Here is a 144179-nt window from a genome sequence, read left to right as displayed (position 1 = left end):
GGTGTCGGCCACCAGTTTACAGTCCATCTTAAATCTCCTCTTACACAAAACAAAGTCACCACACTCAAGTGCAATAATGAAGCAACACCGTAGCTCAGGGTCCATAATACTTAAACATTAAAGTGAGTGAAATGAAATGCATCCCCTGCAGCCTGAATTAACCCTCCTGCACAGCTGAGCGGTATGAATCAACTCACATGGAGCCGGATCTATAAAAACACCTGTTGGTGCCCCTACCTGGAAGAGATCCTCCTCAGCAGACCGGACGCGAGGCCTCCCTCCAGCCTGCCCGTCTAACCAGCCAGAACTCTTAAGAGGAACAATCTGCCGCTCGTTTGCCAGCTGGTTTGAAAGAGTTTGACGCGTCTGGTTGAGCATCAACGTTTCTTTGCCTTAAAAAGAAAAAAAGCGACGAGACCTCACTCACTTCCTGTGCTACTTCTCTTTCTTACTGTCTGCACTGTTGGTGCATCTCTCCACACCCAGATGTGACACACTTGTGCAATACTGTCGGTGAAATCATCAGCTAAAGGTTTCACAAGCTGCTTTTTTTTGAAGGTTTTGAGTTGAGCATATAGGCACACTGCTCTGGCGGGCCCTCGGTTCTCCTACGTAGATGAGACGAGCACCATGACCCAAATGGAGCAATGCACTGTCTGACATTGACATTCATATTTCACATCTTATGGTATATTTATGTGTTTTGCTTGATGAAAGTTAAAAACATCCCAATCGCTTAAAAAGACAACATAGAAAATGATCTTCTGCTCTTTTAAAGTGTCAGTTTGTGGTGTTCTTCTAGAGGCTGGTGGGGATCTGACCTGTAGCTGATACCATGTGCATTAGAGATTTAAAACACTGAACAAAAATAGATATTTCACCTGAATCTCCCCTGCATTAAAACTAAAAATATGTACATTCTCTTGAGAATAAAGTCGGGAAACAAAAACAAAAGACGTCTCCGTCTGTTATCGTCTTAATAATGAATCCAGAAGATCTTCATCACCTCAACAGACGTTTATTCACCCACAAACACCTTCAGCATCTCAAACTGTAGCTCATGTCGTTATTAGTTACTATAAAACCCAAAGAAGTGTGTTGGTGTCATGAGAAGTGCCTCCATGCCCTCCAATCCAAAAGCAAAATAACAAAAACGTTTTTTATTCACTTGCTAAATCTCCCGTCAGCTTTCCCGAGACGCCGTCTCACTCGTGCATGAAGCTGTTTCGCATGTTTCCTGACATGATAAAGTCATGAGTGAACAATCTATTCTTCGTCACAATGGAGTCTCTTGTTCAGAACTGCTGTTTGGTTTCTGTCCTCCTCAGTGCTGCCCTCTGCTGGTCTGTTAGAGTTTAGAGAACTGAATGAGGTTCCTGTTGATCTCCGCCACGTTCCTGCAGCCTGGACCACATCAGTACAAACACATCTGTTGTTTCAGGGGAAACAGAATACTGCTGTTTTTTTAATTTATGGCACAAATACATATGAGCACTTCTCACCTGATAAAGCCATGGACAGACGAAACTCGTCATTTAAGATTTGCAGCACTTCCCTCACTCCTTCCTCACCCTGAGAGATCACACAGGACCCACAGTTACAATAAAGGACTCAATACAACCTGGAATCACACAAACGCTCCATACAATATAATACAACATCAACGTGTTTGTTCTTTCCAACTGACAAACTCTCATTTGTCTCCGTTTACATGGACATAAATAACATGTTATGATCATATTGAGGATATTGCGTTTACCTGCTCAAACACATAAACGGGTTATTCATGTCCATGTAAACACACTCTTTTATTTACTGTGTTGTTGCCAAAGACAGATGAAGACTTTTAACTCCACATCACACACAGTAGGGCTGGTGTTACAAAATACACAGTGATTAAAATGTTGATTTTATGGTTATTTATTGAGTTTAGACTCATCAACGTATGTCTGCAAGTTACTGTCACTGACTTTTCAATGATAACATTTGAGTATGTGGAGAGGACATATGTCAAGAGAGCCAGATAGTTGTCCCGGATACTATTTAATTTAAAAGAAACAGCTTAACGTGGTTATAATCTGTCTCACAGTATCACACAGTGGTCAGTGTGTTGCTGTTTGTACCTTGTACGCGAGGCCCCACACTGCTGGACGGCCAATGAAAACACACTTGGCTCCCAAGGCCAGCGCTTTCAGCACATCACTTCCTGTTCGGATGCCTCCGTCCACGTAGATCTCGATCCTCCCCTGCACCGTGTCCACGATCTCCGTCAGGGCGTCGATCTGTTTGAAACACAGCAGGCGAAGACGTCAAAGTTTTTACTACACTTCACACTTCACGCTTTTGTTTTGAAAGAGGATTACCTCCTCACTGATGTTAACAAACAACCTGTTACCTCAAAACCAGAACATGCTCGTACTATCACATACTAGCTCTCTCACAGTTTGATATTTAGTTAGAAACCCTTATTTGCTTTTCTTGCAGAGAAGAAGATAAAAACCACTATGCTAGATATGAAGCTGGAACCAGGAGACTGTTAGGTTAGGTTAGCATAAAGACTAGAATCGGAGGGAAACAGCTAGCCTGGCTCTGTCCAAAGGTAAGAACATCTGCGTACCAGCACCTCTAATTTAAAGGTTTATATCTTGTTTGTTTCTTTACCAGGATGTTATGTGCTGCACTGTTTCACTCTGCACAGCGACTCTGTGTCAATGTGAAAACAAGAACCACAAAACCACACCACCACTGCTACTACTGCTTCTGCTGTTCACTTCTGTATTTATTACTACTTCTACTTCTTGTTCTACTACTACAACTATTACTGATCCTGTAAGTGTCATTGCCATCTGACATGGGTCTACACCTGCATCTCCTTCTATGAACATTAGAAACTAAACGATCTGTGATATAACAGGAGAAATAACTCGGTCTGTAGCTACCGAAGCCGGGCCTCCGTCCAGCTGTCTCCCCCCGTGGTTTGACACGACGATGCCCTGGATGCCGTGCTCCACGGCCAGCTCGGCGTCCTCCTTGGTCAGGATTCCCTTGATGATGATCGGCAGGCGGGTGATGGACTGCAGCCAGTACACGTCCTTCCAGCTGATGGAGGGGTCCAAGGTGTTGGCCGGGATCCCGTACTCCTCTGGGGCTGCAGTCTCCTGCTTATAGTGCACGTGGTAAACTCAACATACACTTTGTCTTGTCTCATTCATTGTTTTCCTGCCATGTCTCCACACGTATTCTTTTAAAGGTTGAATAGTTACCTGGAACACTCCATCAAAGTTCTTCACCTTGAGGTGTGGCGGCAGCTTGAACTGGTTGCGGATGTCGTTGCGGCGCTTCCCGGTGTAGGGCACGTCGACGGTGAGGACCAGGGCCTTGTAGCCCAGCCCCTCCACGCGGTGCACAATCTGCTCGGACAGCTTCCGGTCCCGGTACACGTAGAGCTGGAACCAGCGGTAACCGCTCGGTGCCGCCGCCACGATCTCCTCCACCGAGCAGGTGGAGTAAGTGCTGGTGATGTAGCAGGTGTTGAGCGCCTCTGTGGCTGTGAGGAGGTTTGAGAAGTCACTACGTTGGTTACTGAGGAAGGAATTTACATGTAGATCTGAGAGGTTCAGGGTCACGGTAATGTAGGAGACGGTCCTCACCCCGAGCTGTGGCCATCTCTCCTTCATGCCAGGCCAGGCAGTGAAAGGCCGTGGGCGCGATACCGACCGGAAAGCTGATCTCTGTCCCCTGCACCGTGGTCCGCGTGTCGCTCACCGACACGTCCCGCAGGATACGAGGCCTCAGACGGATCCTGATTGTGACGTACAGATAAACAATCAAACAATAACACTGAACCTAACGGGGATGGAGGGTTCAGGATGACTCTGAGTCAGTATGTCATTGACAGCGTGTCAACTTATCACCCAACCAAATTTAAACTTGTTGACAAAGAATTGCAAAATCTTAATATCCAGTATTTGTCAAATAAGGATTCTTAAGATGACAACATGCTGTTTTTGCTGAACCAGTAAGCTGTGAGCTTGAGATCATGTCCCCTTGGCAATGCAACTTTCAAACCAGTTCCTCATTCACTAGAACATTGCAGCATCAGTGCTGAGTCTAAATGTAAACGGTTATAATAAGGCACATTGACACAAACTGTAATGTATGAACAGAAATCAGTTACAGCAGTCTAAAGTCCACACATGTGTTGTGTCCCGTGTGCTCATATGATCTTTATAAATACAGCGTTTGGCTACAACTAGTGTATTTGTGGTGACATTGAACGTCTCACACTTGTATTCTCCCCCTCTGTACCTTTTGTAGGCCAGTAGATTGTCGTCCCTGGTGCAGCATTCGTCCGCTCCGGCTGCATAATAATCCCAGGTGGCCTTTGAGAGATGCTCCTTTGCATACTCCTCAAAGTCCGTCAGGCACACCATAGCCATCTCTGCACAGCGACCTCTCTCTCTGTGTGGGACGACAGAGATCATCCCTTTTCAATTTGACGCTGCATGCACGATAAAACATGTGCGATAAAACACTTTGTGCGTGAGACAAATGGCTGCAGGCTCCAACAGCAACAAGACTTCAAATGCTAAAGAACTATGAGCTTCATGACTTACCACAGAATAACTACTCAATCAACGGAGAACTGATGTTGCAACATCACACTGAAACTGCCCTCGTATCTGCAGATGCAGCGCAAACACGCCGTCGACAAACTCACCAGTCAAGCTTCCACACTTTGACATCTGAGTGAGTCAAAACGACGTTTTTAGTTTCCTCTTATTTGGGGTGAAACAGAGATGAATCCTTGTGTCCACGTTGTTCGTTTGTGTGTCAGTCAGAATCAAACCCTCACAGAGCCTCAGTGAAAGCCCGCCGTGTGACCCGAGGGCGACCTTTTGTTCTTATTGTGTTTCCACAAGCTGGAAATGTGCTGATGGCGACTCCAGCTATAGGAGGACAAGAGGCGTCTGACACAGTGCCCCGTGGTCCAGATACAGTCGCACACATCTACACGCTGTGTACACGGGCCTGCGTGCTAACACATGCACAGGATACTGCTGTTGTCATGCCAACAACTCTTATTTTAGCAATGCATTTGAAAATAGAATGTTTTAAATTCAATCTGAATTAAAGAATAAATAAAGAGATAGTACTTAGCATGCAGATGTGCTCACACACACAACAGCTGGAGAACATTTGGTTAGAACTCTGTACGCAGGTCATTGTGATACCACAATGTTAAAGAATACTCCATTACAAGTAAAGAATAATAGTGCAAGACATTTAATATGCAGATTCTACAAGTAAAGTAGTCACTACATCTGTCAAATAAATGGTTTGATTCAAATGTCTTCATGTGGTTTGAAGTGAAGCAGAAGAGTATAAATAAAAATACCATGAATAGTACCACAAAGCTAAAGCAAATATACTTAAATATTGAAGTTATCATCCACAACTGAAGCTTTCTTTTTTAGGAGATTTGGGGAGCTGGTAATTTAAATGAGTTTTTAATTCAAAGTTGCACAGCAGGGGACGCAGTTACTAAAACAAGTAGAACAATTAAGAATATAATTAAATTATAAATATAACAAAAACAATATCAATACAACCACCAAGTAGAGGAAACTCTGAGACATAAACCCACAACAGTTTCTAATTCATTCGAAAAAGCTGTTTGTCTTCTTATCAAAGTCCAAAATGACTTTCATTAGAGGGTAAAACTTCCATCATTAGCTGCATGCTCGTCTTCAGTAAACTGAAGAGGCACCTGAGCAGTGGCTTAGAATAGAAGTTATATTCCTACTCAACCCTAAACAACACTAACAGCTGGAGGGCTGGTGTGTGAACTACAGAGGATTTCCTGAGGAAGCACCAACGCATGAGTGACTAGAAAAACAACAAACATTGCTGCAGTTGCTTCATGACATAAGGAGACAGTAGGTTTGCTTTCTTCATTTCTGCAGTGTGTCTGCTGTGTGTCATGAATTGAAAGGAGAATAAGGCTGCAACTAACGATCATTTTCATTAACATTTAATCTGCAGATTATTTTCTAGACTAAACAATTAATCGTTTGGCCTATAAATGGTCAGAAAATATAAAAAAATGGTCCATCACCAGTGTCTCAGAGTCCAAGGTGATGTCTTTAAGTGTCTTGTTTTGTCCGTTCAAAGCAGGCGGCAACCTCTGGTCATTAAAAGTGAAGTCAAAGCTTCATGTGTTAAAGCTGCATTCTCTCTAGTGACCACCAGGGGGCGACTCCTCTGGTTGTATAGAAGTCTATGAGAAAATGACTCTACTTCTCTCTTGATTTATTACCTCAGTAAACATTGTAAACATGAGTTTATGGTCTCAATCTCTAGTTTCAAGTCTTCTTCAATACAGCATGATGTTCATTTAGTACATTATGGTCCATTTAGAGTCAAACAGACCATAAAGCAGGGGATGATTTAGGGCGGGGCTACACGGTGATTGACAGGTCTCTACCACGGCGTTGTCCAGTCTGGGAGTTGTCTGTGTTTTCGTCTTTGAACTTTAAATCTTTCACAGTGTGTTTACACCTCATGTAACTGTAACATTTGGTCACCTAAAATTGTGTTATTCAGCGTTTGGTTGTACTTAGCTCCTCCCTCTAGTGTCACTTCTGGTTCCAAAAAAACAAGATGGCGACTGACAAAAACAAAGATGGTGACGGCTAAAATTACAAACTCGAGGCTTAGAAACGGTCCTCCACAAACCATTTACTGACGTTAAGATGAATACGTTCACTTCTTATCGACGGTCAATGGTCCAAAGATATTCAGTTCAATATGATATGAAACACAATAAATCAGTCGTTCAACTAATAAATTGGTCGACTAATTGCAGCTCTAAAGGGAAATTTATTAAAACCCGAGTTCGCAATTTGTTGAACATTTAGATATCAAGTGATAATGATAAACTATTTTTTTTTTTTATATTGGTTTTTACTGATAAATAATCTATTTTTTAAATGCAAATAAAGTATAATAATTGCAAGTCTGTGTACTACTGTTGATAATGGTAACAAACAGTGTGGACACTGAGCTATAACTGACTGATTAATAATAAATTAAATGTTCAATGGAAAACAAACGACATAGTTTAATAGAATCCTTATAATTTGTACACGATATATAGAAATACAATAAAAACAATAGATCTTTCTGTGATTAATGATTGAACATTCTGTTGAATGATTTTTCTAGATGAAGAAAAGAAAAACATCTTGTTGTGTCAGTAGTTTCCAGATGTTTTCTGTGAGCAGACGAACAGTCTGATGTGTGAAGACGACGGTTTACTCACCGATTACAAACGTTCATTCTCTCTCAGCAGAAATTCTTCTCTCCCGACTGACTCATCACCTGCAACCCAAACAGAGAGCTCCATTACTGCTACTGACAACTCTGATACTACTAGTACTACTGCTAGTACTACCACAAACCTGTCACAGTTATGTCACTGCTGTAGAAAACAATCCAATAACTTGCACCATCTAACGTCTTAGTTTCTCATTTGGTTATTTTGCTGAATAAGCATTGTTGGAGGAAGCTGATATTTGTATTTATTACGACTGTTTCTGTAATTGTTGTACATTTTGATAATAAATAACTGCTGATACTACAACCTCAAATATTAATTTCCGTAAAGCGATAAACTACTGCTATTATTATGTGTACTGCAACAAGTACTACTACCACAACTACTATAAATACGACCTCCAGTTCAAAGGCCCTATTTATAAAAATCCCCAACCCTGCTAATTTCTACTACTGTTAAAGTATACATTGTACTACAGTACAGATGTAAGTGTTGGAATATATTTTCATCATGTATGTTTTTTATTTTTAGAGTTAGATTCTAAACATAATGATGAGAAGAGATCTGGCAAACATGTGCATGTGTGTGAGGTTCTGTGCGTGTATGTCCCTTTAAATGTGTGTATGTTTTGCTGTATGTGTACATTTTGTATACTTGTGTATTGTATCTTTATTATATTACTATTTGATCTAAGTCTTTCAGTTTTTATTTAATTGTCTGAAGCACTTCGTAATCGCAGATTTTGAAAAGGTAAATAAATATACTTTTTATCAGTAGTATTACAGTAAAAATAACTTCTAATACTAACAGTAATACATCATTTCTGATCCCTGTATTTAAATTCTGGGACATTTGTGTCTATTTCTTTCACATTGAACTTTTGTTAGACGTAGTACTACAGTACATACAGATACTGTCTCTAGTTATAAATACTACAGACGTAGTACTACAGTACATACAGATACTCTCTCTAGTTATAAATACTACAGACGTAGTACTACAGTACATACAGATACTCTCTCTAGTTATAAATACTACAGACGTAGTAATACAGTACATACAGATACTGTCTCTAGTTATAAATACTACAGACGTAGTACTACAGCACATACAGATACTGTCATACTGTAACACGTCTCTAGTTATAAATACTACAGTTTAAGTTTCCTACTATGAACACTTGAGGGCAGTGCAACACTGAATGACTTCTTAAAGCTCCATTCAACATGTGTAGAGCAGGTAAACAGTCAGTACTACATGCTACACGCTCAGTGTCTTTATAGAGGAACTGTAATTAACCCCTGATGTCACACCTGTTACTGTAGTAAACACAGTAGTACACTACACAGTGTACTACACTGTACTTGTACACGTAGGTTAAACTAGAATCAGAAGCCGGTTTATAGCCAAGTAGATTGTACCTACAAGGACTTTGCGTTGATGTATTGATGCGTAACATAAACACAGTTGGATAAACAGAGTTAGAGAAAATTAAATTAAAAATAAAAGTAAGTACAAACGACAATACAATTACAATAAACATATGAAAAATACCACAAAATATGTAAAATATAGGAATAAAATAAAAGCTGTATAGCAGTAAATTATGAGAACAAGAAAAAAAATAATACAACAATATGTACAATATATCTGGATTAAAATGAAAGTTGAATAGAAGACAATTACAGTTAATATATATATATATATATATATATATATATATATATATATATATATAACAAAATTATATTTTTTTGTTTTACTGTATTTTTTTTCAAGAAGTACTTTTTAAATAAGGCCCATGTGAGTCCTTGAAAAATAGTTATAATTATAATAAATTGTGTAAAATAATATTTGTACTCTCATAAATATTTAATTTTGTGATAAATCTTTCAGTTTAAATACATAAAATATACGACATGAAAAAAGGTCATAGTATATATTATGTCGAAAAAATGTCTGTGGTACTGCTATGATGAATATATCTATATCTATATATCTATATATATATAGATATATATATATCTCTGTTTGTGTGTGTGTGTGTGTGTGTGTGTGTGTGTGAGGATGAATGTGAGCCTCTGTGTGTGTCGCTCATTGAGACCCTGAATGGCTGCAGAGAGCACATTGTCCAGGTGAACTTCTAGAACACCTGGTGTGTGGCAGCGCTGCTAAACAAGGTGAAGCTTCAAGCAGCTTCTGTTACACGTCGCTGTGTTTTCAGTCGATAGTTGACCTGATGTAAACATCTGGGTGAAAGCTAAACAGCAGAATCTAACACGGTTACTGAAATGGATGAAATCGGTGTCTTACCTTCACCTGAGCTTTATTTGGCAGGTCTCTATGTGTCGGGTCCTCTCTCATTTGACAAGAGTGTCAGAGGGCAGCCCCCCCCCCCCCCCCCCCCCCCCACCCCCTCCACAGTGTGATGCTCCGCCCACAATGCAACACACCGGCCACTCGTCAGCACTCTGAGCCCAGGCCTCTCTCTCCCTCTGTCTGTCTGTCTGTCTGTCTCTGTCTGTCTCTCTCCCCGTCTCTCTCTCTACCTCTCTCTCTGTATTTCTCTCTCCCCCCGTCTCTCTCTCTCTCTCTCTTTTTTTCTCTCTCTCTGTGAGCCGGAAAAACACCAAAAGCTCGACCAGGTCAATTGTTTGTAGGAGCGACAGACACTTATCCTTCCAACCTTTTATCCTCTTTCCTTCCACCCTCCTTGCTGCATCTTTCTTTCCTTCCTTTCCTCCTTCTTTCCCATTGCTCTCTCCTTCCCTCCCTCCCTTTTTCATCTCCTTCCCTTACTGCAAACTTCTGCGGCCTTGTCCTCTCTTTGTTTTTGATGATCAGAAACGTCTTTGTGTCGAGCCCCTTTTACACATGCACACACGTGTACGCACACACACGTGTGCGTACACGTGTTGCAACAGCACGATCACTCGTTAATCCGGAACACCGGCGTCGTCTTTGGCTGCAACCTCTCAAACGTGTTGACAGCCACTAGAACAACGATTAAGCGATTAGTTGTCAACTATTTAATTAATCTGCAACCATTGACAATCGATTAATCGCAATGAAGAAAAAAGAAAAAAAGTCTAAATGATCTGTTTCTGTTCCAACTGTTTAAATGTGAATATTTCCTGGTTTCTGTACTCGTCTGTGACCGTTAACTGAATATCTTTGAGTTGTGGACAAAACAAGACATTTGAGGACACTGATTGTTAGTTTTCTCCAATTTTACGAGATTTTAAAAACCAAGAAAAACTCAATTAATTAAGAAAATAATGGTCAGATTAATCACATTTTTGTGTTTGTCTTTGAGAAATAAAAAACTTTTTTACATTAGCTAAACAAGCAAACAGCTAAATAAACCCTGTTTTGATAACTCATCTAAAGTATGAACGCCTGGCATTCATGTTTCAGTTGTGTCACTCACAGATATTAAAGACTCTGAGAGACTCGATCCACCGCTGATCAAATATGAGAAGACAAAGGCCGGAGAAAAACAAAGTCTGTGAGAGACTTTCTGTAAATGTCAGACTTGTCAAGTGGAGCGTGGACTCTGACGGGTGTTTTGAGGATCCTAACATATAAAACACAGATGTCCCAACCTTTTGATATCATGAGAGCTTGTTATGTTAGGGTCTCCGCCCGTCAGTGATGGGTCGATGGCAGGACGCGAGAAAGGAATATGAATGCCACAGTGTCTCAGGAACAAAACGCCTGGAGAAGTTGTTCAAGCATTTTAAAACAGCGGTGACGGCCAAATCAGATTCTCTCGCTCTTATTTCATTACTGCTTTTGAATTGAATTTACTCGCTGCGAATGTTGTATCTTGGGTAACAAAAGCTGGCTTCTTGAGGAGACGTTGGCTTTCCGTGTGTGTTTTTATTTTGGCTTTGTGAAGGTGGAGCTAAAGGGCTAAATCTGACACGCTGGACCTCCAGCTGGGAGGCGTGGGTGTTACCTGCACCGAGGAGGAGGAGGAGGAGGAGGTGCAAATTGTGTTAATCCGCAGCTGGCCTCGGTGCCTAACACCGCAGAGAGCTGGACGTGGCTCCGGGGGTCCGCCGCACTGGAGGTGCTGGACGTTCAGCTGAGTGGAAAACCTCTTCCACATGCTGGCGGAGGCTCTGCCCCCCCGAAGGCGTAGAAGAGAAAAGGCCCAGCATGTGTGTTGAATTGTCAAGGTGTTATCGTGCGAGGCTCTGGGCTCCTGCACCTCTTTGTCTCTCCCGGGTTTACTATCAGACTAAATACTGCAGAGTCCACATTCACACAGCGGACTCTGTGACGGCTGTCCATCATCGTGGTTTGTTAAACTTTTCACACACAGCAGAGAACGTGACATTTTTATTCACTGGACCCCACTTTGAGAAGAACTGGTCTAAGAGATGTGTTAATGATTACAGTTCTGAGTCTGAAGTAGAAAATGCAGATATAAACTTTTAAACACTTTTATTAATTAGCCTGAAGTCAGAATAAATCTCATACATTTTATGTTAAAAAGCTTTTAGAAATGTGGGAAATAAAAATGCCTCTCGTACACAGATCTGTCTTTTCACCTGAACACAAGATAAATGGATATTAGACTTTCTCTAATACGGTTTAAACTTGAATCAATTCCTCATACTGCAACATGTACAAGTATTTTATATAATATTCTTGTAATCATGAGAAAGAATTAAAAATGTCCAGTAGTTTTGGACTCTTTTAGATGAGAATTCCTGTTCAAAGTAGACTTTCAAAGCTGGAATCATAAGTTAACAGAAGCTATTTTAATAGTCTTAGCAGAGAAAACCTCTGTGTTTATATGTGAAGTAAAGCTGCAGCGTTGTTCAGGGTGCCAAAGCAAAAGGCAAAGGAGCGAACACATCAGTGGCTGTAAATGTCATGTAGCGGCAGAGTGATGGATGTCCAGAGCATTTGATGTTCTGGGAGAGATCTGAGCGTAACTCACAGTCACGCCATGTTAAGACTCTTATGATTCAATCCATGCAGCGGCGGCTGAAAGCGTTATTTGTGTGAGCGATTCATTCCTCCCCGAAGCACGGTTGAAGCCATTGTGACGACTGTGAACTCTTCCGCGAGGGCATTAAGACATTAACTTTCACTTTGGTCTCCATGCTGCACATAAACGCCATCTCCTCCTCCTCCTCCTCCTCGCTGCTCCTTTTTTTGTTGTCCATCAAAGTTCTGCTTTTTTTATGGTGAATGTCAAGAGTGTTCTCTTTATTCATGTGTCCAGAGATTATTTGGAGCCCTGTCCTGTGAAGTTATTGTAAAAGGAACCCGATGTGTTCAAATGCACAAGTCAGAATTCGAGTCAGCGTTTTTTTGCAGGAAAGTGTTAGTTGGACATGACATGAAACAGGAAGTGAAACGGCTCCTTGAAAAGTCAGTCGTTTAACGCTCACTTTTATTTCATTTTCTCTTGACAACAGCTTTTCTAAGTGTTTAACCAAACGGAAACTCAAGCCTGACTTAAAGTGACAGTGAGGAACTTTTAACTGGTCCTGAACCAGTCTCAGTGTAGTCCCGATCCTCTATATGAACCAGTCTCAGTGTAGTCCCGATCCTCTATATGAACCAGTCTCAGTGTAGTCCCGATCCTCTATATGAACCAGTCTCAGTGTAGTCCTGATCCTCTATATGAACCAGTCTCAGTGTAGTCCTGATCCTCTATCAGACCTCCATCAGTAAAGAGACCATCAGAGAGAAGATGGTCTGTTTCTATAGAGTTATTCTTAATGCTCGTCATCGGAGCCACCGGGTCGGATTCTGGTGAAACCAGATGAACTCATGCAGGTTCACCAGAAACTCCTTCAGCTCAGACTCCAGCAGAGACCGGTCCACCGTGAACAGACCCAGATCCTCCAGCAGAGACCGGTCCACCGTGGACGGACCCAGATCCTCCAGCAGAGACCGATCCACCGTGGACAGACCCAGATCCTCCAGCAGAGACCGATCCACCGTGGACAGACCCAGATCCGGCTTCACCTGCAGCCTTGGACCTGCAGTCGGAGCTCCGGAGGGAGGAGGAGAGCTCAGCTCCCGGCAGCAGCAGCGTCTCCTCCTCCTCCTCCTCCAGGAGCAGAGCTTCTCCTCTCTGGGAGTCAACACCGACACCACACTGCTGGAGACCCAGGACGTATTGCTGGACCCGCTGGAGGGAAGGGAGGCACGGGAGAACCAGGACTGAGAGGGGCAGACTGTCCCTGCTGCAGTAAAATGAGAGGTTTTCTAGAGGGACTCTGGAGCTCAGAAACACTACAGCTTTAGTCCACAGGGACCAACAGAACCAAGACTAAATAAAAGTTTCTTGTAGGAGTTTTAAATTAAATTTTTTTAAAAAGTTGACTACTGTTTGACCTGTTTGTTCACATCAAAATTGTGTGTGTGGAGTCACACTTTGTGGTACCTCACTATGGATGGCTGTTCGTAAAGGATGAGTTAGCTTTAAGGTTGTTTACCCATAAACCCATAAAGTGCACCACCAGAATTGGGGATTGAGATACTGGAGCGTCTCCCCCGTTTCCCTGCATGTCATCAGAGGCTTTAGTTTAAAGAGGAGCAGAGTTTCACAGACTCGACATCTAGTTTGTAAATCTGCGGCGACAGGCGGCGGAAAGTCAAAGACAGTTGGCGGTTCGTTGTGTTGTTACAGTTTACTGTCATCTCCTATTAACACGCAGTGATATCTAGAGTGTCATCTATTAGCTATCTGAATGCTGCATCAAAACATACAGACATGGCCTGTGGGAAAGTGAGTGTGTGATACTTCATAGACACAGCTGGTTGTCTTCCACTTCTTCACGGTCTTGTTTGAGGGAAACTTCTTCTTCTTCTTCTTCTTCTTCACCTCCTGGAAAAACATTTTCTCTGATCAAGTGTCTCCATCAGTCCTTGTTAAGTTCTTTAAAAGAAATTGCAAACTTGAGTTTAAAGGCAACAAATCCAGCAAACATATCAAAAGTTAAATGGCTTTAACGTGATTTCATATCTGGATTTTTCTCTAACAACTACAACAATTTGCAAAAGAAGAGATTTGTAATAAGAGAGTTAATGTTGTGAAGCGACTTTGTATGTACGTAAAAAATGTAACAGGAGATGTATCCTCATACAACGGTTTGAATAATATCTTACCAATTGTTTTCCAACAAAAGCCAGCAACACGTGTCAATTTCCGTTCGTTACATTCAAAATAAACTTATGTATTCACAGGAAACAAATATCGTAAAATATATAGTTAGGTTTAGAAAAAGATCGTAAAATACTTAGTTAGGTTTAGAAAAAGATCGTAAAAAACGTAGTTAGGTTAAGGAAAAGATGGTGAAATACTTAGTTAGATTTAGGAAAAGATCGTGAAATACTTAGGTTTAGAAAAAGATCGTGAAATACTAAGTTAGGTTTAGAAAAAGATTGTAAAATATATAGTTAGGCTAAGGAAAAGATGGTGAAATACTTAGTTAGGTTACAAATAGTCACGTCATTCATACGTTATTCCTGTGAGCAGGCTGGCATATCTGAGATGTATAGCATCACGTTTCCTCCCCAACAACCAAACTGTTAGTATTGCATATTTCCTTGACTGTGCAGAGCAGATTTCCTGCTGTCTTTGAGTGACGTGGTGAAAATTGCTGTGTTTGCATTGTGTGGGCACAGATGAGGAAAAGTCTCAGAGACACGCTAACATGTCTGCTGTTGTCATTTTGTCTTTCAGCAAAAACAACTGCAGAATAATCACTTATTTTTCTCCTCGAGGAAATAATGTTCCATAATAAAAATAAAAATAAACTGTTTGAAGTTTTTGGGGGGGCCAAAAGCTCGACTAGTCTCATAACTTTCTGTCCTCATGCATGAACTCTTTTACTGGGGTGAATACTTGAACTGCACTTGGGGACACAAAGACTTCACGATAATAAAAAAGACACATAAAACTCATGGTGCGCTGCTCTTCTACTTCACAAAATGTAATAAATACTCTGGAATGGTTCTTTATGATCATTGCAAGCTTTGATTTAATGCCTCCATGAAATAAGAATGGGATAACAATACTCTCCAGCTTTCTTCTCTTCTTTTCCCCCCTCGTCATCCGAAGACTTTTCATGTGTCCTCCGGGTTCATTTGGAAAGCTTCACGTCCAATCAGTTGCTGCTGAAATGCGAATCCACTGTGACATTTTTCTCTAATCAGCTCGCTCCGTTCCCTTCGTATAGATTATGCAAATCACAGCGTAATAACCCGACCTATTAGAATCAAACCAAACTCCTAACTCATTCCTGCCGCTTTCTTTCTTGTTTCGCTCTCAAGGGGAGGAAGAGGCCACTACATATATATATATATTCTTTATATATATGTACATGGTTGTTCTTCTCTACGACTGAGTGGAGTCTCTGACCTCCACATCTTCTCTTGGATGGTGTTGAATAGAGACGGGCAACCCCCAAAGCAACAAGCACACACATATTACCTGCAGACCTGCTGGATTAGTGGGTTGTTCTGGCCGAGCTGCCCGAGATTCAGCTGGTACATAAAGTCTTTTATTTATACCTTTTACCTCGGAGAACAAAGTCGTCTGGGATTTAATGGACGAAAACCTTCATTTCATTTTTATTTCCTAATCTAAAGTAAAGGTCAGGAAACTGTCAGATCTGGTCTGGTTTGTCTCAGAAGTATTGCAGCACTGGGTTTGCTTTAAATCCAAGACGGAATAATGTTGTCTCGATAAAAAAGCTGCTTTGGAAGACAAAGCACAAATGCATTTTTGCCAGCGGGACACTAAAACTCTTTGAAACACTAAAAAAAACACACAATAAACACGTTCAAATGGGCAGTCGGTGAAGAATCTCCAAACCAAAATCTAGTGCTTTTGTGCTAAAATTAGCTGAACATTTTTGACATGTTGAGTAAACCCAAGTTTGTGGTTTTAGTTGTAGATTATTTGTATTCAAATACTAATTGTCTATATTATTAGTGTTACACATTGCTTCCCAACTGCCATCACTTTGGGAGTATTAGTTCCAGCGGAATGCCATACACATCTATTAAAACATGTTGTAACTAATTATCTGTTGATGTAAAGCAAAAAACAAATAAACGCTGCAGATGTGAAACTATTTAGAATAATCCGTTAACGAAATACGCAATGCTGAGTTAATTCAGAGGAAAGAAGAAAGACGTGTCCTCTCCATCAGCAAAGTGATGGAGGAGTAACATGCCTCATTAAGGAGACTCATTCCAGGCTTTGGAGGAATGAAATATTTCAACCACAACATTATGTATTACTCTCTGCAGTGAGATCGTAATATGTACAACAAGTCAGGAAGGCAGCTGGCAGGTTGGATTGTTTGCAGTGTGTTTGTAGGTTCTTCTCCACAGTCAGTGTCTTACTACAGTAGATGGAGTAAAGTGATGTTCTGCTGTGGACGTATTTTAGACTCCAAACTATCCTTTTAAAATGAGCAATAAAGGTTAAGATTTAAAAATGAAATACTCAAGTCTGTCTCTTGAAGTAAACGGCATCCGTCTCCTCATTGGTCCATCTGCTGAGCAGCACTAATCCGTCACAGGATGGACTCCGCTGACGGGAATCAGACACCTGATGTGTGACAGCTGCACATAAAGAAAGAACGTTTCTCAGAGCCCAATCAATCCGAACACAACTGGAGAAGTATAGTTAGCTCTCAGAGCCTGAGGGGGGAATAAATATATTTTTTTACTGGATTTTTCCATTTAATGATATGCAGCAGATGTGGAACAAGATGGAGGCGAGAGGTGCGGGAATCACTTCACTGACTGACTGTGTCACTGCCAATAAGAAACCAGCGAGAGACAACAATAGCAGACCTTCAAGCTGTCATTTAAGAAGTGAAAGGTTAAATATGTATTACTGGGGCTCTTGTATGAACAAACCAAAGACCCTTCATCCCCAAATAACTGGGTTTTACAGCAAGAAGACTGCAGTTGTTTTTGTGAAATCTGGGCCTTTGATTGCAGGGTTTGGCAGAGCGGGCGAAGGATTTGTTATGCATTACAGACAATATGCTAAACTCTTGCTGCTCTGATGAAATCTGGACAAATTGTGGTCTTTTCTCAGCACCAGTTGGCTCGGGAAGGGTATGCATGTGCACGCATTTTTTTTCTTCTTCTATGTGTAAGCATGCATGCCTGTGTGTGTGTGTGTGTGTGTGTGTGTGTGTGTGAATGAATCAAAATTAGGTCCCTGAATCTCCCCACCGGCCATCACTAAAAGTTGTCAATCACCTCCCTTTCTTTAATCCCAAAAAGATGGGTGCTCACATGCTAAAGCTACGCCCACCTCGCCGAAGGCTTTGGCACTGACACCCGCTGGTCTGCCCTCCCCCCCCCCCCCCCCCCCCCCCAAAAAAAAAATGGAACCAGGGGCGCCGGGCACAGAATGCATATTAACCAAATGAACAGTGGCGCCACATCAGTTTTACATATTTTCTGTTTGATTCAACAAAGCATTTAATCCAGAAAAATAAACCATATCAGATAGCAAATGGAAAGCATGAGTGTGTGTGTGTGTGTGTGTGTGTGTGTGTGTTGGTATACCCTTGGAGGATGAAGTGAGATGTTGTGCTGTACTTTGCTCTGGGGTGTTTCATTTAAACGCTCCATTTAAAAGGTAATTTAATCCAAATACAGACAGCTGCAGTTTGACTTCATTGAAGAAAAAGTAAAATCTATTTCTGATGCAAAACATCTTTCTGCAGGTCTCATCGCATGGATGTGATCTGATGTAACAGGTGAAAATGTGCTCAAGTGAAGCAAGGTCGTCTCACCTCATCTGCATAATGGGATAAAGTAAAATGTTAAGTTTCATTAAAAGACTAAATGTCTCGTTAATGAGTCTTTTGCTTAGTGGGTAGAAACATCCAAACCAGGAACTGGACTTTGTGGGAACCAGCAGCTCCAACAGTGACAATGAGAGAATGAAGTTCTAAGTTTACTCTTTTGATCTTAATCTTTATTATCAGTCCATAAAAAGGACAAAATAGTTAGATGCATAATAGTGGGTGATGTCACATTTAGTTTAAAAGTAAAGGACAAATATCTGATAGCAAAATCTCAAAAAGAAACATTTCATTGAGGTTGTGAAATATGTTTCAGGTGCAGATAGCGAGGCGAGAACAGGATGCCGTTGACAGGTTTATATGCTCAGGACAGATGTGTTGGTAGATTCCTCTCCTTCCCTTATCCTACCTGCCACGTAGCCTTAGCTTTCCCACCTGCCCGTCTGCAGTGGGACGCCCCCACCTGGCCACCCGGCGTCCTCACTGACAAGGTGAGGACAAAGATCCTGCAGAGAGCGAGGCTTTGCACGTGGCATCGGGGGTTTAACAAGCTGTCACCAGGCTTTAGGGGATGGAGGGATGATGGAGAGCTAAAGAAATGTACTGTACACCCAAGCACATGTACACGTGTGTGTGTGTGTGTGCGGGACACTGCCGAAACGCAGGAGGCGCCTGGACCTGTTTCCAGTTAAAAGCAGAAGCCCCCACAACAAAGGCCCCGGCCGGGGGAGTCGTAACGAGTAGAATATCATTTTTCTTTTGGCCTCTGTGATCTGCCATTCTTACGTTTCACTTTCAAAGCTCGGCTCCGCTGGCAGAAGTCCTCCGCTCCGCATCTCTGATGGAAAAGAAGGAACGCTGCCCTCCGCCTCTCCTCTCCTCACCTCCCTTCCCCTCATCCCAAAAAAAATTTGATGAAAAAGAAGTAAAAAATCAAAGGCCGTACTTCTCTGTCAGCCCGGCTCTGAGGAGATCCTGCAGTAATCCTCAGACAGGCTGTTTAAGTCCTGTGGCTTCCTAAAGATCTCTTTGGGAATCCCTTTCTCCCCGCACACAATCCTCCATCCTCTGTCAGCAATTATTAGAGATGCACAGGAGCAAGGTGGATGTAGTGGAGGGGAAGACTGTCGTTGCACAATTCATAAAGTCCCACATGCTCAGCTACCTTCCAGGATTCACCTGCGCAACGCTTCCTCATGTTCATAGGATTCCATTTTTGGTACATTTTCCTAAAAAAGCAAAACGTGCAATTTCTATTTTATAGATTGTATATAAGAAGTGGACGTAGTCATTGTGACATCATTGCTTTTTGGACTGCTTCGAGTTTGGCGATTTCGCCATCGCCATCTTGGATGACAGCCGTTGTCATGTTGTTGATTTTTCCGCAACAGTGAACAGGAAGTGACCATATTCGGACTGAGGAGGAGTGACGTAGAGACCTGTCAATCACTGTGTATCCCCGCCCTAAAGCATCCCCTGCTTTATGGTCTGTTTGACTCTAAATGGACCATAATGTACTAAATGAACATCATGCTGTATTGAAGAAGACTTGAAACTAGAGATTGAGACCATAAACTCATGTTTACAATGTTTACTGAGGTAATAAATCAAGAGAGAAGTAGAGTCATTTTCTCATAGACTTCTATACAACCAGAGGAGTCGCCCCCTGCTGGACATTACAGAGAATGCAGCTTTAACACATGAAGCTTTGGTCAATTTCCTCTCATTACATGCATACAGTCTTTTCAAAATAATCTTCCGTCTTCACCGGAAACGAAAGTTACGTGACAAATAAATCAACATTGGTTTCTCAGTCCGGGCTGAAAGATGCAGTCTTTATACTTCCTCATCTCATGATTACATGAAAATAATTTGTGGAATATCTACGAATTACAACGCATTATTTTTTGTAGTTATAGCTACGAAAGCTGGAAGAGACGATCCTGACCTGCAATAGGCATTTTGATCTCAAGAGACCGTCTGTTGTGTAAGATAATAAAAAAAGACATGACAGTGAATTATTTATGTAAATCACCTCACACTTAAATATCCTCCAGTCAAAATACTCGAGACCATAATCATAGAGAAGAAAATCATCTTTCTGCCACACTACAGCATTTCATAATTCTTAGGTTTCTTTTCCCACCAAGTCAACAGTTTGCTGAAAGATTGGCCGGTTGCCTCTCTGTAACCACAAGAACTCCTTATACTGCCTTTTAAAGCAAAATTCACAACTCATCACTACTTCACCGCAGGAAAAGGTCTAATCAATGCACTTGTCAACAAGCCAATCATCCGAACTTGACCCGGTATTTTGGTTAACCCTTTTTATTTCGCCACAAACACACAAACCAAAGCAGAATGTCCTGCACCGATCTGGCTCCAATGTTCCTCTGAGCTCAGTACTGAACCGCTAACCTGCTCCAGCAGTCCTGGTGCTGAATGCACTGATAGATTTTGAGATGACTTACTACTTTGTCTGTTTGTGTCTGTAGATTTATCCAAAATTCATCAAATGTTATCATCAGATAATGCCTCATTTACATATTTAAATCGAACATTTTCAGAAAACTTGTAATACAAAGAATAATCGTCTTAATGTGAGTAATGAAGTGGTGAAGTTTCATGGTGATATCTATGAGTTCATGTGTTCACCTGTAGAGTCTCTAAATGTCTGTAATGTAACTAAACGTCTCTTTAAAGGACGTTTCCTCTCAATGAGTTTGTTCTCAGACTCTGATGATAAATCTCCACTTCAGCAGCTCTTACATTCACCAAACTTCACTCGTTCATTCCTCTCTGTGTGCTGAAGGTTCACACAGAGGGGTTAGTTCACACATCACTCATAACCTGATTTATACAATGTTTTATTACTAAAAACATTTCTTTTAATGGTTTTGGACACTAAAATATATCTAAAATTGCCTCTGTAAAAACCTTTGACTCTAATATGTCAACAAAATTAAACAAGAATTTAGAACCTGACTTTATCAAATGTTGAAATTTCTGTTCTGTAAATGTATGAATATTAGCTCATATTTAATAAGCATATTTAAACATTTTCTGAAGTCTTTTTACACAAAAATTATTTTTGTTTTAATGTAAGAAATCTACTTGGGATATCTAAAAGTAACTTTTTTTTAAAATTATTTCACCTGTCGTCTCTTCTCTTAAGGATTACAGTTAAATTATTACAGTGTTTAAGTCTGAATCATGTTTTTGTTCACATGAAACAGGTGATGATGGATTCATTCAAATATTATCACTGAAATCCTCGTGATTTATGAAGTGATCGCTTTTGAATCAGTTGCATCACAAACTCTTTGACGCCTGTAGTATTTGAGGATCAGAAAGCTTTTTTAAAGCTGCGGGAACCAATATTTTTATACTTACAGTGAATAAAATGACCGTATGATGTTGAAGGGGTCAACGTAGGGTTCTAGTATCCTTCAGCTCATGTCTTTAGTTTTACAGCCCTCAACTTTACTGTTCTGGCTCGCTCTCTTCGACCATGTCTCTTTCAGCAGGCAGCTGTTTTCAGCTGTTTTTCTGCCCAGCACTCAACATCTGACACAGTCAGCAGCTAGCTAGCAGGTGAACATAGTGGACCATTTAGATGCTAAGAGGCAGATATTTCCCTCTGGAGTTGATTGAGTTCCAAACAAAGTTAAAAGGAGAGGGAATATTTGACTTCTATTTATCAGGTGGGCAGAAACACATCTCAGAATACGTGTTAATGTTATTCTGTGTCCGCCGGATGTGTGAATTGGCAATTAATTGTTTGACATAATAACTTTATCAGGGGATCATATGTGAGTGTTGTATTTACAGTTTGTTCCACTGCCTCCACATAGTCAGAAAACCCGACCCGGTCGCCGGGAAATATGTTGCCATTATATGTTTCTGCAAACCACAAAATGCATTGGGTTTCTACATTTACGTTGTGAAACGATTGCCGAGGTTTAGGCAACAAAACTACTTGATTAGGGTTAGAAAGAAGATTACAATTTATGTCAAAATTATAACAACAAATTTATGTAACAATGTAACGTAACAATGTAACGTAACAACGTAACGTAACAAAATAACGATGTAATGTAACAATATAACGTAACAATTTAACAACGCAACGTAACAACTGTAACAACCGTAATAACGTATCGTAACAACGTATCGTAACAACGTAACGTAACAACGTAACGTAACAACGCAACGTAACAACGCAACGTAACAACGTAACGTAACAACGTAACGTAACAACTGTAACAACCGTAACAACGGCCCGTAACAACGGCACGTGACAGCTAAACATATAAACCGTAACAACATGACTACTGTGGAAAAGTAACTACCACCCTTAGAGGACTATGGACAATCGTCAAGTCAACGTTTACTTTTGGTTTCACGCGAGACACAAACGGCGGTCTTCTGGGTGCAAGTCCTGTGTTTGTTTGACCCATCCACCTCCCCTCACATCACCCTTACTGAGCATAAACATTCAACATATTCGAGGTTTACAGAAACCTACAATGCCAACAAATTTTTCTTGGCGACTGGGCTTAAAAATCTGTTTTGTGATATAGGTTTATATTAAAATTGTTGTAAACGTATTGTTGAAAGAATGTCACATCCCATTTTTAACTTTGCTCTTGCTCTTGAGTCTCATGTGTTGAGCAGATCTGTGAGTTTGACTTGATGCTCGAGTTGTGGCATGATGGATATTATTCATTGAGTTGGTATTTATGGGCGGAAGGAAAGCGGCTTTGATAGAGCGTCTCTTGAGCGTTCTCCAAGAGGAGATGTACTCATGTCCTTGACCTCTTGACTCTTCCCCTCCTCTCATCTCTATCTTTATGTCCCATCAAACAATACGGGAAATGTATGCACATATGTGTGTGTAAGAAGAGAGAGAAAGATCTAAAAAGTTTTGCTATATGTTAAGAGGCTAAAGATCTTGTAAAATATAATTGTGACAGTCTGGATTATTAGACATGCAAGAGGTCTAAAGCGGATGTTTAACCAAAAAGAAACTCTGATCAACTTAGAGTGCAGAAAGCACACAGCACCCAAACGTTGGATCTTAATTTTCTATCATATGCATGCTTCTTTTCCTGTTGTCTTCTGTTGGACAGAGTTTGGAGTTTATTCAAAGCTTTGAAAGGGATTCAACCATGGGTTGCTGTTGTTATAGTTGTAAGTGTTGAAATCCATCTCACATATGTATGCCACATAGGAGTCAGACAAAGGGCCGAACGCTGCCTGTGGGCCAGTTGTTGTCTGAGTTACGGAGCTGACTCTACGGGGTTCTTCCTCGCTGGGAGCCCGTCCAGCATTGGAGGCTTCGGGGGGGGAAGTATTGAGGCTTTCATGCTGTTTTAACTACAGATGTAGCCATCACACAAGTTCCACATTTTACTGCTCCAGCAGCATGAAGCAAGAAAACCCACGGCCATCAAACCGTGGCACTGCCCCCAAGTGGAAGTGTTTGGAAAATCTTCATTAGAAGAACTGATATGGACAACAGATGACTAATTGTGATTCACAGAGAGGCAGCCAGCATCAGAGGTCTATAGATCTGTTTTCACAGAGAAGCACAGGTGAAACAAATTTCGTTAAGGGTCACTCAGTTCCATTAAGTGAGTTTCCAGTGAGCTCTGCCAGTGAGCCAGCATGCAAAATACCCTGGAAATCACCTAAATGGAATGCACTCATTATAATTTGATCAATTACACCTGTGCTTCTCCTGCAGTGACATGCCAAAATGTCCGCTAGCAAAAAGGTCTACAGACGTGGTTTCTGTGGCTGTTTTCTGGTAACTGATCATCATAACTCGACCTGGTCTCATTCCATACTCAGGCGCCTTTGGAGACGCACCAAGCTTTCAAATATAAACCCATCTCCATCTGATTAGACAGTCAGAGCAACTGACGTAAGTGAACTTAGGGTGGAAAGGAAGGGAGGATGGATAGGTAAAACTGTATGTTTTCTTGTGAACACAGAAGTTTATTTTGAAAAGACACTGTATGTATGGAATGAACGGTAATTATACGTTCTGTTAACACGGAAATGTATTTAAAAAAGACACTATGCATGTAACGATCGGAAACAGTTCAATTCCTGTGAACACCGAACTTTATTTTAAAACACACCATTCATGTAACGGGCAGAAACTATTCATTTCATGTGAACACGGAAGTTTATTTTGAAAAGACACTATACATGTGACAGTACGTAGAGCGTCATAGTTTGAGGTGTAGGGCCACTGACCAAGCGTCGCTATTTGATGAGTTATGAGTGAGAATGTGTTGCATAACTGAAAACTGAGCATCTATTGATATGAGAGGCATTTGAACGCTTATATTATTTTATCAAACTATAATATATTTATTTGCTAGCTAGCTAATTGTGGCATTGAATTATCTTACCAGCTCAGTCATGTCTATACACATTTGTAATCCAGTTTAACAGTTTTTTTAGTTTGGGAATTTTTAAGTACAGAGATGGACTCAGGACACGATTAGCTTAGCTTAGCATAAATATTGGAAGAGGGAAAAAACAGCTACTCTGGCTTTGCCCAAAGTAAAAAAAAAAAGAAGCAAAAATAGATGAATAAATTCCTTTGTCCCCACTTTGGTGCGGCGTCTCCAGCTGTGCTGGTTGCCAGATACAGATGTTGAGCTCAGGTTTTGCTGTAATAGGCACCATTGTACCAAACTTGGCATCCTCGCTCTAACGCAGAGACTTCGAGACATTTACATTGCCGTTTGTGTACAACATGTTAATTAGTGAGCTTTAGAAGTGTTGGACGGATCACGACTAGATATTTGTCCCTGTCTCTGTCCTGTATGATAGGCTAAACACATCTTGACTCCGGATATAAACTAATATAATAATATATTGATCTCCTCGTCTCACAGTGGGGAAGACGGCCAAGATGAGTGTTTCCCAAAACCTTTAACCGCCGCCCGTGAGCTTTTGAAGAAATATCCAATTTAAAACCGTTGAACACTAAAAGAACCAGGTGCTTCAAAACAAAGCTACGTAGCTGTATATATGAATGTAATTAGTTTGTGATGATGCTGCCTTACAGGCTTATGGCTGAGTTTATGGGCCAGCCCGTCTGACGTTATCCCAGATCTTTTCTCACATCTTCCCTTTATCTGTTTTAAAAAATTTGTATCTCAGTTTGACGTTTTTATAGCGAAGCTCACAAAAGTGTCAGGAAGCTACAGCGCCGCTAAAATATCTCACATCTCTAACTTTCCTCGTACGGATGTTCTGAGAGAGTCTCTCCCCTCTCTCTGCCTCCATACATCTGTAGAGCAGGCTGAGCATCAGGCCGCTCTGCTTCACAAGTCTGCTCCACATGTGGCGTGGATGTAGCGGTTGGTGTTAATATCTGTGTTTTTGGTGCGTGTGAATCATTTTAGGTGAGTATTGAGAGAAACAGTGTGAGCATGATGATATGATGCATATTATACCTGAATACATGTATTATGCAAATGAGGCAAAAAAGTACCAGCACGTGTTTATATGTCAGTGTTTTGTTTTTTTGTCAGATACAAACAATTATTTCTAATTTAAGTATTCCTCACCACAGTACATTTATTACATTTAAATTGATATCAGTTTAAATCCATTAATAGTAAATAAATAGTATAATATATATATATAATAACATAATACAAGATAATCAGTCAAGCATATACTGTATATAATTTGTTATTTCATTTTTACAACTGTTCATAGAAATGACTAATTTCCTCTTGATTCCATAAAGATGATATGTATTTATTACTATATATGTATATATATATATATATATATATATATATATTATGTATGTATAAAAAATAACTGATAACTGTAATTTATCAGCATAACACAGTATTTTCTGAGAAGTGGTGGAAACGCTTCTCTATAAGTTCAGTGAGCCACTATCCATCAACATCGTACTGTTGGTTGTAGAATAATGTTTCTGCTGTGATGATATCACTTTTAATTTAATCATTTAATTTAATCAAACTGCTCATAGCCCACTAATCACTTTTGAGTGACGTGAAGTTCGTGAACGTGACTTTGGACAGCACAGTAAGAAAAGTGACTAACTGGGTCAAAACATAAGTGTTTGACATTTGTGGACAAGCTGTGACGTCCTGGTTATAAACGCTGTCTATGAACATCATCATCTCTCTCTCTGTCAGCACAAAGGCGTCAAATTAACAAGTCGGCGTATAATGCAGAACAGGAGGGAGGTCAATCCAACTCATTCACTCTGCTACGGAGGGATGAATCCCAGTTCAACTAATAGAAGAGGAAATAAAGCTTTGTTTATACTCCATGAACAGAGGCGGCTACACTCCATGAGGTGTTCGCTGCATTATTCTCCGAAACACCAGAACAAACAAAATGAACCGTGAAGAATAAAAAAGACAACGAGTGTAGATCTACCCATTGACTGTGAGTGTCACCTGCATAAAGCCATAAACCAGACTCCACAAAGATTATCTGTGAACTCATATCTCATTTTCATGGACTACTTTTATTGCCTTTGTACCTTTAAATAAACAAAGGTTGAATATCCTGTAAACAATTTGATTTGGCTGCTAAATATTTTTTTGCGGTCCTGCTGCCAGCCGAGGTGAGGGATTGTGGGGGAAAGGAGACATGGCAGCCGTACTTCCTCTTGGCTCCACGGTGGACGCCAACTCCTTCCACTGGTTTCCAGTACAGAAATATAATCCAGATGATTTCTTAACCACACGTCGTTGGCGAGCAGAGGGAGACAACCAGAAATCACCAGGCCTGACAATCAGTGTGTTGATTACGTTGGCTTTTAGTGGTGGATGTTCACGGAGGAGCTCTGACTCCGACGGTGCCGCTGACAACTCCAAACCTCTGCACTGACTTGTGGAGTTTTGGACGGTTTCCAGGATTTAGTTTTTTGACCTCGCTTTCTGTATTTTCGTATCTTTTCCATCAGAGGCTTCTTTTGCTCTTTTGGTATAATCACACTCTCTTGAAATTCTCCCTCCATCCCCGTCTCCTCTCTTGAACCGACCTCATGCAGTTGTTACCCGGTACAGTTTGTAACACGTCACGAAGCAAAGTGTCCTCATACAACCGTTTGTATGACATCTTAAATATAAAGTTACTCCTCATTTTTTTGCGCGTTTACCTACGAAAGTCCAGACATAATGCAAATAGTCTTTTCAAAATAAACTTCTGTCTTAACAAGAAACAACTCAGTTAGGTTTAAATAATTCCGTAGTTAAATATAGTTTCACTACGGAAAACCAGAGGAGTCGCCCCCTGATGGACATTAGAGAGAATACAGCTTTAAGACACTTAAACATTGGTCTCACTCGACAGATTCGGAAGTTGCTGTCTGCTACGAACACCGTGTGAGAACAGCCTGCACACATAAACATGAACTATATTTCCATCATTATCTGACAACATAAACAGTTTCTGTTCAGCAGTTGGTTTTAACTTATTTCAAATAAAGCAGAAGCATTATTTCTATGGTGAAAAACGTTTTCATGAAGAGGATACATGTTAAACCACAGTTGAATTGTAGAAATCATCGACGTTACTCTTTGTTTTTCTTTCTCTGTCAACAGTCAGTGTTTCCTTCCTCCTCTCAGTCTTTCATTCACGTCTACAGCAACTTAACACAGCGCTGTTTCTCTCTTATCTCGTATCTCCTGTCTTCAGCCTCTGCAGTGTGTGTGTAAGTGTGTGTGTGTGTGTGCGTGATGCTGACAGTTCGCCTCTCTCTTCTCTATTTCTTGGTGACCGGTCCTTCCTGGTGTCGACACTCACATCTGGATGACGGCTTTGAGGTCTGCAGATTTCATCAGAAATCAACACGAGCCATCAAGTTACTTTATAGTTCAGACGACCTGTTGAGATGCGGCCGGTTTTTCTAACTGATGGTGTGTTAAGCTGTTGCTGATTACAGTACGTTTTTGTTACAGCGGTGTCACGTTGATGACACACAGGAAAAGATAAAATAATGAAAACAAGCTCAACCACTAGTGTAGGAATTCTCTTTCACTCCTCCATCATTCGATTCCAGTTTACACTAAATTAAAGTGTTTTTTAAACAAAATCTAAACCGTCATCACATATTTTTTCCTTGTTTCTTTATGTCTAAGGCTTCTCAACATCAGTATTCAACAGTTGGAAAGTATTGGAGGGACATGTGTTGCATGCAAGAAGTAACCTCCTGTCCTGAAAAGTGAAGTCAAAGCTTCATGTGTCAAAGCTGCATTCTCTCTAGTGTCCACCAGGGGGCGACTCCTCTGGTTGTATAGAAGTCTATGAGAAAATGACTCTACTTCTCTCTTGATTTATTACCTCAGTAAACATTGTAAACATGAGTTTATGGTCTCAATCTCTAGTTTCAAGTCTTCTTCAATACAGCATAATGTTCATTTAGTACATTCAGAGATGGGCAGTATTTCTATTACTTGTATTTGAAATACGTATTTCAATTACTTTTGAGTATTTTGTAATTTGTATTTGATAGGGCCGATAAAAATCGAACATAATTTGTAACAAAATACATTTTGATGTATCTTTGCCCATCTCTGAGTACATTATGGTCCATTTAGAGTCAAACAGACCATAAAGCAGGGGATGCTTTAGGGCGGGGCTACACAGTGATTGACAGGTCGCTAGAAACGCCTCACCAGCAAAACCACCATTGTGTCCCTTTGGTTTTTGGCGGGCCCTCCTCCCTTGTGTTGCATTTTTCAAGCAGTTTTTAGACTGACACTTTGCCAAGGCGTTGGTATTATTTTTCTTTTTTAATTAATAACCTTTATTCATAATCCCATTGACATTTTAAATGAAATGTGGGCTTGGGCATGCATCTCTGCAAACTGTTGGGTTTGTGTAAAATTTCTGCATCGCAAACCATAAAAACTCATATTCTGAATGTGCTGTGTACATGTCCAAAGAATGCTCTTAAAACCTGAATATTATCGGCATATCACACCTGTCTTAATCGGAAAATCTCCATTCAGAGTGAGACCTAATGTAGTCGGTAATATGCAAATGGTATATGCTCTGTGTCAATTTTGGAATATTGTCATATTAGAAATAATTAGTGTGCATGTAAACTAATAGTGTAACGGACCGTGATCCGTACTGACCCCCCTCACGGTTCATCACGCATGTGAACCTCAGATTAACTTCACACTTTAACGTTAACCATCACAGTGTAAATCAAGTTTTACTGACGATGGTTCTCCTCCAATACTCAGTAGAACATGTGTTTCTAGTCTCTGATCTCTGATCATGTTTCATTGTAAACAACCAATCAGAGGAGAGCTAGTAACGTTAGCAGCACCGCTAACGGCTAACCAACAGAGGTTCACTTCAGTTACATTATGATGCCTTCAGGCTCTGCTCAGTGAACATGAGTACTGGCTGAAGGTAAATAATAACGTTATCATGATGTGTTCACATGTCATCTGTAAAATGTAGTTTTAGTGATAAACTTGAATAAATCCAGTAGTTTGAAGGAGATGTTTTCACATGAATATAAAATAGATATTAGAGATTAATTTTGACCTGTTTACACAAACTTTAACAATACATAATTAAAACTACTAATGACAAGATGTGTTTTTCAATAAAAACACAATTTTTTCTTTCCTTATCATTTAAATTGCGTGATTTTATGAAGAAAAGAAATATTTGTGCTTGAGTTCCAAAGATTGAATTCTTCAGTAGGAACCAGTGGAGCTGTGTTGGGAATTATTGAGAGACTAATGAGGGATTTGTTGACAATAAGAAAACCACAGAATAGCACTCGCTGCCACATGTATGGAGCTCTCTCTCTCCACTTCCTCCATCAGTCCATCTTAAGTGTTTTAAAGAAAACCCTGATCTGGCTTGCTCTCTCTCTCTCTCTCTCTCTCTCTCTCTCTCTCTCTCTCTCTCTCTCTGCACACACACACACACAGCAGAAGAGCTGCTCTCCTCTCTGTGGGTCTGGTTTCAATTTCTGGAAAATGAAGAGGTTGTGAGGAGGAGAGAGGGGTAAAAAACCTCCTGCCTTGTAAATCCATTATTGTTGAGAATACATCAGAAATCCAGCTTTACTTGCGCTGTTTGTGTAGGATCCACTCTCAATCTCCCCACTATGTAATCCTCTTCGCCCACCGAGACTTAGCTGCACAAATAAACGAGGTAATGGATCCCCTCACACACAGCAGAGAGAAGAGGCTAAAGACTGAGGCACCCTTTTCGGCCCAATCTTTTCCAGATGGCACCGATAGATCACGTTATTTACATCGGCTGTGTTCAGGGTTCCCAAGGCAACGCTGCTCCGTTGTACAATCGTTGGGTTCAGTGACCCGAATCTTTTTCTGTTCTTTCTTACCCGGGGCCCTTGATTAGCGCACAATCCCAAGAAGATGGATCTCCTTCGTGGAACGGAACGCTACTGATGCACAGATGTGGTGTCACTCCAACGCACCTTCTCCAGCAGATACCCCCCCCCCCCATGTGGGTTTCCTTATGATATTCAATCCCTAAACTGGGCGTGCATCGTGCACTGATCAGCGCTCGTCGTTTCCATTAGCGTAGCTCGCCCAGCCTTCGTTCACCCGTGACCTGCGGTGCGATCTTTGGGACTCATTACCCGTCTGCTCTCAGTGTGGTTACGGATAGTTAGCTCCGTTCATGACCCTTAATTGTCCCTCCTTGTCTCTTTATGCTCAAGAGACGAGCAGCCGGGTGGACGAGGACGTACATGCTGCAGAACTTCTCCGGCAGGCGGAGACCTCTACATGTTTGTGAGTTAACATCCACTGCCTGCCTTCTTTTAATCACAGTAACAAGTGTTTCAGGAGATCAGGAGGGGGCAGAATGCTGCAGGGACAGAAGAGGTCAAAGGACACGTTAGGTTTTCATAACTGGTAGCAGGGACGGGGATTCCTGTGAGGGTTTCAGCTTGCTTGTTTATCAAAAGGTTAGTCAGCTGTGGAGTCTGGATGCAACAGCATGGAGGTCGTTCAGGCCTCGTGAGGACGGCTCAAAGCTGTCGTATTTTCCCTCTTTCCATAGCTCCGTAGTAGTCGACCCCACCACGCTTGTGGAGATCTCTCTGCTTCTGCCAAATCTCGCTGTCTTCTTCCTCTGCGTCTTCCTCTTGGCCCGGGAGTCAAAGCCTTCGGCTGCTCGCCTCATGCGTCTTTCCACTTGTAGCAGCGAGGGAGACGGAGGAGGCTGGCGTCTGTTTTCTGACCTCTCAGAAAACAGAGAGGTCGGAGGATGTTTAGACCTGAGAGTAGTTGATGCCAGGTGCACTGAGTGTGTGTGTGTGTGTGTGTGCGTGTGTGAAGGACTTGACTGATACATTTCTGTAGAGGCTGACATCCTTATGGTTTTAGACTTCGACTGTGCCAATCGCAACAATATTTGTTTTTGTTGCAGTACTCAACAAATTAGATTATTACAAAAAATCTAAATCTTTTCCGATCAGAGTGTCTGTTCAATCCAGTGAATTTATCATTTACATTTCTGAATACGTTTTTGCGGTTCCTGAAGTTAGGGTTGGCAACAATGAACGACTCAAAGGCTCCATTAAGAGGACTGCTGGTTATTATAGGTATAAATAGCTCTTTCTAAGGTAACGAAAACACAAATGTTATTTTTAGGGTATTATACACTTTACAAAAAATATACTTAATCATATAAACACACTATGTCGTTTACAGCTGTGAGTGCTAACAATAGATATGTTGGTTGTTTATGTTCATGAGGATCATTTTGGGGGAGTGGCTTAGCTACTTTCATTGAGAAAGAGTTGGTAAATCCAGGCTGGGTTTTATAGTTGGATCATTTTAAAAGCTAGCGTACTCGTACTTTAAAGATCATACCGTTGCCCATCGTAATTATGCTATTTAGTTAATCTGTTTATTTGTAAGGGGATGATGCCCTTTAATCAGAAGTTGTCCTATAATGTTAATTTCCACCTGCAGCCCGTGGACAGAAGACATTTTAATAATCGACTGCACACAATATTTTTACAAAAGATACATACAACAAATCATCAACAACAAATGACATGACAGGAAGTTATCTTTCGTTGGTTCAATCTCACTTCTCTTGTTGTTTTCACTCTAAACACTCTCAGTGTTCTACCTGCTCAGCACCAAACAGCAGACGAACACAGTTAGAGACGAGCTGGTGAACATAGTGGAGCATTTAGCAGCTAAAGAGACAGATGTTTCCCTCAGGAGGTGGTGGAGACCAAACACAGAGCTAAAAGAGAGAGAATACTGGACTTACACTTGTCAAGTGGTCAGAAACATGACTCAAAATAAATTGTAATGTTTCCCCGTGTAATAAGCAACTGTTGGCTTACAAGTTCACCAAATTTATTTAAAGGGCAAGTGTTGTGATTATAGCTTGTTTTTAGTGGAGAAAACGTCAACTTTTGTGAGTTTAACAACATGAATAAAGCACAAAACTGAATTATTTGTTGGTAAAAGACCCAGAATGATGAGGCTCTTTGGATATGTTCAGGGGAGATTCAATGAGTGTAAACAACAGTCTTTAATAAGAGGCCAACAGTGGGACCAGGTTGAGATGATTATTAATCCCTGGAGAGGAAAATGAAGGACGATTTGTCTTCGTCATGCTCCTGTGGGCTCAGAAGAGTCTCTCTGTGTTGATTATTGACAGATTTACAGAAGAAAACACGTGTTGGCAGTTTATATTCAAATATACAGTCCAGAGACCAAAATGTGAATTGCTGGTGACCTTTCAGCTGACGAGATGAGCCGGCGTTGAACTCCACTCGGCCGCTCAGTCGGTCCAGAATCTGACCGCACGAGTGTTGCTCCCGCCTGGAAAAAATGTACTCAGGACTGCGTGTGTTCGATTCCTGGCTCGAACCTGCGGCGCCATAATTCTCTCACTCCACACGTTCCCGTCTTCGGGGTGATACAAAACCAATAAAACACTGCCGAGACGTGGTCGGCCCACCTTTCCCCCCCGTCCAACAAAAGTCAATTAAAACCCAAACAATGAGCCGTTGCTGCTCGTACTGCAGCTCCCCGACGGGATAAATCATCCCGGTTAGTGACAGATTGGTGGAGGGTTCAGGCAGATATATGAAGTGACAGTGAGCTGCTCTGAGCAGATGTAAGCTGAAGAAGAAGAAGAGGAGGAGGAGGAGGAAGCTGGAAATGTAATTATAATTAATGTGGGGTGGGTTCGAGGCGCCGGTGAGTTCGGACAGTGAGCAGAGGCTCGTCGGTCGGCCTCCCCGGATGGTTGCGGGTGCGAATCCCTCGTTGCTGAGGCCGGTGAAGGCAGCTGAATAAACCCAGCGGAGGAATGTAGAGGCGCGAGAATAGCAGCAGAGAAAGTCATTAGAAGAGAACGCTGTAATTCTGAGGATGTGGGATTATGTGTGACAGATATAAGGGATCGACCACCTGCTTATTATTTAAGGTGTGTTTTTAATTACATTCATAGTAACTAAAAATACCTCATAACATTATTATATATACTTACAAATATATTACATGTATGTACAATTTAACATTATTTTAAGTGTTTTAAATTAAGGGGAGACACTACAGGTGAATAGTTAAAGAAAATTACTAAAAGTTATAATCATGAATCTTCCCCAGTTCATTACTTAAATTAAAACAATTATTTTTTGTATTTCAAGTTTTCGGAAATTGTGTGTTACATACATGTTATGGAAAAAATACAAATAAGATGAAATGACTAATGTCTTAAATTAAATCACTTATTGTAATTATTAGAAGCAAATGTAATTCCTGAATTTTGAATATATCCTATTTATATATTATAGGAGGAAATGTAGAGAATCTTGCTTAAATATTCTCTGCAAATTGCAAGTTTTTGCGATCAAGAGTTGGAGAATAGACACAAATCTTTAAGTGACCGTGAATAAAAACAGGTGTTGGCTGACACCACGTTGTGAGTGCTCTAATTATGCCGCTAATTATATGCTGATGCTGGAATTTCTGTTTTTGCTCCGCCTGTCTTTCTCTGCGTGGAGGAGCTTTTAATTTGGCGGTCATGAGAACAGCTGCAGGTTTACAGTGAATGTACCTTTAGGGGTGAGGAAGAGGAGGAAGAATCAAACACTGCAGCTCAAAGTCTTCCATTTATATTTGCTCGTCATGAAAATATACTCCATGTTAAATTGTTTCAGGACACATGCATAACATTATGTTTTATGCGCCTGAAGAAGGTGATGTTGCAGCAGACGTTAGCATTACGCTAGAGGTGCTACACATGTAAACATAGTCAGACGTTTGTCATCTAATCCTTGGTGTTTGGTTACTCCCTGAAATAGCTGCAATCACTCCGGGGAAATCAAAAAGAGTGCGACAGCGACTCTGAGTTCCCGGCGTGCGAGCGATAATTTCACAGAAGATGAGCGACTCGCGACTCCTTTCGTGGCAGCGAAGCGTCGCTCAGGTCTTTTCATGTCTTTTCATGTCTTCGGGTTGTGGAACCGCAGGAAAGTGTTGGACTCAAAAATAACTTCATAATTCAACATCTTTGACAGCATGTTGGCCCTTATGATCCAGGCTACGTCCTCTCATCTCTGTGCTTCATATGATGAGTAAGAAAACTATTTCAGTGCATCAGGTTTCCAATAATCCTTTATTCCTGTTCAAACTTGTACAAACTCAACTACAGAACAATGGTTTGGCTTAAATTGACTATGAATTGAAACAAAACAAATCAAGACATGCTACGATACTACTTTCTTAGGTTTAGGTCATTTCGGTCTTAGAGGACTAAAATTGCATCAGTTGATTAGTTGTTGTTTTTTAAAATCCTTTTTTAATACTGATTTACTTTTTTACCCAGAAACGTAGAAGCACATCTCTGTAAACACAAGAACTAAAGTGATGCTTTTGCATGATTCTTTGTGCAGAAAGTCGGTTTTACGGATCTGTTGATTAAATCAACTAATCGATTAGTCGACAAACTCGATTCTCTCTAAACGTAATTCACGATGTAGTTTTGTAACGTGATATTTTGGAGGAAGGGCTGATATCAAGCCAGCTCAGAAAAAGCAAAGCAAAGTTGTACGATTGGAGTTTGAGGCTATTTTTCTTTTACTTTAAATATGCAGATTTTAACACCTTTCGCTGTCCAATGAAACAAACTCAATATGATTGAAGCCGATGCTCGTCAGCGTTACCGGCCTCCATGTTGGTTTGCAGGGTGTAAACAGCCGCCGCTCTTCCTCCGTTGGCCTGCTGAGCCTGATTGTGACTGTGGCTCTTCATGCTCCTGAGTGTGTCTGCTGCTCCGGCAGGACTCGACCCAACATCCATCTGGACCAGATCTGGACTGCAGCTGGAGCAACCACACACACACACACACACACACACACACACACACACACACACACACACACACACACACACACACACACACACACATCAAGACACAGACACAACCAGTCATATAATGTGGACACATTATATTATGCTGTTTATAGACACACACACACACACACACACTGATCTCTCAAAATCACGCTTACACACATAAATACACAACATATATACGGAGGCTCCGATCCAACACTCGTAAATAAATATCAACACTTTTTTTTATTATAAAGCGTTTCTTTTTATTAATTACAGCTTATTATGCCAAATAAATATTATATTGCTCCCGCCTATAATAATAAGTTACTAAGTCGTTTATTTGACTTTGTTTCCTGTAATCAAGACATTATTTTGACATCAGCACATTTTTTCAGCAGTTTCACTAATAATTATTATTATGTCAACATTGTAAATTTGTAAATTGTCTCTTTCTTCTCATATTTACGAGTCATATTTCGTACACATTTTTCTCATTATTCTTACATGTCAGAACATGAGCAATAAAAAAATATTTTTAAAGAAATTAATGAAATATTTTCTAAATACTTTTGTTCTTAGTGCGGAGGTGGGCTTCCATATCACACACAGATGTAAACAAATCATATTATCCCTGAGTCAATATAACGTTAAATTAAAGGAGTATATGAAAATAAAAGCATCTCAGGTTGAGGTATCTTGACTTTTAGTCCCCGGTAGTGTTTCCCAAACTGTTTTACTGGGATCCACTTTTATTTAAATGATAAACTATCGCGACCAAAATCTCAACCAACCACATCCAAAGTAGTCTGTAGTTTACAGGCTATCTCTTCTTTTCATTTGTTCTCATCAGTAATACAAACGTAATGTGCACTAGCCTTTCATGTTAGATTCAATGTTATTAGTATCAGTTACAATTATCAGAACAACACGAACATTCAGGCTCCCTCATGTGGCTCAGAGGTGAACTGCAGATATTAAATATTACATTAAAAACTACGAAAGAAATTCAATTTCAGCTGAAATGAAATTTGATTCGGCTGTTTGACTTCAGTAAAACAATCCTCCATCACAAAGGCTGAGGATCTGACGAGCAGATATTACACATCTATTACACATCTATTACACATCTATTACACATGTGAGCAGACCCATACACGTGCACTAAAACACTTACAAAGTGCTATCAGTGGGCCTGTCTCTTCCTAACATGTGCACACACACACACACACATGAGGAAATCATGTTCAGATACGGCCGAAGGTTTGGGGTTAAATGGTTTTAAATGTGTGTGCAGCTGGCTTCAATGTATCTAATTAGAAAACTTAAAACTTCCTGCACATTCTTTATTTCTTTCATTGTTTTTCAGTCCACGCCTTTCTCAGCCACTATCAATGAACTCAATTTTGTATTAATAACAGTTTACCAATTAAAATTGTAAATGAAATGGGAACTAATTTACCATTTTGTATATTTCAAAAGCTAAGAAATGAACCATCAACTTGACACATGCACCTCTACAGTCTCATTCTTTTTTTAATATGGCTTTGATATGCTCAAAATCATATAAGCCTCATCCTCTAAGTCCTGATCATACCCTTTAGTCATATTCATGTATCTGTGCAGAAGCATATGGAAGGCTGAAGCACACATGGTGCGTGGGCTGCTTGAGTGAGTACACAGCAGTAAAACGTAACGACCATAACTGTAATATAGTCATAACTGATAGCTCTGTGGTTGCTGTCCCCTCTGATATTGGGAGGTTTGGGGTTTGACTCCCATTGAAGTCACAGCAAATGAAGATGACATGAAGCCTTTATATTTTTGTCTCCACTTAAAAAGGAGAAACCCTTTCAGCTCTGTGGGGCTGTGGATGTGGGTGTCGGCCGTTGTGGTTATGAAACCAGATGAAACTCTTTTGCGATTGCTGTGGGAAAAAGAGAGCAGAACGGCCGTCTCATAACCATCACCATCCATCCATCCGTCCATCCTGTCAGGAGTGTCTGCGTCTGCCTGATACCTCCCTGCAAGCTGCTCTGGATTAAAACATCAAATGTCAAAGATATTAAAAAGTCACAACACTGAAGCCAGTTTATGGATGCAATTTTCTCAGATGTGTTGATCTGAAGCAGCTTCCTGTTTCACATCTGTATGTAGAGCAAATACCGTCGGCCTCTCCTTCACTGTTTCCTGCTTTTAAATGAGAGTAAATTAGGTGTGATAATGTTGCGGCTGTTTTTAGTGGCTGCTGAGGACACACACACACACACACACACACACACATATTTGTACACACCCGCTAATATTCGGGCAGACAGTTTATTCAGTGTTCTGACTCTTAATCAGTCATCAGGTTGAAGGGGAAGCAGGCGATATATGCAAACACACACACACACACACGCACTCAGCTAACTGGATAACAAGGTCACATTTGCAGATTTAGGATTTACTTTGGCCCGCGTTGCCGGTCTGTAACGGTTAAATCATTTATTGCTTCAGGTTCTCGTTACTCTGTGTTAGCACATATCTGAAGCTTGGCCACATGTAGTAAAGCCAGTGTATATTAGGTACATATAAACATGAACATGTTTTTTGTTTTTTAAAGCAGTTATACAGTAAATCCTGTCTCCCTCGGTTGCTGCTCTTTATGCTTGGCATGTTTTGCATTGGAGCACAGCACTTGTGGAGTTTACAGTGATAACGGAGGCAGAGTTACTCATCAAAAACAGTGTTTCTGAAACATCGGGTGTCTGATTTCAGACAGAAGCAGAACCGTGTTTTTATCAGTCAAGAACGATTTTGCTCTCTGAACTGCTGCTAGCTGTCTCTATAGAATACGAGTAGAACGGACGTTGAACTGGTTTCTGTGATCAAGTGATTTACAAAAGAAAATTGATTGTTGTTACAGTGACCACACATGTCGGTGGGGCTGTAAAGTGTTGTTGCTTCTAGCTGGGAAGAGAGTACGGCAATTTCGCTGTCGCCATCTTGGATTACTGCCGTCACCATATTGTTTTTTTTTGCAACCAATAAACAGGAAGTGACCATATCTGGACTGAAGAGGAGTGACGTAGAGACGCCGTATACGTCTCTGGTAGAGACCTGTCAATCATCGTGTAGCCCCGCCCTAAAGCATCCCCTGCTTTATGGTCTGTTTGACTCTAAATGGACCATAATGTACTAAATGAACATCATGCTGTATTGAAGTTACCAAATATGGTAACCTCTGATCATTGGTTGCAGAACAACATGGCGGTGGACGTAATTCAAGATGGCGACGGTGAATTCGCTGAACTCGAGGCTTTAAAACATCAGTCCACAAACCAACGAGTAACGTCACAATGACTACGTCCACTTCTTACATACAGTCTGTTACATTAACCAGAAACAATGTGGGTGACTTCCCTGATCTGTGTGCTGTTAGTGAGCAAGTAGAACATATTAGCAAGTGGCCCAATATTTTGTGTCCAGATACAAACATGTATTTTGCTTCATCATAATGAAAGAAGGAACATATCCAGAGAACTCTGACTTTGAAGAACGGTGCAGTCCGGAGGAATTACCCCACAGGGATAAGAAGGATAAACTGTCATCCAGATTGAGTTTGTCTGCGTGACTTCTAGTTTGTGGGCTGTTTGGGGGAGGTGGGGGGGAGTAAGAGAGAGAGGGGGTCATACCAAAAGAGACAGTCATTATTTTTCACGTCGCCGGGAATAAACGAGGGCTGTCAGGCTGACTAATGACCGGGTCTCTGCTGCGGTGGAATCAGGAGAAAGTCCGTCTACCGATGTCAGTCCTCCTCCGATGGACCCCGGCGCTGATGGATCGTAGGATCTGGCTCTGATTACACGCTGCACTGGCATCCACTCATCCCCCGATCCCTCTTGTTATTGTGGAAACGGGTAATAAACACACATGCAGCAGACATGCAGATGCACACGCTCGCTGCAGCTCTGCAGTCTTCATCAGTTTTGACACTTTTCTCGGAGCTCGGCTCTTTCCAGAAAGCTCTCTCTGACGCTTTCTTTCCTCATGCTAGATGGTTAATAAGGACTTTAAAGAACACACTAATGTCATAAAGTATGTATCCTCTACTTCCCCAAATACTCACACTGCTGCATTCAGACTGAGCGAAAAGCTTTTGTTGTGACTTTTATGTAGTGTTGCTCAGCTGTGATCGCTGCAGGAGGAGGGACATCCTCCCCATGACAGGAAGCGTCGGGCATCAGGGACATGTGGCTGTAATTATGAGAAACATTTACGACACCACTGGTGTGAGACGGAGACTCTGAGTGGACTCATTTGTTTGAGTTACACTGTAATGAACAATACAAAATACACGTTGTCTTGTGTGCAGTACTCGCAGAATATGACATATCTGACGTCAAGAGATTTTTTGGCTCCAAATGAATACCAACCCAGGCGCCAGATGTTTTTTTGAACTTATTCATATTTGCTTCAGGGCGTGAAACTGATGTGCTGCACAGAGACTTTCTACCTTTTGCTAATTTTCAGATCTTGTCCCTTGTTGGGTTTTTACATGTACAGTGTAACTAATATATACAGCTTTCTATATCATAAAACTACAATACTAATATTGAAATACACAAACAATACACAATGGTAATTTACTGTACTCTGGTTTGCTTTTAGCCAGCGCCAGCTTTTGTTGTAAATGACTTCTGGATATCTGGAATTAATTTAATTTCAGTCGGTAATGTGTTCAACAGTTGACAGACCTTCATGGAGAAAGCTTATTGTCCAAATAGATCTACAAAGTGTACGTGTCCAAAAACCATGAATATGTTGAATGTCGACGTTTCTAAGAACAAAACATAAATACGTTTCATATGAACCTCACGACATGCTTGCCGAAACGCACAATGCCACGTGGCTAACGTTGTAAATTATGTGCGTGACGACGTAGCGTGACGACGTAGCGTGACGACGTAGCGTAGCGACGTAGCGTAAAAAACGTCGTCATACAATGTTTGTCTGGTGTGCAGAAACAAACAATGTCAACATTTTTTCACGGCGACTTAGCTGATAATACAGCGGGCGTGAATAGAATTGTGTTTGTGCTGCTCCAACATTGAACATTGTCATTTAAAAACATCTGCATACTTTGGTGTGAACGGTTGTGATTTGGACTATTGTGCTCTGTAGATTATACAGATTAGCTGGAATAAGAAACTGCTGCTTTTACGGCTTTAAATACCAGAAATGTTCAACTCACTAATTTATTTTGGCTTCCTCTAACTCTGACGGTCTAGTAAACCTCAGCTGAGTGTTGTCAGAAGACGTCTATGTTAAGTTGAAGACATGAGACTCGTAAATGAACATGGTAAAGGTTAGCAGAGTCCAGGTTTCTCACATAAAACACAAGTTCAGGTTACAAACACAGGTGTAACTAATACAATCAGTAATGTCTCTGCTCCTCCGGCTCTGTCTTAAATCTTACTGGAACCTTATTTTATCACCAGTTCTTACTATGAAGAGCACATGTCTGCTGTCAAACTGTAATGTACAGAACAATTGTTCAAAACTCTATAAAATAACAGTAATAACTACACGAATGATAATATTGATGATATTCATACGGAAGCTGAGGAAGTTTCCTTTTGATTGGTTATAATTCTGTGTTTCACCCCGTCTGCCCCCCCCCCCCCGACCCCTGTCCTGTCAACACTACAACAGCCAATGAGACAAGGTGCTGACACACACAGTCTCCCTGAGGGACACACCGACACACACACACACACGGACACACACACACACACTCACACACGGACACACACACACACTCACACACGGACACACACACACACGGACACACACACACTCACGCACACACACACAGGCGAACCTGATTGACAGGACACAGAGATGTCTCCAATAAGAAGAGAAGCATCAAGGCAAATTAAATTAATAAAATAAAAATAATAAATGTATGTTGGCTATTTATGTTCATGAGTTTAGTATTTATTTAGTATTTATTGGTCTGGAAAAATTGTTCCATATTAGAATCTCGACTCTCGATTCTGAATCAATTTACATTTTCCAAGAATAGATTGTTTATTTATTTATCTTCCACTTCTTTACAAACATGAATATTTAAAATCAGACTTTCTACGTAATGTTCTATTTAATTAAAGTACACGGCATGTACAGAATGTTTACGGGAAGCAGCGTTCAAGTTTTAGTGTCAGAGATCGTTGTTTTCTGTTCTTTTATTAAATATTTATCGGATTTTCTGATTTAAATTTATTTAAAAAAACCTCCGTCTTTGACATTTTGGACTTTATATTCTAGTTTTTTTTCATCTTACTAAATTGACTTGACTGGGATTAAAAAAGTTTATCTTGTCACATTTTATCTTATTTTATTTATCACGACTGTAAATGATATTATTTATTATGTGATGATATTTAAAATCGTGTATGATGTAAAGAATAGAAGAAACAGATCTGCCGTGTTTTTATAACGTGGATCACAGCGGAGAGAAAACAGAGATGCTCTTTGTGCCGCCATGTTTGTTGACGTTCTGTCGTCGTAGCTGTCAGGTGACCTCTGACACGTCACTGACATCACATCAGCAGCTCCGACACACACGACTCACTCAGCCTGAGTCTCTGGCAGCAGCACCAATCAGATGCCTCCTGAGAAGAAAAGAGCGGGGGCCCGTTGGCTGGAAGCAGCTTTTAGAAACTGGTGGAAAGTTCAGGTTCCATGCAGAGTTCAGGCTCGACGGTGAGAAATACAAAAAACAAGAAGAAGAAGGTTTCTGGTGATCGTGTGTGAGCACAAAGTACAACGTCTCCTGCATGAGGAACCTAAAGGGAACGTCAGGGGACACCTGGTGGAAAAACTACATCTATGTTTATGAATACATAAAGAATAATTAAAGAGTTTATAATTCAACCTCTCAGATTCAGCAGCTCTGCATCACAACATGTGTTTTTATGCAGGGAGCAAAAATACAACAGCACACAGAATGAACTCACATAGTACCTAGAGATGGAGATGTACATGAATTACTAATAATAATAGTACTTTATTTATATAGCACCTTAAAATACACCGTTTAAGAAGTTCTTTGACAGACAAAGCGAAGCAAAGACAGCAATGTAACAAATAAAATATTTTTTTATAAAATAAAAAAGACAATAAAAGCATATGTATGTGTAGATATTAAATTAGGGTTGATTTGTGATTATTTTCCTTTTTTTAAATATTTTTTTATTTACCTGTTATTTTACCGGGAATATTCCCATTAAGATTGAGAATCTCTTAATTTATCATTTTGTCTGTAAAACGTCATAAAAGTAGTGCGGGCAATGTCAATAGTCCTAAAATATTACATTTTCAATAATATAACAAGAAAAGCAGCAAATTGATATTTCTAGGAGTTAGAGAATGTCTGTTATTTCTGCTTTATTAGTGACTTAAATGATTATCAAACATTGTCGAATACTTTCCTGTTAATAGATTGAACTTATTGTTTCAGTCCAACATTGAAAACATCTTCAGTTCTGGTGAACGTGATTTTAAACATCAACAGAATCTGATCAAGTGTCTAGAAAGTCAATCATGAAATCAGTTTTGTAAAAAGATATTCACACCGATGAAGGAAGCCGTCGTGCAGAATAATTTGCAGCAATAAATATCGTTATATCGTTAAAATAAAACCCTTTTTTGTACACACACACACACCAACACGCATGCACTGACATGACAAACACACACACACAAACACACACACACACACACTGCTTCTCACACGCTCGGTCACATGATGACATAATGAAATCCAGATTCTCCTCTGGGGAAGCAAACATTGCTTTACACAAAATACTTTTCTGAATGTTTATTATGCTTTGCGAGGCTTCGCTCTGAGAACAGCGGGCCGGTGAGGGAGGGACGCCGCCGGCTGTGTGCGGTCGGTTCGACAATTCAATCACTGACACGTCCTCTGACTTTATTATTTATTTTATCCCTCCGGCCAAATCCTATCCTTCCAAGTGATCGACTCCTCCGTCTCCACATCTGGTTGACTGTCCGTCCGTCCGTCCACGTGTCCGTGCCTCCGTGTATCTGATCCATCCGTCATTCGTTTGTCTGTCTTCTTCAGCCAACACATCTTCTGTTTGTCAAGGTGTCCGTCATCCTGCTGTAGCTGTCCGTACGTCCGTCCGTCCACTTGGGTGGTGGACGTCCTGTGGACTCCGAAATGCCTGCAGTGTCAGAGGGGAGACCCTGTCTTTCAGCATCAGGATCCAGAGTCCAGAGAATACACACACACACACACACACACACACACACACACACACATCTTTGGCCCCTCACTCAGCAGCTCCCCCCCTCCCCACCACCACCTTCCCATCATGCTTTGCATGGTTGTATTATGACAGGTGGAGTGTCGGTCGCCACCAGCCGGACTTTCCTACCAGCATCTCTCCTAAACTCTGCTGCAGAGAGTCAGCATGTGTGTGTACATATACGCATACTGTAGCAATATAAACTGTGTATATTCAAGTGTCTGTACATGTGAACACTTACATGTATTAGATGTGTTAATAACAATAAACTGTATTAGTACCTTTCAATACGCAGAAACAAAGTGCTTTACGATAAAACACAAAGAGAATGAAATAAACCAAAAGTTAAAACCTGAACACACGGAGAGTAAAACAAGCTAAAATGTCATAAAACAAATACAATCACAGAAGAGAAATTCTAAAACAGTTTGTTTTTAAAAGTGATTTTAAAGACAAGTCAGAGTTTGCAACTCAAGTCTACGAGCACTGACTGCTAAGTTTATATCTCCTTTATTTAGGAATCTAGACCTCGGGACATTAAGGAACGACGCTGATAAATAACTCGGGGCGAGGCCTCCAGGCTTCGTAAGTAATATCTTAAAATCAATTCTAAAAACTACAGGTTGCCAGTGTAAGAAAGCCAGGCTGGTCTGATTGGAGGAGAAGAAAGAGGAGAAGGAGATGAAGAGACTGAGGGAAGGACGAGCAGGAGGAGGAACATATGGAGAGTAAGCAGAAGTACTCAGATCTTGAAGGTTACTACGAGGAACCTTCCCTTGGTGTTGATTCTGGTGGTCCCTGTGGACTAAAGCTGTAGTGTCTCTGAGCACCAGACTCCCTTTAGAAACCTCTCATTGTACTGCAGCAGGGTCTGTCTGCTCCTCTCAGTCCTGGTTCTGGTTCTCCCGTGCCTCCCTTCCCTCCAGCAGGTCCGATGACGAGCATTAAGAATAACTCTATAGAAATAGACCATCTTCTCTCTGATGAGACTGGTTCAGGACCAGTTAAAGGTTCCTCAAGGTAACTTTAAAGGACATTAGCAATACCACCATGTAGAAATACTCTGTTACAAGAAAAGGTCCTGCATTAAAGTGTGTTAGATAGGATGAAGAGGAGGAGCAGTAGCAGGAGGGGAGAAGAGGATTTAGGATGAAGAGGAGGAGCAGTAGCAGGAGGGGAGAAGAGGATTTAGGATGAAGAGGAGGAGCAGTAGAAGGAGGTGAGAGAGCCTGATGAGGAAGAAAAATGAATCACCCTGATGGTGAAAGGAGAGCAGGTTTGTGATGAAAGCACAAAGTCTTCACTCGTCACCTGACGGCCTCTCGCTCCTCTGGAGATCACACTGCTGAGTTCACTGTTTCTTCTTCTGCTGCTTCAAACTGAGTGACGGACAGGTTTTTTCTTTTTAACACTTTAAGTCCCAGCGAGACAAAGACTGGAAATAATCTCATAACCACATTTCACTTCCTGAGAAAAAAGCATGTAAGCCAATCAGTGTGCAAAGTTACAACATGCTGCAGAAGTTTAATTAATACAAATAAAATGAGCCGCATTTCTGCACGGCTGATGTGAAACATATATATAAAACATGCGTTTGGTTCAGACGCAGAAACGTTGACATTCAGCGTATCCCGGGGTTGTGCAAACATCTTTTTCTGGCGACTGGGTCGGCTGACCTCACTCAGCTGCTCCACATATTACTCACATATTTGTACCATGATATTCACACGCACACAATATATAAATGAATCACACTGAAGAAAGGAGGAAGCAGGAGAGAAAAGAAGAGCAGGAGGACCAACGTCTTCTGGGTGGCCAAGAAACAGGAGCTGAGGACACACACACACACACACACACACACACACACACACACACACACACTCACACTCACACCAGCATGCATACGAACCCATCTCCCAGCAGTCGGTCTCTGCTCCTCCGACCAGATCTCCCATCACCCAGGCGTGAGAGAACGTCCCGGCTCAGGTCTCTCCCATGTGAAACACCAAAGAGCTCGGCCTCAGCGCCTCGGGAAATAATAATGAATATGGAATGATAGTCTGTATTTTGTGCTGCAAATGCAACCAGATGCAAAAGGTGGAAAAGGAAGAAAAAAAAATCAGGAGCAGATGTCTGAGAAACAAGAGGAGCGGCCAGCGTGCCCTGCAAACATATTGTAACTCTACCCAGCGTGTAGCATAATCACTTATACTTATAGTATGTATATCGCCGCTGTAATGAGGTCTGGTATGGAATGGTTCTGCAGCTGCACGCCTCCCTGGGAAAGTTCAGTTGGCCTAGACACAACACCACCCGATTAACATAGAGACCTCAGACGACGAGGAAACCGCACATGTCTGACACATTTCTATAGCCTACTGTACATGTGGGGGAGAGGGTGTAATTTGCACATCTTCCTCTTCCATATAGGCTGCACAGGGTTCAGACGTGCAAGCAGAGCCGTGCAGGCAGCTGGTGTTCAGTTCAGCAAGGACGGAGTGCAAGTTCCTCAACTTCAAGGGTTCCTGTGAAATCCTACCAGAAAAAGTTACTCCTCACTTTCCGTGAGTTTGCCCTCGTAAGTCCAGCAACACGCGTCAATTTACACTCGTTACATGAATACAGTCTTTGTAAAATAAACATCCGTCTTCACAGGAAACAACTCAGTTTGGTTTTGGCAAAAAAAGCTAATTTTAAGGTTTAAGAAAAGATCTTAAAATACTGAGTCAGGTTTAGCAAAAGATTGTGAAATACTGAGTTAAGTTTAGGTAAAAAAACTACTTAGTTCGATCTTGGAAAAGATTTGTGTTTGGGTTAAAATATCTACGGAAGTGGCGTTACTTATATACAGAAGTTGCCCACCTGCCCTGTGTGGGGTTTTGCGGTCTTCATAATTCCTGGTTCATGAATAGGTGGATGGCGGACCCCTCCCACCCTGGACTCAAACTCTCTGCCTCCCTCCCCTCTGGCAGGAGGCTGCGGTCCATCAGGACCAAAAGCTCACGTCAGGTTCTTCCCGTGTGACTCTTATCGCCTCCCAGAGACTCTTCACATCACATTCATGTCTTCACATCTGTGTCTATGCGTTACATTTGGGATTAAATCTCTGCATGTTCTTTTTACACTTTGTGCTGTGAACCTTTCCACATGTGTCGATCTGCGCTTTCAGACTACAACTTCTAAAAAACAAACGTTGCACATAATTCTACTGTATTTTTCCACATTTATTGTAATATTCTTCTATTCTATATCTACGTTTCTTGATTTTTGTAACACTTGCAAATATTTCATAATTGTATGATTATATTAAATATGTAACTGTAGTAAAAGGAGAAATACCATAATTTATACCATTACATATAAAAGTCCTGAATTCAATATGTTGCTTAATTAATTGTATGTATCAGCATAATGTATTTTTTTACATGAAGTACATAATGCTGATACTATAATGTACTTAATGTAAAAAAAGTATAGGCACTCATTGTGGCTCATTTTAAAGGGTTGTATTGTTTTTTGTTTTTATCACTAAAGAAAACATTAAGAGCATTTTAATACATAGTTCATCAATGTGTAGCCAGTTTTAGATACTTAGTAGTATAGTACTGCATAATGCATAATGACATCTCTATTGTTATATATTATTATTATTATTATATTACTTAATGTTGTCACTGACATTAATGCTTTTCTATAACCTATGAAAGAATTGTCCATTTGCATGCTCTGCTGGAGTATGACCTCCTGATTTGACTTATTATTTCATTTTTTTAAAAGTTGTATTTAATTTTTTTAATTTTGTGTTGTAATATTTGGTATCGTTAATTTATCTTGTTGTTATTTTTTATTTGTATTTAATGTTTCATCGCATTCTACCCCCCTCGAAAACGAGATGGTACATCTCAAAGGAGTTATCCCTATTCAATTTATTTGCAAAACGCAGCTCTCGTGTTTGTCCCTTCAAAGCCACCGTAGTGTGAGGTCACAATCCAAGATGGCGCTCCCCTTGCGGACTAGCTTCAAACATCTCCACCGATTCATTCACAAGTTTAGTTCTCCTAAAAGATCACTGTCGTCTGGAAACACGGTAGGTGAACATATGTAGTTAACGGTTAACGGTTTGTGAGTTTAAGTTTAGTTTAAACTCGTGTTTGTCTCCTGTTAAACCCGAGCTGACGTCATGTAACGTTCATTTATTATTATTTTCAATGAACAAACTCAGTTGAATTAGTTCAGTAGTGACTTTGGATGTTTGTAAAGCAGCATGTCAGCTGTTAATATAATATATTCAGTACACGTGTACTTTTATTACTACTTCTACTTCTCCTCTACATCTCAGAGGTACATATTGTACTTTATACTGTACTACATCTCAGAGGTACATATTGTACTTTATACTGTACTACATCTCAGAGGTACATATTGTACTTTATACTGTACTACATCTCAGAGGTACATATTGTACTTTTTACTGTACTACATCTCAGAGGTACATATTGAACGTTATACTGTACTACATCTCAGAGGTACATATTGTACTTTATATTGTACTACATCTCAGAGGTACATATTGTACTTTATATTGTACTACATCTCAGAGGTAAATATTGTACTTTTTACTGTACTACATCTCAGAGGTAAATATTGTACTTTATACTGTACTACACCTCAGAGGTACATATTGTACTTTATATTGTACTACATCTCAGAGGTAAATATTGTACTTTATACTGTACTACATCTCAGAGGTAGATATTGTACTTTTTACTCAACCTACTTACTTACTACCTGGTTAACGTTAGATCATAGTTTGTGTTAAAATTATAATGTAAAGATGTAACTGCAGAAGGTAACTGCTCCCAGTATCAAGCAATTTATAATGGCGCCGTTCATTTGCACTTCGCGTAAAAGACATTTATGAGGGAAAAATCATGTTGTGGTCCAGCTCTAAAACCAAAGCAAATAATGGAAGCACAACTAAAGCATCCCCTGCTTTATGGTCTGTTTGACTCTAAATGGACCATAATGTACTAAATGAACATCATGCTGTATTGAAGAAGACTTGAAACTAGAGATTGAGACCATAAACTCATGTTTACAATGTTTACTGAGGTAATAAATCAAGAGAGAAGTAGTCATTTTCTCATAGACTTCTATACAACCAGAGGAGTCGCCCCCTGGTGGTCACTAGAGAGAATGCAGCTTTAACACATGAAGCATCGACTTCACTCGGCAGAACCGGAGGCCATGATAGAGGCCACAAGATGAAACGTGTTGTTCTGAATAATAAATATGAATATAAACTGCAAGTGTCGCTGGAGTTTTGACCTTTTCTGTGCAGTCGACCGTCAGTAGCTGAGTGAAAGAATTCAATCTTTTTCATTTCTTCTGGGGAGGAAGAAGTATAATTGTTCGGCTTAGTCTATTGCTGTCTCTTCTAAACTATACGTAGAGAACACTGGTTGAGTTGTTGCAGGACGTTTTGGTGTTTAAAGCCGCGACAGCAGAAAGAGTTTTCTGAGACTTCAAAGAGTGGAGGGTTTTCCTTCCTTAGAGAACAGATGAACGATAACATGGTTACGCCCCAATCCCTGGGGGAAGGGCATTCTGGGAAATGGAGGAAATCTGAAGCTGAGCTGCACAAGTTAAAGCAAAATGTGTTTCTCCATGAAAACAATTACAACATGTCATCGCATGAGTTCAACATGATGCATTGATTATTTAGGTTTTAGAAAACCACAAAATTGTTTTATTTGTTATTAAGAATTTTTTTTTTATGGCCAAGAATTATTCTGTGGCAGCTTTCATTTGTGACTTGAGCGTTTCTTTCTTTCCTCCTCGTCTATCTTGAGTTCATTCGCTGCACTTTCCTCTCCTCGTCTGGCACGTGACATCATATCCTCAGTAGCACTCTTTTCTTTTTTTAAAGGTGCTCATAACTCAGCGGAGAGTTTTCCTCTCGCTGCCTCGGAGAAGCAAATGGGGTGTTAAGTCAAACAACGAGTCCCCCGGCACGTGTAAGAATAACCAGTGTGTTTCAGTACAACAACGCTGCTAATTATTGAGCCGTTCTTGCATTACGGTGCAGTTAAAAAAGAACCTCAACCGTCTGCCCAAAAGCACCGTTTTCCCTGCTGGTTGATGTACGAGCTGTGACACAGTATGCACGTTCACCGCCTGTGTTTTGTTAAGGCGATGTCTCTGGAGAGGCCGGAGAGGTGTGCGACGAGAGAGGGGGGGGGGGGGGGTTTGAAATGCATCACAGCAGTGCTTCATTACCAGCAATAACATCAGAAATGAAGTGTTGCTTTTCATTTGTTTAAATTTTTTTCTCCAAATTTGAGTGCAAAACAGCAGCGTGCTCACAATGCCCCGAGGTGTGATGTGCGTCAAACAAGACGCTTTTTCTGTGCTGGAAAATGTGTTTTTAAACAAGTCGCCGAACCTCAACGGACTGACACAAAGATGAAGTGCGACATTTGTCTCTGACGTTTAAAATAAGTGTGTGTGTGTGTGTTTGTCTGCTTTTTTAAATCTCGTCACTAGGAGGTTAACATTTGCTGTTAATGTCTGCTCATGAAATGAAACATCAGAGAAATGATATGAATGAATGTGACAGTAGACACATTGTTTTTCACAGCAGACTATTTTTCATTGAGAGACACCAAGTCACGGAAAGTCCAGTTGCATTTTGGGAAATGTAGGATCCAAAAGTAAAGTCTTCAAAGACCTCACACTTTCAACACGCAGATAGAAAACTGCACATTTGTCTTCGTTATAATCAAAATGAAGCACAGCTGAATGTCTGCACATCATGGGGGAGTAGCATGTCTTAAATTATGTTTTCTAAATTCAGTTAACTATAATCAGGACCAGAAGTGGTTTCGAATGTTTGTCGTCTTAAATTAACTTGTGAAAATGTGGTGTTGCTGAAGCAAGAGAGGCATTCTGTGGTTTTGTTTGTCTGCTGAAATTTGTTCTCAGTCTCTTAAAGTCTTGCTTCTTGTAGAGTTGTGTCAATACCGATATTGACGTGATCATATCAATTATCAGCTCATTTACGCTACACATGAACAACAACACCTGATCCGTACATCCTGCCTAATCGTTACTGAGCATGCGCAAACTAGTGCTACACACCTGAGGTTAAACATTGTCGTGCACACTATTGTTTCCCTGATAATGCGACATTGTGAACAACAAGTCAGTGCTGAACTCTGCAGGAGGAGAGCTAGTTAACGGTAGCTGTTAGCAGCAGGTGGACAGCACAGTCCTGTTTGGCTACATAACAGAGCTAACAGCTAACAGCGGTTGCATTGAATTACATTAAGATGCGTTCAAGCTCTCTTCAGTGAAGATGAGTTCTGGAAGATTATAACTTTTTCACGATGTGTTCAATTGTAATCTTGAATAAATGCAGTTGTTCGAAGATGTTTTCACAGCAACATAAATAGATATTAAAGATCTACTATGACCTTTAATTTCATAATGCTAACTCTCAGCAGCTGACATCATTAACACTACTAATGACGAGATTTACTTTAATCAAAGCAAATATTTAACAAAAAATACAATGAATTATTTCCCAATCGTTTGAAAATGTATAAATAACTGAATTCATAAATGCATAATCAATCAAATTATTGTGACATAATAGATTATCATTTCAATATTTGCTTTCTGATTGGTGTTCATGTATCTGAATCGATATTCGGAAGAATAAAATAGTATTGAAACATCTCTAGCATCTATCATCATAAAAGAAACCCTTGAAAAACAATCTAATATTTGGTAATTAATTAACTCCTATTATGTTTGAGGCGTTGCATACTTTAATTGAACCTGAGTTTGTTAGTTTTAGAGTGAATTGAAAGTGTCTACTCTGTACAACCCGACCACCTTACGCTAACCTCCAGCCCCCCATCGTCCCTCACCTGTGGTCCAGGTATTGCCTGGTATCGGTCATGTCAGCCCCCCCGGGCTCCAGGAAACAGGAAGTGCCTCTCTGTTCTCCTCGGCCTCTAAACTCACTCGCTCGGGTGTCGGCTGAAACCATCAGCGCTGCTCCCGCGCCGCACGGCGGAGGCCCGGCGGAGAGCGAGGAAACATGGCCGCCTTTTGAGGATGTTCATTAACTGCTCGCTATTTATTTTCAACTGTCAGAAAAGCACCCGCTGATTCTCAGCAGTCCCGTCCCGTGTAATTGGGTCCGTCGCAGTCGCTCTCCAGCCATTACGCGTTTCTGAACAACTATCCACACGTCAACATATTCACTCGAGCGTTGTCGAGTTACAGAATGGGTCTGCGTCCTCCTGTGTTTTTAGTGATCCGGCACCTTTCTGCTGACCGTCTCACACGTTTAATTAAACCGCACTGAGAGTATCCGGTGGCGTGTCTTTGACGCTGCTGGAGGAAATGACCGGACTCTTCGGAGAGGAGCTGCCGGCGGACCGTAATCACATATTGATAAATGTACGAAGTGCTTGAGCCGTTTTATTTTTTGTGACTTTTATGTGTTTTTGGGGTATTATCAGCTCTCCCGTCAGTCGTTTGCTTCCTGCAAGTGAAATTAAATTACACACGTCGACACAGAAGGAGGAGGAAGTGGTTTAAAGAAACTATTTGGAAGGAAACAAGTAGCTCTGGCATGAACGTGTTTGTCTTAACAGTGAGTTAAGCTCGGTGTTTCCAGCTGTATGTGTAATAATGTGGTTTTAACAGGCCTGGACCTACAGCCAGTGATACTGGTTTAAAGCTGGTAAGTGCTTTTGTGAGAAAGTTAATAATACTGTTTATCAGGCTGGTTTGTAACCTGTTCAATCAATCAATCTGACTTTTCTTACCGTCCACACACAACAATGAATGAGTTGATATAACGTTCAAGAATTACAGCAAAAAGACGGTGTAAATGCATAAGTAGCATAACTATCATCAATTTACGGGATTTGAAATAAATAAAGCTCAAAAATCCAGACTGAAAACTATAATAAGATAAATAATTATGAAGATAAATAAAACCCTAACAAGGTAAAACACAATAAATTATTAGAAATATACAGAAATAAAGCCCAATAAAAGACAGGTCTTGAGTTTAGAAATACCAACATTCTCTCCAGAGATGTGGACCATAATCATAAAAGGAAGCCTCACCATGGGGCTTTGTTCTGACTTTAGTATAATTAAAAGGTCTCTACCAGAAGACCTCAGGGTTCATAGTCTAAAAGCTCACCACACGCCAAATGCAGGTAAATTGTTGGCAGATGTGGGTAAAAATCACTCACCCGTTACTGAATCAACTTCTCTGGCTACCTCTCTCATCTCAATCAAAGGTCCAGTGGGCATTAAACAGGAGGAAGCCTCCGGTTCTGTAAAGTGACGCTTATGCTTCATGTGTTAAAGCTGCATTCTCTCTACTCTCCACCAGGGGGCGACTCCTCTTGTTGTATAGAAGTCTATGAGAAAATGACTCTACTTCTCTCTTGATTTATTACCTCAGTAAACATTGTAAACATGAGTTTATGGTCTCAATCTCTAGTTTCAAGTATTCTTCAATACAGCATGATGTTCATTTAGTACATTATGGTCCATTTAGAGTCAAACAGACCATAAAGCAGGGGATGCTTTAGGGCGGGGCTACACAGTGATTGACAGGTCGCTACCAGAGATGCGCATATATATATATATATATATATATATATATATATATATATATATATATATATATATATTCCAGCATATTAACAGCAAGTGCGAGAGAAGATTTTCCAGCCAGAGCTGAAACAGGTTGCGCAAAGCGAGCCTGTCTTCACATCGGTTTATGGACCTATTTGGGGTTAGACGGGAACCCCCGATTGCTACCTGTTATTCCACACATTGGCGTTAAGCATATATCAGGAACAAGTCTTCAAAGTTCTCTCAGAGCTACTTTGTAAATCTGTTTTAGTCGATGTTTTATTATAGTGTAACATCGAGTATTTCTTTGGTTTTAACGTCTTGTTACGTACAATTACATCAGCAGGTAACGTGACACCGTGGTTGGTGGAGTATCAGCTGTCAGTGTTTGTCACTTCCCATAAACTAGAAAGGTCATTAAAGCTTCCTGTCTTGAGAAGGCACTGCCCCCCCCGGCTGTATTGAAGTCTGCAGCCTGTTTTAGGGGCTGGACTCTGGCGCTGCCTCCCCTGCCCTGGTTATTTTTGGAGCACCGTCGTGGGCCCCTGTCTGCGGGGAGTGCTGTTTTTTGAAGGGCCTCCAGTCCCATTAATCAGCCGGAGGGACCCCACGGCGCGAGCGGGCCCCGAGCCCTGGCCCTCCACACTGCAGCGTTCTGTTCCTGTACCCCTGCTCTCCGCACAGTGTGAAGCTCAGAGGAACCTCATCAATCTCACCTGTCCCACACGTCAACTGCAGATTTAATCAAACGCTCCTTTTTCGTGGGCCTTTTTTTCGCCTCTGCTCTCCTTCCAACACACTCGCAGGGAGGAGGAGGAACAAGAAAAGTCCTGACTGGGCTATAGTCACACTTTTATTCTTATTTATTTTTCACCACATTGCCTCCTCCGTCACCTTCTTTCTCCTGCTTTACCCACCTCTCCGTTTTGTTGCCCGTGTGTTTTCTATACGTTCATGTTTTCTCTGTGGTCGTATGCACTTTGTTTCAAGCTGTGGCGTGCACCCACTTTGGCTAAACATACACAGGCTTTTAAGGATAAAAGGGGGGTGGGGGGGTAATACACTAAACCCCATTTCCTCTTCTATAGCTCACTGAAGTGCAGCTCTGTTGGTCGCCAGCGTTAACAGGTCCCAAAGTGAGAGGAAGACGGAGATGAAGAGAAGATACAGCGGAGCGGGCGGAGGTGCGTCAAGGTGTGTTTCAGCATGATGTCGGTGTTAATGGGGTACGTGAGGCGCCCGGGACAGAAGAGGAACACTGAATCCTGTGTGTCGGGACGCCCCGCAGGAGACCCGTGGAAAAAAATAACCTCTCCGTCTGTTTGACGCTTCTCGGTGCAGCCAGGTCCAGATCTGGAGCTCCTAACAGGCCCACAAAGAGCTGATGGTGTAGCTCACAGCGTGGGCAAGCGGCGATGCCCCCCCCCCCCTGCGGAGGTGTGTTTTTCGAGATGTGTTGTAATTGGCGCTGGTGAAATGGTGGTGACCGTCGTGGGCCCCCAACCCCGCTCATCAGCCCGGTAGTGAGAGAGATGTCAGTGGGCCACTCCGGGACTCCCGGAGCTCTGATGTGATGTATGAGCCCCGAAAATGAGCCCAGGACGGATCTGAGGAGAGAAATCCACTGTTTTTGTCCAAAAACCTGTGATTAATAACGTTGAGTCAAGAATGGAGGCCGGGACGTGCTGGAAGCTGCAACTGCTCAGTACCATTACTGGCAAATCTCAAGTTCATGCTCTTTATTGTCATACAGATAAAAAAACACATTGCAGTGAAGCAGTTTCCCTCCAACAATGTGCAAACAATTATAAAAAACAATAGTGCAGCAGTTGAAATGCAGGAATTAAATATGGAATATACATGTCAAGAAAGTTGCATTTAGTCGTAAAACTCTTGAAATAGCAGGAAGTACTCACGTTAACTTGTTTCACTCGTTCTTTAGCTTCCCGGCTGAAAAGCGCATCAGGTTGGATAACGTTACATCTTGTGCGTGAAACATAGCTTAGCTCGCTAGCTCGCTAACAAACTAAGAACGTGCACACCTTGTGGATACTTTAGAGCAATTGTACGAAGTTTTCTCGGGCAAACCTAGCGTCAGTCTTTTAAGATGTTTGTCAGTTTAACTGTGTATGTTTAGCAGCTACACACCGAGCTTTTTAAATGATGCTACGTAAAAGGCTCATGAACCTGCGAGTCCACATGTTGTTTTTTAACTAGAAGGCGTTGGTTTTTGCCCAGTTCAACTGTGTTGACTTGACACCATCCGAATGCGCGGCTTTATAAATCTGACTTGATGCTTCCAGACCAAACTCTGGTGTGTTTTATCCATCTGGCCTCAGTGTGATTTTGTTATTTAAACATTCCTCTGTAAAGATGTTGCGCTCACTTACGTGATGAATCCCACGTTTGTCGTTCAGTTCCCACAATGAAGTGGATCCAGGAAGAGAAAAAGGGAAATGTTGTTTCCACGGAGTCCCGGAAGCAGATCTCCTCTGGAATTGTGGGAAAGAAGAAGACGACCGTCTGTTTGTTCTTTAAATGAAGTGAATGTTTTCCATTTGATGCTCCCTTTCCACCAGTGTGATCCTTAATGTGAGCTGTCAGATTCATATGGACGGACACCTTCACAGCTTAACTCGTGTTGATGTAGGCAGAATGTTTGCACACGACGTCCGTCCCCCCGGAGATGACCACACACACACGCAGACAAATGAACACATATTCCGGGAAAGGTGCTGCGAGTGTGAAAACATGGCCTTTTTCTTTTTAGTGTATGTAACCTTCTAGCTTGTTGGCGTCAATGACACACACACACACACACACACACACATATGGTGCGTAATGCGTTCAGCATATGGCAGACGTGGATGAAGGAAGCTTTCATCACTGTGGTGACGATGTAATATAATATAATAAAACAGCCAGTCAGAGATGGATACGAGGAAAGAACAACCAGGGTTTGACTCTTTTAACGTGATTTTTCTTTTCTAATTAAAAGGGATAATATTTCGTTTTTGTGCCTCAAACATTTTTCTTGTTTTTCGAGAAGCTATCCACACGTTGTTCTGTCTGGTCGGTCCATACTGAAATATCTCAACTATTATTGGATGTATTGCCTTCAAAGTTGGTTCAGACATTCGTGTATCTCATACGATGATCCCTGATGACTTTGGTCAACCCCTGACTTTTCCCTGACGTCACCGGACGGTTGCCATTTGTGGACTTTGGTGAAACGTCGAGGGCTTCTTCAGCTCAGTCGGTTAGTCGACTGATTGGTCGTTTTGGTCTCAGTCGACGAATATTTCTTTACTCAATAAGTTTTTTTTTTTTTTATGCTTTTTGTTAATGCTAAAGGAGTTATTTACAAGAAATGTATGAACCCATCACATCAAGATTGAAAATGGTTCTTTTGTGGAGAAACTTTTATTAAATCAACTAATCGATTAGTCGGCAAAAACAGGGCTGTACGCCATTGTCTGTTATGAACGTTGTTGTCACTACCGCATTGCATTGTGGGATATTAATGCTGGCATGGTGTCCAATGTTTGAATTTAGTAATACTTCACCGTAAATAGCACGTCATACCTGTGCTGTTGGTTCCATTCTAGGGCTTAGGACAAACAAGTCTCAGATATTGTTTCAGCGTATTAAAAATCATGTTGGTGTGTTGTTGTGTTAAAGGTTAATTCAACATTGAATAACAGGATGCACCTCTGCAGGTGTTCATCAACAGCTAACACCTGTTGTGACATCACTGAAGAGGGGTGTGGCCTAAAGAGCAACGTGCTTTGAATATTTTAAAGTACATAGCAGTTTAAACACAAAACAGTTGGTCCAAAAATGTTTGGAGCAGACGGCAAGAATTAATGAAAATGTATATGAATTCAATCAAAGTAAAATGAAAGTATTATTGATTATCAGTGTGTGCAAGTAGCCACATTTTAACCCCTTATCTTGTGATGTTTCAGGTCTTTATCAAGTTGTTTTAAATCACCTCTTAACATATGAATAGAAACACGTATTTGAATGTTGTAATGAATTCACGTGCACAGGGTTAATATGGCCAAAGTATGCTAGATAATGTTTTATTACTCTTGGCTTTGCAGCGCGGTGTTCATTTCCAACATTTAATTGCTTCACAACATTTGCTGTCTCCTCTGTCATTACGCTTCAGTGGATTCACTACGTTCACTTCCAGCGACCGTGAAGTCTCTTTTGAACATGAGCCCCGACTGTAACACCGAGGTGTCTGCCGAAAGCAGCGCCGTGCGTGATAGCGCGGTTGCCCGGTGGCTAGTTAGCCGCGGCGTTGACTCTCATTTGACACTCGATTGGCTCAAATGACACCATTACCATGTCTGCATGGCTAATGGCTTCCCCTGGGGGGCCGCAGCAACATGCGTTTGGTGTGTCAGCTCGAGGTGAGAACACACATGAGCCAGACTCGAGGGGGGCCCCCATCCGCACCCAAATCAATCCTGACACCTCTTAAGAGGCTCTCAGCATCAATGGCACTCCAGTGCAATTACCCCGTCGGTAATGACATAAGCACCCAGTTCCTTCCTGCCTCTCTCTCTCGATCTCTCTCAATCTCTCTCTCTCTCTCTTGCTGGGCAGTGACCAGCTCCCTCAGGCCAGTAGATGGAGACTTTGTGGACCTCTACGCTGGCCTCAGAACAGTTGTTATTCGATCCGTCTGCGCTGAGAGACGGAGAAGCTCTCGGCCACGCTGGCGAGAGAGCAGCTGCTATCTGATCTCGCCGGCTGCTCTGGGACCCGTCCCTCAGTCGGATTGAATGTGATGGAGCTCAGCTAGCTGTCAAATAACCGATTCCTCCGCAGCGACTTGAGAGGTTATCCTCAGAAAAGCCTCAGGTTTTAGTGATTTAGTTATGATAAACTTGAGGAGTGCAGCACGGGATCGCCAGTCAGATCTGAGGTGATAACACTGAGATCCCAGGGGTTTTGTGGTGGTAGTGGGGGGGGGGGGGGGGAGACAGCGTTTCAAAATGGGCTCGTCTGTCCAGCTGTTGCCGTTTACAACCCATCAACACATCTCGCGTCAAGCTAAAACAAACTTAACCTCGTCAAACGTGTGGGTCATTTTCTTTGAGAGAGATTAAACGGTTATTACAATATCAGCCTCAACGTAGTCTCAACAACTGTTGGATGGATCGCCATGAAATTTGGTTCAGATATTCGTGTCCTTCATCGGGGTGAAGTGTAACGATTTTGGGACACCTGACGTTTTCCGCACAAAGCTCTTTACAACAAACAAAGTAAAGAATACAGAGATGCGGAATCAGACTGTGGCAGGGGATTTTGGAGAACAGCTAGGAGTCGCAGGTGGACGCCAACAAAGGATGTACGAAAGATCAGACGGCCGTGATTGAGCACTAGGCAGCTTAACGATAGCTTCTTGCTAATGTCATTTCTTAATTTGCACCGTTTGGGACTAGCGCTTTCCATTGCAAACGTGTAATTATCTCAGTTTTATCTTGTATTGAGAATTTTTGCAACAAATAGAGTAATAATACGCATCATATATCATCATTGGACATATAACTCAACTTCCTGGTTAGTGTGTTCTTAGTACGTAGAAAAATGCCTGGATCTTTTAAACCGTGTGTAATCCTAAACCTTGTGCATGTGTTGGGTTCACGTTATCTCCACCACATATTCCTCCTCCCCACGCCAACAAGAACATGATCCCTCACCACCTTCTCACCTGTGAGTTGGAGTAACCGAGGCCAAGCTGCACCGCACCTCTGCCGGGAACTGAACCCGGGCCTCCACGGTGGGCAGGCACACATGCGTCACTCACACACTTTGTCTTACTAGCTGCCCAACAAAAACACCGAGCACCAAGCGTCTCTGTGGGTTTCTGCTCCATCAAAATCCCAAATCTACTGTGTAACGGCTTCGGTGAAGAAGCCCTAAGATTTTGGACGCCGTTGCGGTTTCACGTCGGGCACCGCTCCGCTCGCCCTCTAATTGTATGACGAGGCGCTCGGTGCCACAAGCAGTGGTTTGAAACTTCTCTTCCAGCTTGGGCCGATTTTCAAAGCCAAAGTTCAGTGGGTGTCGATGCCAGAAGAAACGAGGCGGCGGTCTGGCAGAAAGAGAAACATAATGTTTGCCCAGCGGTGCAAACACAACGAGGGATCTCCCTCCTTCTTCCAGATGGGGTTGGAGAGCCCGCTGCTATTCTTGCACCAGTTAAATGAGGTTAAAATGTTGGTATTTTTATGGTTCTGCCTCCCCCTCCTCTTCCACTGTCCTTCCCCCTCCTGTTGTGGTAACTGAGGCCTTGAAGTTGGCCGTACTGATGTTTGATTATTATTGTTGGCCAGCGAGGTGATTCATTCTTTGTGCTGGATGTGTTTGGGAGAGAACAGAGGTGCAAGCCATGGAGTTAGCATCTCGGTGATAGAAGCGTGACGGCTGCTGGCCTCACAGACCTGCCAATAGTTTAACACTGACACTTCAGTCTCTGCAGGCTTTCTCACCTTTCCACCTTCACCCTCTCTCTCTCCAAACACAACTTTCTCTTCTCTTTTTTCCCCCTCTTGTTTAAAACAGAATTTAAAATCATTACTGCATTAATTTGGATGTCTTGGAAACTCTAAGCACATTAATGTGTGTACCATTAAGTTTGAGAAACACTACCACTAATATGTGAGATCCAGGCTGTTGGCGTCTTTAACTTACAAAATGTGAATAAATCGACCCTGATCATATTCCCCTTCTTCTCCAGGAGCCTCCAGGAGGTGGACGCGTGTTCTCGGGGATCCAGCCGACCGGGGTGCCCCACCTGGGCAACTACCTGGGCGCCCTGGAGAACTGGGTGGGCCTGCAGAGCCAGTATCCCTCGGTGCTCTACAGCATCGTGGATCTGCACTCCATCACACAGCCTCAGGACCCGGCACAACTCAGGAGCAACATCCTGGACATGGCGGCCAGCCTGCTGGCCTGCGGCATCGACCCAGAGAGGGCGATACTCTTCCAGCAGTCTCAGGTGGGCAGAAGAGGGAGGGAGGGAGGGAGGAAGGACTGGAGGGAGGGAGGGAGGGAGGATGGATGGATGTCTGCTGTGTTTCATTACAAGCTAGAATTTGTGTGTGTCCACAACAGGATTTTCTTTACCTGTTGCCTGATTTTTGTTTCTGTTGCTACACTGGAAATATTAAGACGATTATCGGCCTAATATAAAAATCGACATGTTCTTTTTATACCTATTCTTGATAGACTGTATATGAGAATGTGACGTGAAGCATCCCCTGCTTTATGGTCTGTTTGACTCTAAATGGACCATAATGTACTAAATGAACATCATGCTGTATTGAAGAAGACTTGAAACTAGAGATTGAGACCATAAACTCATGTTTACAATGTTTACTGAGGTAATAAATCAAGAGAGAAGTAGAGTCATTTTATCATAGACTTCTATACAACCAGAGGAGTCGCCCCCTGGTGGACACTAGAGAGAATGCAAGTTTTAAGACTTCACTCGGCAGAACCGGAGGTTTCCGCCTCCTCTGCGCTGACGGCGTGGCAATTTTGTTTTCGGGGTTGTCCGTCAGTCAGTGGTCAAAAGGTTTGGCGTTTTTGGACATAACTCAAAAATTTATATGCTAAATCTGTAAATGTTAAAATAATTAACCATAGATTTGTTTCTACTACAAAATATTATCATGCATGCTCCTTAATTTATCTTCTCTAATCAGAGATTTCAATTTATTTGCAATATATGAGTGCATCATAAGTGTGAATATAAACTCCTTTCTTGCAAAGTAAGATTTAAAATCATATATGAATGCCTGACACATGCATAATGTGCTCACACATTTATTTCACATGTTTGCTGTGGTTATTGAACAAAACATCAACATGATGAATTCTGCGGTGGACTTAATGTGTGTGTGTGTACATGGTTTTTAAAAAGGCAGCTTCTGGTCTCTTTTCAATATTTTCATCTAGTCATTCGGCTGTTTGTTTTACTGCTGTCCACTCTGCTGTAGTGTTTACCTGTTGGGCTTGCACCCAAAACGCTTATTTGATTCGCTCCTGATTCTTATCTCCACTGTAAATACACAGGGGCCATAAAAACACGTGAAGCTATTAAACATGAAATTAAGTCCGGCTTCGGCCACATGAAGGAGGTGAGAAGGAGAAGGACGTTCAGTGAGGACGGAGAGAGAAATCAGAACAGCTGGTTGATTCTCTTCTGACACGGTGTGTGTTTTCTTACTCACAGGTTTAGAAGTTGAAGTGTGTGTGTGTGTGTGTGTGTGTGTGTGAAAGAGTTCAATCCATCTGTGTTTCTCTGCCCCCCCCCCTACACATACTCTCACACACAGTCCTATTTTTATTCCCGTTTAGCTTCATGCCACATAACTTGGCAGCGAGGCGACCCTCCTGTTGAACACGCCTGCTCCACATGTAAAAACACAACGGCTGCCCAAAGAAAATACTCCACTTCATTGACGAAAACAGAGCAGATCTAGTGAGCGGTATGAAAAACGTACAGCGGTTCGTATTATATCTTACTAAAAATATTTTTTAAAAGATACTGTTAGGTTTTATGCAACAAAACTACTTAGTTGGGTTTAGGAAAAGTTCGCAACATATTTGGTTAGGTTCAGGAAAAGATCGTGAAATACTTCGTTGGGGTTTGGAAAAGATCGTGAAATACTTTTTTAGGTTTAGGAAAAGATCGTGAAATACTTGGTTAGGAAAAGATTGTGAAATACTTCGTTGGGGTTTGGAAAAGATCGTGAAATACTTCGTTAGGTTCAGGAAAAGATCGTGAAATACTAAGTTAGGTTTTGGAAAAGATCGTGAAATACTTGGTTAGGTTTAGGAAAATATCGTGAAATACTTGGTTAGGGTTAGGAAAAGATCATGAAATACTTGGTTAGGTTTAGGAAAATATCGTGAAATACTTGGTTAGGTTTAGGAAAATATCGTGAATTATTTGGTTAGGTTTAGGAAAAGATCGTGAAATACTTGGTTAGGTTTAGGAAAACATCGTGAAATACTTGGTTAGGTTTAGAAAAAGATCGTGAAATACTTGGTTAGGTTTAGGAAAAGATCGTGACATACTTACATACAAATTGCTTTTGTGCGATAGCTACATATTACAGCGCATTCATTTACGTAGGTATAGCTACGAACGCTCTGTGAGAACAGCTTGCAAAAATGAAGTGAACAAATCGGCAGATCGGTTAATCCTCTGGGTTTTTACTGACTCATCGAGGAGAGATTCACTGTCCTCTAGTTGTTGCTGCATGATAACTCGCCATCAGTGTAAAGCCCATGAGATCTGAAACATCAGCATATCTCTTGTTGCAGTGCCTTCTTTCACCAGCAGCATGAATGGAGGACTTGTGGAGTTTTATTGCTCTTCTTCTTCTGCACTCTCATCCACATCTGTCCCATGTCTTGTCTCTTAGTGTGTAATGAACACCGGCCCCCTACATGTTAGCCGAAATCCTGGTTTATGTCCCCGCTGTCTGGGTGTTGATGTCACGCTGACTAGAATGCTTTTCAAGCAGCAAGAGAAAGACACGATGGCAATAGAGCCAGCGTCCATAAACTTTAATCTGCAGGATATTTCCTCCATCCTCTCTCTCTCTCTCTCTCTCTGTCTCTCTCTCTCTCTCTCTCACATGATTTATTTATTTTTCAGCCTCCATAAAAGCGGATATGTTGGAGTTAATGTACCGCTGCCTCATGCACAAGCTACAGTACATTAACATTCACCTTTTCATTGCTTCACAACATGTTGATTTATACGACCACATGCAACACTGTTTTATTAATTAAACTAAAAGTCAAGAAAAAGGAATCTATCACCATCCTGGAAGCAAAAACGGTGAAAGCAGATGATGATGTCTGAGCTCAAGGGATGGATCTGTTTTTGTAGCTGATATCTGACTTTCCTCCAAATAATAAGCATCAGTGAATTTAACTAATAAACCCCAATGTGACCACGGCTGATTCAAAATCCAGGATTGTTTCATGTCGATGTCATTTATGCCCCAACAATTCACACAAACATGGAAAAAGAGAAATGTTGTTGTCGCGAGAGTCAATAATATTTAACAAAACGTCTTTGAAAACAATTTCTCATCCATATTCATCCTTATTCTCTCTTTAAGAAGTACAAAATTAAGAATTTAAATCAACATTTTCGCAAAGTAAGTGTTTGTTCTGAATCAGCTCTGTTAATATCAGGAGATGCATAATAGAGACTCGTTTTTATTGTAAACTAACCGGTGAACACAGGTGTGAGCGGCTGCACCTGTCTGACAGAAGGCTGGAGGAGACGCAGTACTCCTCTCTGCCACTCGGAGGCGCTACAGCGTCGCCCTCCTCTGGTCTCTGAGACCTCTCACCATGTTTGTTTGTGATGTTGTCTTCTTCTTCTCTCTCTGATGCTTCATCAACTAAATATAGTACAACACACAGAATACATATGTATGTAATATGCACATATTATTTGTCCATTGTATATATTATTACTCGCCTCACACAGACCAACAGTCATAGTGTAAATAATGTAATATAACCACTCGATGGTTATCACTTGTTCTTACCCAGCATGCAGCAGTGGTGTGTTTACTGTTTGTCTTATGTTGTAGTAAAGATTTCACTTCCTGTACACAGATCTGATTTTGTCCAACTTTGAGTTTCTAATTGTCAAAAGATTTGTTGATGCTTCTGAGTTAATAACTCTGATCTCAAGTAAATATGATGCGTTAGTGAAGCGTTATATTAGAGAGTCAAATATGAACGATCCAAACAAGGTCGGAACTGCATGAGACTTTCATGGTACCAGAACCCTTCTTGTTCTTCTCCTCTTCCTTCTTCTCCTTCCTCTTCTTTCCTCATCCTTCTCCTCTTTCTTCTTTTTATCCTCCTTCTTCCTCTCCTCCTTATTCTCTTTCATGTTCTTCTTCCTCTTCTTCTTCATCATGCCCCCTAAGAGAACAGAATTATAACAACCAACATAAACTGTAGCAGCCACTCTTCTGCCGTCTGTACCTTTTAACTCAAACACTCATAAATAACTCAGAATATCAAATGTACAATATATGAAAACCAAGTTTATTTCTGTCACAACTCTCGATCCAAAGAGAACTGAACCAGGACCGGACCTCGACATGTGACCCAGTGAAACACGTGTTATCATCTGGGACGTGATGTTAATGTGTGTGTCTGTGTTCTCCTCTCTGTGGACTCTGCAGGTACCCGAGCACGCTGAGCTCTCCTGGATCCTCGGCTGTCTGACCAGCATGCCCCGCCTCCGACACCTGCCGCAGTGGAAGGTGAGACTCTCCAGAGTTCATGCAGCATTCACTGACACCTTAAATAATCAGTGAGGAGGTGCAGAAGCAGAAAAGTATTTCTGTAGCTCTTGGTGTCTTATGAATCTGTGATTCAGAAGCAACACTTTATTTTCTTATTTCATATAATCCTTCTATATTTCTGTGTTGCGAGTTCATTGACTTGATTAGTGAACATATTTAAATGTGATTATAAGAATCACTGTTTCATCTGGTGGCAAATGTCACATGAACTCGTCTGTACGCCGGTTTTCTGAGAATCGATGGTAAAAGAGGAAATGAATGAATCCTTTCCTCTTCTGTCTTTGCTTGTTTTTAGTTTTTATCTCAACGTCTCTTCCTTTGCTCTGTGTTTTCCTCAGATGAAGAGCAAACCAAAGAATGAAGGCAGTGTTGGTCTCTACACATATCCGGTCCTCCAGGCCGCCGACATTCTCCTCTACAAGTGAGTGTGTGTGTGTGTGTGTGTGTGTGTTTGTGTTCAGAAACATTTTGCTGTTGCATCTTCTAATGCCAGATTGAGAATCATTTGGCTTCATGCAGCAACATTCCCTCAAATAAAACACGGCAGCGGGACAGAAAAGCATGTTTTCTTTAAACAATCGGCAAAACAACACCGTTTATCACAGCCACGAGCTGTAGAAAGTCTCATATTCATCAGATTGTCATCTTTCCGAGGGTCCTCAAACACATGTGTGAGGAACGCTTCCTTCAGAATCATATCAACTCCAGTAGATATGTGAAAAGAGACGATAATATTATATTATATCGTATCGGGAGGCAGAAACACCGATTCTTTAAAACCTGTACTAATAAAACCAAAACCATCTCCTCCTCAACATGTTTCTATGGGGTTTGTGTGAGTCAGACCTGTAATACTCGTTAAAATATCTAAAATACAGTAACTAAAGCTGGTTTATTTGGGTTTCTGACGTATCAGAGAAACATTAAGATGACTTAATCTCATCCAGCGTGTCTACTTCATCAAACAGAAAGAATCGTATTTCCTGCGCAGCAGAGAAAGGTTCTGGGTTTTATTAAAGATGAAATTCATAAATCACTTTGCGGTTGACGGTTGCAAATCCGACCGGATGAGAGCTCCAGCTTTGACTCCCCAGCGTCTCCACTGCTGCGTCTCGCTGTGTCTTTGAACGCACTGCGCTGACGAGGCTCACGTTGGTCCTTCTGGGTTCTTCGTCTCTTCAGGTCCACTCACGTCCCCGTCGGAGAGGACCAGGTCCAGCATTTGGAGCTGGCTCAGGATCTGGCTCGCATCTTCAACCACCGCTACGGAGACCTGTTCCCTGAACCCGCCGCCCTGCTCAGTAAGGGGGGACACACACACACACACACACACACACACACACACACACACACTAGGTTTTAAGATATTAAAGCAGATCTGTGATCGGTTAGAGTGTTCAGTCTCTTTCCATGTTTGTTTTTATGTGCGTGTTCAGCAGACGGTGAATCGTCTCACTGAGTCAGTTTCAGCAGCTGTTTTAATAACGAGTCATTTTATTATTATTTTATTTCTCCGGACTGAAGCTCTAATCTGTGAGATGTGCACATTAACATGCGTGTGACTGTGATTTGTGAATTAAATACTTTTTGTTCGTAACTGATCCGATAACACAAGTGAACAAACTGCTGCCGTCTGAATATTTCATTCAGTTTTCATATAAAACGTGTCTGAATGTGGAAACTAGAAGAAGTCGATCACTTATTCTTTGCTCGAGTTAAAACCAAACAAACCTTTATGATATTTTAAAGCGGATGATATGCATTAGAACCAAGGTTACTGTCATGTTTATTGATCTCATTCATTATTTTTATCTCCATGGGATTATCTCCTTTTCTTGGTGATGTCTTCATCTTCTTTGGTTTTGCCGCTGTGAGGATAAGCGCCCCGGCGTTTCATGTCTGAGCTCCTCTTGGTCCAGGTCGACGGTTTCTTTTCTTTCTCGTCCCGCTGTAGAGACGCACGAGCTGCAGCTTGTTGTTTAAAACCAGCCGATCTGTTACTGACTGTGAGAAGCAGGTTTTCACCCTGAAACAGGTGAATACCAGTCTGAGCCTTCTGATACCTCCAGCACCTTATTTAAGATAAATCCAGCTGAATGGTTATTATCCTGCAGTTAACCATGAAAGTAACATATCTGCATTAAACAATATCTATATATTCAGTATAAAGCTGCTTCCTGCTTCTATATGCCTGAACAGCATCTGTGGTTTGAGGTTGCCACATAATTCTAGTTTTATTTTGAAATGCTAGCTCTGTGATTTCCAGTTGGTGTTCACACATGGCGAACATGTTCAGAGACCCCCCCCCCCCCCTTCTCTCTGCTTCATCCTCCCTGATTATCACATTCATAAAAGCACAAAGTGAAGTCAGTCATGTGTGCAGTGCAGCTTTGTTTAGAGAAACACGTCCCTCCTCTTGTATCAGAGTAATAGAGTGATAATGGATCTGGTGACTTCAGGGCTTCATGTGTGCACTTTCTGCCTCAAACTGGGTCTCATCTTCATCTCTCGTCTCTGGCAAAGTCACCACCTTCTCTTAGGAACCAAAGACTCGTCTTTCTTTAAGTTGCCTGAAATAAAGACGTCTCTCGGGTGATAAACAGGATGTGGCACGAGGGACGGGTGTGGACTGTAGTTTGGGGGAAAAAGAGTCCGAGCTTTTGCAAAATGGCGGAAGGATGAGGGGGGGGGGGGGGATGAAAGGAAATCCCGGCTCCTGCAGTCTGCTCATCACTTCACACCGAGATACGTCTGCTTCACACACACACACCAGGCAGCTGTAATGAAACTATAATTCTTCATTCTTTCCTGCACAAAGACTCGTTTCATCGTTTCTCTCCGGCTGACGATGAACTAGATTCAAACCCTGAATGTTCCTCGTGTACTTTGTCTTAAAGGGTCCCGTTGGTGTTTTTTAACCCGTGTTTTAATGTCTGAGTAATGAACAATTCATTTAATTGTTCATTACGTAGACTGTTTATAAGAAGTGGACGTAGTCATCGTGACGTCTCCCGTTGGTTTGTGGCCGTTTTGAAGCCTCGAGTTCGATAATTTCACCGTCGCCATCTTGAATTACGGTCGTCGCCATGTTGTTTTTTTCGCAACCGATAAACAGGAAGTGACCATATTAGTTGTGTTTTTAATATTCTTTCTCTCATCATATTAATCATTTCCTCGGTCTGATCTCCTCCCTCAGGTTCTACACGAAAGGTCAAGTCCCTCCGCGACCCTTCCGCCAAAATGTCCAAATCCGACCCCCAAGCGATGGCGACGATCACCATCACCGACTCCCCCGACGACATCGCCCTCAAGGTCCGCCGCGCCGTCACCGACTTCACCTCCGAGGTCACCTTCGACCCGGAGACGCGGCCCGGCGTGTCCAACCTGGTGACCATCCACGCCGCCATGGAGGCGATCGACGTGGAGGAGGCGGTGCTCCGGGCCCGAGGGATGGACACGGCAGCCTATAAGACGCTGGTCACCGAGGTCCTGATCCAGAGGTTGACGCCCATCAGGGAGGAGATCCGGAGGCTGAGGGAGGACCGGGCTCACCTGGAGGAGGTGCTGGCTCGGGGGACTTGCAGGGCTCGAGAGCTGGCGGCTCCGGTCCTCAGAGAGGTCCGACAGAGAGTGGGATTCTGCTGAGCGGACGCTTTCTATGCCACAGGATGTCCTCAGTTCTTTAATGCTGCTGATTTCAGATTTTATTCCAACGACTGTTTTCATCTCCAGAATGTTCAAGGATGTAACTTTTACTTATTTAACTGTACAATGTTCAAATGGAAGTTGGATTCAGGTCACAGGTGTTGAGCTGAAGACGAAAAACAAAACAATAAAATAGATTTTTTTCATGTTTTCCTGAGTGTGACCACTTAAACCAGATTTCTGAATACACAGTTCATCACAAGTGCTTTAGAAAGACAAATCAAGTGAGATCTTTGAGAATACAAATTAATAAAACTCCTACAGATATACAGAACATAATATTTGGTCTCAGACAGATGCAGTAATACAGGCACAGTTAAACGCTGAAGAGTGAAAATACTTCAGTGTCTTTACCTACTGGACCGTGTGTGTTGTGTATATGAGCAATGAAACTATGAGAGAGAAGACTGAAGAGGTTCTGTGTTGTGACATGAGATCATTGAAGATGATCGATGCGTATAAAAGTAATAATATCACAGAGAGTAGAAATACTCTGTTACATGTGAAGGTCCTGCAAATGTTATCCAAGTAAAAGGATAAAAGTATCTGCATCAAAATATACTTAAAGTACCAAAAGTAAAAGTTCTCAATGTGCAGAATGTTATATTTTATTATATTGGATTATAATTATTGATCCATAAATGTGTTCATCACTTTGTTACAGCTGGTAAAGATGGAGCTGATTTTAACTACTTCATATACTGCTGGCTTGTTTGATTTAAATGATATCGTGATTTATTAGTTGATTTATATTTTGTGTAAAAGAAACTGCAGCCTTAAAGTTACTACGAGGAACTTTCATGTAGTGTTGGTTCTGTTGGCCCCTGTGGACTAAAGCTGTGTCTCTGAGCACCGGAGTCCCTTTAGAAACCTCTAAAGGTCCGACAGTCTGCTCCTCTCAGTCTTTATTTTAAAGCTCATTCTGTTCTCTGCATCACTTTCTGTAATTGAAAATGTACTTCTCTCTACTCCTTTAATAAGCCTGCACACACACACACACACACGCGCGCTATGGAGGAGGCCCGTGCTGAGGTTTTTTCCATCCCGGTGTTTACCTGGGATCAGACCGGTGTATCCTCGCTCCGTTTATTTCCCTTTGGTCCTGCTTTTTTTATCCTGTTGGCACGCGCAGATGACCGAGTATAAATACAACTGTATAGACGACACACACACACACACACACACACACACACACACAGCACCAGGCTGTAAATCACTGCGACCCGCATTATGACAACGTGAGGCCGCTGTGACACCGGAGGTGTAATGAGAAGGTTTAATGTGAGCGCGACACCGTCACTGAACCGTTTTACGCGCGGAGGTAAAAGCTTTAATAGATCGGTAATAACTGTAGTTTTTTAAAGAGATGGAGGTGAATGGAAACACCTCAGTCCGGATCGAGAAGAAGTAAACAAACATGTTGTCGCGAGCTGAAGGAAACTATAAACCTCGAAGCTCTTAACCTTCAGACATCAACGTGTTGCTGTGTGTCAAAGCACTTTTAGAACTTTTATTACTAATTTATCAGCATTTTTATATCGCACAGTGATGACATCATGAAAAGTGTTTCCTAAAAATGTTGCACATTTAGTATGTGTAGGATATATATAGCAGCAATTCAGTGTATTTTCAGAAAATCTTTATTTTTCCGTCTTTTTATTATATATTTTTTATATTAGATTTAAAAAATATATGTATTCATACTATTTGTTTATATTAGAATTGTTTCATTTTATTCTATTTATTCATTTATATTTCTGGCGCTGAGTGGAGAAGTTTAGTAGAAGAAGAGAATAAAAACACGCACATCTAAGATCAGTGTCTCATAATAATATTGTATTTATTTACTAAGATGGTTTTCTAGTAATTTTCATAACGTTCATTTAAGAGTCGTTACGGTATTGGACTTCATAAATGTTCAAACAGCAGAGTTTTGGTGGAGAACGTTAAAGCTCACATTTACTGAAAATGATCCGGAAATAAACTCTTTTGATGATATATGTATCATATATATATATATATATGATATATATATATATATATATATATATATATATATATATCATATATATATATATCATATATATATCTATATATATATATATATATGATATATATATCTATATATATATCATATATATATATATCATATATATATCTATATATATATCATATGATATATATATATATATCTATGATATATATATGATGCATATATCATATATATATATATATATATATATATCATATGATATATATATATGATATATATATATATTTTTAAATGTAATCAGCTGTTATAAGCTGCTGCTTTGCTTAATGCTGCAACAATATGAGGAATGATCTGAATTAAAAACTATTTTTCTGACAACACAAAAAATGCACAGAATGGAGTTATTTTATATTTTCATTATTTTTATTCCGAGAGGGCTAAACTTAGTCTTATTAAAATATAACTTTCATTTTTGTGTTTACTGAATTATAATCTTGACTTAATCTCCATAACACTTTAATGCTCAAAGAAAACTCAAACTGTTATAAATAATGTATTCTTGTCGATGTCGTCACACAATCATTCTATTTATTTCCTGCTTTGTTTGTTTCTCTCAGTCTTTCACCCTTAAAAACAAAGCTCTCTGTCGCGCGTCCTCTCGCCACGCGAGGCTTCAGAGGATGAACTCTGACCTCTCTGTTTGGGATCAAACAGGAGACAAAATGCACGATTTCAAACTCTCATTTTAGTTCTTCTTTTTGTATTTTTTGCGTAAATAAAAGAGCGTCCGGTGAAGGTGAGGATGTGTACACGCGGGCCCAACACACACTCACACACACACTCACACACATCTTCCCGGTGCCGCTGCAGTTGCTCGCTGTATTCAGCGTCGTTGGCTCGAGGCGGAAAGGTGCTGAAACAGCCGGAGAGCTGCTGTCACTTTGGATGCTTTACCCCCGGGGGTCACGCGGGGTCAAACGCTTTCTTTCACTAATTGAATATTAACAGGTCACGTGTCCGCCTGCCCTCCACGTGCCCGTCTGGTGGGAATGAAGTCAGAAAACCAAATCTGGACGCGTTTATTTTGCGCAAAGAAGACCAAAAACAGAACAAATCTGGGTAGAAAAATGTGTTTTTGGCGTCAAAATGTAAAATAATCATCGTAAGATAAATCATAAAGTATTTGAACGCGTTGATCCTCATCTAAATGTCCCGGATGTGGAGGTCTGATTGGAAAGCCTCTCGCGCTTCACTGAGATGCCGTCGGATCCAAACTGCAAACAGTTGGTTTTAGTTTTTACTGCTCGTGTTTAACGACTTTCCTCCCGCAGGGATCCAAAGCCATCGTCGCGCGTGCACGTAGAATATTTACTTGTTTACGCGTAAAATTCATCCAACATCTTAAAATATAAAAAGACAACAATTATCTCCGGCTTGTAGTTCTGTAAATTACAATACAATTATATTAAAATAAGTTAAAACTCGTAATTTCTCCCTAAGTATCTGATTTTATATTAAATAATTAGTTTTCAGCTGAAAAACTTAAAATACTGCCTCGTTCTCTGCTCATAATGACGTCAGTTTACGTAGAAGCTGATGAGAAGTTACGCACTAAATTCATATTTCCATATAACGTAAAGTGCGTCAGAATGAATGTATTTGTTTCAGTAAAGTGTTTCGTTTTTTACACTAAATTATGTGTTTTTAAATCTGTCTCTTAATTATGTTTTATCTTTCATAACTTTCTTGCTGAGTAATAATCCACGCGCGCGCTCTAATGAGTGTTTTAGAGATGAGGAATGAAGCTCGTGACCTTTTGGAAAGCTGCTTTTTTCAGAAGCAGCAGTAACAAACAGATCAACACCTTCTGCACGTTAAACCGACAGCAGCGTGGTGCACGGTATTCTCCTCCGTACACACACACACACACACACACACACACACACACACACACACAATAAATAAAGGCAGATATCTGTTATTTGCCGCTGACGGAAGATGTGTGAACTAGTTCTTGAGCCGCTTGTTCTCTTCCTGCAGACGGATCAGACGCACGAGCTGTTTTTAAAAAGCGATGATTGATCGATAGAAAGTTTTTATCTGAGTTTCAAAAGCTGCAACAAAATGAGCTGCCTGTTTTATTATTATGCATTATTTATTATGATGTTAGTAGTATTAGAGTATAACAGCCTGCTGAGACAAATGTGTGATTTATGATATTGAGGAATATAATCTAATTGACTTCATATTCACTTAGTTATTATTATTCTATTTAGTATTTATTAGGAGTATGCTCTATATGTACTTGCTATTTATAATAACTCGTCTTTGCTTTAGACCACAGTAAACATATTTTAGTTTTTACTTCAACAGAAATATTAAACCTTTGTTTTTTTATGAAATAGTTGGTTAGAAGTTAATCGAATATTTGTCCTCATTGGGTTCAGAGTGAAATTATATTCTATGGTCATTCTCCTTAATTATTGTTTTAATGTGTTCGAGTAAAATTAATTAATTAGCATTTACTTTATTTTGTGCAATGTATGTTAAATAGAGTAAACAGTTGATTTATCTGTTTATTATATTAGTCTACATTATCATTATTTTGTTGTTATAATTCTACATTTACGATCTATAATCTCTTCATCTCCTCCTGATAAACTGAGTGAACACTCCACTTTATTGTCTGATCATAGTTTCTGTTCTGAACCGTTTCCCTCGCTGAACTCCTCGTTCCTCCTCGTGTCAGTCTGAGATCAGCCCACCTGTGCTGCCTCGGCTCCACGCGGCCTCCTCACCTGTGATGTGACCACAATCCTCCCAAAGAAGAGATGAGAAGGACTTTGGGTTCCTCGGCCTCGGCGGACAGACCCGGACCTGGACGATGAAGCTTCAGAGGAGTGAAGCTGAGAGAGACACCGAGATGTCAGGTCAATAAATACATCATTCAATAACTCAAACTGACACCGTTTTATTATTGTATTATTATGTTTTGCAGGAAAATGTTCATCCAATGAGAGTAAATATAATAAGTATATTTCTCTACATTGTGGAGTCAGTTCATCAGTCCGGATGACGGCTCCTCTTCCAGGACGCACGTCTCCCTCCGCCGCCATTGGACGAAGCACTCCGTCTCGCTGTCTCTCCTCACTTCCCATTGGACCGCTGGTTGTTTGACAGACTGCGCGTTCGCGAGGGCCGGCCCCCTCTGCGCCTGGAGGGGGAAAAAATAAAAAACTCCCCCCAGAAGTGAGTATCAATCAGCGAGAAGTTCGGGGGGACAGAGAGAGAAAAAGAAAGACGCGGAGAGGAAGGACGGAGAGACGCGCGGACCGCATCACAAAAAACACCGGACTCGATCTCACGCGCAGCCAGGATGGCACAGCGGGCCGTCAAAAGTTTCACGCGGCGTTTCTAGTCACAGTTGGGATTACTTTGGACACTTGGTGAGTTTGCGCGGCGCTGTAAACACTGACGTTTGCATTATTTTATTTTGGTTTTTCACCGTTTTTTGATCACTGCGTTGGACGCACGGAGAGAGTTTTTTTCGACAAGTCTCCCCCCCCTCCCCCCCGATTCGGGTGGATTTGATAGAAATGAGTGAGAGGAGGCGATCTGCCGCAGCTCTGAGCTCGAGAGCCCACGCTTTTTCCGTGGAAGCCCTGATCGGCTCCAACAAGAAGAGGAAGCTGCGGGGCTGGGAGGAGAAGGAGCTGGAGTTGTCCATGGAGAGCCTCGCCGCGGACGGAGAGGACCCGGCGCACTGTCTGGATATGGACCCGGGTCAGTGCGCAGACATGCACCACACCGCTTTAACAAAACAAAAATGTCCGGTTGTTTCACTGCAGCGCAGCGCGACGAGTCAAAACATGGCTCCACGTTCGGTGACCCGACACGGCACGTAGCTGTAGAGGCGCCGTTCCACAAAGAGGAGGGAGAACGTCTGTCAGGAATATGACACAATACGCATCAAGAAAGAGTTCTTTCAAACTAATTCAAACTAGATTTTAGGACTCAAAGTGAGGCTCAGTGGTTTAGTCCAGGTTTTAAACCCGGACTGCTGGAACCCACATCATCTATAAGTGACATAACAACAATGCGAGTCAAAGCGTAAAGTGGAGCTGCTGTCAGTTTGGCTGCTGGAGGCCTCGGCTTGTTGTTCTGTCATGAAGTAAATAAAGTCTTCCAATGAGTTTCACTCTCAGACAAACAGATTCCAGACTCCTTCAATTACAATATCCGCTAAGAAACCAAATCCCTGCGCAGAATTGCGAATAACTTTGCACTAAAACCCTCATTGCACCACGCGCACAAACATCTAACATTTCTCAGGTGTGAGAAATATAAATGAGAAATTAAAGATTTCATCTTTCGTGAAAATCTGAGTAAATATGTTTTGTTTGGAGATCAACAACCATCAAACCTCCGCGTGAGTCGAACTACTGCGGAAGAGGAAACGTGTACATCACAAAAATACAAAGACGTTATATTTAAGAGGATCTTTTTATTGAAGTAGAATAAATTACTAATTGTAGAAATCTAGATGAAAAAGTGTTATTATTTAGTTTCTGTTTGCTATTTTAATAACAAACATGAGATAAGGCCTCTTTTTGCAACAACCACACATTTTATGTTCGCAGTTGATTTATATCTTTACATTTTAAGTCACGGCCATCTGCCTCAACTTAAACGTAAATTTATTTTTTAGCATATCAATTATTATATTACTCCATACTGTGAATTAATAACATGTCTGCTGCGTGTTTAGATTTCAGGGTTTAGAAGATAAAGCTGCTTCGTCTTTACGCTTCTACGAGACGTTTCACACTGACGGACACTAACTCGTCCTTGTGACATGAAATTTAGTTTTAAAACCCAGATGATGAAGTTCAGTCGTCTTCAAAACATTATTAAATTTGGTGAATGACAATGAATGATCCTCGTGAATATTATAACCCTTATATTTAATTTGTCTTTAAATGTAAAGATCCCAGCAGGGCTCGTTACATCTCTGTATAATGTAGAGACAGAAGTGAAGCTCTCTGCTTCAGACAGTCTGAGACGCTGAGCACGCGGCCCGCTGCAGTCTGACCTCCGGGGCGCCGTGACGCACCGAAACCGCTCGTGATAGAAATGCAAAACTTAGAAACAATAGAAAAACTATAAGTTAAAATAATTGTCCAGCAGGAGGAGGGAGATTGAGTCTGTCACGGGGAGCTTGTTGTTGTTGACGGTAAACGGTCTGCTGTGCAGCCAATGAGGGAGCTGAGACTAAACGTTGATTACAGCGTTGCTAATGTCAACCAGCTTGTTTAAAAAAGGGCAACGATTATCCGGGAAAATTAAATCGCAGACGTCCTCCTGTTCATCGTCTCTGCAGGCTTTTGTGTCAGAGAGTTTTTAGGATTTGTGGCTCAATTACAGACCCCCCCTCCTTCTCCTGGTCCCACTCATTAGCAGGCGGGTTCCTGGCAGGTTCAGCGGGGTCCTGTTCGGGTGCTAAAGCCTCCGCTTTGGCGCGTCGAGCGGCGGTGACCGAGAACAGCGAGTCTCTGTGGTCAGATTATGTGGTTTAGAGGAATCCTTAACGGAGTGATTTTTTATTTTTACTCAGCTGCAGGCGAGGCTGGAAGCCGGCTGGTCGTATAACACGTTTATTAGCCTCAAAGACACAAGGGCAGGACTGAGCGCGGGCCTAAACCACGAGGCTCCATTTAACGGCTCAATGTTCAGTCAGCGCAGAGGAAAAAAAAGTGGTTTAGTTAGACCTCCAGAAACAACCACATGTCCGTAATATTTACCATTTAAGACACGAATTCACAAGAAGAACTACATCTAGTGTAACTTGATATTTAATTACAAAAAGGCCTGACCCAAACCATGCCATTTAAGGTGGCACTTTTCACTTTTACGCACAGATTACGCAAAGAGGTAACTCATTACAAACACCAGAATCCTTAGTAGGCATCTGTTAATTTGTATCCATCACGACTACTGCACGATAATAAACTAATACTGATACTAAAATGACCCAAACGTTGAGTCATTTCTCATTGCAGGCTGATGAAAGAGACGTGTGCGTGAAGTTGTTACTGCATTGGTGAGGAAGCAGGTGTGATGATTGAGTTACTCACTGATTACGACACGTTGCTTCTGTCCACGTCAGCAATCTGCTACGACTTCATTAAACGCATCAACTTCCATTTTCACGATAAATGCAAAATAACAGCTTCACTCTCCAATGTGTTAACCTCCTAAACCTTTTTAATTTGCTCTCAGAATCTATAAAACACGCGCTGTTATGAGCATCACGCTGCATTCTGTGTCCCGATGTGGAGCTCATGGAAGAGAGGATACTGTTTTATTACTGCACCTCAAATGGAAACATCGCAGATGATACAGTTTCTCCAAATTTACGGCTGATATATTTTGTGTTTTGCATCAAAATAAACTCCTGTAGGTTTGAACATTCTTTTAAAATTATTTTTAGAATTAGAGACATCTCAGAAATAAGATATGTTAAATAATGATGAAGATTGATCACACTTTAAAAACAACCATCTCCTCACAAGATAATTTACAGATAAATAACTATTATTATAATAAATAACTACTATTATAATAGTGTCAAATTGCTCCTCAATTAAAAATAGCTACAATTTAATATATTGCAAATTATATTGATAAAAGTCGGATTTTAAAAACCTTTATGACGTCATTAATAGCACTTTTTCTTTCTGTAATGTATATATTTATATATATATATATCCCTTTAGTATAAAGTACTGCTCGTGAACTTTGACCCAGAGGACAGTTTGACAGACAACACTGACTTGATTAAATTCAGACCAATTAGTGGCCTTCAACGGATGTTAACCTCGTTTTAATGAAGCCTGGTAGGAGCTGATTGGGCCCTTAAACCGCAAGAAGTGTGTGTGTGTGTGTGTGTGTGTGTGTGTGTGTGTGTGTGAGAGAGAGGATAACCACAGCTGATGTCAGGGCAGCGTTCTGCTTAGTGGCCACATTTTTTTGTTCGACAATAAATCAATGTAATAAATTCAGGCTTTTTACAACTAAACTTTGTAACCACAACCCTTGGATTAATATTGAGTTGGTTTAATTTAATAACTTAATTAAAATCATGTTGGTTGTACTTAAACGAATCGAGTTAGTCAGGTTATAAAAGACTCGTTGACTTTAGTCAATAATGCGCTGAGAGTTGGATTTACTTATAAAGATGCATCTCAGTTGTTGCCTTCAACTAAAAGTGTTGTTCTGTGTTCGTACAGATGAATATTTATGCTCCATGCTGTGTGTTTGTCTGCCTGCATCCAGCTCCTGCTTTAGACCCGTATATACTGTATATATGTATACATGTGTGTGTGTGTGTGTGTGTGTGTGTGTGTGTGTGTGTGTGTGTGTGTGTGTGTGAGAGAGCGTTTAGTCGGCAGACTCCTGTTAGCCGGTGACTTTCCTTCTTCGGAGGCGTTTCTGCCAAAATCCTCTGGTTGCTCTCTGGAATGTGTCCGTTCCCTCCAAACAGGTTTTAGAAGCTCAGAGCAGATCCGAGGCTCAGTGAAGCTTTTCTGTGTTTGTTGCAAATATTAAAAGCATGTTTTTAGTTTTTTTTTTAAATGTTGAATGTTGTTGCTACAGTGGAAATCAACTTTAGATTATAAATCCCCAAAATCTCTGACTGATGACATTCCTTTTTTTTGCATGTTCCATATAGAAAAAGATATCTTTATAACAAATATAAGAGTTCACAGGTCAAACAAAAGTATAAATATCTGTATGACACAATTAAACAGTTTAATGTTTAACACTATGTCATTTATACAGTAGCTTACATTGTATTTAATATTAGTTCAATACTTTTAAACTCTAAAACATTGCACTTACAGAACATCAATATGTCTTAAGTAAAGTTAGAACAGACAGAAATGGACAAATATGCTTTAAGGGTTTATACTTCAAAGATTAAGATGTAAATCTGTGAGTCTAATATTTAGAAATGCAAAAACAAAAGTTCAAATATTGGTTTCAATGCCGAGATGTAAAGACAGATTTTAGTCGACATAATGTTTAAAGTGGGATGTTGATCGTACATACTGTGTTATTTATTAGACATATGCTCATGGTTTATATATAGTTTTTATTAATATCCCCGTAGTTTGGCTTTAGATGTATGGCCTGAGAGGAACTGTATTCTCGGCCTTTAAATGATCAATTAGTCACAAATGTTGAACATTAATTAGAAATGTAAAAACAAACATTGTTCTTCATTACGCCTGGTGGACGACAGTCTGAAACACTTTGAGTCAGTTTGTGTCACAGCAGACATTCTCATCCTCTCAGAAAACCTCATTCATAAGAACATCTGTGTAAAATGAAAAACAGAGGCGTGACTCTGTTTACTGTCTGTGCATTAAATCCCAAATCTCTGCTCTTCCTCTCGAATGAAGAGCAGCATCCAGCCTCACTGGCCCCCCATGTTAAGATTTACATCAGAGTGCAGGCGTATGGTTCCTGAGCTACTTCCTGTCCTCTTCCTGTAACACCAGCAGTGATAAGTGTTTTTATAGACGGTGGGGGGGCTGACTGTGTATCTGCATGTGTGGGAACAGTCTTAAGAAGCAGAAGAAGGGGAAAGTAATCATGTGTGACAGTCCTCGCTGGCTGCAGTGACACTAGAAGGATTTCCCCGAGAAGACGATGGAAAGTCTCTCTGTGGTCATTATAGTCCTCCCTCCCCCACCTCCTCCCTCCTCTCTCCCTATCTCCATCACTCCTCTCCCAGCTCCTCTTGTTTCCAGCGGCGTTGGCTCGGGCCTGCTCTGCGGCGTTTCGCCCGGGACGCTGTCCAGTCTCTCAGCAGCAGCTCAGCATTTGCATAACTGTGTTTGTGTGCCATCGGTCTGCCAAGTCGACCTCCTCGTGTCAGAGGCTCCCAATAAATAATCCGTTATTAGATTCTTACTTTGGGTGGTGGTGGTGGAGGAACTTCAGCTCCAAACTATTTCTGAGAAAAGTGAAGGAAGACGGATCATGTGGTGATCTTATGAGAGCTTTTTCCGGGCAAAGTGCAGCTTTGAGGTGTTGAGATTTGGGCGATTCGACATCCCAGCTGGAAAAACTATGATGCGTTTTTTTGATATCTGACCCCATAAGGTTTCCATTTTACTTTTGATCAACATCACACGTGTTATTTAAACGTCACAGTCAAGAAGAGTAATTCTTTGTTGAGGAATGTGTTCTGTTGAGAAGTGTTATTATTAATTGGCACAAAGAAAAATAAGTTTTGATTTTTAATTTCCTGTTTGACTCTGGATAAATAGTTCAGTTTAGGTTGTTTTGCAGTGAAGATGAATGTGTGTGGAGGACAAGATAGAAGGAAAACCTCCACTGCAAACTGCAGCTTTGTAACCCTGCAGATGTTCCTGTTATTTTGTCCACCCTGCTGTGGCAGTTAGACTGTTGGATTAAAGTGGGCTTTTGGGGGGGGCTTTTTGCACCATATTGTGCCATTATATAACTCACAGCAAAACAATCCAGATTGTTCAACAAGTGACAAGAACAATATGTGATTTTGGGTTGAACTGTCCCTTTTATAATGGAGTGAAAACGGCTGAATGTAACGGAGGCTGAGGTCATGCTGGTTCGGGTCTCAGACGGATGGAAAGCTTCCCTGTAGGTCTGGAATGGTTTCAGGATGAATGAACGGTTCTATCAGCTGTGACATCGTGACGGCGTTGATGAGTTTGAACGGGTCAGTCTGTTAAACTCGGTCCTGAAGGAGCACTTGAGGGGAAACTGGGTGAACGCTTCCCATCGACATTTTATATTTTTCTCCATCGCGTTTCAAAAGATTTTACGCAACATTTATTCTGCTTTTGACTCCGGCCCAGAACTCCACGACGAGTCGGGCCAGCGAGCCAAACTCGGCCGCGTCTCTCTCCAAGCTGCAGGTGATTTGGGAGTCAGCGCAGAGAGAACTGCTCTCCTCACTCGGGCCAAGTTTCCTGCGTAAAAAAAGCGTATATCAGCGCTGCCTTCTCATCATCTTCCTCATTTTTCTCCCCCTTCTCAGACTCGGAGGCGAGTCCCGGCTCGGACGGAGAGGGTCTGGCCGAGAGGACGTCGTGCTCCTTCGGCTCACCTGCCGAACTGGCCCCCGTTGCCTGCGAGCCGTCGCCCTCGGCCTCGGCCTCCATGGAGGAGATCCAGGTGGAGCTGCAGTGCGCAGACCTCTGGAAGCGCTTCCATGACATCGGCACGGAGATGATCATCACCAAGGCGGGCAGGTAGGCCGGGCACACGCACACACTCATTTGCTGGAAGTACCCCCAGGAGGTCTACGTGCAGCTCTGCAGCAGATTCTGGCGCACACAGACTGTGCGTAAAAGAGGCGAACTTTGACGCTTACAAAGTTTTTTCTTTTCTTTTTGTATTTGGTGAAGACAAACATAAAAGCGAGTTCTTTATAATTGCAATTAAGAGATTATTTTAAAAATATATATATATATATTTATTATGGGGTAAGATTGTGACACAAACGCATAGATTCAGCGCATGCGTAGACAGAAAATCTGCAGACGCACAAACACAAATTCGTCATTTTTACAGACACATATAGTTAGAGTTGAACACACACACACACATACACACACACACACACACACGCACACACACACCTCTGTGTTTGGAGGGTGTTAATGTGTTGCACATGCAGGCCTCTCTGTGTTGCGTTCAGGCCCTCGTGACGCGGCAGGTTCCGAACAACGAGAGCTGCTTCTAATTAATGTCCCTCGAACATGTTCCGTGTTTTTCTCGCTCAGTTCGGGCCAACAAGTCGAAACCAGAGCGCGCGCGCAAGTTGACCTGCGGAGCCTGCAGGAAAGGACCTTTTTGTGCAGCGCTCCTCTGCGCCACTAACACTTCCCCCCTCTGCTCACATCAATCCGCACCACACACATTAGCTTTAATGTACAGCTTGAACAAGGTCTTTATTATGATCGCGTAACGCTTTTGGTTCTTAGATGAAGTGAATAAACTCGGTGAGGTGAGAATATTCTTACATTAATTATTCTTACATTTAGGCTACAGCAGAAGTGAAATACTTCTGGGATCAAACGCTTCATGACTTTACTTTGTATTTAAGAACGAGGAAAAGACCGTTCAGGGCACTTTATAAAATGCATTTTCAGTAAATCTTTGTCAATTTTCTTTCCACCTCAAAGTGGTGAAGTTGTTGCTAATAACGCGTTTTATGTTTGGAATATTTCTTCTCGCAAAATGGTTAAAACATAATATGTGGTCGTGCATAAATCATTCTTATTAAAGGACGGGTTTATTTATCCAATATGTTTAAAAATATGTTTTTTTAAACTAAATTAAACTTCAGAATGTTGTTTAATTTTCAGTTAGAGAAGAGTTGTGTTTATTCATAATGTATAAAATCAGATCTAGATGTTATTTTAAAACCAGACTTTTATTGTAATTCCCCACAGTTGCAGCTCCTCCTCTCACGTCTGACTTCTCGTGTAGCGCTCCGCTCGTTACAAACTTGGTTGTTTTTTTATGAATTGGATTTAAATTGGTAATCAGCTCATAAATATAAATATAATTTTTTTTGTTGCGCTGAAACAAACGTGAAGGTGGACACGAAACGTCTTGGTGCGTGTTTCACGGCCTGCTCATAATAAGCTTGTAAATCCAGAGAAGACAGGCGAGAGAGCAGCGCTGTGCTCTCATTAGGCTGCTTCAGATTTACGAGCTTCAAATGAAACCGAGCGAAATTCAACGTTTGAAGTGCAGAACGAGGAGAGAAATAGAAATGTCCCTCAGTCACGTGCAGACTCTTCTTAGAGGTGCAGACTCGTCATGAAGGTGCAGACTCTTCTTAGAGGTGCAGACTCGTCATGAAGGTGCAGACTCTTCTTAGAGGTGCAGACTCGTCATGAAGGTGCAGACTCTTCTTAGAGGTGCAGACTCTTCATAGAGGTGCAGACTCTTCATGAAGGTGCAGACTCTTCTTAAAGGTGCAGACTCTTCTTAGAGGTGCAGACTCTTCTTAAAGGTGCAGACTCTTCATAGAGGTGCAGACTCTTCATGAAGGTGCAGACTCTTCATAAAGGTGCAGACTCTTCATGAGGTGCAGACTCTTCATAAAGGTGCAGACTCTTCATGAAGGTGCAGACTCTTCATGAAGGTGCAGACTCTTCATAGAGGTGCAGACTCTTCATGAAGGTGCAGACTCTTCTTAAAGGTGCAGACTCTTCTTAGAGGTGCAGACTCTTCTTAAAGGTGCAGACTCTTCATAGAGGTGCAGACTCTTCATGAAGGTGCAGACTCTTCATAAAGGTGCAGACTCTTCATGAGGTGCAGACTCTTCATAAAGGTGCAGACTCTTCGTGAAGGTGCAGACCCTTCTTGGAGGTGCAGACTCTTCATAGAGGTGCAGACTCTTCTTAAAGGTGCAGACTCTTCATGAAGGTGCAGACTCTTCATAGAGGTGCAGACTCTTCTTAAAGGTGCAGACTCTTCATGAAGGTGCAGACTCTTCATAGAGGTGCAGACTCTTCTTAAAGGTGCAGACTCTTCTTAAAGGTGCAGACTCTTCATGAAGGTGCAGACTCTTCATAAAGGTAGAGACTCTTCATAGAGGTGCAGGCTCTTCGTGAAGGTGCAGACTCTTCTTAAAGGTGCAGACTCTTCTTAAAGGTGCAGACTCTTCTTGATGTTGAAGACTTTTCTTTTGTTCTTTGTTTGTCTGGAATTCTTCTGGGATTTAGTGTATTTTGATAAATATATGATCTAAAAATACCTGCAGTTTAATTGGTGTGGGCATTTTAGTTTTCTTCACCTAAAAATATTTATTTCTCTGCACAAATGTTTGTTTTTATCAAAACTCTTATTATGAAAAGAAGGGAAAGACTTGCTTAAATCAAATAATCTCAGTGTCAGCAGACGTCTCAGCTCAGAAATCAGAATGTTTACGTGATTTGATTTTGTCTACTTGTTTGTTGTTTTCCTCTGAATGTGTTCAGGCTGCTTTACAACAGCTGCTGAGGTCATCAGTCTGGTTTCTGTGATTTTTAGCACACTGCTTATTTATTTGTTCATTTACGTAACAGATGGAGCGAGAGACGGATAAGTGTGACTCCCCTCTACATGTTGCCTTTTCTCCTTCAGGAGGATGTTTCCTGCCATGAGAGTAAAGGTCGCCGGTCTGGACCCTCATCAGCAGTATTACATCGCCATGGACATCGTGCCCGTGGACAACAAGAGATACAGGTACCTCATGAGTGGAAGTGAATTGCTGCGTCGGTGTCGTCCAGAACAGTTTTACATCGTAAAACCTCACTCAAGTTTTTATTTACGCTCTTTGCCTTTTAACTCCCCGTCCAACAGCAGAAACTAAACCCGGAGATTCTCCACTAACGTTCTTCTGAACCAAAATGATTTCATGTGTTTGGGTTTCGGTGAGGATTAGTGTCCCGTGAAGGTCTCGATGCTGTTTCAGGTGTTTCTCAGCGCAGAGAATCTGAGAAAACGCTGAGTTTTTGTATTTTGCACACACAGAACAAAAAAAGCAGCTTTCGGCCACTTTAGTTTGCAGGAATGTTAACAAATGCACAGCTGTACATAATGCTGTACGTAATATGCACACGCACAGTCACATATCTGCATGTAGAAATGCACGATCGAGGCCCGGACTTGTGCCGAGGCCACAGCTGAAGCACACAACTGTATGTTCCTGGATGATTCTAAGATGTCGAACCGAGCATTTTGAACCCCGTTGGATTTTTTTCTCATCTTCATGCGATTTTCTCGTGCCGTGTAAACAGGATCTGAACCGAACAAAAGATATTCATTTAGCAGATTTCTCGTAACTCCCAACGAGAGATGTTCCCGTCTTCTTCTTGGCAACACGCAGAAAGTAGTTCCTCCAACCCCGCGTCAGTGAAGGGATGCGAGCGTGTGATTAAAGTGTGCACGTGCTGGAGGACGGTTTGCATGATGGATCTCTCTGGATTTGTAATAAGACAGATATCCTGGCCCACGGTACTCGAGCCCAGAGAGAGGAGATTGAAATGTATTCATCATCCTGTTTGCAGCCTCTGGCAGCAGAGCAGAGGCTGCAAACAGGATCACGCTCAACATTCACGTCTAATGACGGGAACGGGAAAAGTGAGGTGGAGATGGAAAGAAAATGTGCGATGCTGCTCGTATACCTGCCGGACGTTTTTTAAAGAGTGGCCTCTGTGGCTCAATATAATCTTTTCAGGTGTTATGACAGAAGTGAGATGTGTGAAGTTTACCTGCGTACTCAGTGGTGGCGTCTAAGCTGATGCAGAAACCGGCTGTTACTGTGTGATGAAGTGCTGATGTGGCAAACAACCCAGAGCTGCCATAGATACATCTGAAATGAGGAGACCGTGTGTTTTGTGCTGCTGTTTAGAATTAAAGCTTGAAATTCCTTTTTTTTGTTGAGATTTCGCAAAAATAGCCTCTGAAGCAGCTTTTAGACACTTATGGAAGAGTGAAGCGGAAAGATGAACCTCATTCAGTGAAGTATTAATCTACAAGAACAAGGCTGGAAATCGACTCTGTGCATCCCAGTTGCCGGGAATTTTATTTTTATTTTGTATGTTTCTGCAAACCACGAATGTGATGAACGTTTTTGTATTCGGTCAGAGTGACGTAGTATATAGAGCGAGCGTTATTGAACGTTATGTGCTGAAGCAACAAGTTTAACAAGCTAGAAAGTCTATTAAGGGTTAGGGTGCACGGGCCAAACAAACACAGGACTTTCACCCAGGAGACCGCTCATCCTGTCCTGTGTGAAACCAAAAGTAAACGATGTTGTTACGCTTGTTACCTAATGTTACTTTAGAAAGAGCGTTCTGTTCCAGCGTTATTAGTTTACCACAAACCATGATCTCTGTTCTAACATTAACTAAGTAGTGTTGTTGCCTAAACCCGACCAATCGCTTCACAACGGTAACCACGTGGCATTGTGTGTTTCTGCACGAGTGAACCATTTCTGAAACATATTTTTGGTTCAAAAGCTTTGACATTCAACGTGTCCTGTGGTTTATAGAAACACATGCTCCAAACATGTGTTGTGGACCGGGTCGTAGTGAGTACAGTCTGTCGGCAGCCTTGAATGTGTGACTGCAGGTTATGTATTTACTGTATTCATCATCACGCAGTCACACTTCTATCTCACGTTCAGTACAACACAACAAACAAAGGAGCTCTTCTTCTCAGTGTCGGGAGGGAGCCGTCATGCGTACGACTGTAGTTTGAGCTGTAAAGGATGTCGTGCACGTGTGCAGCTGTCGGCGGCTGCACTGCATGAATCCATTTGTTCCTACTGAAGATGTAAATCTTTAAAAACGGCTCATAAATACTAAAGCGTAGTAAATTCCTTAAACAGCTGGGCATTGTAGTTTTTTATCAAACTTCACTCAAACAGGTGTACACTGTCTATTTGTTGGGGACTATTTTCAGTGGCGGAATAATACATATTTGGTGCTCTATTGAGTATTTAAGACACCAGGACGGATGGGGTTTGCAAATAAACTACAGTACCCATGTTTATCATGAGCTCAATGGCTCAGAGGAATAAGACGTGGGTTCTTTTGACAAGAAGAAAAATATAGAATATCACCAGGATTGTTCTGTTAAGTTCAAATGTAAAGTCAGAAAAGTTGTATCCCAAAACCGGGACAGTAATTCACTTTGTAGGAGACGTAACATGAGGGACTTGTCTGTAACAACAGAGTTTTAAAGGCCTTCCTTTGCAGCTGGTGAGTCCATTTTAAAACGGACAGTTCAACGACATCAAACAAGTTCGCAGGACGTTGGATTTGTTTTCATGCATCGCTTCTGCGACACTGAATATTTGATTGACGGCTGAGCACGCCGCAGATACATCCACCCTCTCTCTGCACAACAGAACCCTGTCATCTCAGAGGAAACAGAGAAAGAGCTCCTCCCCTCGTGATCTATTAAAACTGGTTTGTGTCTGCGTAGAAACAAAAGATGAACATAAATAACGTGTCTTCTGCCATGTGTGTGTTTTAGTTACATTTCATAGCGTTCATCGCGTTCTGCCACCATGAACCAAGACACCACGGAGGACTCTTTAGAGGCCAGAAGATCTCATTAACGTGAATAGGGTTTTCTTCCTGGCTGGGGAATCTACCACAGTCCTTTGCAGACTGAGCTGGGAGCTGTCACTGGTGTGTCTCACGGACCTGGGGGGAGTTTTGGGGTCTGGAAATAAGGTCTTTATTGGAATGGACTTGCTTTACTTGGGCTCCCTGCCCCTCTTTAGGAACGTCTCATTGGTACCGCGCTCGTAAATCTCCATATATTACCGCTCTTTTATGTGGACAGTTGCTCGGTTTGCTCCGAGCTCTAAGCCGCTGAACGTGGGGGCCGCCTGGGCGTACCTCATTCCTTCAACTGTGTGTCAGAGCATCACACACACACACACACACTCACACCCAGGTACCCACCCATATTCAAAAACACACAAACAGCAGCATTTATGCTGCTGTTTAAAGTTGTGTTATGTCTTTCTAACAATGGAACTTTATGTAGAAACGAGGACTGGAAAAATTACATCAAATTGAAAGATTTTCAAATTTTTAAACTATCTTTGTGAGGACATTTGGTCCTTATGAGTCCAGAAATAACATTAGTGACGTATTTTTGAAATTACATATTATTTTAGGTTACGTTTGTGACGTTTTTGAAGTAACGTTTCCATACGTAGTTTCTGTAATTATTTTGGTCCTCATAAATATACAGAGATAAGAACACACACACACACACACACACACACACACACATAATTAGTAACACAATAAAAGGGGATGAAACAAACAAATCCTAACCTGATTTTGCAAGTAACCCAAATACTGAACATAAACTTACCTCATCCTGACTCAAATAAACTCTAACAGAACTTTTCTTATTAAACTATCTTTATGAGGACATTTGGTTTGTGTAAGTGTATAAATAGAAGATTATACGCAGACATACAACGACCACTTACGATAAGAAATGAAGGATCAAAGTAAGTTTGCATTTATGTTACTACACTTGTGAGGACATCATCATTAAATACATATAGATCACTATCCCAACCCTAAACCCAAACCAACCTGAACCTCAGTCTAACCTTACATCCTATAAACACTAATCCTGCTCTCTATGTCACGTATCTGTCTTTGTGTGAGGACATTTGGTCCTCATAAGAATCCAACAACACACACACACACACACACACATGCTCACTCAACGCTGTTGGTCTTCTCTTTCAAACTCAGAACACACACACCAGTCAACCCTGAATGGTAATTCAATAGCAATATTTACTCTGTCAGTACAGTAATCCAATATACAGCCTCGGTTTGGCAAGTGTGTGTGTGTGTGTGTGTGTGTGTGTGTGTGTGTGTGTTTATGTGCATGCCGGCCCGTGTTAATATGTATGTGTGATGAGCTGAGAGTGCATTGTTGAGTGTGTTTGTCCCAGTGGGTGTAATTGTGTGTGTATGTGGGAGAGAATGAGAGTGTATCACAGTTTGTGGTTTTGTCAGCTGTGTGGTTTTGGTGTTGGCTGAGAAGGGAAAGGACCCCCCCCCCCCTCCATCTGTCCAGTAAGAATGTCACATAAAGTCCAGTCTTTATTGATCGTGTCGGGTGCCAGATGGCAGATTTATGAAAGATGAAAGCGGGGGGGGGGGGGGGGGGGGGCTAATCAGATTTCCAGTCCTGTTTGGGGCTAAAGTTTCCTCGTTCTTAACACTTTCCCTGCTACGCCGAGCGAAACCCTAAACAGAGCTCCAAACAGGAAATTACACAAACGCCTGGCACCATTTGTGTGTACGCGTGTGTGTGTGTGTGTGTGTGTGTGTGTGTGTGTGTGTGTGTGTGTGTGTTAAGGTCAAAAGTCAGAGCTGTGTGTGGAGGTGTGTGTTGGTGTTAGATAAAGTAAAAAACAAGCAGCTAGTTAAAGGTTCATTGCCCCACATGTCACCTATTAACTGATAAAACAGCCTATTTTACACCTTTATGTGTAATGTAGAAAACATATTTAACACTAAAATGTTTAATCATTTTAATATTCCTTAAAGGGCCAGCGTGTAGGATGTCAGGGCATCTTTTTGGTAAATGTAATTTAATATTCATAACTATGTTTTCATTAGTTGTGTTTTTTCACACCGTCCCTTTAGTAGAAGAGGTGGAAGACGGCTCAGACCCCAGTAAAGACACAAGTCTTTGGTGTTAAAGTCTGTCTTTGATTTTGCCAAATTGAGTCCGAGTCAGTGACTCGAGTCCAGACCGACCAAAGACTTTATGTCAGAAGAGGACGTAGTCATCATGACATCATCGGTTTGTGAACGGCCGTTTTGAAGCCTCGAGTTCGGCGATTTCGCCGACACAATCCTGGAATACGGCCGTTACAATGTTGTTGTTTTTTGGCAACAGATAAACAGAAGTGAGCATACCTGGACTGAGGAGGAGTGACGTAGAGACGCCGTATACGTCTCTGGTAGAGACCTGTCAATCACAGTAGTCCCGCCCTAAAGCATCCCCTGCTTTATGGTCTGTGTGACTCTAAATGGACCATAATGTACTAAATGAACATCATGCTGTATTGAAGAAGACTTGAAACACTTACTAGAAGTTTCAGTCAAACTAAATGTTCTAAGTCACATTGAGCTAACTTTACCTCCAATATACGCGGCCAGAGGGCGTGTTTAGAAACGCCCCTTAAATATGTGAATATGTGAGCTGTGTGTTTTTGTGGCTGAGTGTGTTTTGTTGTGTGTTTGAATAATATATACGTGTGTGTGTGTGTGTGTGTGTGTGTGTGTGTGTGTGTGTGTGTGTGACGGGGTGGTGCAGCCCCTTCGAGGCAGTAACAAAAGGATCAAATGAGAGTTTTGTCGATGTTTCAGGAGTGAGTGATGAGTTTGGCAGAGACGCTGCAGATAAAACACTCTGGACTGAGCACCGGGCCAGAACTAAAGGCAAACAGCTGTGCTTCACACTCGCTCTCCTCCACTTATTCTCAACCTCGCTCTCCCGCTCCTCCTGTCCTCTTCCTCTACCTTCTCTTTTATCCATCCTCTCTTGATGACTTTCTTTATCTCGCTGCCCTTTTTTCTGTCCATGCATTTCTTTGCTACTTCCTTTCCTTATATTCCTCTGCCCTCCTTTCCTTTCCTTTCTGTTCCCTTTGTCTTTGTCTTTTCAAACAATGCCTCCAGTGTTGGCTGCTGGTCTGTGGACTTGTTTTTAGTCAAAAGTCCGCGTCTTTCTTCTCTCTCCCTGCTGTTTAACGGGTGGGACGCCGCGAGTCGACGCCCCAAACTCACACACAACATCATCAAAATGTTATTGCTTTGCTTAATTGAAACTATGCGGCGGAGTGTGTGACTGCATATGGAATACTTTATGTTGCTCTTTGTAGAAATTTCAAGCACAATGAAGAAACAACACATGGGTCCTTAAAGCCCGTGTTGTGGCAACGTGGCCGAGTGTTTGGAGCTTGTTTTGAAAAACCAAACAGCCTCTAGAATAAAACGTTGAACCCTGAAGCGACCTCGAGAGACTCCGATGAGTCTCAGGAACAGGGAAGTGACGAGGAGGTTATTAATCCTGCAGATTGTTCTGATCTTCTGCCCAATAAAAACATTGTCAGAGTATATATCCAATAACGTTGTTGGAGGAGGACGTTTGCATTCACATTTTAAGTTAAATGTGTAATATTGTAATCATTAATTTATGTTTCATCTACCCTTCATTAATATAGTTAATATAGTAAAATTGTAAACGACCAAATGTGCAGGAAAATAAATATCTGGATTTTGCCACAATAAAAAGCACAATTAATCATTTAATCTGCAGGTTACAAATACTGAACATCTACTTCTTCTGTTGAGGGTGGTCTTTAAAATAAAAGTCTAGAGTTTCTTTTCTCTTTCTGAATTCTTCTTCGTTGGTGCTTTTAAGTCCCGCCCTTCTTGTCTTCCAGGTACGTGTACCACAGCTCCAAGTGGATGGTGGCGGGAAACGCCGACTCCCCGGTGCCTCCGCGGGCCTACATCCACCCGGACTCTCTGGCCTCGGGGGACACCTGGATGAGGCAGGTGGTCAGCTTCGACAAGCTCAAACTCACCAACAACGAGCTGGACGACCAGGGACACGTAAGGGACCTCGTCTCCTTATCTGCACCGCTGGATGTTTTTACTGACCATTTGTTACGGCATCTTTGTGTTTGTATGTGACTCAATTTAAATATTTAGAGCATCTTTAAAGACCTCCATATTAATGAGAGATATGCTAATTCTTCCCACGCTGGGAACGATATTGAGTTGCACATTTCTTTTGTTTGTTTTGCACATAAACAGCAATAAGATAACTTTCTGTTTGGGTTTATTTCATCTTCAGAGCTGACTTTTCCTCTGCACGTGTTGCTCGCTTGTGCACTTTTAATTCTGATATTTCCCACGTGACCCAAATGCAACATGTGACAAAGAGAATGGTTCAAATGCAGTTTGATTTTTCCTTCCCTTTCATGGGGAGTTGTGGGGGTTTTATACGCCTCACAAATCACTTAAATTTAACTCATTTAAAAAAAAAAAAAACTGGTTGCATCAGAAAGACGAATCAGATCCGTATTTTTAAATTGACGACGCATTGGAACCTGTGACAGAGATGATAGCTATTTCAGCCAAAAGGCTTTGGGTCTAAATGTTGGAGCTGTGATTTACTAGCTTCATTTTAAACTTCCCTCCTCGCTGCTGCAGGAATGAATCCACTGCTGGAGCAGCGAGGCAGCTTTTCCTTTTTTTCTTCTGGGAGCTGAAATGTTCTTGATGCGTTTGCTTGAAAGGAAAGTTGACACGGTTCTTCATGCTTTCATGAGTCACAGAGTCACGGAGCCAAGAGACTGATTTCCCTGCGATACTTTGACAGTCTGCTCTCCCACACTTTCTTTTTGAAGATGGTCCACGCTGACTGAATATTGTGCGGTTGGAGGATTAGCGTGGAGCGATATTAGAGGTCTGGGATTTGAACCCGTGCCCTTGGTTCTTCATACGTAATATTCATTTCCTTCGTGGCTCTGTGGAGCGTTTTTGTAACGAAACGGTTTCGTTAAAGGCATTAATGATTGGATTTGATTTGTAGGACGCTCCAGCAGCCACACCGCCCAGCTAACCGTTAAGTCCGACCACAATCTGCCTGATTTACTGCCTCGCCTGCAGCCAGTCAGTAACAGAGGTGGCGAGCTAAAGTAAGTCTCTTATTGGTTCTTGGCTGCTCTGGATGTGTCATGTGGGTTTCATAGGTGAAATATTTAACTCTAATGCATCAAGTTAAGACCACAATTTGCTGGATTTACTGCCGTCCTCGCGTGTAATCAGCGAGTGGGCAGCGAGCTAACGTGAGTCCCTTATTGGCGCTTATTGCTGTTCTGGAGTTAGAAATAGCTTTCATGGGAAAACGGTGCAATATAAGGTGGAAGAAAAGTGTATTAGCTTTTGATTATTAACTTTGGTTGGTCCCTTATGTTTAAACCGGCAATAAAGCTAAGAAAATACTTTTCTTACTAACTATTTTATAAAAATAACAAATAAAAAACGGTCATGTGTGCAGCAACACGTTCAGGAAACCGTCTCGAGCCCACAAGCTCCTACAAAGAGTACTGAGTGGCTAACGTTAGCGTTGGAAAGCTAAAGACCGAGTCATTATTGTCAGGAGTTGGTGGAGGTCATCAGAGTGAAAGAGAAAAGTGTAGATTGGACTTGAATTTTATACGCGGTAAGAAAGATGGACACTAAAGGTGCTTCATGTTGGATGGACCGGTTCTCTTTCCCAACACGTCAAATAAGGATCCTTTAACTCTTCAACTTTCACACAGGAGACCGCTGTTCATGTCCCGTGTGAAGACAAGTCAAGTTTACTGTAGTTTAGTTACGTAGAGGCCTTTACGTAACATGAATAAACAACACGAAAATGTGAAATACTCTCGTGCGAATATTTCGTATCAAAACTATTCATACCGGCAGGGATGTGAATTTTCTACAGCTGCAACGCTTTCCAAAAAAAATGTTTGAGTAGATTTTCGCAGGCAGAGGACCAACTGTTGCATCGCTCAAAGCTACTGTAAGATATTTGATTGAGTTTCCTTTTAGCGAGAGGATCTGAGTGAGGCTGAGTTCCCGCTGGTAAACAGTTACACAGTATACGTGCCTTTGAGAAGACGCTGTGCAGTTAACTGAGTTTAAAACTGACGCTAGAGGGGAACGTAGAATGTAGAACGTAGAACGTAGAACGTAGTACCAAACGTCGCTATCTGACGAGTTGGGAGTGACGTGTTGTGTCACACTTTCTCTCTGGTGGCTGTCTGCGTATCTTCTGCTGCTTCTTCGGATGTTCTTCTGCCCCCTAGTGGCCAGAAGAGGACTAATGAAGCTTTAAAGACAATAACTTACATTCTCCAACTATACTGGAGTCAAACTATGACGTAATGCTGAGAACACATTGTGCTGCACTTAAGAGTCATTAAATATATCGTCTCAAATAGCCATCACGAGATATTACACTTAACTTGTGCAAAGTATGTAATTTAAAAACCATAAAATAATCTGAAAAGTGAAATTGAACCTCATAAATCAAACCTCCCCTTTATATGATCTTCTCTGGGAAATGTGTTCATTCAGTTAAAGCAGATTGAGTTGATCGCAAACCCAGCAGCTCTTTTTCTTTCTCCACGGTGGCCCGATGCCTCCTGTCATGACTGTCGAAGCTGTTTCAGAGGCTTTGATATCTGCAGACATTGAAAAGAAACATGATGAGCTGCTTCAAATCAATCTCCTCCCAGATGGTTAGAGAAGCGGCGCGCTGATGTTTCCATGCAGGTTCCATCAGACCATCATCTCAGTGATGACGAGCGCATTAACATGTGGATCGTTAGGATTCACGTGCACGGTGCCGATCGCGTTCAAGGGGTCCTTGTTTTCCTGGAGGAGGTTTCGGTGGCGAAAAAAGGAAATTAATTTCTGCGCTTCCTGTGTGGGGAGAAGAAAGCTCGCCCCCCCTCCTCGACTTGTGGCCTCCTCAGAAGCAGACATGTTGTCGTGAATCATCCGACGTCAACAGAAGCAGAGTCTGAGAGGAGAAAAACAATATTCATCATAACTGAGACGCATTCAGACCGATGAACTGAGCCTCAACTCAGCCTGCATCTGAGCAACGACAAACCTCTGTGATTTAATAAAAAAGAGATGCGCTGCTTATTAACTTTGCTTTCTCCTTCAGTTTAAATCAGAGAACGTGAGTTAAACTCTACTTATAGGGTGACAAACTAACTAATACATTGAACTTCCCCAGTCTTTTTTGTGTTACAAGTTTTCTGAAATGTTATGTTTAATTATGCAAATGAGGCATTGTCTAATGGTAACTTCTGGTGAATTTAGGGAGAAATCAAATATTAAAATAAGTAGTAAAATAAACATCTAAATGTGTATTTTGGATGTTTTATTTCTACGAGTCTGAAAGAAAACATTTTGTGGAAGAAAAATATATTAAAACAGTTTATAGAATATGATACATTGTTGATGGTCAAATTTGTATTTCAAGATTAAAACTTAGTTTTAATATTATTAATCAGTATCAGCAATATCAAGATAAAACCACAATAAAGCTAAATGTAAACTTTTTAAAATAATGTCTTTCCTCCACATATTGATTAGTCCAGATGCATAAAGTTAAGATACTGACAATAATTCTGCACTTGAATAAAAACGTAAATGAAGTTCATGATATTTCTCGTCATGTATTTTTATGGATTATATTGCCAACATGTCACTGGATTCATAGAGAAAAGTCAAAAAGCAACATTTGTGTTCTGTTTCAACCGTCGACTGAGAAACAATCCGCTCGATGTCGTGAACACAGACGGCTTCGTGCTGTCAAAGTCTTCGTGGCTCGTCGGCTTCATCAGATCCGCCTCATCGCCGTCACTCTTCGCTCGCCGCCGCCTCGTTCCCGTCTGTCCTTTGCCGCCGGTCTGTGCGGATAAACCCAAATAAAAAACCAGAACTTTCTTCTTTCTGTTTGATAGTCTCTTTGTTCTTAATGACCCTCTGAGTTCTTGATGCACCAACGATGTTTGTGTGAGAACGTTCTAAACGTTTTCTACAAAATCTGCTTTGAACATTCGTCTGTCTTTCTGTCAGAGATGAAATATTCTCACGTGACGGCTGTATAATAAGTGACGTGCTCATACACACAGTCTGTAACTGTAACAGGATGTCATCTCACACTTGAAGCATTAACACTGACGTATTCATCCATTGCTTTGATCGCTGCCTCTCACTGTGTTTGAAATCTGTAAAATATGTTTTATAAGCATAATTTAATTTGACTTCCCGGAGACACGAGCGGGACGTGTCGTGTCTCTCAGGGTGTGAACGTCCAGAGGATTTTCAAAGAGTGTTGAAAAAGCGCGTCGCTGAATGAAAACATCAGCTCTTCAGCCTGATTGTGTTTGAGCAGCGGTCAGCTGATGTCCTCCGGCCGCCCTCCGAGTCTTCTGTAGTTCAGAGAGTCGACATCACCTCAGGCTCCTCAGGGCCCTGAGTGTGTGTGTGTGTGTGTGTGTGTGTGTGTGATGAAATCTCTATTCCTAAAACATGACTGTGATTCAACCTCCATCATGAACCTATTCGCTGTTTCTCCTCTAACGTCTGCAACAGTGTAAAGAGCAGCGACAGGAAACATTTGAAAGTATTTCTTCCCTTTCTTGTAAAACCTCAGCCTGACGACGTCCATTTTCTGTTTGTTGGTAAAACACAATTTTGCACAACATCTACTGAGCATGTGAGGAGAAAGACTCCACAGCTCTGCCCACGCAGTTTGATTGACAGGTGACTTCTGGGCAGGTGGAGGCAAACATGTTGAGGGAGATTATTAGCATGAATCGTGTGTATCCATGCAGCCGCCCAGTCATACTGTGTTTATACGGAGAGTGCGTGATCTGAGGTCTGGAACATTCAATAGAGTTTCTGAGACACCCCCCCCCCCCCCCCCCCCCCCCCCCACATAGCCCTGTTTGAAATGACCCCCTCTGTTTGTAGCAGAGCTGAGGGACTTCTTGGCTCTGAGAAGGTTTTTCTCGCTCTCAGATTAATCAAGAGCAGACCGAGGCCCCGAGGCGAGGCTGAGGCCGACACCGTCTGACGCCGCCGCTCCGCTGTGAAATAATCCTCGGCCCTCCGGCGAGCGTCGTCGCAGTGTGAACCCGGTTTCCGCCTCATGTCACGTGGCTCTGATGGAGGAGCAGTGTTGTTACACTTTGAGAGCGTGGAATTACAGGCTGAGACTTTAAGTTGTGTAGAGTTGATAAAGGCTCATGTAGATTTACCTCTTAATGTCTGAAGACCAAAATCACTTCCTAACCCCTGATCCTTCACAACTACTCGTCCAATCCTCTTTGAAACTCGATCCCACAGACGTTTAACATCTTTTACTCATGCAGCTTGTCACCGTGCCATTAAAGCAATGTTTTTTCTGGTAATTTAATTTTGTATTACAAGCAAAAACAGATTCATAGACATGTAGGATTTAGACTTTTACCTGCAGTAACGACTTCAGAGGGATTAAAGAACGAGAGCACCTGGTGCTTATTCTCACAAAGATATTTGAGTAACTCTTCATGTTAAGGTCCTTATAATAAGCTTTATTAATAGGTAATAAGTCCCTCATTAGTTGTTGACGTGTTAATAAGACTAAGTGTTAATAATAGCATTTTAAACATGTTTATTGTTATACTATAAGACATTTATAATCAGTTATAAGAACAGTTTGACTGCTTAAGAACGGTAATAAAAGCCTTATGAGTTTGTTATAATTGTCTATAATAGCGTTGTAAACGTATTTATTTATATTTATTATATCATCATTAAACCTTTACCAATGTTTTTTGCTACATGATTAGATCAAGAGATATTTCATTATGCATTTATTAACAGTTAATTATGCTTTTTGCAGCTACAGAATCTAAAGCGAGAAGAATGCCTTATTAACGTTAATAAATCCTTTATTATGCTCTAATTAACCATTTTTTAAAGATTATTTTTGTGTATTTTCTGCCTTAATACATGCATTTAACAATGCCTTAATAAGTTAAACTCATTAAATAAAATGTATTTCTCATGCTTTATTATGAGAAACCCAAAAGGCTTTTGTTAACGTTCTTAATAAGTTTATAAACTTAACAAGTGCTCAGAAATGTCTTATTATCTAACAATAACGTGTTTATAATGCTTTAACTCTTCACTCTTCACCTTCTTTTCCTCTCACGTCTTCAGATCATCCTCCACTCGATGCACAAGTATCAGCCTCGTGTTCACGTCATCAGGAAGGACTTCAGCAGCGAGCTGTCTCAAAACAAGGCGGTGCCGAGCGGGGAGGGAGTCAAGACCTTCAGCTTCCCTGAGACCGTGTTCACCACCGTCACTGCCTACCAGAACCAGCAGGTGTGTTTACTGTCCTTATTATTATTATTCCATCACGTTAAGCAGGCGCCCCACAAATGTGCAAATCTTAGAATCTCAACAATCCCTCTGACCTCTTTTAAATGGTTAATGGTTGAATCAGAAGAATGCTTCACCGCGGCTTTCTTTGTAAATACAATCAAATTGAGAACTAGGAACAAAGTTTTCTTGAGCAGGTACTCCTTCCTCTAATTCACCATCGTTAAACTTACTCAAATTCAACCACTTCAACTCCTAAAAGAACATTCTGATCATGGAGCTAATTAGCAAAGTTTCCTTCTTGATGGTGTAGAGAAAGAATATACAGAAGCACAAACAAAGGATGACTTGCAGCCTTTAGTATTACCACAATTTATAGAAAAAAAGCACAGAAATGTTGACATATTGAAGTGCATTTTAAGCTGCAACAATCACAAACATCTCCTCTGCACGTTCTACTTGTCTGCAGATCACCAGACTAAAGATCGACCGAAACCCGTTCGCCAAAGGATTCAGGGACTCTGGAAGAAACAGGTTCGTCACCACATCTGTTTATTGACGGAGCAGCTGCACAATACAGCCTGTTACACTGTTTTATATCAGCCGCACAGATCGTCTGTGTAACCTTTAATAATGGTGTGAAGATAGAACTTAGCGAATAAGAACAGCTGAAGAGAGCAAATCTTCATATCTGACGCACAGACAGACAGACGGACGGACGGAGAGTCACTTGCTCACCTGAACTCTCTCTTTATTTCTATCAATGTCTCATTTATCTCATGAAATGTGCACAAAGGCTCCAAATACCAAAAACCACTGTTCATGCATGACAGTCTTAAAACAGTTAGTAGGAATAAAGCGTCAGATTTCACCTTTTGTCACCACGCAGATGTGTTGCACATCGTCAGGCATCGGCATGCTCTACTAACCGGTTAAGAGTGGTGAGTGAGGAGTCAGCAAGCAGTCAATGAGAGCAGACAATAAAGGGTGACATTACAGGCTTTTCATGCTCTGGTCAATTTAGAGATTTTGGTCTATTTCACTTCCACAACATGTTTCCTTTCAGACTAGTGGAAAGAAAACATCCAAAATACACATTTAGTTGTTTATCTGTGAGTTCATGTGTTCACCTGTAGAGTCTCTAAATGTCTGTAATGTAACTAAACGTCTCTTTAAAGGACGTTTCCTCTCAATGAGTTTGTTCTCAGACTCTGATGATAAATCTCCACTTCAGCAGCTCTTACATTCACCAAACTTCACTCGTTCACTCCTCTCTGTGTGCTGAAGGTTCACACAGAGGGGTTTGTTCACACATCACTCACACACTCATTTATACACATTTAATTCCCAAAAACAAAAGTGAAAATTCCCCCCCACTATGCAGGCAGACGCTGTTTTCTGTGACCCACACAGACAACCTGACTGCTCAGACATTTTTTACGTCAGCTGTTGCATCAGCTGTGATGTCACCACAGGTGTGCTGACATCAGCCAGAGGGAGCGCTCCTATTGGCTGCTGTACATCGAGGCTTCTGAACACCATGTCACTGAACTTCACGCAGCTTTTGAGCGAGCTTTAGATAAGTTTGAGTTTGTCTTCCTCGTTGAGTTTCCTCCTCACTCGCTTCCTCTCCAGCTTCTCTCTCTCTGTCTCTGTCTCTCTCTCTCTTTGTCTTCCTCGTTGAGTTTCCTCCTCACTCGCTTCCTCTCCAGCTTCTCTCTCTCTGTCTCTGTCTCTCTCTCTCTCTGTCTCTCTCTCTCTCTCTCTGTCTCTCTCTCTCTCTCTCTCTCTGTCTCTGTCTCTCTCTCTCTCTGTCTCTCTCTCTCTCTCTCTGTCTCTCTCTCTCTCTCTCTCTCTCTCTCTCTCTCTCTGTCTCTCTCTCTCTCTTTCTCTCTCTGTCTCTGTCTCTGTCGCTCTCTGTCTCTGTCTCTGTCTCTCTCTGTCTCTGTCTCTCTCTCTCTCTGTCTGTCTCTGTCTCTGTCTGTCTCTGTCTCTCTCTCTCTCTCTCTCTGTCTCTGTCTCTGAATTACCATATACAACATTTGTGGAGGAGAGGAGGAAGCAGAGGGGGGTGTACACTGAACCACCAGACCCCTCCTCACATGAAAGCAGCGCCCCCCCCCCCCCCTCCATCTGGTCTGCATTATTGGCACACAAGACATTTGAGACATCTTTCTTTTTTCGTTTTTTCAAACAATAGACTGTTTGATTTATGAGCTGGCATTAGAATCTCATTGCAGGAAAGCAACAGATGAAAAGATAGCGGAGCGTGAGATATGTGTCGTCACGTATCCGCTCGTGATTCCCTCCCTTCAGTCGGCCATGTTGGGATTTCAATGTTCGGACTCGAGGAGGAGCCTCCGAGACTTCAGTCATCTTAAAAAGTCGACAGCTGCTTATTTCTAATCTTTCATCAGTCGTGAATATTGTAAGTGAGCTCCAGCTCTGACCCTTGACCTTTATGCTGCTTTTGCTAATTATAGTCATTTAGGAGTTTAATGGATCTTAAACTGGAAGTCACTCTGGACACATTCTTTTCCTTCCATGAGCCAGATCTCATTTTAAGTGTTGCTGGTTATTTTTATATTAATTAAATGTATTAATTATAATGTATTATTAGTATTATTTGAATGTATTATTATTAATATTCATTCTAATAATATTATATGCATAAAGTTGCATTTATTTATCAATTTAAAAAAAGATAATAAAGTGTGCTCTACAGTAGATGAAAAAATAAAACTAAGAGCTACAGAGAGATCACAAATTCACAAATTTAGATTTTTGAAGACTTCACGTCTCCACCACTATGTTAAAGGAGGACTAGTGTTCCAGAGATGACGTTTCTTCTCATTTAGACACTTTTTTTAAGACACCAGAGGACTGTTCACTGACCTATTTTATATCGTAGAACAAAACCAGATCATTTTACACACATTTCTCTGGAACGTGCAAAATAAATATGCCTCTAATTGAAAGTGCAGTTTGTCGGGTTTGAACAACGCTCGCTGTACTGATGGACGTGCTGAGTCAGCTCAGAGCACCAGCTGCACCGATAGAATACAAACAAGCTCAATCTAAACTATGAGGTTATCTAGTCTTTGATCACGTTTCTGCAGTGAAGCAATACAAAAGGTGAAATAATAACTTTTGCATATTTAATTCCCTTAAACCATCTCAAATTGTGGGACTTTCTTGAATTCTATTTACAGTCAATTTACAGTCAATTCAACAAGAGTTGAAGGCAGCTGCAACTCAAATGTGCTGCAAACAAGAAGCTGTAGACGTAAAAACAGGTGTGACATCTTTTGTTTGTCGTTGCTCTGCCAGTCTATGTTCGTATCGGACGTGAGCGACGTTAACAGTCTTCTGAATAAGCTGCTTTTCTTTGTATTTTAGCTTTAGAGTGACTGCAGTGTTTCCTGTGGAACGTTACCAACTAATTCCACACTGACGGGAAATTCAGCATTAATAGACGGGGCAGACCTGCACTGCTAATTCTCAAAATGAAGTTTTCCTTCCTCTGACTTTCTTAATAGCGTCTTAATATAAAAGTCCCCCCAGCTGAGGTGTGTCAGACTTTACGGCCTGCAGCAGAGCGATACAGCTCATTTGTTGGGTTTCGGTCGGTATGAATGAGTGCAGTGATGGCGAGGGCCCCGGACGGTTAACGCGCCGCACTAACGAGGCCGAGGAGTTAGTGGCCCTAAAATAACACGGTGAGCGGTGATGGGGGGGGGAGTAAATCATGCAGGAAGGAGAACCGTGTACAGATTCAGGATGAAACGTCACCCACATTTATGTGCTCAGTAAAATACATGCTCCTTGTTTTAATGGATCCAGTTTCCTTTAGAGCAGGACTCCTCCCCCTCTCTCTCTCATTCACACATAACATCACTTCCTCTCTCGTCAGCTGATGGATTCTATATTTATTTGCTCTTATTCAGTAATATTCTCTCTTTTAACTCCACCAACACAGACAGACATGCATTGGGCTTTTGTTTTATAATAATAAAGTTAAAAGAAGCGTTTATTATGTCAAATATATTGTTAATTAATTGTGTTACAGTTGAATAGGAAATACATAATAAAAATGACTTCATCGCCAGCACTGCATAAACAATGTTATTGTTTTTACCTTAAATATATTAAATAAATATATTGTCCTATTGAGGTAAGTATGTTATGTTCAGCACATCGTTGTTTCAAAGCTCATTTCCATTTACGCAAAAAATAAATCACAAATCCACATTAATTTGCATTCACAAATATGAAAATAAATAAAAACTAAATACTCCAAAAGGGAAAAGAAAAATCCTAAAAATAAAGAGATTAAAATGTTTTACTTTATCGGCAACGATGAAATAAAAATGTACAAGCTAAAAAAAAGAGACTAGGAATAAGAACACATCACAGTTCTTACATTTATTATTTAATGTTGCAGTTTTCATGCTAATAAAGATTAAATAGAGAAGATAAAACAGAAGGATAATAAATAAATAAGGTTTTAATCCAATTAGAGGATAATCTGAACAAACCCAACAACACTGTCTCTTATTGTGTCGTGTTCCCGGCCTGTCTCTGCTCTGAAGTGTCTCCCTCTCTGTCTGTGTCTCGGTCAGGACCGGCCTGGAGGCCATCATGGAGACCTATGCTTTCTGGAGACCTCCTGTGAGGACCCTCACGTTCGAAGACTTCACCAACATGCAGAAACAGCAAGGTGTGTGAATACCTTGATATCTGATCGTCCTTCTTTGCAGAATGTGTTCAGTTCATTGCTGAAGAACAATATTGGTGGAACATGATGATGATTTACATTCGGATGTGGATGTTTCCATCAGCCTTCTTCTAAAGGGCTCTCATATACATTCATAATGTTGCACATTGCCTAAAATCACAGATCCGTAAGAAATGTAAAGTCTTCATATCAAAAATGTTGCGTTGTTGTGTTCAGGACAACGGAGAACTGAAACCATTCTTCATTTTACATGAGATCTGAATCCTCTGCGACCCCTTTGAGAACCACCGTGGTATCCCATAATACTCACTGTTGTCTCTTCTATAACAGCTCACTTCCATGTGTCAACTTAGCACAAATGCAGAACAGCTTGCTGCTGATGCTCCGTGTTGATTAACACGACCTGAACTCTCCCCTCTGCATACATCAGCACACACTCCATCAGCGACGGTTGTCCTTTGCTTGAGCTCCAACACGCGCTGTTCCTCTGGCAGGTCGGTTAGGCGTCTGCTGAACTCTTAAACTTAAAACCCTGTTGCTTTTTGGACGGCCTCCTCGCGACACGAGTCTGGCGTCAGCTCGGGGGTCTATACCTCCCCTTTCTGGTCTCGGCTCCAGGGCCCCAGGACGAGGTCTTCGTCAGGGTGGAGCCGCTCCGTTTCATCCGCCGGTCACCTCTGGAGGGTCAGCGTGACGTGGCGCTCCGTATTTCTGTCTGTTTGTTATCATTAAACTGCTTTCAAAGTGATTTGGGTTCAATCAAAGTCCTCTGTGTCACCGTGTGTGTGTGTGTGTGTGTGTGTGTGTGTGTGTGTGTGTGTGTGTGTGTGTGTGCCCTTATGGCACCAGACACCCTTTTCCCTTCATATAATCAACTATTCCCCTCCGGCACTGAAGCACCTCGAGCCCTTCTCACCCGAGGAAAACATGACATCACCAAACTATTCTTCTCTCTCCTGTTAGAAGTCTACCTTGCTCTCTCTCTCTCTCTCTCTCTCTCTCTCTCCCCCCCCCCCCCCCTTTTCTTTATTCCCCCCCTCCCTCCATCTTCTGCACTGCAGCGATATTATCGAATGCATATGGTGCAAAATCAGAACCCCAGCCAAGCGAGTCCTGGATTGTTTAGTTCTGCCTCCTGCTCCTCGTTTGACGGTTCAGGCTGAATTTCTCCAACAGCCGGATGAAACACGGCCAGATTCTCATTAATGGAGGAATATGCGATCGATATCCCACAGCTATCATTTCACTCTGAAGGGCCGGACTGTTGAATCAGTTCAGTCTAAACCTGGTAAACCTGGTAGCCAAACTACGGCCTGCGGACCAACTGTGGCCCCTTTTTAAATGGTGATTTTCTGTGTTGATATACTATAACATCGCTTCAATATATTGTACTGTATGAACATTGCAGGACAGCCATAGCTTCACCCGGCTTTATCTTAAAAAGTTGCTGGAAGTATCAACAAAGCTCAAACTGATAGAATAGATACCCCCCCCCCCCCCCCCCCACACACACACTGAAATCTATGCAGAAGACTCTTTATTTTTAGCTTTCGATCTAGAGGACCTTCATCAGGATGCAGAACACCTGTGCACATCCTGGTGGTAGAGGCTCCGCCTCCTGGGAACAGCTTTAAAGTGCTGAATGAAGTACTGAGAGCTTTACAAGTAGAGCGCTGTGTATATAGACATAAAAACATATGCTTGCTGCTGTACTGACTGATGAGTCGCCAATTTAATTTCGTTGTGTGTTTTTACGATGACAATAAACATCCTTAACCTTATGTACTATATACACATTATACCTCCTGGTTTAATACTAGATGTCCCAACCTCTTGGATCAGAAAACAATATTTTACCATTTCTGCTTGTTACATCTAAATGGTTTATACATCTTTCATTTGATATTTTTCATGAATAGAAACCAATATTTGGCAATTTCTGTCTGTTTTAACTTTACGTATTTTACAGATCTTTATACAACAGTTCGTACGATGTCTTACGAAAAGTTACTCGTCATTTTTGGTGAGATTTCCTACGAAAGTCCAGCAACACGTGTCGGTTACTGCCGATCTGATCACAGAAACAACTCAGTTAGGTTTAGAGAACAAAAATACTAGGTCAACTTTAGGTCAACATAACTACAGAAGTGCCGTTACTGGCTTCTTTGTGTCTCGTCCACTAGTCTCCCCTCTTGATTTTTTATGAAAGTCTTTGAGTATTATGTGTTTTTCTTAACTCAACTAGATCTGGATCTTTATAATGTCGTGCTCTTCTGTTAAATATAGCGTCTGTATTTCACGATGTCTTCCTCTGTGTGTTTTCCAGGTGGAAGCACAGGCACTTCTCCCACCACCTCCAGCACAGGAACCCCCTCCCCCTCTGGTGCGGCCCACCTCCTCTCCCCCTCCTGCTCCCCTCCCACCTTCCACCTTGCCCCCAACACCTTCAATGTGGGCTGCAGGGAAAGCCAGCTCTGCAACCTGGGCCTGTCCGAGTACCCGGCCTGCGCCCGCAGCAACATGGCGGCCCTGCAGGGCTACGGCGGCCTGGCCGACAGTTCCTACGGACGCCTCCAGGCCGCGGGGGGCGGCGTGGCCTCCGCTCAGCCCTCTGAATCCTTCCTGCCGCAGAGGACTTCCTCCTTGATCGCCGCCGGCATGCAGGGTGGCGCTCACGCGGGCGGCGGCGGTGGCCCCGGAGCCAAGATGGATGCCTACGGGGGCCAACTGGGCTCCTTCCCGGCCTCGCAGCTTCAGTACGTGATGCAGGCCGGGGGCGGCTCCGGCTCCGGCTCGTCCTCCTCGTCCGGATCCTCCCCTTCCTCCGCCCACATGTTCGGCGGGGGCCACCACCACGTACAGCAGGGCTCCTACAACGCGTTCTCCCTGCACAACCCTTACAACCTGTACGGATACAACTTCCCCACCTCCCCCCGCCTGGCCGCCAGCCCCGAGAAGCCCCAGGGAGGCCTGCTCTGCTCCTCGTCTCCCGCCGGGGCCTTCGCCGAGCGCCAGTACCTGTCCAACGGAAGCATGGACACTATGCACATGATCGGCAACGCCAGCGGCCAGCAGGGCGGCGGCTCCTGCGATGGCCGCCAATACGGCTCCTCCTCTCAGATGTCCATGCACATGGTGTAGACGCTTGGCATTGGGCCTAAAAAGTCTTTCGGCTGAAAAATGCAAACCTATGAACCCGGTTCGGTGTTTGATGTGGAACCGGTGTTTTTTTACATGAAGCGTTAAACAAACCTTTCAGAAAAGGACATCATGTGTTTTTTGTTTTTTTAAAAGACACTCCATCGCATACAAAGCATTATAGAGGGAGTCCAAACTATTATTTAATTATCTTTGTATTAATGAAGAGAAGATTACAGGGACATCAACAACAAACTCAACAACATGCTCAGAAGGGATTATCAGCTGTTATGGTGCAATAGTAGCAACACTTCTTTTTCAAGTGACTCATTCTCTAATTCTTTTGTTTTTCGGGGACTCGGAGGCCGAGCAGTCATGACGTCGTGGAGCCGAAGAGTTCTCACTGCGATCCAGAGGTTTTTATCTTCACGCAGCACTTGTGTGGTTTTTAAAAATGCAATCATGAAGGACTCCACACGTCAAAGAGCTGCAGGTCGGGGGGGGAACCGAGGAACTGAAAACTCGTTCAGCCCTCCACCACCACCACACAACTTCACCAACCCGTCATCCTCATAGACTGGAATGGCTTCACTATTTTTGAGTGGATTACGTTGTTGTTTTTTTTAGCATATATATAAAAGATGGCGAAATGCAATCAATAACAAGCTTAAAACTGTTGTCGTGTGAAAAGTTATAAAAAAGAAGCAATAGCAAAAACAGAGCAATTAAAGTATGTTTTGGTGTGTTGTAGAGATGTGTATTTAAGTGCTGAGCATTATAACAATACTTTACAGGCCAAGCTGTTATAAAGAAAATGTGTGAAAAAAAAAAAATGGCAAAGTAATTCTTTTTTTGAGGCATTTTGAAAAAATGTAAATACAGGTGCCAAGCACGTAAAAAGGCTCAATAAACGTTTTAATTCATGAACATGGTTTTGAGTTATTTATTTTCTTCTCATCGTTGCAGGTGAGACGGTTGTGCTGCAAAGCAGTAGGAGCACGCTGTGTTTTCTCTAGACATCAGTTGCTCATCAAACAATAATTTGAAGCACAAAAGCAAGACGAATTACAACCGCAATCAACAAAGTAATGACAATTCAACACGCTGGATGGTCTGTATTACGCAGATATTTACGGATTAACTTTTGATGAATTGTGTTTTTAAAAGCAGGTTAACTGTGGGAGTCGACTCAGCAGGCAGGCACGGCCTTTATGCAACAATAACAATGAATGACATGATTATTAATCACTGCGAGGGAGCGTTCTCCGCTCACAAAACATCTGCTCTGCACCACATCACAGACTTCAGCTTCAAACGCTGATGAAATGCATCGATCATAAACCAAAGTGGGAGAAAAAGACCCTAAAAAAAAAGAAAGGACAAATTCTCTCCCTGCTGGTTCTGTTTAATGACGAGAACGAGGACTAAAGCTCTCTGTGCCAACTGCACTCAGCTGCACTGCTGCTGTGCTCGATGCACATAAATACTGCACCTGTTTACAGAGACAGAGAAATCCCCTTTGTAATCATGTGAACCTCCGAGAGCGAGAGGGGGGGGGGGGGGGGGGGGGGGGGGGGGTGGGGAAACATGCAGCATTTAGGATCATTGCTCCTCCAGGGATTTAACCGGGGGGCCAATCAGCGTCCATTACACGCATGTCTTCTGAGCTCGTGCTCCCCCCGATCACTTCCTATTATGCGTACGGCTCCAGCCATGAAATATCATATCTGAGCCATCATCAGAAAAATGAAAGGAGGGGGGGGGGCATGTCCATGGAGACAGAGACCCCAGTATTGGAAACACCTGTTCTTTTCCAAAGCATGACTTCAAATAATGAGCAGGCAACCGGAGAGAAGCGCATGATTTCATAATTTGGTTCCGCTCCATCTATCTGGACGTTGTTTCCAATAATTATTCACGTTATTTGTTCACTCTTGTTCCAGCAGCATGTCCCCCCAAACCACAGCCCGTCTTCACCGCAGATTTACCTCAGTGCCTGCTAAATGGGGAGATGTATTTGTGAAAGAGGGGCAGCAGAATGACATAATGCACAGCAGGTCTGTTCTTATACTGTAAACTATCCATCAGCTCCTTAAGTGGAAAAGAATGGCCGAGGCCGTGAGCAACGTTAACTCTCTGTCTTTCATCGTGGCGACTTTCATTGGAAACCAAAACGATCACATTGATTGATTAACGGCAGAGAGATATGAGAAAAACAAAAACATGAAACTGGAACAATTGGAGGTACAGGACCGGGTGTTTTTAACGAGATCCTCTGACAAGAGACGAGAGAGATCCGGCGCTCTAATCTGCAGCTTTGAGGCCATTTTAGAGTGACAGCACGCCGACTGGAGGGTTTACCCATAATCCCCCGCCTGTCTCAGCCATTGATCTTTCCCTTCCAACACTTTTCAGACATTTTAACGGACTCAAGAATCGCTCTCTGGGGAACTAAAAAAGAAACGTAAATTTATTGGCCTTTGCTTTGCTTTTAGGCTTCGACGCAGTGTGAGTTCACATCAGACATTCCTGGTAAACTGTTGCCCTCTTGTGTTTATTCTTCTCTTTTGCTGCAGATTCCTCGACTCGACTCATCTTCACAGTAAATCGTTGCTGACAGCAGACGTGGACTCTCTTCTCCAAGGTGTTACAGTGCGCCTGTATATTGACGCACTAAATCACAAAGGGCTTTCGCATACCTTCAGCCAGCGGCTTTTCTTTTTCTTTTTTCTCCGTCTCCTTCAAGGAACATCTTGAAACTATTTTAGGATTGATAAAGTCATGATACAGATGTCAAGTCTGGTGATGTGGCCAATGTTTCTACAGACACAGAAGAAGAGATCTCTGAAGGCAAGTTGTGTACTTCTCTGAAGCGTGATGACCCAGAAAGTCGATTTATCAATAGTTAATCAATAGTTATCATTTACAAAACTGTCGAGGATTAAATCCATTGTGATGCTCTGATGTTGGGGAAACAGGCGCAAATACATTTATTCTTATAATCAACTCTTGAAATGATGACGACACTTGCAAATGACAAGCTAGTGCAACATGTAAACTATAAAGTTACATTTTTTACCTCTTTATCAAAGATTTGACAACACGTATTCCTTTTTACAAAATGAAACAAAACACTGACAGTGATGAAGAACTTCTGTAGAAAATAATGAGAATAAATAAAAAATGTAATCAACAATAAATACAATTTTAACCATTCCCTCTAAACTAAAATAAATCTGGTTTGAATTGAAATGGAACACTATTACCACGAATACAAGACATTTAGTCAATGATCTACACTGAAATAAACACTATTTAAACACTGAAACAAAAAAGAAGAAACTAGATAAAATCCTAAAACTCAAAGTATAAACAACATGGACGGACTTGGATTTAGTTAATAGGTCAGTGTCAAACTGACTTCTATTCAACAAAATGCAGTTTATTTTGCTTTACTCAACATAAAGATATTTCATTATTATAACTTAACTCACTTGTGTAAATGTAACTTATCAGTTGGACTTCCGTTACTCAACTTTATTGAGTAAGACCAACTAAACTGCACTTTGTACTTCCAACTTTACTGACATAAATTAGTGGAGCAACATCAACTTTTGTTTTATGTACTGCTTTTCATGGTTATAAAGATTCTGCATTAAAGTGGCCTTTTAGTGTAATTAAGTGAATTCAAATCACATTACGTTGGTCTGGTGGAAAAGTTCATTTATTAACAATAAAACACAATACAGCACAATGCTGGTTAAAGACAAGATGTCAGAATCATGACGACGACAGTTTGTGTAAAGAACAATAAACTTGTTTCAGGTCAAGATTTATTCTGCAATAGAAAGAATGTGAATCATAAACCTTGTTCTGGTTTCCTCTCGTCATCCGGCTGCCTTTCATGTTGTCACATGACACAGATTTAACACGCAATAATAAAATATGTTTCTCTCCAATAGTCAGATATTTTTTTATTTGCAGACAAAACCTTTGATACCAAAAAAGAAAATCAAACCGCCGGCCAACTGTGAAACTTTTGTTCTTCTCTACATACAGTCAGTCACATTCTCCTGCTTTCTTTTCTTTAAATCTCTGGATGCCAGAAGACGGACAGTCGAGGAAAAAGTAAATTTAGAACAGATTTGAAATGTACAGACGAGTGGAAGATCAGAGAAAAAGGAGATCTGGAAAAAGATTTGAGAGCTTCCTGTAAGAAGGAAATCTCACCGTTCAGACTTCAGACTGAGAAGTCACATATATAGAAACACAGACAGAGAGGTGTGTTTTTAGATTTACAGAGAAACACAACTGTGAGGTAAGAAGAGACACATAACATGTGTATACGGATATTTTCTTATATTGAATGATTGATATCATATGTTATACTGATTTACACCATCTAATCTACACAAGGGTTCAAATGTTGTTACCATGTTTACATTTCTATCTTTGAAATACTACAACATATAAAATAGTCATATAACCACAGACTGTATGTAAGAAGTGGACGTAGTCATCGTGACGTCACTCATTGGTTTGGGGACTGATGTTTTGAAGCCTCGAGTTCGGCGCCGCCACCTTGGATTAGGCTGTTGCTTTTTTGGCAACTGATGAACAGAAGTGACCATATCTGGACGTAGAGACGCCGTATACGTCTCTGGTAGAGACCTGTCAATCACTGTGTAGCCCCGCCCTAAAGCATCCCCTGCTTTATGGTCTGTGTGACTCTAAATGGACCATAATGTACTAAATGAACATCATGCTGTATTGAAGAAGACTTGAAACTAGAGATTGAGACCATAAACTCATGTTTACAATGTTTACTGAGGTAATAAATCAAGAGAGAAGTAGAGTCATTTTCTCATAGACTTCTATACAACCAGAGGAGTCGCCCCCTGGTGGACACTAGAGAGAATGCAGCTTTAAGACACTTCCGCATCGGCTTCACTCGGCAGAACCGGAGTTTGCCGCCTGGTTTGTCATGATGGAGCCACCAGTGTGTTTGGCAGAAGATAATAAAGATGCATTTTCAAGTTCTAATCGAGCTCTTACACTTAATTCTCCCCGCGTCCATATCAAACATCTATATCCTCTACTAAACCTAATCCTAAATTCAAACTTTAAACTGACATTAATCCGTAGTTTAAGGACAGAAAACTGCAGTTTTCATTGTTTTAGACACATCGTATGTTCAGTTTGACGCACACATGGAGAGCAGAAACAAAACACACACACACACACACACATTCTCACACTCTCAGCCATGGCATGCAGGTCAACAGGAAACAGTCCAAATGATTTTTTCTCTTCTTCCTCAGGAGGGAAAAGAGATGTTTGAGATATGGTCGACACCGGCACGGGCAGGTGGTTCTGATAAAACCCCCCGGCCCAGGCCCGTCCCACGGTGCCGTGCCTGCTGAGTACAAAGACGCCCCGCTGGGACGCCCCCGTGTCTAAATGAGAGAGGTCCGGTGCTGCGTGGAGGCTCGCGGCCAGGTCCTCGGAGATCACAGCGGATAGTGTGACTGACCGGGACCGATGACCCGGATATCGAAACCACCCCCGTGGTGGGTTGAGTTGAGAGTGTGAGAACTGAAGTGGTGGAGTGTGAGAAGGGTGTGAAGTAGTAAAGGTCTAGGCCCGATCCCGATGTCGCCCCTAAACCCTTGAACCCTGAACCGTCAGGGACTTTTCTGACGTCACCTGGTAGATGGTTGAGTGTGAGAGGCTGTGACACTGAGACACTTTGCTGCGACGTCACGTGAACATGACAATGTCATATCATGTTATGTACAATTATGGGGGTTTATTTTATATGTTTTACTCCCTGATTTGCTCTGGCTCACCAACTGGAAGCTTTATTTATTGGTTAATTGGTTACTTATTTACAGAAGAAAAGAATGAACAGAATACTGAATAATGAAAGAATCACCAAGTGGAGGCAACAACTGACAGTATGTGCTAGTGTGGCTCAAAGTTTCAGTCACGTTTTCTTCAGTCGTCCGTCTCACACACCTCTGACAGAACAGATGCTCTTCTATTTTAATCAGTTAACCTTTTCCACTGCAGACATTTTCACTTGTCGCAGGAGGAAAAGCTCAGGTAATTAATGACAATAATGGCGGCTGCATTTCATTTTGGTGTGCAGGTTTTTAAGGGGGCCCTGGTATTATGCACGTTGGATCACTGGCTTTGTGGGGCACTTATAGGGAACAGAGCAGTCATTAAAGTTATTAAACACACCTGTGTTTTTCCTGCTATGATGTGAGAATGATGAAAAAAGATATATATTACAGGCAAGAGCGGCGCTGGAGCTCCCCCACGAAAAAAGCAAGAGCAGGAACTAAAAATGTTATTTCATGTTATTTTTTTGTGCTGAACGGTATGTTATGGATCGATTTGTTGTTCCATTAAAACGAGAGAGGGTTGGAAGCTGACTGTGATGCAGACAAAAAGTCAAGACTTTATCGAGTACCTAAGTGATGAGAATGAATCTGCTGAACTTCACCTGGCAAAGCGCCATACTGACAGTGGGACGACCCCTCCCTTCCACTAGGGGTCTGTGTCCTGTTTGTCTCGTTCTGTCTTTCAGGTTGTTGCTCGTCAGCTGATGGGACACACCTGAGCCTGGTGGGAGTGCCAGGTATAAAAACTGAGCACCTGAACCGCACCTGAACGGCGCCCCCTCTTCGGATGACACAGCTGCGTATTTGTTTAGTTATTTGTTCTTTAAATAAATGTCTATTTATTACTTTTAACTCGTCTTGTCTACCTTATGTTGCAGCCTTTATGCCAGGTTGTAACAACAGCAAAACAAACAAAATGGGATCACCGTTGTGATGAACTTGTGTCATATCAGGAGGATCGGCTGCACGCAAACAGAGTTTTGTTTGTGCTTTACACCTGAGGAGACCCAGCTAGCTACCGGGCTCTGCCATCTACCGGGCTCTGCCAGCTACCTGGCTCCATGAGAACAGAAGAACCGGACGGTGTGCTTGGCTGCTAAGTTTAAGTAAGTAGTACTTTTATTTTACTTGAGTATTTCCAGTTTATGGTACTTTCTATTCTATTTGGCTCCATATTGGCAAACTAGAACCTTAAAATGTTGATGCTCTTGCATGTATTTGCTATTGATTAAAAACAAAATAAAAAAATATTCAAACTTTTGTTTGTGTGATGAAATAGAAAAAAGTGCCTTTTTAACACTTATTTTGGAGCCGTCTGGTTGCATAGTGTAGCTACTTGTATTTCATGCTACTTTCTACTTGTACTCTACTACATTTCAGAGGAAAACATTGTACTTTTACAGTTCCACATTCTGAATTCAGGGCTTTTACTTGTAAGTATTTTTTTGTACTTTTACGTAAAGTTGTGATGAAATAACTTTTTAGCACGTTTTAGATCACATCCCCGGTCATCTTGTGCACCTACTGAACAATCTAAAATCCAACCAATATGTGCTGCCTTCTAAGCATGTCCACTTTGCGAAGGATACAGCATGAGCAGGTCCAACTGGCTGAAAACTGATGTGATAAACTTGGTGCAACCACCAGAAAGGTGTTTATAGTTTAGACGAGCCAGACAGTGTTTTAAACAGCCGACTGAGTAAAACGTGGTGTGATTGACAACTCGTGCCGTCTGAAGCTCCACTCGCTGCCTCTGTAGGCGTTTTTACATCAAAGCTATAACCAGCGTGGCCCCGGGTCTGCCCTGCATGAACGAGCACAAAGCCGCACAAGCCAGAGGTCAACGCGGGAACATAAAGGGCCGTCCCGTAAAAACAACGCTCATAAGTGTGTGTGCTCGCAAAAACGTGTCTCTCTTGTCCTTGTCACAGTTTATCGTTCGCTACGCTCATTATTTTCACAGGATGTTTGTGTGACAGTCAAAGCAAAATGGATGATGCGAAACTACCAAGTTTGGTTGTTTTTTTTTCTTCTGAAAACGCAGACTTGAAAATACATTCAGCTCAACACGTGCGTTCTGTAAATCACCTTTTTATAATGCTTGTCACGTAAAATGTTACTCTGACCGTGTCCGCTGTGTTAAAGCTGGCCTGATTTCAGGACAGCCACGCAGCTCTCACCCCCCCCCCCCATCGCCACCATCAATCTATCTATGGGGGCCATGCATGCCTTGCTGGTGCGTGTCTGAATGCGAGTTTGCGAGTGGCAGCTGTGCTCTCTCTCATGGACCTCACCTGCACTGGCTGGGCGGACGCCTGGGACGGATTCAGCGGAAATTTCACGGTGATGTTAGCAGTGAGCAAAGTGTGTGACTTATAACTTTGATAAAACAACACTCTATTGTGGCCTGGATCACACTATTACACAGCGCTGGGGTAATTCCCCCCCCCAGTAACAGGCCTATTGAAAGCCATATCACACCCACGCTCATTGTGCAGGCTCAGCGGCTCGGCTGGGATCGCATTGCGACGTGCGCCGAGAGGGGAAAACAAGAAGCCGGGGTCCTCACTCTTTCCCCTGCACAGTCAGCGAGCTCCTTAAATCTGTGTCAAAAACCACACACCGACCAAATGCTTGAACTCTGCCAAACCCTTTTTTTTAAGTCCCTGAGATGCCCAGCTGGAGGACAAAGTCTATGATTGTATAAATCCAGAATGACCTCTTCTCTTAATCAATCAAAATGCTTTGCTTATGGATTGTTCATGGGGTATTTATGGACACTTGTTTTCTTGTACTCGTTTTGCTGAAATACAATACAAAAACAAAACTGCAGAATGGCTTCTTCTCCGTTGCCAACCCATCCCAACTTGTCAAATACCGGCGCACAGAGGTTACCCTTTAGCATGTCTGTCACCAGGGCTGCTGGGATTAGTCGTCGTAATCGATGACGCTGAAAATGCATCTCTATCAATATTTTTAAATCGACACACGTTTATTTTTAAACTTCTGTCCTTGGAGCTGCCGAGTATACTCATTAAGCCATAAAGTTGTCGGCTTGCTGCCATAAACTGTAAGAAGTGGACGTGCCATTTTGAAGCCTCGAGTTTGGTGTTTGGCTGTCGCCAGCTTGGCTTTCTTGCAACCAGTGATCGGAAGTGACCATATCTGGACTGAGGAGTGACGTAGAGACGCTGTATACGGCTCTATTAGAGACCTGTCAATCACTGTGTTGCCCCGCCCTAAAGCATCCCCTGCTTTATGGTCTGTTTGACTCTAAATGGACCATAATGTACTAAATGAACATCATGCTGTATTGAAGAAGACTTGAAACTAGAGATTGAGACCATAAACTCATGTTTACAATGTTTACTGAGGTAATAAATCAAGAGAGAAGTAGAGTCATTTTCTCATAGACTTCTATACAACCAGAGGAGTCGCCCCCTGGTGGACACTAGAGAGAATGCAGCTTTAAGACACTTCCGCATCGGCTTCACTCGGCAGAACCGGAGGTTGCCGCCTGGTTTGTCATGCTAGAGAGAATGCAGCTTTAACACATGAAGCTTTGGATACACTTTTGAGAACGTGTGTGTGTGTGTCCTTGTTTAAATCGGGAACGACCTCTTCACTTAATCAACATGCATTGCTTGTGGTCGTTTCATGCTTGTGTGTTTCATAATTGGTTTTCGCTAAACCAATTACCAGAAACCAACGTATCTGCCTGAATGTAACGTCATTTGAAGTCGACGGGCGATGTGTTGTTATAACAACATACTTTGTGCTGGTGTTTTAAAAGTGGATCGGAGCAAGTTAAAAGAGAAAGTAAACAAACGGAACCAGCCTACTAGGTCGAATCATAAAGACGCACTAAGTTCTGATGGCAGATTTTCAGGTGTTCAATAAGTGGAACCTCAGACAGGCGGGTACCCAGCATCCATCTGGTGAACTTTTAAAGGAAACTGTAAAAGTTTCAAGAGGCACAGGGTCTTCACCAGCTGCACTTCTCAGTAATGATGGCAGGTGTTGTTATTTTGTGTCTCCGGCTGTCAGTTTCTCTGAGAATATCTTTTAATGTCTGCGTTCAGTGTGTCATGTACGTGGAGCCTCTTCTGTGAGTGTATCAAGAGTTCAAGTTCAGATCTCACATCTCAGTTTATGAACAACCCCCCCCCCCCCCCCCCAGCCTAATCCCTCACACCTGCTCCATAAAGGAATGCCAAGTTAAATTTACAACCACGAGTAAAGACCCAGTGGAAAGAAGATTTTAATTGAGGCTGGCTCTGACGTTTGGACTACACAGCACAGCCGTATGTGGAGTTTAGTGCAATGACTTCAGGAATCATGGCTGGAGTCAAAAGAGCTGCTAATGTTTATAAAGTCCTGCAGCTCTAACATTTCTACTTTCTTTTCTATTATAGAAATTCTACAAATGGGTCAAACAAATCTAGATACTTGTTTGTGTTGTAGATTCTGCAGCTAGTTAATTAAGAAGCCAACAGGCACATTGAAGCTTCATTTAAATAATCAGTTCAACCAAATTACAATAGATGTATTTGTATACGTAGGCTAAGTAGTATATTTTAATGCACATAGTTTTGGACTCAAAATTAACTTTCAACTGTGCCAGACCTAACGACCATTCTACATAATGAATATAGTTTTATTATAAGCTATGCGAGTTAACTCTCATCACTTCACATGCACACAAATTCCAAATATGACAATATTCAGAATTTGCTGATAATAAGTTTTAGGAGCGTTCTTAGGAAAATGGGAAGAAAGCGTGATATTTTGCGTGATTTACTTTCTGTTTAAGTTATTCTTTGAGTCATTGATTGAGTCACTGGTTCTATTTTATTCTAACTTGTGAAGCCGTTTGTAAAGTCTGTGTCAATCTTTGATCCTTCTGACGTTCAGTAATGATGGCTTGAGATATGGCGGCGATGATGGTTTTACATGTGCGTGGGATGAATTAGTGGTGCGGGAGCTTTACATTCACAGCCGTCACTGCTGTAATGACAGCTGTTCTTCTACTCTTCCATAGAGTCCAAGGAGTGTTTCCTGGTCCTCTCGGTCTAGTGTACACTTTATACTTCATACCTTTTTTATAAAGTACTTATTACATACAAGTCTGAGGCTGATTTCTAGTTGTATCTAGCAGTCAAAAGGCCTCACGGCTGCATTAAAACCACCGTTGACATAACAGTGATTTACTTACTTTGTTATTCGTCTGGTACACAATGTAACTCCTAAACAGTAGATCAACAAAGTGGTTGCTATGTGACACCTCAGTGGTTGTTTTGTGGTCACAGGTGTGTGCTTATTGGGTATTTTATAAAGTCGTCAAATCAAGATGTACGTCATGATGTGTATGTATATGTATCTATCTCTCATTACTTGGAGCCATGTCTGTTGTCCAGATTGAGACCTCACACTCTGGCCAACAGGTTGTGTTTGGACTGCACATCTCTGGCCAGAGCTGCTCTGCCTCGCCTGGCACTTAATCCACTTAAAGCCAATTACAAGACTATTACTGTGACCACCTTCCTGACAATGGAGCCCTCAGCGCTGCTGTTATCTCAATTAGCCGCCAGCAGCGGCGATTGATATCATCACTGTTTGGGCTACAGAGAGGCAGAAGGTGTTGACAGATGAGTTCCTACTTTGGCAAAATGAGATCTAGAAAGTGTTTTGTGGGGCTGCTTTAAAGGTCAAAGGGCAGATAGGCCAGACACATCAACCCCTGCCACACTTTGACGCTTTTAATTAGTTTCAAACAAACATTGGAAAGTGTTTGGGTTTGGTGTTGAGCTGCTGTCACAGGATAATATTTTGTTTTCTCTGAAAACGTCAAAGACAAAATGAATGTGTTCCGAGTTCGTCGCACCACAGAAAACTGTTTTAAACCACACGGAACAATTTGAATGATTAAAGAAATTGCCACGCATTTAAAATTTAATCAAATTGTGAAAAAAGAAGCAGTATTCTCTGCTCTGAGGGTTGTTTACATGTAGTTATACGACATGTTGGCCATCTCAATGCTTTGCGCTACATTTGCAGAATGATAACGAGACTTCCGCCGGCCGAGACGCTAACTTGGCGGTGTAGCCCCATGCTAACTTGAATGGGGACAAAATAATTCAATCGTGCGTCTCTTTTAGACTTTTCAAATGTAATCGGACCACATTGATCAAATTGTGATCGTGAAACAAGTTATTTCACGGAAGGTTGTGATGCCCACAACTATTTATCCAGTTAAAAGGGGCAGTTCATCCTAAAATCCAACATGATTGTTTTTTACCTGTAGTGCTATTTATCAATCTAGTTTGTTTGGTGTGAGTAAGTGTTGGAGATATATCGGTTGTAGCGATGTCTGCTTTCTCTCCAACATAATGGAACTAGACGTCACTCGGCTCGTGGTGCTCAAAGAAAAACTGTTAAAAAAACTCAGCAACGTCTCTTTCCAGCAATCATCACCCGGTTACACAAGATACTCCACAGACCTTGTTGTGAGCAGTTTCATGTGGGAACTATGGTTGAAAGGAAATAGTTCATATAAGTGAAAATGCTAAAAATACTTTTTAAAGATGTAAAATATCAGATCTTTTGTGTCATTTTAAACAAAAATACAGGGAATCAATACAAACAAACATCACATAAAACATCCACTCTCAGGCTCTTTTTCTGAGTTTTCAGCTGCATCTCGTGGTCTTTTATAAGCGTTGAGAAGAACGGTTTTCACTTAAACTCAATTTACGCTCCATTTAAAGACAATATCAGCAATTGTGGATACGCAAAGGTCAAGTTCTCAAACATCATTAAAAATATTTGTCAAATGTAAAAAGACAGTATTCAGGCCAACAATGTATTGCTTAAACAATAACATGTTTTGTAACTGATAAAACTCAGGACTTGTAATGAGTCCAATACGTAAACGGACAAATAACCCTTTAATCTTAACACCAAGTCAGCTGGACTGATTTTAAGTATTTTATTACAACATTTAAGTATCGAGTCAGTAAAACATCTGCTGTTTTAAAAGTAACAATATTCAACATTGTCACTCTTGTTTTCATCTAAAAATCAAATGCAATCCAGCAGATGAACCTTTATTAAGAGATACGGAAACTGTTTTATGTTCACTTATACAACACGTTCATGTGTGTGTACAAAGTACAGTAGACACAGACAGTGTTTGTGTGTCATCATACGTGTGTGAGCACATGCAGGCGTTTCTCCGCCATCACATACAGTACAACACGTTGATTTAATTACACAGGAAGTGGGCCCTGTGACATTCTTCTTCTTATTTATGACGTGTCGCGGCCATTTACGTCAAAAGCAGCCGAGGGGGGGGGGGGGAGGGCAGTTAGTCAGGAATTTAAACCACTAGTGTCGGGGAAAACCACTCGGATACAGTAAAGGATAACTATCAAAACAAATGCACTGAGAATCAACGTATTCATGAGCATGACAAATAAGTCACTGTTAAATATTTCCGTATATGAGGACACCTTGGAGTGCATTATTGTGCTTGTACCATGTCCATGGCCTTGTGTTTTTAACTTGTTAGCACAGCCACAGTTGGGTAACACGACAGTATTGACAAAGGTATAGCAACATGGCATGTGCTGTATGGTTACCTGTCATTCACAACAAGGAACCTATAGCTCTACTGTTTTACTGTACTTAACTCTCAGTAAATAATCAATGTTAACAATTTGATATTCAAGGAGGGATTTGGTAATCCTTAAATTATTATAGTGGCACCAAACATACTAAGCCAAATTACGAAAAGTGCTAACGGACAAAATCTATTCTGAATCCAATGTTACAGGTCAGATATGCTGCTTGTTTACATGACAGGAGTTTGGTGAGAGTATATTACCCCATCATCCTACATCGGACACCGGAAGTACCGCTAACGCATGTTGGTCCATGATGTGAAGACCTGTCAGGTCGGCCCCCTTCATGGTGAGGTACCCTTCAAATTAGGGCCCGAGCACCGACGACGTCGGGCGAAGGCCCTATTGTAATCCAAAGAATTATTATTACGTTGCCTCTAAAATCACATTTTTCAGGGCTTTATCATACTCAAAAACTCCCCAAATTTGGCAGGCGTATCAGGACTGCGTGAAAATTTGAGATTTTATGGGTCGCATGCTCATGTATGACAAAATGGCTCACTAGCGCCTCCTACAGTTTCACAGGCCACGGCCGTCACCCAACATGTCCGATTAACGTGGAATTTGACACACGCCGAAAGAGATGTGAAGTGTACGCACTATTAATGTATTAACACCACCCAAACTGAAACTCCAGACATCTAACCAGTTGGAGATTTCCAACATTAAAAAAAGCAAAGTTGGTATCGCTGACATGTCGTAAAGCAGAGCAACATTAGCATCCCATACGGAGTCCAGTATTCACTCAGCTTGTAGGGCGGGTGTTGTACTGCAACATTTGGCTTAGCACAGCGCTAACAGCTGCAAACTGGTTTATATGAATATGAGGTACCAAAAATATTAGCCAACAGCTGCTAATATACTGCAGAGAAATCCTGAATTGGGTGCTAATTCTTAAATGGTTATAAAAGTATGAGCTCTGTGCTGTGCCCAGACCATTTAAAAATTCAGTTGACGCTACATTTTTATTTGTTTATATGTCAGCAGGACTCGCAGGTGCCGATACGTGTCCCTGTGGTATAAGTGTCTCTTTAGGTTAAAGTTAATGGAACAGTGAGACGTGCTCCTCGGATGCATGGATGTCCCTGTGTAATTCTATACTTCTATTTTTTGTTTTTGTCTTTCTTTGAGTGAGTGAGTTGCCAGCTTTAGTTGTGCAGGTTACAGAGCAGGCACGCTGGGAGCTATCTGGTTACCGCTGCCTGTGGCGGTGGGGAGGGGCGCACTGAGCGTTTGTTGAGTGGAAAATGGCCTCTAAAGCTCCTCTACTCACCTTTCGCAGTGACAACATTTAGCACGGTGTGCCGACCCCCCCCCACACTCACCACCCCTCCGCTTCTTACCCCCGACCAACCCTTATCCACATTTCCCTTTTTAAGGCTTCACAACCTGTTTTTGGAGTGATAGACGGAATGAAGCGATTTCGCAGGAGTAAATGCCCTTCAACAGATGGTCAGACATGAGAGGGGGTGGTGGTTGTGGTTTACAGTTGGAGGGGTGGGGGGAGGTCCTGGTTCAGCCCCCACTGTGGCCGAATGTGACAAAATGCAAAGTGGAATTCGCCGGCCACTCCGATCCAGAATTGGCCCGGGGAAAGAGCATGTGAGAGACACGATGGCATGTCCTTCGCGGTCCGGGCGAGTTTGGGTGACAGCTGCGATGTTTATAGGCCGGCTTCGATGACAGTCAGAGAGGGAGGGGTGGGCGGCTCGGCTCTTTTCAGACAGGAATTAGGTTTGTCATCAGATTCTAAAATCCTTCTGATTTATGACATTTCCACTCCCGTTTTCCCTCCTACCCCTTTGACCCGCGCCGACAAACGTGCAGCTGGGAGACGATGACATTTGGCAAAACTGTTTGTTTGTTTGTTTACCCCTTACTTTGGCCACAAAGGATAGTTTTTTTTTTTTTTTTTTTTTTTCCCAACCCACGATGGCGTGCACCATGCCACAGCGCCCACCACCACGTCTTGCTGATTTCAGCGTGTTGCTTTGTCGGTAGAGTACGGTAGAAATGACAATCGCGCGGTGATTTATTTCACTTTTTGGTCGAGGCCACTTGGGTCTCATTTGGTGAAGTTTGTCTTGTTGTTGCTCACATGGGGAAATGACTTCAGTCACACCTATTTTTAGATTCAGCACCTCAAGTTGGTCTTCCAACCAACCAGCACAAAGTCTGCCCTGAGCGGCTGCTGCAAACTGAAATCTTTGAAGCACTTTGAACCATAAAAGGTTTTAATATGTATTTGAAACATTGGCAAATATGTATGAGAAGGGATTTTAGCTTCCTGACTTTTCTAGTACAAATAAAGATTTAGAATTCAGATGCATTTGAAGATTTAGTTGATTGAAGTCAGTCTTAGCACAATATGACGACAGAAATGTTCTATGGTTTATGCAAAAGTATAGTTTTGCCTTGAGAAGAAAATGAAAACCTTTGTAACGCAGGAGTTCTGTTTTATTTCTGCACTAATTGAAAACAGTATTTGCTGCATTTGATGTTAAAGATTGAAATGAGCATCAAGTCTGGTTCTGCTAAACATCACTACCGGCTGCTTCCAGACCAACATCTAAACTGGGTTGATGTTGCTTTGATATTTTACAGTTTTGGCCCTAAGCTGCACTGACTGAAGATGTAGAGCCTAAGTTTCTTTTATACCTGTGAATGGTAAATACAGAATACACCGTGTACATCTCTATAAGCGACCATGGCTCACTGGCTTAAGAGGGTTGTCTGGTAACTGCAGGGTCAACGGTTCGATCCTTGACTGGGACGTGCCACGTGTCGAAGCTCCCTATATACAGGGATGGGTCAAATGCAGAGGTCAAATTTCGTGTATATGACAATATAAAAGGGTTTCTATTCAATCACTGTGTAGCCCCGCCCTAAACATCCCCTGCTTTATGGTCTGTTTGACTCTAAATGAACCATAAGTTACTAAATGAACATCATGTATTGTAGAAGACTTGAAACTAGAGATTGAGACCATAAACTCATGTTTACTGAGGTAATAAATCAAGTAGTCATTTTCTCATAGACTAGTGGACACTAGAGAGAATGCAGCTTTAAGACACGTCAGTTCACGGTAGCTTATATCAAAGTATCACAACATGAGAGGAATTTTCTTTAACATACTCCGTAGCTCTCACACAACCCAACAGCTAACTAGCTAGCTAGCCCTATTTCATTTACCAACATCCAAACAGGAAGTCGGTGGTAAAGTAGTATAAGCCCGCCTCTTGATTGATTTGATTGGCTGCCTGGGCCAAGTGTGCAACTCCACGCCCAGCGCTGAAAACAGTTGAGAATATTTTAATCTTTATGCACATTTTAAAAAACACTGCAAAAATGCGAGGCGCGGTGGAAAAGAGGCGCGGACGCTAGGCGCGCCATACAAAATACAGTTACAGTTAGGAAACTAAAACACTTGGTTAGAGTAAAGGGAATGAATATGTTTACATTTAACTTAAAACACAAATATTAATTGCAGAACTGTAGACGTGCTGCACATCCGTTCACCACCCCAACTTCACCATGCAACATGAGGGCATTATATGTAAATCTAAAGGTGCAGCATTGTGTTCACGTAAATGTGCACAACGTTCATGTGGTGACCGTTTACTCTGATGAGCAAGGTGTCCTTCTCATCGGCCCCTAATCTCTTTAATCCACCCCGGGTCGCCCGATCAACAGAGATTATGTAAACCTATCGTTTACATAGAAACCTCCTCTGATGAAAAGAGAGATTACACGTTGAGCAATGTCTCAGTTGACCAGGCAACGAATACCTCGCCTGACAGCCAATTAATGGGGAGATTATGTGTGGAACATCTCTTCTAATAGGAGAGTGTCATCAATACCAGGAGTGCCCGGTGGCAGTGCAGTTATGTCGGGAGGCAGTTCACCAAGGGGCGGGGGGGTATTTTAGGAAGCAGCATTTGGGAAATAACTGTGAAATTTTTGGTTTCACAATACAAAGTCAATGCTGGGATCAGAGACTATTTAGTTTCTCTCTGTCCGACATCATGTCAAATCATCGGGTTGATTGAAATGAACCATTCAATATGAGTGCAGGCGCAACCTCGGAAGTGTCTTAAAACTGTCATTCTCTCTACTGACCATCGGGAACTCCTCTGGTTGCAAAAAGAAGTCAGATTGTATAGAAGTCTATGAGAAAATGACTCTACTTCTCTCTTGATTTATTACCTCAGTAAACATTGTAAACATGAGTTTATGGTCTCAATCTCTAGTTTCAAGTCTTCTTCAATACAGCATGATGTTCATTTAGTACATTATGGTCCATTTAGAGTCAAACAGACCATAAAGCAGGGGATGCTTTAGGGCGGGGCTACACGGTGATTGACAGGTCTCTACCAGAGACGTATACGGCGTCTCTACGTCACTCCTCCTCAGTCCAGATATGGTCACTTCCATTCTTCGAATGCAAAAAACAACATGGCGACGGCCGTAATCAAAGATCCAAAATTGCCGACCTCGAGGCTTCATAACGTCAGTCCACAAACCAACGATGACTACGTCCACTTTTTACATACAGTCTGTGGTTAAGACCAAGACATTTTTGGTGGCGACAAAAACAGAGCTACTAATAGAACGGATATTGTTGCCGGATCTTTGATACTTTAAGCTTCAACTGTCTGAAAGCAACTTTTGGAGTATTTTTAACTAAAGGAAAGTAAGGACCCTTTTCCCACTTTCCTGCTACATCAATAGAAGTGAGCACAGCATGGGAAACCTAACTGTCTCACTATTTTCAGCGTTTCTGTATTTCAAAAGGAGATCAAGCTGGGCGGCATTTCCTCACATCTTAAAAAAATGACACCCAGCTATGTGACACTTCCCCTCTCCTTATCGTGGGAATTTATAAGCTCTCCTCCGCGCCAGGTGCTCCGCTGACTGGGGAATATACACACACACACACACACACACACACACACACACACACACACACACACACACACACACACACACACAGTGACAGTGCAGACACATGTCATTCACATGAATCCACACATTAAAAAACACATGTACAACCTCAGACACACGTTACACAAAAATGCACACTTAAACATAGACTACTTCGTGCTCACACACACAAACACTGGTGCTATTCCAAACCCAGTTGAGCTGATCGGCCGATGGGAAGGTGGCGGTGAGAGGAGGAAGAGGAAGAGGACACTGTACTATCTCATGTGAGGGAGTTGATTTTGTTTGCATGAAAGTTCCAAATAAAAGAAGAAAATAATCAATGATTAAGTACTTTATGGTTATTTGAAACCATTTCTTAATTTCATTTACACAACAATCCCTGTATCATGATATGTACCGTTAACGGGATATTAAATGACATAACCATTGTGTGTACATGTGTTTGCATAACTAAACCTGTGTTGTTTCTAACATTGGGAATTAAAAGGGGTATTGTGCAAGAAGAAAACATAAACTGGCATCAAAGCAAAGTGAAATAAACAGAATAGTCGATATAAGGTTATAAGTCAAGATGACTCGCAGATGTTTTTTAACCCATGTATGATTGATTAGAACTTCGTTATCCCTGAACTAAATCATTGTGCCATGCAGAAAAAGATCAAAGATTCCAACAGAAGAGTAATAAGTATTAAGTGTATAAGAAGTAAAAATGACACCAGTGCAAAATAGAAGAGCAGTAAATATAGTAAAATAACTCTTAAAATAGTAAATGACAACAAGGTAATATTAAACATAAAGTCTACTAGAAGTGATACGAGCACCAGTGCCTAATAGAAACCTTAAATAGAACAGTAATATTGTTTATGATATGCAGTTTCAAGTGCTGATATGTGAACACCAGAGATGGTCAACTGTGGAAACGTGGATGAAGTTACAGGTCTGGAGTCGGATCTGTTTTGAATCTGTAAGCTGGCAAGCTGACGGTCAACCGTTGCCGAGCTGCTGGTGGAACCAAACACACGAAGTGAGCATTCCATCTGCGGTTCAGACCAAAGAAAACAAACCGGGAGACGGTCTGGGATCGTCCGAGGCTTCGATGGCCGGGGGCCACGTGGCTTTTTGGGGGCGGCTGACGTTTTGTTTCTTCTCAAAACTTCTGTGTGTTGCAACAAGATGCCCTCTACCCCCCCCCCCCCCTGATCTGCTCCTCTCCCACTGATCCATCATCAGATGACAGTATGTGTTCAAAGCTGAATTTCTGCTCTACAAATAGCTCGGCCAGACAAGCCTCACTTTTTTTTTTTTTTTTCTGAGCCTCTGCTCTGCTATCTACAGCGAGCCATGCCGGTCTGGGACCCCCCCCCCCCCCCCCCCCCCCCCACCAGGATATTTTGGGCCGACACCCCCCTCCTCATTAATCACCCGCCTGCTGGAGGTAGAGAGGAAAAAACAAACGGTACCCTCTCCAGGACGCCAGGGGCGAAATCGTTCGAGTGGTGGCAACAACTTTGCGACTTTTCCAAAATATTCGATCTCGCAGTGGGAGGTTTTTCAGTCCGGCCATGAATCTGCAAGCTGACAAAAGTTAGCACTCAGCGGAGGTCTGTCAGTAACCTCAGCCCCTGTTTGACGGAGAGACATCCACACCAACAATTAGAAGTTAATAAATCAGTTCCCTGTTTTTAACACCTTGATTCTTCACAGCGAGGGGAGCTCTGGAGCGGGATGTCTTCTTGGCTAATTAACTGTTCAGGTGGTGGGGGGGAGGGGGGCTTTAGGATTGTTAGTGTTGAGGAGAAATATACCAATATATGACCTGTTTTTTATCATTAGGTACTAGCATGACGGATGATTAAAAAAAATACCTGAATTTTTAAAAAAATTATTTAAATCCTGAAAAATATTAGACTTTTGTAATATTGATTAAAAATAAATATAGTTCTATATATTACCTAAAATGTGTAATATTCCACCCAAAATCTATCAACTGTCCTTGAGCAGACAGGTACATATATTAAATTTAACCCATCGTAAGCACTTTTTAGGAGCAGTGGGCTGCTGGACAGCACCAGGGGAGCAACAGTGTTCTGCTCAAGGACACTTTGACATGCGGACAGTAGGAGATGGGCATTTTGATATTTGTGTCATTTGATATATTGAAATATGTTAGTCAGAACTGGAACCAGACACCAGTGCACGTGACAAAGCTCCACATGCATTGATGTTTACTTGATAAGTGCGCGCATGCATCTGTGTTGATTAAAATGGCAACTCAGTGTCAGCAACCCGCTGCTGAGGCCTGGCAACGTCTTTTAAATGTCAGTGTTGAGCCCTGATTTAGGTCAAATAATTTGTATTTGGAGCAGTTTGAGAAGTTTCTATAAATATATAAAGTAACAGCAATACATTTAGCTGTTGTATGACAAAGCAAACTAACTGTCTCATGAATGCTGCTTCAGTTATTCCAGAATGTTTCTCCTGAGCTCATCTGTAGCGAGGAGGGCAAAAGGACGGTTACGTATGTGATGGTGTGTGTGTTTGTGGGGGGAACACCTGTGTGACAGGCAATCTGTCTCTGTCTAAAGAATGTGACAGTGACCCCGGGATGAAGGTGAGTGAGTGTGTGTGCGTCAGTACTTGTGTGCATGTACAGAAGCAGGTGCTCAGTTATTGCTCACAATACTGACAGACAGACAGACGGACTGATCTGTTTAGAGGCGGTTGTTAATGCAGTGTTAAGACTGCACCATATTAGGGGAGAATAGCAACGACAGAGGTCTGGTGACATTATATTATTCTGCTAATGTCATTACTGTCTGCACTAAACTCGCTGCAGGGAAACATAAAGAGAATCTACAGGCAAAATATAGTTGGAAGAGTTTTAAATGCGTCTAATTCAATGTTCAAGAACGTCAGGATGGTTTCTAAAACGTAACATCATTGTGTGGTCTGTAAAATGTTCTCAACAAATAAGGTTGAAATTGATAAGTTTGGATTTATTCTTTTACAGCTGAAATTCCATGTTTGTTATTATGGGAGAGAGTAAAGTGCCGAAAAAGGTACTGGTACCAAATTCCAGGTACTGTGAAGCCGGATCCGGGTCTGTCCACGGTGGACCGGTCTCTGCTGGAGGTTCTGGGTCTGTCCACGATGGACCGGTCTCTGCTGGAGGATCTGGGTCTGTCCACGGTGGACCGGTCTCTGCTGGGTCTGTCCACGGTGGACCGGTCTCTGCTGGAGGATCTGGGTCTGTCCACAGTGGACCGGTCTCTGCTGGAGTCTGAGCTGAAGGAGGTTCTGGTGAACCTGCATGATTTCATCTGGTTTCACCAGAATCCGACCCGGTGGCTCCGATGACGAGCATTAAGAATAACTCTATAGAAACAGACCATCTTCTCTCTGATGGTGTCTTTGCTGATGGAGGTCTGATAGAGGATCAGGACTGTAGTATCTGGGCAGGTTAATACAAATTGGTGGACTAATATTATCAATACAATACTGTACAGCACAATGATACAAAATGATACATAAATGCATTACAAAAAGTATTTTTAATAGAAGAATTGTGTCTATTTCATCAAATCAAGTTTTGAATTCTTAATCTTTACTTATTCTTTGATCAGATATTTCCTCATCTAAATCGGCTGCTCAAGAGAATTAGACAATTTTACTGCATGTTATTTATGTTTTGTATTGTCTCCTGTGTTCAGACGACATGGTCTGAGATTTGATGATTCATGTTTTCTGAATTAGTCAATTTAATTAAATTCAGCAACAATGTGGTGAAGCCACTTTACTGTAGTTTCACACATAATTTGTTGGACTTAAGCTTAACGTCATTATTCATAATGTTACGTGAGATTTAAAGTTGTCATTATTATTTTTACGTTATCTAAATAAATGAACACACAATAAAGGTATTGTGTGTTCATGCGACTATGAATATTACGACATTTCACACATCCACTATCTTGGCCGATGCACCGCCCATCTAACTTTTTATGAGCCTAAATGTTTGCTTGACTGCTACAACATTAGGTCTAGTGAAACTCAAACCTGCTCTCGAACACCACCTCTCGTTCTCACTTGGTATGCTCTGGATGGTCAAGTGGAACATTCCTGCAGACTGCGTTTCACTCTGTTGGCTCAGATCTGCTTTAATCAGCTCAGCGATGGCTGAGCTGCAGCGATAGAGTTACAGTGGCGGGGAAAGAGAGACGGAGAAGGTGAATAACTTTTCAATCATTAGGGCCAAGCAAGATTTCACAGGGTCAGAGCATGTTCGTATCGGTCGCCACCAACTGCAACTTATTTAATAGATTTCCATCAATTTATTTTACAAACGTGTCTGATTTAAGTTCCCAGTTAAGTTTTCAAACAAATACAAAATCCAATACACAGTAAAGCCACCACACTACACCACGAAATAGATTGCTTGTGATTGCCTTCCTAATCCACCCGAGTAAACTTGTTGTTTGTTCCGGCCTCCCGATCATCAGAGCGACATTGTTTTTGAGCAGCTTTCTAAACCATCAGACATTAATCATTATGATCACGTTCTTCTCTGCCACCTCAACCATTTGATCAATATTAACTAATTAATTTAATTTAACTTAATTTTCTTTCTTTGGGGCTGTGGATCGACATGCAGACATTTTAACACCCTTTTCGTTGATACGTGACGGTAAACCGATGCCTTTACACATCCGGTGGACATAGAACTTTAACATCAATTTGGAGTAATTTTGTGACCACCTTATTTCCACTATTCTTATATCTCTGTTTTGGTCTCCACCACCTCCCGAGGGAAACGTCTGAAGTGTTGGGAGCAAACTCTTAAATTTTATCACCTTTTTACATTGATATGCGTTACCAAACAGTTGCCTTTACACATCCAGTAGACTCACAAACATTAATATTCATTTTGAGTCATTTTGTAACCACCTTTCACATTCAATAGATCAAGTATCCCTGACTCTTTTAGCTCTGTTTTGGTCTCCACCAGCCCCTGAGGAAAACATCTGGCTCTTTAGCTGCTAAATTCTCCACTATGTTCACCAGCTAGTCGCTAACTTTGTGTGGTGCTGAGCAGACAGCATGCAGTGGGTTCATCCAAGCTGTTTAATCAAAACAGTAGAAATTATAAGCACAATAAGAGTAAGACAAAAAGCCAAAGTTGCAGGTCGTAAAGACCAAAACAATCTGCTGAAAGGTACTGAAATGGTCTGTAGGGTTGCTGCAGTTAGGTGATAAACGAGCAACTTCTTTCAATCAGATGGTGGTTGTGGTTTTAAAAAAAGGCCTGGTTAAGGTTGGGGAAAGATCATTGTCACGGTTAAAAGAAACCAACATTAACAGTTGGTTGGAGATGGACTGCAAACTGCAGTTTCCTGTATCAAAATAACAGGATTCTGATGACCCAAACAAAGATTTTGTGGCGTTACAGTAACTTTAGGATACGTATTCTTCCTCTCCTGATAGAAAACTGTTATTCGCAAGACCATAAGATGCTCTTTTCTTTCTTAGAAAAACATAAACGGTCCTTTTAAGTGTCGGAGCACATAATCAAGATTAATCAAGTGTTCTAAGTAGTGAGACGATGAATTCATACCTCCAGATCTACTACATTACTTCTGATTAAGTCAGAGTTGTTTTCAGGGCACAAGCTCACATTTGAGGAGACATTTAATCCACTATAGGGGATCTTGTGGCTGTTGCTGCTGTTAAACTAGTCATCTGTGCATATAATGTAATATTATACACCACCCTCCCTCTGTCAGGGTGATCGTTTACACCGCTCATACTGTGTGTCACCAGGTCGTTACGTTTCTTTCAGACGACTACCAATTAGCTGGCTTTTAATTAGTCAGCACTTTCCCTGATTCCACATGTCACACAAGTTCAATCCATCAGCACCGTGGAGCCGGACCAGTAGTTTCATGATGGTCCACTAAACGGCATGCGGCCCGTCTTTGTTCAGTTGGACCGCGTCCTAATGGGGTTGGCTGTGTTTCAAAGCTAGTCTTTCTGTTCCTGCTGCTGTAAACATGCTGTCTTTAACTGTCTTATCGTATTACTTTAGGTAACTTTTGATTTAACTATACTACTTCTGTATCAGCTACTTCTATTTCGTAAATACAGTAGTACATGTCTGTCTCGTAGACCATGTTTGTACTCCCTGTACTTCTTCTGGCTCGCTCTAATATTTCTGAATAAAGGACATTATTTCTATTTTGTAAATTATTCTTATGCCTGTTTGATATTTTTTGCTAGATTATTTTATTTTGAACCATTTTGGTAATTTTCGTCTGAAAACATGATGTATGAATATATCTTTTGCTGGCAACTGCCGGGACCAAATACTCATTTTAATAGGTTGTTTGCAGTATTGGAGTAAAGTACTTTTACGTTAAACAAACCCTCAACAACAATCGTATCTTGCACTTTTTCTTTTCAAATTATTGTTAACATGAACCTGAAAATACCATTAAGGAAATGATTGAAATGATTGAACTATCGCTGGGCAATATATCGATATTACATTCTGATATGAGACGAGATATTGTTTTGGATATGGTAATAGCCGTTCAAGACTTAAAAACGAGTCGGGAGTAAATCTGACATTGTGCGGTTACAGTTCTGTGAACGATCCAAACGTTTAACTTTAAAGAATCTTGCAGCAAATTAAAGCATCGAGTGGATCTAATTTTTAATCCCGCTAGTGTCAGTATCCTAAAAACGTCAGTACTTTGCTGTACACGGTGAGCCGTACGTATCAACACATTGTAACCTGCCTAATAATAATTCTGAACGTGAATGAAAAGTTGGCTTGACGAAAGATAAAAGACGACCAAAGTGGTTCATGATTTGATCACTCCATCAGTGGAAATAGCTCGCTATGCTAATCATTTCAGAAGACGTGATATGAACCCATGCTGACTGATGAATAGTGTTGTCTGTAATTATATCTAAATTGATTTATGGGGATACATTTCCAGAGCGCTTCGGCAGCATGTAAGGTTGCACCTGTTCAGCCAGATGGGGATATAGATAGACCGCAAGGTACAGGGCATCACAATACTCACCGTGTGTATAAATAGAAAGCCTGCATGGTAATACAGCTTGAGGTTGAAATGAGAAAAATATTGTATTCAGGGCATTTAATGTTTAATTAACTCAATGTATTTTTAAATGTATTAACAATCTTTGTATATTTCTGTTACAATCTTCAGTGAAGCGACATGCGAGCTGACGAAAGATTGCGACCAATGGGAGCGCTCGCAATAAAGTTTCTTTTTTAAAAGTCCGCGGTCAGTCGCGATTTATTTTTAATGCTGCGCCTCCTCACAGGGGTCACCGCAACCTTTTCCCCCGTCATTGAGACACTTCTCGGGTTTTGGCGGCGCGCAAATTGCAGCAGGGTGGGCTTTTCACATTAAAGGCCAGTGGAAATCTAAAAGCAGGACGGGGAGCTCTGGCATGCGGGTGGGCAGCCGCTTCATGTGTCCAGATATCGTCACATCACATAAAGATTCCTCCTCCATGCAACCATTAATCTGTCACCAGGACAACCTACTATAACCCAGACTGTAGACATACAGTATGGTGCAATGTTTATGGGTGTGTGGTATGTGGCTCTGATTGAGGAACAAGCATTGTGTTGTGTTATTCAAAACAATAAGCTTTATTTTTTGGCAATAATTGAGCAATTTACAGATCTGTTGAGGTGTGACATCACTTCAAGTTGTGACTTTTCAGTGCTTTGCGTTTCCCTCTAATCTCATAGCTGCACTTGACAAATATTTAAAGTAAACGTACACCCGTTCCCTCAACTTAAATTACAAATGAAGTGCTGCAAGAATAAGAAACTTCCCATCAGCACTTTCTTACCGGTTTCAACTGACTGGAGGCATTTGGCACTCTATCTGAATTCCCCACAGCGTCTGTTAACCAATCATCTTGCTGCTGTCTCAATCTGAACGTGTTCTCGTCAGCCAACAACCTCTGGTTGTATAGAAGTCTATGAGAAAATGACTCTACTTCTCTCTTGATTTATTACCTCAGTAAACATTGTAAACATGAGTTTATGGTCTCAATCTCTAGTTTCAAGTCTTCTTCAATACAGCATGATGTTCATTTAGTACATTATGGTCCATTTAGAGTCAAACAGACCATAAAGCAGAGGATGCTTTAGGGCGGGGCTTACTGTGATTGACAGGTCAAAGAAAGAGACGCCGACTTTAGATGAATCTAACAAACGCTGTTGCTTAATTGGACGCAAATAGGACAAAGTCATCGTCATAAAAACACCAAATGAGGTCCTTTGGAGGGATCTTGTTCGTCCCAGTAGTTCGAGAATGTTCTTGTCAGAGAGCTTTGAATCTGTTATTACTGAGACACTTTGGCCTTCAGACTTACGAGGTGAATATATTCATATGAGTCACAAGAAGCAACGATCTTTATATCTCCAGCACCACCTTCAGAGACTTCTCGGTGCAGCTTTATGTGATTATGGTGCTTTGAAATTATAATATCAGGAAAAGAATTTTAAAAGATTCTTCACATACTTTATCTTTTCTGGTGTCTCTTTGCGTTCCATTGACATTAACCACCACAAACCAGTACACATTATTAGTATTATGGTATTTTGGCGTATTTAAGCTGAGACTTATTTCTCACTGCTGGTGTTTTGCAGCTGCCGGAGCGTAAAGTTACCCGTCGGAGCTTCATCACATTCACACAATTAAAACACATTCACACCTGAGATCCACGCTCTTCCTCTGCCGGCCTCGAGTCCACGTTTCTGGGGGGATTCTTAACCTGGTCCTAAGTCTGCCTCTCTAACCTTTAGCCCCCCCCCCCCCCCAAAAAAACTCTTCAATCTCAGCGAGCCCCAGCAGAGGAATGTAAAAGCCAAATAAAAAGCGCTGAGGAGTCAGAGAGGTGTGTAAAAAAAAAAAGGTTCACCCTGTTTTGGCCTAAAGATACACTCGGAGATATCCAGCGCCAGAGATTTCATCTCTTTTCAAAGTAAATAAATGGAATTATGATGTTTTTCTTGGCCGTCCACATTGTTTATGAAAAAGCAGAGAGAGCAGTCCGTTCACACTTTAGGTGATAACTACAGTGGGCCTTTGTGAAGGCCGAGTGCTGGCACAGGAACCACGGTTTACTTTGGAGGCTGAAATTGAGCTCAACTTTGTGTGCAAAGTTGTCAGGATCTGTACCTTGTTTACAGAGCGTAACCTGTTTGTGAACTTGTCCGAGTGCGCTTATCCATAGTGTGTGTGTGTGTGTGTGTGTGTGTATGTGTGTCAGCATTTGGCCCGTGTGAGTAGAAATTGTTTTTTTATTAAGAACTTTTTTGGTTTTAAGAGAAAACAAGCCAGACTCTGGCAGCACGCTGGCTGAATGATGGATGTATTTCTGAAGCGGAACAGAAAAGGCCTCGAGTTGATACGATCTCAAAGTGCTTACTACGAGTAATTCAGTAGTGATTCCAGTAGTTGTGTGTGTATTCAGCCAGCAGAAGAAGCCAATAGTTGACTCAAACATCCAACTGTGATCTGAATTTATTCTGGCTGACTCAGCGCAAAGTTACATCTTTTTACCACAACGTTTTTTTCTTTTTCTTTTCAGAGCTGAAATGGCTCCTTACGCGCCAGAAGGGTGCTACAGATCATCACAACATATATGTGATGAATATAAGCTGCTTAGAGCTACTGTAAGGAAGTTCAACGAGTTCTAATATCTACTTTATGCTGCTGTGAGAAAAGTCTCCCTCAAACAACTGGATTTATTCAAGTTTCTCCCCAAAAACTTATAATTTACCTTCGCAACAGAGCTTGAACTCATCGTAATGGAACTTCCATACGTTAGCTGTTAGCACCAGTGCGGCTAACGTGACTAGCCCTTCTCTGACTAGAAAGCATTAATGCCCATCTCCAGATCACATATTGGTTTCACTGAATATCAGCCGGTAACGATCGGCGGTAAAACTGTATATTAACACTATGACGGTTAAACTTAAATGAATTAATCTGAGGTTCATCCGTCCAGGGACTCGACCCCTGCCATGTTTACAGAGAACGTCTTTCATGAGAGCTGACAGGTCAATAAAAGCAGAAACATCATCGGCTTCGTCATCAACCCACGGCTGCCAGAATATCCCCCCTCGCGTTGGCAGGCTCCTCTCCAAAACATCACCGCCCGTCTTTAAGGAAAGGTGCTAATTTTATGACGCGGCGGATACCGTACGCCGAAAACAGTTCAGCGCCGATACACCTGGAAGAAACAACCGGGGGTTGCTCTTCAGGTGTCGGTGACGCCGACGTGTGTGCTGGAGCAGCTTCCCACGTGCGTCACCCTGTTACTGGCTGCTGCCCACCTCAGTATTGTCTCTCAACACCCTGATGCACTGAGGTGTTTACTGACCGTCTTCACACGCGTATTACAGTAGCTCACACTAATGCAGCACTCTTATGAGCACACACTCACTTTTACAACTGATAATCTTCAAGTGTGCTCTAATGCAGGTCCACTCCACTGGTCGCCTGAGGCTTTAAAGGTCCCGAAAAAACAAACTTCTCACTGGAATAATGACTAGTATTACTGCTTTGAATGCTATGCAGCTGGAAAGAAACATCTCAACACTCTTCTAACTTAAATTTCAGGTGTTTTGCCAATTTTGTTTATTTTCTAGCCAAAAATAAAAAATAAAAAAAGACTAAAATCAGTGGATTTTAAAGAACCATATTGTTTTCAGGACTATTATAAACCAGCATGGGACACCAGAGAGTCACACTTTAGGCTTTTATAAGGCGGGTTGTTTTTTTTTATGGTCAGGCAATTTAATGATATAATTACATTTGAATTAATTTAGCAAATCATAATGTTGTAATAAGGCAAACGTGCCGTCTTCTCCTGGTTTTAGGCTCATTACAGTAGAGTGATGTGATTTTACTTGACTGTTCTATTATTTTATATTCGTCATTATATCCACATTACTGATTATTTACGTAAAATCTCCTTTTGTAAATATTTTGTAAAAGCACCAATAGTCAACGGTGCAATATCGTCTCAATATTGAACATTTTGCAATATTTTATCGCCCGGCACAATATGTAATACTATTCAATGTGTTTTTTTATGTTTCTGTTCATGAACACTTGATTATGCAGTTTCAGAACAACATGGACCGAGAAGGCAAACTTTATTAGTCCTTTCAACCTTGACAAAGATGGCGTTCTTACCTTTCACAATAAAAGCCCAAGAAATATAATATGTCAGCCGTTTATTCGTCATGCCCCCCCGACAAGTAAAGGCTTTTTCGTTTCCAAAATATTGTTGAGCAATTAATAAGAATACATTTTAATATTTAGCTGATCATGCAGGAATCTATTTGATGAAAAGATAATATTGATAAAGATGTCAGATTAGTGAAGGCAGGTTGAGTGAGAAAGCAGGGGGTGTTTGTGGGACACCAGACATTTATATCCTGTTGTATCAGTCCGGTCGGTGGGGACGCCGTGGTTCTGCTGTTGTCCGACCCGTTTGATGTTCTATTTCAGCACCCACTTGAAAGACTCTCTGTCACATTAATCAGGGCTGCAGCAGATGCCTGCAGTGTTTTCTGTCAATCCCGAGGCCTCCGCCGATACGCCTGCTACGATTTATTAGGGAAAAAAAGCTTCTATATTTGTAGTAGCAACCTTCTGCCTGGACCTCACCAGCTGATGTCAGTTCATTATTTGCCCCCCCCCCCCATGAATCTAATACTTTTTCTTCGTGCCAAAACTGTGGGCATGAAGAATCAAGATCCCCACACATAACCACCCTCGTATAGATAGACGCTCACACACACACAAACACACACACACACACACACAGATGCCATCTCTTACTGTCGGTCAGCGCGGAAAATCAGACACTCCATCCATCTGCTGGTGTTGTTCCTAGCAACCAAAGTTCTGTTGCCACAGTAAAGATCTCCCCACATGAACTTGTCAATCAAGCTGCAGCGACCTCATGTTTTGATTGTTTTTGGGTTCCCCCCTCCCCCTCCCCCCCTCACTTGCTCTCGTTAACCTCATTAGAGTTTTTTAGTTGATTCCCACGTTGTGTTTTTGCCTCATGGAGTCAGCGTTGTTTATCTGATTACAGCTAACATTAGAAGCTTCCCGCTCTCATTAGAACCCGGCTGTGAGTCAGAGCGGAGTGAACTTTGTTTGAGTTTCTGGATGATAGCTTCGGGCAACAACACAAGGACGGACCATGCTGCTAAATTAGCGTCCCAGTGAATCGATTAGAACATGCGAGTAACTAAAAACGTGAAAAGGTGCAGAGTCCACGTTGCACGTCATGGTGGGTAAAAAAACACAACATCTGTTGAGACAAATGTGTGATTTAGTGTTGTGGGTTTAAGGGAGAAAATCCAGGAAAACTTGATAAACCACACAAATCCACCATAACCACAGAAAGCCTGTGTAAACTAGAGTAATGCCCAAATGAAGTGTGAGAAAGAGGGGGAAAAGAACGACTTTGTAAAACCTTTAACGACACGGTTTACTCTGGGATGAGTGTCGCCTTTCCGCGGAAATATTGCCATGTCCGAAAAATGCGGGTCTGCATTTGTCTCATTTTGCACGCTGACTTACTGGACACTCACACTGGAAATAGTTACGCTTGGATTTCAAGCTGTCGCGCTGCTGCTGCACCGGCCTCCTTCCTCCTCTGTTAGGAGCGTTCTGCTCTCCCATTGTTTGTGTTTATGGGCAGCGGAGGATTCCTGAGGAGCATACTGCTTTCATTTGAGACGTGATGGTGTTTCACATCTCATTACAAAGTACTGTTCTTGAGTGCTACTCGAGTTTAAATTGAGTATTTATACTTAATTGCACCATTTACTTTTTACTTATGGCAAATATGGTAGTTTTTATTACATAAATCTTATAAAGTATGATGCATTGTTGTAGATTAAACCACCAAAATACAGACGCATGAGCAAGTTAGCAAATGCACCCCAACTATTCAGTCGGGGAAAGTAAAGCTATATGTTTGCTGCAACACATCTTTCCAAGTTTTAAACATAACCAGGCGCCCCAAAACCTTTATGTATTTCTTTCTTTTTTACACTCGGTGGTGGAAAGTAAATAAATACATTTACATTTAGTATTTAGTACATTTAAATTTTTTTAAAAAATATATTAAAAACTCATCTTTGGGGGCCCATGATAATATATTAAAATGGGCCATCCTACAAGAATTGTACTTTTTCTTTTGATACGTACATTTTGCTGGTAATATATCGACACCTTTACTCTTGGATTTTTTAATGCAGAGTATTTTGACATTGCTAATCTTACTCACAGGGCCAGCGTGTAGGACTTGTCAGCGTGTAGGACTTGTCAGCGTGTAGGACTTGGCAGCATCTAGCGGTGAAGTTAAACTCAAAACTTGTCTCGTGTGCAGGAAGACTTTGACGTGAAAACACAAAAATCTAGAGCCCTCTCCGGAGCCACAGTTTGGTTTGTCCCTTCTGGGCTACTGTAGAAACATGGCGGCTGCTCTGTATGTATGTATAAGCAACTCATTCCTAGGCAACAAAAACACAATTATTTTTATTTTCAGGTGATCATAAATGAAATATTATATTTAATTTCTGCCAGTAGATCCCCTAAATGCTTCACACTGTTCCTTTTAAGTTTAGGTAAATAATTTAAATACTTAGATGACTTTCTAGACTAGAACTGGTTGAATTCGGTGAACACGAACTTGAGAGTAGATGATGTGAAGTGTTTGTTTGTTTGGATGTGTTCATGGCTTAAGGAGGCAGAATCGCAGCAGGTGTTTGAATCACAGTGACGTGGATGGATCTCTAGGGAGGCCCGACTGCACCGCCCGGCCACTCCGGCACGACGAGAGCACGCCGACTCCTCACCGACGAACTGCCGACCTGCAAACGACACAACCTTGCTCTCTGATTATACAACCGCGACTGGACGGCAGATGTGTAATGGAAAAGTTGTCACTGAAGCCTCCGCGGCCTCTGCTCTCCACTTTGTAGCTTCGCGGACCCGCGAATCGTAGCCGCTTCTATGAAAGCGGTCTTTAAACGCGACGCGGGCAGCAGGTGGGAGCTCTGTGCCGCGACAGGAATGCCGGGCGAAGGACTCTGTAGGGGGCTTAGAGATGCCCCCTTGGCACTGCGAGAGGAGACCTCTATGTTTTTTTTTTTTTTTGCCCTTTAAGGCTGCACGGCCAGTGAGAACCGAGTCCGGCCTCAAAGTCCCCCCCCCCCCCCCACATGTGAACCTGTCACTCTTTGCGGATCTGGAGGCTCGGCGGGGGCGGAGGGGGTTGTGTGGATTTAGACCATTAGTTCTGGGCTCACACTCACATGTGTGCGGAGAGAGTCACAGAGGTCTTTCTGCTAATTATAGGCCGAAATCTGACGGAGAAAAAAACGAGAGGGAAACGGGACAGCTGCAAGGGTCCATGTGGACGACGGAGGGGAAGAAGAGAGGAGGAGGAGGGTTTTTGATTTCTCACTAAATCCTTAAACCCCCTCCTTAAACCCTAAAAACAAAAATTCAATCATCTTGGTGTCCTCGCTTTCTTATCCCCTCTCAACACAACCCTCCCTCGTCCTCTCTCTCAGACGAGAGGTCAGGGGTCAGTCCCCGATGGGATCGCCCAGGCTTTCACAGGACGTCCCATCTTTTCCCCAAACTAATGCCATTTCCTACGGGGAGCTGAGCCAGCAAGCTGGAGGAGAACTCTGAGACCTCCACTGTGTGAATGATCAAACGCACACACTAACACCTGTGAGGACACACAAAGAGACGAGCATGCTGTCTTTATCATACAGCTCTACAATCATTGAACCACATGTCTCTGATGGTACTTAAAGGTGAAATCATCTTTTCTTTTCCACATGAATATCCAATTGTCATTTTATTCCTGCAACAATTGAGTCATCACTCAGAAAGACTTCTTTCGGCTTAATTCAACTCAAAGCGGGCAACCGCACCGAGACTCCAGACCCTCAGGGGCCCCCCAAAGGTCCCGTATTCATAGTAACGTGATTGAGTGCACATTTTCTGAATAAATAACACATCAAGTTCATGACTACCAGATCAAATTGATAAAAACTCTCTTGAGCTCCGTCAAACATAAACAATGTTTTGGTTTTTACCACAGACTGCCGGTGGACGTGCTGTATAAGAAGTGGACGTAGTCATCATAACGTCATTGGTTTGTGGACTGATATTATGAAGCCTTGAGTTCGGCGTTTTGGCCGTCGCCATCTTGTGTTTATGCAACCAGTGAAAGGAAGTGACCATATCTGGACTGAGGAGTGACGTAGAGACGGCGTATACGTCTCTGGTAGAGACCTGTCAATCACCGTGTAGCCCCGCCCTAAAGCATACCCTGCTTTATGGTCTGTTTGACTCTAAATGGACCATAATGTACTAAATGAACATCATGCTGTATTGAAGAAGACTTGAAACTAGAGATTGAGACCATAAACTCATGTTTACAATGTTTACTGAGGTAATAAATCAAGAGAGAAGTAGAGTCATTTTCTCATAGACTTCTATACAACCAGAGGAGTCGCCCCCTGATGGACATTAGAGAGAATGCAGGTTTTAAGACATGAAGCTTTGGAGGTTGCCGCCTGGTTTTTATCACCTGGAACCATGTTGGAGCATAAGGGCTCTCACTCCCTGTCATCCATTGGATTCAATGTGTTTCAAAGATCCTAATTTAAATAAAATCAAATAACAGAATCGTCTTGATTCATCTCATCACACAGCTGGTGGGATGAGTCAGCTTCCCAACAAACAGTCAAAAAGCCTGCTTAGTGCTGGAGACCGTGTGACTCATCTCATCCTTCATATGACGTGCTCGTGTGCAAAAACTGTCTCTCAATGTCGGTGTAATATTAGAAGATCATTATCTTGTTACAGGAGTTTCCGTGAGAATGTCGTGAGCTCTCCTCAGGGTCTTACGGCCGAGGCACAGTAGCCGAGTCCAGATTGTTTCCCTCCTCCCGTCTGATTGACAGGTGTCCAACAATCCCCCTGGCTTTGCGCCGGAGATCCCCCCCCCCCCCCCGAAGAGGCCGGGCGGAGGCTGACCTTGCCCGGCTCATCAATAGCATTCATTGCTCCCAGGCTGCATGTGACAGGTGCTCGAGCCCCAAAAACCTCTGCAGCTCCTGCCCGTTTTTATTGGTCCTTCTGCCTCCCCCCCCCCCCCCCCCCCCCCCCCCCCCCCCCCCCCCCCCCCCCCCCCGTTTCCTCCAGGGACATTTGGGAGCGAGGCTCAGGTCTCCTCCGGCTCAAATTAAATGCCTGTGGTTAATTAGCTGAGGTTGCTATTACCAGCAGAGGTGGAAACCCTTTACCAGTGCGCCCCGGCCTGGGAACACTGGGAGCTGTGTGGCCTCCCCTCTGGAACAAGACAGAATTAGTAGGTTTAACAAAAAAAATTCTGGCTCCGACCTTTTCACTTCCTCCCTCATCTTGAGTTAAATGCATCAGCCTCTGCTGCAGGCTGCAGAAGAAGACTCACATCCCCCCCCCCTAGTGGCAGTCCGTGTCCATGCACCCCTTCAACAGGACTGTAAGAGTCTCTGCAGAGACGGTAAAGGAGGTTTAGAAATACAGCAACATAGAAACTCAATTTAATTAGCACCATTATTCAAAGTAAAGTAAAAAACGTTTACACTACAATCTATTTTTGGGTGTAATTTTGTGTATATTTCACATTTATATTGACATAAAAGTATTTAAAATTATACATAATAATGGTCATAAATGTTATAAGATTTGTTGACATCAGGCATCTCTTATGTCCAGGTGTGAGAATTATTATTACTAATTCTTTTGTTGGTAAATAAGCAAATACCAGACATCTACATCTCTCTTCTATTGCCTTTCACTGATAACACACACAAGTAGAGTTTCATTTTCATTAATGTGTTTTCTCAGCCAATTTCAGCCATTCAAATAAAAAAAGATGAAAACTTTTTAATGAAAAGAAAGTATTCTGTAAGTCATTATAATGACCAACTTTCCCAAAACAACGACTTAGTATCTCAAAACAATGAGGTAATAACTCTGACTGAGTTTCTCATAATAAAGACTCAGTATCTCAAAATAAAGGCTTAGTATCGTGAAACAATAGGATTTACAACAAAACTTCAACCTTTCTAATCAGTGTATAGAAATCTCAGTCGTTTCATGTTTTCCTACAGAATGTCACATTGTTTTTATATCTTTTATGCTTTTTATGGTGTGAATTATTCATCCCTGTTCTGCTGGCTCAGGATGTCAATTTATAATGATGATCACTGCTGTCAAGTCTGCATGTATCCAGATGTGTGTGTATATATATATATATACATATATACATATACATGTGTGTGTGTGGATCCTGCCCAGCCTCAGAGCTCCTCTGGCCCGGGTCTGTCTGTGGAGACGCCTGCATGTCTTCCAGCTGTTCAACCTAAGAATCACCGTCTTCCTGGAAAGTTGTTCAACATCTTCGTCTCTCCAGGTTGCCACAACATCTCAACTTGTTCTTCCTTCTCTTCGTTTCGTCTTTATCTAACTGTCTCTGTGTCTCTGCTGAGAACATGTTGTTTGATTTAGCCCCCCCCCCACAGAGAGGGGGATTCACTAATGAGATGAACTGATACCTTGGCATGCGGTCAAACTCTGTGTGTGTGTGTGTGTGTGTGTGTGTGTGTGTGTGTGTGTGTGTGTGAGATCTTTAATGGACTACGGTATTTCAGGGCTCGAAGAAGAAGAGATGATCAATGATCAGCCAGTTCATGGCCTCTGGCTGCCGTCAGTGGAACCTCTTGTTAACATAATACATGTATTGAAAAAGGGAAAACAAACCTTAAAACATAGTAAACCTGCACCCTAAAATACACACATATATGTATATTTTATGTGAGGGATATTTAAATATTGCTGTTTTTTTTTCAACATTTAACGATACATTAAATTAAAGATTAAAGATGTTGATTGTCATCCCGGTTATACATTTTTTATGATTTTGCTGGGATGCTCCAAAAAAAAAAAATAGTTAATATAAAAGCACATAAAATATAATCAAATAAATTATGAGAACAAATTCTAAGAAGCAACACAAATATCCATTTATATTTAATTGAATTGCATTCATAGGATATAATTCTGACACTCACTCGTTTCCTTCGTCTCCTGTCTGATGCTTTCTATCGATTCGCTCTCTTTGTTAAACTAATGTAAAATCGCTCATTAATAATGAATAAAGCTGCATAAAAACGTTCACATATCGTTCAGCTCATCGTGTTCTAGAAGTTATTTTAGATAAATCAACCAGCCTTCAGTTTGTGAATCACTGATTATGATTTTAAACTGAACCTTTAACTCCGCTGACATGATTCATTATGGAACAGATGTTTTCCCATGATGCATTTCACTTCCCTATATCTCTTGTCCTGCAGCCTTGTTGTGTCATCAGCACTGCTCAAAGCAATACGTTGCATATCGTTTATTATTCACCTTTTTCTGGCTTTGTTCTCTGAGGTTAAATAAAATGACTCTTTGCATTCTGCTCATTTCACTTCTTCATTGAGTGACGCACCGCAAAACTCTGCGCAGCACGACGCTATGTTTCAACTTTCTTTTTCTTTTTTTTGATTCCTCCAGCGTCTCCCTTGTTTGTGTGCAGCCGGTTTGGTGCCGCGTGAGAAGTCATTAACGCCGTTATTCCTATAACCCAGATGAAGGGCCACGGGGCCGGTCGTTCACCGCCCTGAAGCCTCCCGGGGCCTCCTGAGGGACCGGAGCCCAGCGAAACCGTCACATGACCGGCAGGCATTAACTCCTAACACCTGTGGGAAGGAACAGAATAGCGTTGGCCAGCTCGCGGGTGGTTAAATGTGAGGGGCGATAAGTCTTGTGACTTTGTGCTGATCAGCAGCATTCCCTTCCTCTTACATGTGTTTTGTGTTGTCGTGTTACGAGAACTAAAACCAGGAAAATCATCGTGAGTCCGTTGAGTTTAAAGTGTTTTTGAGTTGAGCTTAATGCAGGTAAAGGACACAATAATAATTGAATGTGTTTTACTGGGATCAGACTGGTTGATAATGGGCCTAATGTCCCAATCTGAAGGACTTGATCATTTGGTGTTTAGGCCCGTGCACGTTGGAATACGTCCAACTCTGCATCCAGGACATGTCGTCTGAAGTGTGTCTTTGCAGAGTCACGGCAGAAATTCAGAGCTGCGGTGAAATGTGAAGGAGAGCAACAGGGCGTTCAGTCTCTAAGGTGTTAATGGCGGAGCTCTGTGGGGAATGTGCTGTGAGGCAATCAAAGGATTTATTCACCACATTTACAATAAAACACATTTCTTCAGTTACTCCAAGTGATATCCAGATAATCTTCAAGAATCTTTCCTCCAGTGTTTCTGTGTGTCCTTTGCAGGAACTGTATTTATTGGTATTGACCATAGACTGTCAATAAGAAGTGGACGTAGTCATCGTGACGTCTCCTATTGGTTAGTCGTTTTAAAGCCTCGAGTTCGTCGTCGCCATTTTGGAAGGTTACCCCAAGCCACGTGATATTTAACTTGCCCCCGGCAAGCAGACAAGTGTCATTGTTGAGCCCCGTGTGTTCACTGGGATGTGTTTTATCGTAAAAGCTAAAAGCAGGGAGAATATCTTCCACTTAGCCCAAAGAACTACAGAGATGTGAGCGAGCTCTGCTACTCAGCCTGTGGAAACCATGTTATGATGTCTTTGGATCGGGAGGAGCTTTGTTAAAGCAGAGAAAAGAAGCCTGATGCATGGAGCTTAGAAGATGAGCGTATTAACAGAGAGGGGGTAATGAAAGATGCTGTTGAAGTTGCATCATGGGAAATGTAGGATCTAGTGATTTCTTTGGGAGATTGACGATTACTGGAGACTGAAAATCTAAATATCTGTCATTGTGTTGGATGGATTTTGATGATTCTTTGTTTATTCTTGTTTTGAGAGTGAATCCGCTTTCCTTAAACTCTTCACATATAAATTCACATTACCTGAGATCAACATGAGATCAACAAGCCTGGACGTTGTCCTCCGAACCACCACGTTACCTCATGTATCCTATATTTTATTACGTGTCTGCTGTTATAAGAGCCTGAACTCACTGGACCCCTTGCTGTCGATTAGATTATTAGATTATAGATAATTACATCAATATATTCGACCAGAAGAAAGACGGGTGGAATCTGTTTCCCTGCCGCTAGCATGTTTCCACTTTCTGCCTTATGAAAATCCCACAGGAGTAAAGCAGCGTGTGTGTGTGTGTGTTGTTGCATACATTCCTAAATGTGTGTTAGGGTGCTACACATGCACATTGTGTCTGTGAGAGTGTGTTTCTGTGTGAGAGGTGCTGAGCTCTCCTCAGCTCATTAGGGACTCTCTGCTGGGAAGCTAACGGCTAATGTGTCCTCATTGAGCTATATTACGCGTGCAGAAGGCCTTCATCCAAAAACCACTCTCACCCAGAGCGCGTCAACTAGAAGCGTGTGTGTGTGTGT

The 144179-nt window shown here is 41.8% G+C and overlaps 4 protein-coding genes across 4 annotated transcripts in view; 2 read left to right on the top strand and 2 right to left on the bottom strand.

Moving 5' to 3' along the window:
* The window catches only part of LOC142970877 (kelch-like protein 9), a 13953-nt gene extending 13518 nt beyond the window's left edge, over positions 1-435 (bottom strand). The window contains exon 1 of the mRNA XM_076111332.1: positions 238-435. The gene's annotated coding sequence lies outside the window, so the exon portion shown is untranslated. The remainder of the gene's footprint in view (positions 1-237) is intronic.
* Positions 436-1002: 567 nt separating this feature from the next.
* hao2 (hydroxyacid oxidase 2 (long chain)) lies at positions 1003-4457 on the bottom strand. Its single transcript, XM_076104914.1, has 7 exons — positions 4309-4457; positions 3651-3802; positions 3264-3547; positions 2940-3161; positions 2124-2282; positions 1503-1572; positions 1003-1404 (listed from the first exon to the last, which is right to left on the bottom strand). The coding sequence occupies exons 1-7, from the start codon at positions 4437-4439 to the stop codon at positions 1349-1351; spliced, it is 1074 nt and encodes a 357-aa protein (XP_075961029.1). The 5' UTR covers positions 4440-4457; the 3' UTR covers positions 1003-1348.
* A 42927-nt stretch (positions 4458-47384) lies between these two features.
* On the top strand, positions 47385-68766 carry wars2 (tryptophanyl tRNA synthetase 2, mitochondrial). The gene is made up of 6 exons (XM_076104901.1): positions 47385-47951; positions 60294-60554; positions 64789-64869; positions 65250-65332; positions 66094-66212; positions 68108-68766. The coding sequence occupies exons 1-6, from the start codon at positions 47757-47759 to the stop codon at positions 68554-68556; spliced, it is 1188 nt and encodes a 395-aa protein (XP_075961016.1). The 5' UTR covers positions 47385-47756; the 3' UTR covers positions 68557-68766.
* Positions 68767-74205: 5439 nt separating this feature from the next.
* Positions 74206-105058, top strand: tbx15 (T-box transcription factor 15). The gene is made up of 8 exons (XM_076104892.1): positions 74206-74392; positions 80700-80913; positions 83804-83905; positions 90672-90843; positions 97015-97182; positions 97649-97713; positions 101802-101899; positions 104244-105058. Exons 1-8 carry the CDS (start codon positions 74206-74208, stop codon positions 105056-105058), a joined length of 1821 nt encoding a protein of 606 aa, XP_075961007.1.
* The last annotated feature ends 39121 nt before the right edge of the window (positions 105059-144179 follow it).

Source organism: Anarhichas minor, unplaced genomic scaffold, assembly GCF_050575085.1.
Source record: "Anarhichas minor isolate MPS153535 unplaced genomic scaffold, ASM5057508v1 ptg000004l, whole genome shotgun sequence".
NCBI classification, from domain to species: Eukaryota; Metazoa; Chordata; class Actinopteri; order Perciformes; family Anarhichadidae; genus Anarhichas; species Anarhichas minor.
This window is presented reverse-complemented; position numbering and strand designations above follow the sequence as displayed.

What these genes read in the sequence shown, in the direction of transcription:
- wars2 (XM_076104901.1), top strand. Translation starts at nt 47,757, where the DNA reads ATGGTACATCTCAAAGGAGTTATCCCTATTCAATTTATTTGCAAAACG. An exon ending in CACTGTCGTCTGGAAACACG is followed by an intron (nt 47,952 to 60,293) that starts GTAGGTGAACAT and finishes CTTCTTCTCCAG; the next exon opens with GAGCCTCCAGGAGGTGGACG. An exon ending in TGAACCCGCCGCCCTGCTCA is followed by an intron (nt 66,213 to 68,107) that starts GTAAGGGGGGAC and finishes CTCCTCCCTCAG; the next exon opens with GTTCTACACGAAAGGTCAAG.
- hao2 (XM_076104914.1), bottom strand. Translation starts at nt 4,439, where the DNA reads ATGGCTATGGTGTGCCTGACGGACTTTGAGGAGTATGCAAAGGAGCAT. An exon ending in TGTGGGGCCTCGCGTACAAG is followed by an intron (nt 1,573 to 2,123) that starts GTACAAACAGCA and finishes GTGATCTCTCAG; the next exon opens with GGTGAGGAAGGAGTGAGGGA. An exon ending in TCTGTCCATGGCTTTATCAG is followed by an intron (nt 1,405 to 1,502) that starts GTGAGAAGTGCT and finishes GATGTGGTCCAG; the next exon opens with GCTGCAGGAACGTGGCGGAG.
- tbx15 (XM_076104892.1), top strand. Translation starts at nt 74,206, where the DNA reads ATGAGTGAGAGGAGGCGATCTGCCGCAGCTCTGAGCTCGAGAGCCCAC. An exon ending in CTGTCTGGATATGGACCCGG is followed by an intron (nt 74,393 to 80,699) that starts GTCAGTGCGCAG and finishes CCCCCTTCTCAG; the next exon opens with ACTCGGAGGCGAGTCCCGGC. An exon ending in AGGGACTCTGGAAGAAACAG is followed by an intron (nt 97,714 to 101,801) that starts GTTCGTCACCAC and finishes TGTCTCGGTCAG; the next exon opens with GACCGGCCTGGAGGCCATCA.